The following is a 127,344-nucleotide window of genomic DNA, read 5'->3' as shown; positions in this document are numbered from 1 at the left end:
GCCCGACGTCAGTGAGGATTACTGAGCCCAGATCCCACGTCAGTGAGTATTACTGAGCCTGGGTCCCTCGTCAGTGAGGATTACTGAGCCCGGGTCCCTCCTCAGTGAGGATTACTGAGCCCGACCCCCACGTCAGAGAGGATTACTGAGCCCGGTCCCCACGTCAGAGAGGATTACTGAGCCCGGGCCCCATGTCAGTGAGGATTACTGAGCCTTGGTCCCTCGTCAGTGAGGATTACTGAGCCCGGGCCCCACGTCAGTGAGGATTACTGAGCCCGGGCCCCATGTCAGAGAGGATTACTGAGCCCGGGCCCCATGTCAGAGAGGATTACTGAGCCCGGGCCCCACGTCAGTGAGGATTACTGAGCCCGGCCCCCACGTCAGTGAGGATTACTGAGCCCGGGTCCCTCCTCAGTGAGGATTACTGAGCCCAGGTCCCACGTCAGAGAGGATTACTGAGCCCAGGTCTGCTGAGGCCAGCTGGCCTGTTTCTCAGACTCCACCTCCCTGGTGTCCCCGGGCCAGCAGCCTCTCTTCTGTCCGGCAAGGGTTGGCTCCACCCCCCACCACAGAGGGAGCGGGCGGCATGCTTACCAGCCTGAAGGCCGACATCCTGGACAGCAGCTTGCGGCCTGTAGACAGAAGGCAGGGTCAGTGCTCGGTCCCAACTGCCTGTAGCGCCCAGTGCTCTTTGGCCACACGATGCCTGGTCGGGGGCCTGGGGCCTGGTTGGGGCCTGGCCAGGGGCCTGGAGCCTGGTCGGGGTCCTGGGGCCTAGACAGGGGCCTGGTTGGGGGGTCTTGGGGCCGGGGCCTGGTTGGGTGCCTGGTTGGGGGGGTCAGGGGCCTGGTTGGGGGGGTGGGGAGCCTGGTTGGGGGTGGGGGTCGGGGGCCTGGTTGGGGCTGGGGGCTGGGAGCCTGAGGCTCGGTCGGAGGCCTGGTTGGGGTGTCGGGGGCCTGGTTGGGGTGTCGGGGGCCTGGTTGGGAGGGTGGGGGTCTGAGTGGCCTCGCCTGTGGCCTTGGTGATGGCCACCCGCGCAAACTACCACAAACCTCAGGAGGGGCCCCGCCCAGAATGACAGCTAAGCTGCCCTTAGCTGTGTGGCCCGCAGAAGCTGCGTGAGATAGTAAATACTTGTACTTTAAGCTGCAACACTTTGGAGTGACTTGTGATGCAGCAATAAAAAGCTAATCCAGGTCTCACGCCTTCATGCACCCTCACTCTTCTGGACGTTTCTCCCTGCAGAGAGGTAAACTACAATGAGTTTTCTTGCCTCATTGACACCTTCCAGGTACTGCCCTCCTCATGTTTTTGCCCCATAGCTGAGCTGCTTGAAAAAGTTGCCCAAGACCTAAGGCAGCATAGGTAGAAGCTACACTAACCCCCTCCCAGGATCAAACTGGAATTACAACTAAATTATATAAAAATCAACCTCAATAACCAACTGAAGACTAGCTGAAGAGAAGCCTTATAACCAAGACTTCACAGAAGTCACATCGGTGCCCAGGGCAGAGACATGCCCCTGGGCACCTATGTGGAGGTCTCAGTGATCCACAGTTTGTGGTGCCTTTTCTGGTTCTGGGCGCACAGGTAGGAAGGGCAGAGACATGACCGGGGCTGGCCAGGCTCCCACAGGCAGTGGCTGAGGTTTTGGAGGAATAGCTCAGCTGAGGGGAGTCCCCCTGAGAAGGTGGGGCCTAGACCCACAGTGGCCCCCAGCCCTTTGTGTGTGAGCCAGGAAGAAGCAGCCACAGGACCTCCAGCTGGGAAAAGAAGCAGGTTTCTGTCTACCAGATGGAGATCGATAGAGACACAGGCATTCCCTTAAAGGGTCAATGCACAAAATTCCATTCACAGCCACTCACCCTGGGCTTTGGCAACGGCAGGGCAGAGTGGAAGAGAATTCCAGAAGAAGGATCTGGGGTTGTGGCTCTGGGGGGACAGCTGAAGTGTCAGCCACTAAGATCCATGTGACGAGTCATCCCCTCCACCAGAGACACCATCCTTCTCGGACAGAGCACTCCATCTAGGGCATCAGCTGGGGGAGGCAATAGCCCCACCCTCTGGAGTTTCTCTCACCTCACCCTGCAGACCTTACACCCTGCTGAGAAGCTCAGCCAGGGCCTCTTTCAATGATAGCCTAACAGGCAGCCAGCAGGTGGAGGAAGGTAGAGCCAGATCTCTGGGTGCTTTGGGTCTTTTGCCGAACAACCCTGGGCCCGGTTCTGGTAAAAGCCAGCCTTGGTGCATAGCTGGGTCCTTCTTGTGTGCGCCCAGAACCAGAAGAGGCACCACACACTGTAGATCACCAAAACCTCCACACAGGTGCCCAGGGTCAGCCATGGCAGCATCTGGCATTGGCCTGCATCAGAGTCCCTCCCATGAGCCCCAAACCAACACACCCCATGGCCAGCTTCCGACACTAACAGAGCTGGATCCAACAAACTTCCCGAGCAGCACATCCACAGGGAGATCTCAGCAGGCACAGCCCTGCGGAGACAGGTTCTGCACCACGTGGTCAGCACTTGCACGGCACCTTGCCTGCCATGCTGGGGGTTAAACCTCACAATCAGCCACCCGAGGGTCAGTCCCATGCACTAATGGGCAATAGCAATCAAGACTCAATTTTAACGGGAGGGCTCACATGACCCACAAAAAGGACATTCTGAGAGCACCCAGCTCAGGAGATTAAGGAGACTATGCCACTGGGTCCCAGAGGACACCTCCTACACAAGGCCTCTCTACCATGACTGGGAGTCATAGCAGATCTCCCTAATACACAGGACAAACACAAAGAGACAGCCAAAATGGGGAGACAAAGAAACAGGCCCCAAATTAAAGATCAATAGAAGTCTCTAGGAAAAGAGCTAAATGAAATGAAAGCAAGCAATTTATCAGATATAAAGTTCAAATTAATGGTTATAAGGATGCTAAAAAGCTTAAAATGGACATAGATATTATAAAAAAAGGACCTGTCAGAAATTAATAATACAATATCTGAAATGAAGAATACACTAGAAGGAATAAACAGTAGGTTGGATGAAGCAGAAGATCAAATTGGTAATTTGAAATACAAGGTAGGGGGAAAACCCTCAATGAGAGTAGTAAAAAGAGAAAAAAATTATATGAATAGTTCAAGGAACCTTTGGGACAACATGAAACATAACAATATCCACATCATAGGGGTACCAGAAGGAGAAAAGGGAGAGCAAGAAATTAAGAACCTATTTGAAGAAATAATGACTGAAAACGTTCCTAACTTGGTGAAGAAAAAAGACACACAAGTCCAGGAAGTGTGGATAGTCCCAAACAAGATCAACCCAAAGAAGCCCACACTAAGACACATCATAATGAAAATGGCAAAGATTAAAGACTAAGAGAGAATCTTAAAAGCTGCAAGAAAAGGGCAGTTAGTTTCCTACAAGGGAGTGCCCATAAGACTGTCAGCTGATTTTTCCACAGAAACATTTCATGCCAGAAGGGATTGACACGAAACATTCAAAGTGATAAAAAGCAAGGACCTAAACTACTTTACTCAGTAAGGCTATCATTTAAAAAAGGAGAAATAAAGAGCTTCCCAGACCAAAAAAAAGTTAAAGGAGTTTGTTACCACCAAACCAGTATTGTAAGAAATGTTAAAGAGCCTGCTAGAAGAAGATGAATAAATGGCAATAAATATATTCCATTGTTAATCACTTTAAATGTACATGGCTTAAATGTTCCAATAAAAAATCATATGGTAGCTGAATGGTTAAGAAAACAAGACCCATATATATGCTGTCTACAAGAGACCCACTTCAGAACTAAAGATACACATAGACTAAAAGTAAAGAGATGTGAAAAAGACATTTCATGCAAATGGAAAAGGGAAAAAAGCTGGGGTAGTAATAGTTATATCAGACAAAGCATACTTAAAATCAAAGACTATAGTAAGAGACAAAGAAGGATACTACATAATGATAAAGGGAGCAATCAAACGAGAATTTTAACACCCAATTGACATTAATTGATAGATCTTCCAGATAAAACCACAAGGAGATGGCAGCCTTAAATGACACATTAGATCAGATGCTTCCATTGATATCTTCAGAGCATTTCACTCTAAAGCAGCAGAATATACATTCTTCTCAGGTGCACATGGAACATTTTCTAGGATAGACCACATATTGGGACACAAAACAAGTCTCAATTAATTTAAGAAGGTTGAAATCATATCAAGCATCTTCTCTGTCCCTAATGCTGTGAAACTAGAAATCACAAAGAAAAGAAAAAACACACAAAGACTAAATATCATTTTACTGAACCATGAGATCAGAGAATAAATCTAAAGATATTTTGAAATAAATGAAAATGAGAACATAACAACCCCAAATCTATGGGACACAAGGAAAGCAATTCTGATAGGGAAATTTACAGCATTACAAGCCTACCTCAAGAAACAAGAAAAATCTAAATAAATAAATAAATAAAATATGACTTTACAACAGAATCCAAAATGACCAGAAAGGAGGAAATAATAAAGATAGAACATAAATAAACAAAATAGAGCCTAAAAAAATACTAAAGATCAACAGTTGGTTCTTTATAAAGATAAGCAAGATTGACAAGCATTTAGCCAGACTTATCAAGGGAAAAAAATAGAAAAAAAACAAATAAACTATGGGACTACATCAAACTAAAAAGGAAACCATCAACAAAATGATGGGATAACATATTTACCAAAGATACATCTAATAGAGGTTAATATCCAAAACTTATAAAGACTTATACAGCTCAACACCAAGAAAAAAAAACAAAAAAACAACCCAACTTAAAAAATGGGCAAAGGACCTGAATAGATACTTCTCCAAAGAAGACAAACTGATGGTTGGTAGACATATGAAAGATGCTCAACATCACTAACCATTAAAGAGATGCAAATTAAAACCACACCTGTCAGAATGGCTACCATCAATAAATCAATAAACAAGTGTTGATGAGGATGTGGAGAAAGGGGAACCTTCACGTGCTGTTGGTGGGAATGTAGTCACTGTGGAAAGCAACATCCTTAAAAAATTTAAAATGAAACTATCTTATGACCCAATGATTCCATTTCTGGGAATTTATTTAAAAAAACAAACCCAAAACTCTAATTTAAAATAATGTGTGCACCCCTATGTTCATTGCACTGATATTTACAGCAGCTAATATTTGGAAGCAGCCCGTGTCTATCAGTAGATGAGTGAATAAAACAGCTAAGGTACATTTACACAATGGATTACTAGGCGACCATTAAAAAGGTGGGAATTTTACCCTTTGTGACAGCATGGATGGATCAGGAGAACATTATGCAAAGTGAAATAAGCCAAGTACCATATGATTTCACTCATATGTGGAATCTAATGAACAGTATGAATTAGCAAGCAAAATAGAGACAGACTCAGATAGAGTGCAGGCTGACAGCTGTGGGAATGTACGGAGTGGCTGTTTTGGGGGGGATTGAACAAAAAAAAGAATAAAAGAGAAAGAACTCATGGACACAGACAACAGTGTGGTGACTGCTGGAAATGGGTAGGGGGAGCTGGATGAGGGTACAGGCGGATAAATGGTGATGGACACACACAGTGTACAGATGATATGTTGTGAAATTGTGTATCTGAAACCCATGTAAATTTGTTAACCAGTGTCACCCCAATAGACTCAATAAAAAGGAGAGGGGGGAAAAAACATTGCCCCATCAAGCTGCCTCCTCTATCTCACCCCTCTTGTATTCCCAGCCTGGGGTCACATGCCTGTACCCACAAACATGACACTGACCCTCCCGGGCCAATGTTGTCCACGTCCAATAGCTTCACTTGCTCTTGCTCGCCATGCACTCTTTCCTCACCACATCCCCTTGGCTTCTACATGACTTCATTTCCCTGCCTTCCTTTTGCCTCTGGGGACCCTTCAATCCTGTCCTAAGGCCTTTTCCTCCCCTTGATCTCTTGGTGAAGGAGGGATATGCTAATTTTTTTTTTCTTTTCTGTCTGGCATGCTTTCCTCTGTTTCCTTTTGGGAATATTCTCCTTCCCTTCTCTACACTGTTTTCCTAATGGTGACCATGATTATGGTACCCCAGAGAGGGCATAAGATGCAAACAAGGACCAATCATAGGTTTTCCCTGTCATGTTCTGAATTGGGGGTTGGTTTTCCTCAGTCTGAAAGTTATAAAATGTCATGCCAGGGGCTATGGTCCCATCTTTCTGAAAATAGCTGGTTTGAGAGAATAAAGTTGGCCGGAAGCGAGAGAAGGAGACAAAAGACAGAAACCCTGTGTCTGCTTTTTGGACTTTGATTATTTGAACTATGCTATTTGGATTCTGTCATCAAACTGAGAACTTCTCACTAATCTGGTGGTTCACATTCTATTCTCTTTCATCCTGCCAGTCCCATTTTGCATCCCCACCTTTTGCCAGGCCCATTGCCAGAGTCAAAGCACCAGCTCCAGCAGATGTGCCATAGGCTATCAAACTCAACAGGACACAGCAACTCATCTCCTCCATCCCCAAACATGCTCTTTCCCTGCATTCTTTTTGTTGTTGTTGTTAATCCTCACCCAAGGATATCTTTCCATTGATTTTAGAGATAGTGGAAGAAAGAGGGAAAGACAGAAACATCAATGTGAGAGAAACACATCAATCGGTTGCCTCCTACATGAGCTCCGACAAGGGCCAAGGCTTGAGGATCCTGCAACCAAGGTGGGTGCCCTTGCCTGGAATCGAGCCCAGGACCCTTTGGTCCACAGGCCAATACTCTATCCACTGAGTCAAACCTGCTAGGGCTTCCCTGCAATCTTAATGTCAACAAATGAAACTATCAATTGTTGAAGAAAACACTTGGGTCTTCCTATTATCCTCATATTAAATGATTGCTAGGAACTGAATATTTTCTCTTAAAAACTTGAAGCTTCCTTGCCCAGCATGCCTCAGTGCTTGAGCATTAACCTATGAACCTGGAAGTCATAATTCTATTCCTGGTCAGGGCATATGCCTGGGTTTTGGGCTCGATCCCCAGTTGGGGGTCATGCAGAAGGCATCCAATCAGTGATTCTCTCTCATCATTGATCTTTCTATCTCTCTCCCTCTCTTTTTCTCTAAAATCAATTTTTAAAATATGTTTTAAAAAACAAACTTGAAGGTCCCAACTATACATTATCTATAAGGAACCCACTTTAGATATAAAAACACAGATTAAAAGTAGAGACAGAGAAAGATATACCATCTAAACTATTTAAAACTAACCAAAAGAAAGCTGGAGTAGCTCCACAAATTTTCAGAGCAAGGAAAATTATCATATATAATAAAAGAGAAACATGTAAATTGACTGTACCTCCGTGACCACCAACCAATCAGGAGTGAGTATGCAAATTAACCCAACAAATATGGTGGGTTAATTTGAATACACAGGTGCTGGGCCGAGAGCAGAGCAGGAGAGCTGGTGGCTTGGGGGGGGGGGGTGGAGTGTGGCTCCCTTAGTTGCCGAAGAAGCCATGCCTCCCCCTCCCCACCAAGCTGCCTGGTGGAGCAGAGTGGGAGAGCTGGTGGAGAGTGGAGTGGCTTGAGGGAACTTGGCTCCTCAAGCTGCCAGACAGAGAGAAGAGAGGGAGAGCTGGTGGCTTGGAGGAGTTGGCAGAGTAAGAGGCCATGGGATGGAGACAGAGCAAGAAGGGAAAACCAAGAGCTTGAGGAGCACCAGGAATTCTGGGAATAGTACTTCTGGTGGCATCCCCAGGACTGGAAGCAGAAGCCCAGAGCACAGGGAGCACCAGGAATGCTGGGAATCATAGTTCTGGTGGCATATGGATCTCCTAGACCAGTGGTTCTCAACCTTCCTAATGCTGCAACCCTTTAATACAGTTCCTCATGTTGTGGTGACCCCCCAACCATAAAATTATTTTCTTTGCTACTTCATAACTGTAATTTTGCTACTGTTAATGAATTGTAATGTAAATATCTGTGTTTTCCAATGGTCTTAGGGACCCTGCTAGTAGTTCTCTACGTGTGGAGCCTAAGACCATTGGAAAACACAGATATTTACATTACAATTCATTGACAGTAGCAAAATTACAGTTATGAAGTAACAACAAAAATAATTTTATGGGTCGTCATCATTGCAGCCAGGATGGTGTCCCACCCAGCTCCCAGTTTTAAATCTATTTCTGCATCTTCTTTCTTTATTTCTATTATTTCTCAATCCCTGGCCATCTCCACTTAGAACTGGTTTGTTCATCTCTCTTTCGGCACTGGACATGGAAAAGGGAGATCCCCGCCATGTTTGGCCCCCACTGCATCAGGCCCCCGCATTCTGGTGACCACTGTGGGGTAAAAGAGGCAACAAGAGAAGGATCAACGCAACCAATTCAGGTGCCAGAGCATTACGTCTGTCACCACAATGGCCCCAGAGAAGCTCCTGTGTCCCTTCACTCAAAAGAACTGAGAGTTGCCTGATGACAGCAAAGGGGAAGAAGAAGAAAACTGAAAGCTACACAAGGGCCCGAGGTGCCAATATGGAGTCATCTGAAGAAGTTAATGACTGAAGTGCAGCAGGTTGTGGAAAAGCAAGAAGTGGAAGCCACTTCTCCAACCTTGCTCCTGCTCATGCTAGCATCTGTAAGCTGCCAGTCTTCTGCAAAGTCTTGGGCAGTCAAGTCCAAGGACTCTGAGTAAATATACACCAGCAGCAAAAGAGCTGTAGCTACTTTCTTTCAGTAGCTACAAATGTTAACATGTCCATAGTTTTGATTTTGTTGTTTTTGCATTGGAATTGTTTTGTTATTATTTAATAGCCAGAGTTTTGCTTTTGACATTCAAGTTTTGAAAATGATAACATGTATGTAGTTTAGTTCTGCATTGGCATCATTTGCAATTGTTTTAATATTAGAGCTTTATTCTTAATGTTTAAAAAAAAAGAATTTTATGGTTGGGGGTCACTACAACATGAGGAACTGTATTAAAGGTTGTGGCATTAGAAAGGTTGAGAACCACTGTCCTAGACACTAAAGCAAAGTGAGCCCAGAGCAAGTTACTGTTGTGGGTGAGGGATGGAGGGTTAGCAAAGGTGAGAAACAGAAGTAAAATCAAAGTGTGTAGGAAAAAGCAAAGGGAAGATATTCTAAAACTTCCAGGAAACCTCCACCAAAAAAGAAAAAGAAAAAAATGCCTCTATTATTCTGTGAGACACAAACCAAATTAGGTTGGGGTCTCAGACAATTCGCTCAAAAGATTGCAAAGACAGACAGAAACTCGGGATTGAAGAGGACTCCCCTGAGGGCTCCCAGATTGGAGAGAGTGCAGGTCAGGCTGAGGAACACCCTTCCCCACCCCACCCCATGCACGAATCTTTGTGCACCAGGCCCCTGGTATATATATAAAATCCTAATATGGAAAGTGTTCCTTCGGGAGTTCGATGACTCACTATAATATGCACTGACCACCAAGGCGTGGCATGGAACGAAGGGAGGCCTTGGCCAGCAGCTGCTAGGGACCCTACTTGTGCATGAATTTTGTGCACCAGGCCTCTAGTGAGAAATAAACAGCAGAATTACATAATAGCCAATTCTCAAAGAACACATAACAATACTTCATATGCATGTGCCTAACAACAGAGCTTTAAAATATAAAAGCAAAACTCGTAGAATGACAAGAGGAAAAAGAGTATCTACTATTCTAGTTGGAGACTTCAATGCAAATCCTTCAGATTCAGCAGGAAAAACCAGTAAGGATACAACTGAGCTTAACAGTGCCATCAATCAATTGAAACTAATTGCTATTTGTAAAATACTTTATTCAAAAACAACAGAACATACATCTCCACAAATTCACAGTGAGTTTTCACTAATATAAACCACATTCTGGGCCATAAATACACCTGAACAAGTTTAAAGAAATATAAATCATACAATGAGTGCACTCAGATCACAATCGTATTAAACTAACAGAAAAATATTTGGATATTAATAAACATATTTCTAGCCTGGCAGGTGTGACTCACTTGGTTGAGTGTTGTCCCATGCACCTAGAGATCACTGGTTCAATTCCCAGTCAGGGAACATGCCTGGATTTGGGGCTTGATCCCCAAAAGGGGACATGCAGAAGGCAGCCAATCAATGATTCTCTCTCATCATTGATGTTTCTATCTTTCTCTTCCTCTCCCTTCTACCCCCTCTAAAAATCAATAAAAACATTTTTTTTAAAAAAACATATCCTATATAATAAAGATGTAATATGCAAATTGGCATCATTCCAACACACAAGATGGCTGCCCCCATGTGGACACAAGATGGCCACCACAAGATGGCCGGCAAGAGAGGGCAATTGAGAGCAATAAGGTCAACAGAGGAGGGCAGTTGGGGGGACCCAGGCCTGCAGGGGAGGTCATTGGGGGGGACCAGCTCTGCAGGGGAGGACAGTGGGGGGAACCAGGCCTGCAGGGGAGGACAGTTAAGGACAAACAGGCCAGCAGGGGAAGTAAGTTATTGGCAATCAGGCCAGCAGGGGAGCAGTTAGGTGTTGGTCAGGCTGGCAGCAGAATGGGTAGGGGCAATCAGGCAAGCAGGCAGGTGAGCGGTTGGAAGCAAACAGTCCTGGACTGTGAGAAAGATGTCTGACTGCCCATTTAGGTAGTTGGACATCCCTCAAGGGACCCCAGATTGGAGAAGGTGCATGCTGGGCTGAGGGATTAATAAAAGGGTAATATGCAAATTGATCAGGATGCTCTTACAGTAACAACCAAACAGCAGGCTGCATGGGGCAACCAGGCAGGCGGGTGTGTGTGTGTGTGTGTGTGTGTGTGTGTATGTGTGTGTGTTAGTGATGAACAATCAAATGATCAAACTGCAGGCTGCGTGGGGTGACCAGGCTGGCAGAGGGGAGCAGTGAGGGGCAACTAGGCCAGCAGGGGGGCAGTTGGGGGTGACCAGACTGGCAAGAGGGGCAGTTGGGGGTGACCAGGCCAGAGGGAGGGAGGGGAGGCAGTTAGGGGCGATCAGGCACGCAGGTAAGCAGTTAGGAGCCAGCAGTCCTGGGATCGGGTCCAAACTGGCAGTCAGACATCCCTGAGGTGTCCTGGATTGGAGAGGGTGCAAGCTGGGACACGCCCCATGTGCATGAATTTCATGCACCAGGCCTCTAGTTTCTAAATAACATGAGTCAAATAAATATCAAGAAACATTTAAAAATATTTTCCACTAAATAGAACCAAATATAGAAACTATCAAAAATTGTGGAATGCAGTGAAAGCAGTGTTCAGAGGGAAATTTATAATATTGAATACATATATTAAAAAATTAAAAAATCTAAAATCAATAAGCTTTAACCTTAGGAAACTGTAGGAAGAAGAACAATATAATCTAAAAGCAAGAATAAGAAAATAGGTAATAAAAATTAGAGCAGAAATCATATGAAATTAAAAACAAAAATCAATAGAATCAATGAGGAAACAAAAATCTGGTTCTTTTAAAACATTGTCAAAACTGATAATGTCAGGCTAACCAAGAAAAAAGATAAGACTGCGAATCTCTATTGTAAGAAATGAAAAAGGGACTATGGACTATAACAGAGCTGCCACTGGAAGGGCGAGCAGCCCCGGAGGCGCCTGCGGAAGTCAGGGGTGCTGGACACGCTGGCCGGGGTATCGGTACCTTATGTGAACAACCAGAGAAGCCTAATGGTGCTTTGGATTTTTTAAAGCATCACTTGGGAGCTGCTACCCCAGAAAAGCCAGAAATAGAGCTGCTTCGTCTGGAATTTGCAGAAATGAAAGAGAAATATGAAGCTATTGAAGAAGAAAATAAAAAACTGAAAGCAAAGTTTGCTCAGTATGAACCACCTCAGGAGGAGAAGCATGCTGAATAGGGCTATTCCCAGTTGAAAAGACACTGAAAAATGTTTTGTAAGACTTGAAATAGTTTGTATAGTATATAATCTTTTCTGAACAGATGCTATAGAACATATATATATATATATATATATATATATATATGTGTGTGTGTGTGTGTGTGTGTGTGTGTGTGTGTGTGTGTGTGTATGTGTTAAATTCACCTATCACACTTTAACTGTTATAAACACATATTCTTATAATCACCAATAAAAACTCAATATAACCTTCTTTGGGTCTTAAAAGCAGGAGTATCCAAAGTGAATCCTGAAAAAAAATCTAAACACAGTTTATCTAATTTATTACCTTAAAGGATATTCTGTTTACTAGTCTGACTAGGAATGCTGGTACTGGTTGTATTTTAGCTGAGGAAGGTTAGCATGGAGCTGTTCCTTGGTTAGTTAGGGATATGAGCACAGGTACAGTCATTCTTTAAAACGAAGATGACATTATTTATATTCTCTGTAGGCAGCTGGAGAGATCTGTGTGCCATGAGATGCTTTGCATGGGTTCTAATGAATCTTTTGCTCACTTATATAACACGGAATAAATAACTCTTCTTTGCCACCACTTTGCCTTAGATAACTGTGTGTGCCAGTTTGAACTCTGACACCACGTTTTTCTTCTATGCATTCATGCCCTATTTGATAATGCTGCCTTGCTTGCTACTTGCACATTGGCTTTCCTTGTTGATTTTCAATTTGCTGTAATAGTAGTTACCCTGTTGTAACTTATATAACATTAAGCAGGATCACACTGTTCCCCTGCCTTACTTAGTTGCTCAGTTGAGCACAGAACAGAGGGAATATAAAATTCTGGGTTCATTCACAAGCTGGGATGAGAAGGAGAATAGACCATATATAGAGGAAAATTATAGTTTGCTGGTATAATTATATAGTACTTTTCTCTCATAATATTTTTCTAGCCTTGAATCCATTTCATCTTCATTATCCCTGTGAAGTAGGTAGGGCAAATACTGGGTGCTGAATTTTTAGGCCAAAGACTGATATTAATACAAATTACTTACTGACTGCTGAACCTTGGGCACATCAGTTAACTGCTCTGAAATTCACTTTCCACATCTGTTAGTTGAGAATAATATCTGTGCTGCCTACCTCACAGGGTTGTTGTGAGGGTCAAATGGAATGTAGGAAAGATTTGTAAATGGTAAATCACTAGATTCTTGAAAAAAAGAAAGAAAGAAAGAAAGAAAGAAAGAAAGAAAGAAAGAAAGGAAGGAAGGAAGGAAGGAAGGAAGGAAGGAAGGAAGGAAGGAAGAAAGAAAGAAAGAAAGAAAGAAAGAAAGAAAGAAAGAAAGAAAGGAAAAAGGGATAACCCTTGGACAACTGATCTGACCTCCTAGCTGTAGACACAAAGACACAGATAGATGAAAAGTAGAGACAGAGCCAAAACTGGTGTGGCTCAGTGGATAGAGCGTTGGCCTATGGACTGAAGGGTCCCAGGTTCAATTCCAGTTAAGGGCATGTACCTTAGTTGCGGGTACATCCCCAGTATGGGGTGTGCAAGAGGCAGCTAATCGATGTTTCTCTCTCATTGATGTTTCTAATTCTCTATTCCTCTCTCTCTTCCTCTCTGTAAAAAAAAATCAATTATATATATATATATATATATATATATATATATATATATATATATATATATATATATTTTTTTTTTTTTAAAGTAGAGACAGAGAAAGATATACCATCTAATATTAACCAAAGGAAAGCTGAGTAGTTCTACAAATTTTCAGAGCAAGGAAAATTATGAGAAATAAAGAGGGGAATTATTGAATACTTAGCCACTGAAAGGATAATAAAGGAATATTATGAACATCTCTATACCTCCAAATAGGAGATTAAATGAACCAATTCTCTGAAAGATACAATCTATCAAAACTCACACAAAGAGAGGTTTTTAATCAAGATGGTGGGCTACCTAAATGAGTTACTCAAATCCTCCCACAACAACATCTAAATCACAACCTAACTACAGAACAACCATCATCCAGAACCACCTGAATCTAGCTGGACACGAGTCCTACAAACGAGACTATGAAGAACAACCACAGTGAGAATGGTAGGAGGGATAAGACAGGGAACATGTTGGGCCCACACCAGTGTGGTGATTAAAAATCAGGAGGAATATCTCAGCTGCAGAGATTCCTCCTGAGAAGTAAGGGGTCCCAAGCCCACACCGCGCCCTCCAGTGCATGGTTCCAGTGCCAGGGAGAGAAGGCCCAGCCTGCTGGCTGTAAATCTGCTCAAGTCCCAGGCATGGACTTACTCAAACTCACTGGCTCCAGTGCTGCAGCAGCAGCTCGAAAGGCACAAGGACATGGGGGAGAAACGGAATTGTCTAGCAACAGGGCAGGAGTTGTAGGGGCAGCTTTCTCCTAGACCGAAGTGCTGGCAGGGGCCGTTTTCCTCTGCTGAGCCCTCGCCTCGCAGAGTCTCCATTATCCTAGCTCACACTGTTACCCCTGCCCTGTAATTCATTAAAACCCAATCACACCCAACTTCTAGGCCCACACATGCTGTTTCCAGTAAGTAGCTTTTCCATTCGAATGGCCTGTTTTGGCTCATGCTTTGAACTTTCCTAAAATCTCTCAAACAAGCAGCATCTGGCTTCAGGGTACCCTGTACCTCTTGCTATGTGGTCCCAGACCTGGCAGCAACAGCAACTGGCCTTGGTTCATAGCTTCGCCTCTCCTGGGCACCTCCAAGCCCAGCACAAGTAACGCCACCTGTAGATTACTTTGCAAGTCATGCTGGGAAGAACACATGCAGTGGCTGACCTTGGCTTTCACCTCCAAGGAGACCCCAGAGCCAGTGCAGCCAATGGACAGCTTCAGACCACACCACCTCCACAAGCCACACATTCAAGAGACAAACTCAACAGGTGCCAGAGACCTGCTGAAGGAAGTCCTGTTAGTGCACAAATTTCATGCACTGGCCTCCTGTATAGTCAATAATCATTTATAATTAAGAGGGATTATGCTAATTGACCCTCACACCATTGCAAAAGATGGCAGCGCCCACAGCCAATAAGGAGGGAATATGCTAATTGCTGCCACATCCTCAGAGATGGTGGCACCCACAGCTTCAAGTTGGTGGTGCCCAGTCCCCTCAGCCCCGCCAGGGCAGCAGGCATGTGGCAAGGCCAGGCGTTTCCCTAGGCAGGCCCAGCTCTGCCGCACGCCTGCCTCTGGAGTCCCCCAGTCCCATCAGCCTCCCACCTGCCGTCCGAGGCTCAGGTAACCAGGGCTGGCTGAGACTTGCGCTGCCGGCAGTGGCAGCAGCAGACGTGTGATGGGGCATCACCTTCCCCTGATTGCCGGGTCACTTCCTGCCCCTGAGAGCTTCTGGACTGCACCCCCACCCCATCCCTGCTCTGCGCCCCCACCCCAGCCCTGGCTCTGCACCTTCCCCACAGCCTCCTTCCCGGGCTGCCCCCACCTGGCTGCGTGGCCCTTTGCTCTCCTCCTCTGACTTCCTGATGCCGAGAGGCCTGTGCCCGGGCGGGGCCACCTGCAGCGAAGGAACCGCTGCCGCTGGGTGACCAGCTGAGGACGAGAGGGCTAAAATGGCGCTGGGCTAGAACCTCATGTCATTCCCATGTTTCTTCTGCTACAAACCGGCCCAGGCCTTCATTCCACGTACATTTGCCAGGTGCCCGTTCCCTGAGCCTGGGGGCGGGAGAGGCAGGCGGGACCCCTGAGGAGGCCCAGCCCCTCCCTGGAGGTGCTCCCTGTCCGTGTCACTGAGCAGAGCTCCAGCACGTACCCTCAGTGCTTTCCCATCGACAGGCACCCCACCGCCCGCTCCTGGCGTGAGACGGCGTGAGGATGTGCAAGCCATGAGAAGTGGGGTACGAGGAGGCATCGGGCAGCGGACGTGTTTGTCCTCCCGCACAGACCTGGCGCTGAGGACGCAGCAGGGCCACGGCAGGCGGGGGGAGGCAGTGTCCTCCTGAAAGAGGCCTGGGCCAGCCAGCAGGTGCTCGGGCCACGGAGGGACTCTCCCCAGGGAAGCGCGCACAGCTGAGCGGTCCATGGTGTGTGTGTGTGTGGGGGGGGGGGGGGGTGTTAAGGGGTGCTCCAGGCCGAGAGAGCCCACACAGGGCTTTGGGTTTCTTCACACTAAAACCCTCAACTTTGTTCAGGGGTTGATGGGTTAGAACAAAATTCAAATTCAAGCCCAGAGCTAGAGAGCACAGCCTGGGGGGCGTGGGGGGGTGCTTGTAGGGACAAACACCCGCTTTAGCTTGGGGATGGGCCCACCCCACCCGGAGCCCGTGCCGTGTCTCGGTTTCCCCTCTGTGCACGGGGACTGTGTGGCACTCGGGGGAGGCAGCACGGAGCCCACGTGGTGGCCCCTCAGTCACCCCTCTCCCCAGAGGAGGCTTGGAGACCAGGCCGCAGGGTCCTGCCTCCCGCCGGCCCAGGCCACCCCCAGGGGACTGACCTGGTCCTTCACACTGTCCAGGTGGCACCCCGGGGCTCAGAGGCACCCTCTACGCTCGCTGTGGGCCCTCGGCTTCCATGGTCGCTGTCTCCGCCCGTGACACCATTGTATGGATTGGTGTGTGTGTGAGGGGGGCGGGGGGGGCACTGAGATGCGTGCTCCTGCCAGGCACCGGAGGCTGCTGGGCGGAGCAGCCGCGACACCCACCATCCCCTCGGCCAGGAGAGCTGGCCCTCAGCCCACGGGCTCTGGCTGCCCTTTATGGTGCCAGTCAGCTCCCTGCTCCACAGGCCTTCCCACCTGCCTCCAGTGAGCCCGTACTGCCCCACACCTGGCCCCCACTGCCCTGTCCGGCCACCTCTTCCTTCCAGCCGCCCAGCCCGCAGGCCGAGGCGCAGCCCAGGGCATCCCACAGGCCCAGGGCCAGGGCTCCCACAGGCCCAGGCTCAGGGCTCCCACAGGCAGAGGCCCAGGCCCAGGGCTCCCACAGGCCCAGGCCCAGGGCCAGGGCTCCCACAGGCCCAGGCCCAGGGCTCCCGCAGGCAGAGGCCCAGGCCCAGGGCTCCCACAGGCCCAGGCCCAGGGCCAGGGCTCCCACAGGCAGAGGCCCCGGCGCTCCCTTACCTGGTCAGGACTCCGCTCCCTGCACCGGGCTTCTGAGAGTGGGCAGGGACAGCGGGAAGAGCAGGGCCAGGAGGAAGTGGCCCGGCACTCTGGCCCACGTCACTGATGGCTGGACCTTGTCCCCTGTGCCCGGCACGTCCACGCCCAGCCCTGCAGCCCAGCAGGCACTCTGCTCTTTACCCCCGGCCTCAGCCGTCTCAGGCCCGGCTCCTGCTCTGAGGCCTGGCTCCTGCTTATGCAGGGTGCTCAGATCTTCCCGGCTCATGGGGACCAGGAAGCTCTCAGCAGGACGGTGTCCTGACTCACACAGGAGAGCTGGGAGCCAGGGAGCCTATCACAGACCAAATGCAGCGGCAACTACCCCGCCCAGAGTCCCTGGGAGCAGGGCTGGGGGTTTCTGCTGAGGCCAACACAGCCCTCTGATGAGAAGGGCACGGAGTGGTGCGTCTCTGGAGGCCAGGCTGGAGGGCCCGGAGGCCCTGGAAGTGAGGCTGGGGGTGGGGGTTAAAGACGCCGGCTCCCTGCAGTGGTCCTGAGCTGGCCAGTTAGGTTCCTTCCCTTCACGGGGTGTGGGGCACGGGGCTGCAGGCAGAGGTGGGGACAAGCTATCATCTTCAGAGTTGAGGCCTTGGTGGGCGGCAGCCCGGATGCCAGGCCTCTGGCCACAGAAGCCACGTGCTGGCAGGAGAGCCGAGAGCCCCGGGCCGGGTCAGCACCGGCGGGTGCTCTCCGATCTGCCATTGCCCTTGTGCAAAAGAAAAATATTAACGTTTTTAATTTAAATTATATTTTTGTTGACTTTTAGAGAGAGAGGAAGGGAGAGGGATAGAGAGAAACAATGATGAGAATCATTGATCAGCTGCCTCCTGCACGCCTCCTACTGGGGATCCAACCCATGCAGGCATGTGCCTTGACGGGGTATCAAACTGATTTCTTGGTTCATGGGTTGATGCTCAACCACTGACCCACACAGGCCAGGCTGAGGGGAAAAAAAAGTAATGGTGGGACAGAATATTTGAATAGAGGAGAACAATGTAATACATGTCTTTATCCAGAGCCTGTCTTAAGCAAATCTAATAGAAATACGTTTAAATACCTACAGACTTATCTCCTGCTTCTTGACACGTGCAACATTATCTCATAACCTTTCTTACCTGGCACTGACCTTAACCACCAGGCCTGGCGGACTGCGCCGTCCTCCGCCTGAAGGCACTCCGTCGTTTGTGAGATATCCTCCCTGGATGGCTGTCATCCGCAACATGGCAGTGACAGTGTGTGTGCACAGCGTGGCTGGCATTGCCCATCATGGCAGTGACAATGTGTGCGCACAGCATGGCTGGCATGGCCCATCACTGAAACGAGGGCCTGAGCATTGCATGGCTGGCCTTTCTCAAGTGGCACTTCAAGCCAGTGAAGGTGTGCAGGCAACTGCAAGAGCCTGGCCTGACTGCCATGCGACTGGAGGGGCTCAGAGGGGGCAGCTCTCCTGGGGCCTCAGGTTGTCCACTACTGAGGGGCCCCACACCCTGAAAATAAAAAAGATGGGCTTAGGGCAGTCAGGACAGGCTCTTCCTTGTCACACCTGTTGACCAATCATGGTTCTCTCACAAGATGCAAATATTATGCTAACGTTTAAAATACTAGAGGCCTGGTGCACAGATTTGTGCACATTGAAAGGAAATTATTTTAATATTGCTATTCACCCTTTTTCTATAATAGAAGTGTCAACCAAATTCATGATCAACAATGACAATTAGAAACACAGGTATGCAATTGGCACCAGCAAGAGCTTTGTATGTATCACTCATGCAGACTTTTATAGATATAGAATAAACTAGATTAATTAGAACTGCCTTCTGATATAGCTAAACTTTTTCCAGCCCACTGAAGCACCCCAACTTCTCTTTCATGTAATTGTCAGCAACACAGCTGTAAATATCAACACAAAGCAGATTATTATTGTAGATCACGCAGGGAGAACAAAGGGTGAAATATTAACTGCAGTGGTGTTCGACTATATTCTGTGCAGTGAGAAAACCTGAGTCATTTTCAAGGTCCACCATTTCTTAGTTCTTTTCAGTGAAGTGTCTAAGCTTTCTAAGTATCTGCTTTCTGGCTAATGAAAAGAAAATAGGATTCCACCGAGTCTCCTATCTACCTACCCCAGGACTTCTGTGAGGATCAAATGAGATGAGGCACAGAAAACGCTTCACAGGCATTTGGTTACAGTGTGAAATGTTTCTACCTGGCTATAAAGCAAGTCATGTTCCTGGGCTGAAGAAACTGCAAGGAGGCTAGTCGCTAGGGAGAGGAAGCTGGGCATTGCTATGTGACATCATTACCAGGACAGTCAGACAATTAGCATATTAAATATATATATATTTCTCAGTTGAGCCAAAATACCTCTATGTTTCATTCCATTTCTGTCCAAGGATGGAACCCAGTGTTGTGTTGGCATAGTAACTAAAACAGAGCACAGTGAGCATTTCATTTCAGCTTTACCAATGCATCATCGAACTTCCCTGCTTCCTGGTGGCCCTTATCTTCCCCTCTAGCCTACAGCAGACAAGTTATCCATTAACGCTATAAAATTGCAGAGTGGCCAGCATCGAGCTCTGTCACTGAGCTACTCTTCAGAGAATTTTAAAATTTGCTTTCAAAGAGAGCTAGCATTTCATGAGAACCTTCAATGTGCTGGGCTCTTTGTATGTGCCATCTCACTCATCCTTCATCAAAACCCTACAAATTAGGGTGTTATCCTCACTTCATAGTAGGAAAGTTAAAACCAAAGAACTTAAGGAACTTGCTTAGGCCACACAGCTAAAAGTGGTGAGGCAATATTTGAACCAAGGTCCATTGGATTCCAAGGCCAGTACTGATTGCGCTTCAATACACTGCACCAACCTTCATACCAACCAGCCTCCCTGCTTCCTCTGCCCAAGGATGAACAAGACATCCTATTTTTTAAAAATATTTTTTTATTGATTTTCCACACAGAGGAAAGGAGAGGGATAGAGAGCTAGAAACATCAATGAAAGAGAAACATTGACCAGCTGCCTCCTGCACATCCCCCACTGGGGATGTGCCCACAACCAAGGTACATGCCCTTGACCGGAATCGAACCTGGGACCTTTCAGTCCACAGACTGACGCTCTATCCACTGAACCAAACCGGTTTCGGTGATACATCCTATTTTTAAAGATTTGCAAGGAAGGTGCTTTTCCATCTTGCTTGCTCCAGCCCAGGGTATGAAGGGCCTTTCCCTTTCATTGCCATGGTCTCCAGTGTGAGGGCAGAGGGATATCCCCAGGAACAGCTGTGCACAGTACACACTTCAGAGAATCACAGGGCATGATCCATCTGGTGGCTTAAAGCTTCTCAACCTTGGCACTGTTGACATTTTGAACTAGATTATTGTTTGCTGGGGGGCTGGAGGAGCTGCCTGTGCAGTGTAGGATGGCCTCCACCCACTAGATGCACTCCTCCAGTAATGCGATCAAAATGTCTCTGAAGACTGCCAAATGTCTCCGGGACAAGATTACCCCAGCTGAGAACCCAGCTAGGGCTCACAGGTCCGGTGCAGTCGAGGCTGAGGGCAAGAGGAACCAGCAAGGGCCAGAAGGGGCTGTTGTCCTGGAAGAGATGCCCACACAGTTGGTCTTCTCAGATGGCAGGAAGACATGGCTCAAGGTGTGGAGGGTGCAGGAAAGGGACTATTGGACTAGTGCTCCCTAGAGGATCTTGATTCTGACATGCCACGTGACGGTGTCATCAGGCCACCAGAGTACTCCCTTCTCCCTGCACCGGCAGCTGTGGGTTAGACATTGTTAGACTGGGCAGAGCTCGGATCCCAAGTCCTGATGGGTCACAGAGGCCATCTCAGTCCACCCCTCATTTATGATTGTGCTCTATCATCATAACCCTCTGAGGACCCCCTTCCCCAGAGGTTTGTCCATGGCAGCAGGAGGGGTTTACTTTCTCCCCTCTGGAGAGCTGTGGGCAATCAAGTGAATAAATCTCAGTTTTGGACCCTGGCATTTAAACCTAGGCAACTAATTATAGACAGGGACCTGTGCCCCAGGACCAGGGTCAATGATATCCTGGTGACTAATTCTATTGCCCTGGGACGCTGAATTAGTGGGAGGGTAAAGCAAAACTTGATTATGTGCCAAACTCAATAAACTAAGTAAATGATGTTGATGGGTCTGGTTGTCATGGTGATAACAATACTTTTTGTAGCTCTTGGGGGAGGTTGAGGGTGAGGAGCTCATTAATTAAAGTTTCATTTCTGGGAAGCGTTAGGATGGATTTCTTAACTCCTGGCTGTAATGCTCTTTGTCACCACCATAAGTTTCCTTTTCTTCCTGGACCCATAGCTGGGACCTTCATTCCAGCCTCAATCACATTTAAGGGTAGCCATGGCATGAGAGCAAGTAATAAGTTCCACTTGCAAGCTAGGCTCATTAAAATCTCCTGTGCCATCCTGCACTGTCTTTCTTCTCCCCCAGCTGGTGGCATGCAGAGCATCCAGCAGTGGATTCTAAGGCCCTAGGAAATGATGGAACCACAATATGGAAAGAGCCTGGGTTCCTGAATGACAGCAAGGAACAGAGTGCTGCCAGTGGAAATCATGATCTCTCACAGAGTCCCAAGGAACAAGACGTAGGGGAATTGTGGCGTGGTAAGGTTCGAAGGCTGCCCCTGGGTGCCCAATGTCTCATCTCCATCTATCCCACCCTGGGAAAGGTCCAGCCTCATCTGCATCCAGTCCAAAACAAAGGCCAGTGCCCAAGATCCTGTGCCATTGGTTTGGCATCAGCAGTCTTAGACCCTGTCCAGGTAGCACAGTGCTGTTCTTTGCTGTATGCTATACCCAGGCTCCTGCTTGGACCCTGCGTTTGGAGTCTGCAGAGCTGGCATGCTTGCTAAGGCTACATGGTTGCTAAGGCCACATGGTTGCTAAGGAAAGAGAATGTGCCAATGGCGAGTGCAAATAACTGGGAGAGAGAGGAAAGGGGCTTTGTCTTTATTGGGCTTAGGTTAGTGAAAGACCAGGATTACAGGCTTTATTAGGGGGAAAACCTGCCGGGCTGCCTCACAAGGGGAGAACAGCAACTGTGCAGAGGCGAGCAACGGAAAGGAACTGAGGGGAGGAATTGGAAGGAATTGGTGCTGAGGGTACTCAGCGCACGCTGATTGGTGGCTTAATGTATGGTCCATATAAGGTACATAGTTAGTCATTCAGGTACTTAGGGACAAGGGCTTAGGGTTTGTGGTATTTAGCAGGTGCTGATTAGCTAGTCGGTGTATATGTCCATTCAGGGACCTGTTAGGTACTCAGGTATTTCATACTCCGCCCACCAGTTGGGGGAAGAGAGGATCAATCAGTTATACTATCTCAGGCTTGGGACAGACCAGGCACTTTTTCAAACTAATGTATCAACTTCCTGTGGATGCAAGGGACCACAGCTAACCTGACAAACTGAGGGGAGGCCTGCATGGTGGTCTTGCTAACTCAGACCTAAAGTAACCACAAAGGTAGGTAATCATCGAATAGGCTGGTATTTTCACTGACAAGGTCAACCTTTACCTTAACTGAGCCTACGTGTCTTTTTGCATCTATAATAACACTAGGGGCCCGGTGACTAAAATGTGTGCACTCTGTGGGGAGGGGGTGGTGTCCCTCAACCCAGATTGTGAGAGAGTGCATGCTAAGCTGAGGGACCCCACTAGTGCACAATTGGGGCCGGGGAGGGACATGGGAGGTTGGCCAGCCAGGGAGGGACCACAGGAGGGCTCCAAGGCATGTCTGGCCCATCTCACTCAGTCCTGATCGGCCAGACCTCAGCAGCAAGGTAACCTACCTGTTGGAGCGTCTTTACCCTGGTGGTCAGTGCACGACATATCGAGCAGTTGAGTAACTTACCGTGTTTCCCCGAAAATAAGACATCCTCCAAAAATAAGACCTAGCGCATGGAAAGATAAGACATCCCCTGAAAATAAGACCTAGTGCAACTTTGGGAGAAAAAATTAATATAAGACACTGTCTTATTTTGGGGGAAACAGGGTAGCATATCATTAGCATATTACACTTTGATTGGTTGAATGGCTGACTAGATGACTGGACACCTGGCATATTAGGCTTTTACTATATAGGATACCCTTAAAATGTCTGGGTAACTTGTAACTTCCCTTTTTATGGACCCCTTCGGGCACAACCTAATGTACTGGGTGCCAGGACAGATACCACAAATTCCTTCATTATTATCATGTTAACTAGAGGCCCAGTGCATGAATTAATGCACAGGTGAGGTCCCTTGGCCTGACTGGCTATTGGGGCCAATTCGGGCCAGCAGCTGGCTGGGGTGGGACCACAGGAGGTTGGCCAGCTAGTGGAAGAGATTGAGGGAGGTTGGCTGAGGTGCATGTCATAGCGACCAGTTGACCAGTCGTTTGGTTGGCTGGGCATTATGGTCACTTAGGCTTTTATAGAGAGAGATTGTTCCTGTACCCACCTAAGTATGTGTCCATCATTTTGCTTTTTACCCAATCCCAGGGGTCTCCTCACTTTTATTTCCCCCATTTCTCTAGTCTATCATCAGTGGATTTCATATAACCCCTCTATGTCCCTCCTCTGATTTCAACGTATAAACATAGTTGTAACCCTCCATTCTCCAGAGCACTATCCCAATCCATTGTGATTTTACTTCCTGTCAATTGTTGACAGTCTGGCTCACATAAACTCACAAAGATTCTTTACAGGTTTGAATGTTTTTATGTTAACATTTCTAAGCCTTGGGAGCTTCTGATGGGCCCCTAACCTACCCATTTCCTAGATCTTCTGGGGTCCTGTGTCCTATCCAGTTAGATCCTTTTCCCAGGCTAGTCTGACAGGCCTCTATGGTGGCCATGTTGGCTCTTAGTGCACATGTACCTCCTCCTTTATGATTCCACCCCTTCCCCAGAGATCTGCTAGGACAGACAGGTGTTCCGTGGGGAGTGTGGTGAAGCTGTACCTCACTTCCTGGAGAATCAAGCAAGCCCCTGCTCCCTAGTTTGTTATGCTTAATAATGAGAGAGATAGAAACATCAATGATGAGAGAGAAGCATTTACAGGCTGCCTCCTGCACATCCCACACTGGGGATCAAGCCCGCAATCCTGGCATGTGACCTGAGTGGGAATCGAACCGTCGATGCTCACCACTGAGCCACGCTGGCCGGGCAACTTTTTATCTGCATAGTCCCTAAAGTAGATATACAAGCCCTAGCCCCTTTTACTAAATCTGCTCTTAATAGAACTATCTTTCCAGCTTGTACCCCTGTTAAACCTAGACCCAAGAATACAAGCTGTCTTCAAATAGGATGTGGGAGCCAAAGGGGGCCCAGGGCCTGGGGGTCCGTTGTGAAAGCCCCTCCATGAGGCGCCCTCAGTCATTGCTTGGTGGGTGTTGACTGCACCTCTGCTCTACAGCAAACCACTCTGGGCTGGGGTGCAAGGAGGGCTCACAGCCCACACCTCAGTGCTGCCACACACAGGACAAACAGGAAGGATGGGCCAGGGAACACTCGGCTTGCTTGTTTGTTTTTAATTAATCTCCCCTCATAGGCTGGACTTAGTGACTCACTTCATAGATTAAAGTACAGAAAAAGAAAAATAGCAACTTGACATTAGAAAAACCTAGAAGACACTACTCTAAACATGTGTATGTCCTGAATTGTGTTAATTTTGTTATCTTAAAACTTTGCTGTTCAGAATCCAAGATGGCTGCCCAGGTAAACACCTAGCTGCAGCCGCACACAACAATGAAATATAGTGGCAACCATCCTTTGGTAAAAACTGCTGTTTGAATTTTAACCCTGCTAAGTCTGGCTCTTGCATCTGATTAAAACACTGGGTACTTACCTCAGCTTCCAGGTGAAGACCTGGAGGCTAAGGCAATTTTCCCTTGCCTGGTACCAGGCCCATAGGAAATTGATTCCCACTGACTCAGTAGCTTCAGGGATAGAAACTGTAGATAACCTTTAGAGACTAACCGCTTAGCTCGCCTCTGTGTTATCGCTATCGCAAGATAGGGCCACATTCCAATGTCCAGCAGGATGTGACTGGGAACCAACCCTGCAGGCTGTCCCCAGTCTTTAGAATTTAGTCTTTAGGATTTAGGAACAACAGGAAAATTCCTGTGGTTTAAACCTTTAAAAGGAATTGCCTACCCCTGAAATGGTGCAGTCATTTGGAGACCACCTGCGTGTGGTGCTCTTGTGGCTGTCCTGGCCAGTCAATAAATCCTTGCCTGCTTTTTTAATTAATTAATCAGCCTCCGGTGGTTTTATTTTGAACACAGGGTTCGAACCCACAACAATAATTTCAATAAAATACAACTAAAATATAAAATGGACATTACCCAGAACTACAGGAAAGTCGACTGACTGGAAATTCTACAACGAGAAGCAAGGAGAAAACCAGAAGGAAGCACGGAGGAGCTGTAAAAGCCTAAGGTACGGAGACATGCGGCACGCGAGGAGAGGACGGAGCCGGAGAGGAGGGCGGCTGAGTGCCTGGCTGGCGTTCCCTAGCGGGAAGGAGATAAAAGCTCCGACTGTGTTGGGCCCCAGTTCCGACTGCTCTGAACCCCAGTTCTAGGCCAGACCCCGGGGACACAGGCTCAAACAGAGTGAGCTGGGCTGTAAGGCGGAACCCTGGGGGAGCGGCGAAAGGAGGTCCCTGAGGTGCGCACATTGCGCGCAGAGAAGGGACGGTTGGCTGTGCCACGGAATTGCCCTGGCGGGAAGGAGACAGGGGCTCCAGACTGCTCTGAGCGCCACCTCCAACTCCACTTCCAACTGAACTGAACCCCAGTTCCGGGCTCATTGGGGGAGAGCCTATTGTTTGGTAGCAGGCGAAAATCAAGGGCACCTTTCTCTCTGAGGCGCTTGCAGCGAGTACTGAAGGACCCTGAGACGCAGGAGCTGCATAGGGGGGGCTGACGGAAGCCAAGGCTGTAGGCTCCATCCTGAAACCCCGCCCCATCTGTAGCTGCGAAATGCAACAATGAAATAGATCACAAACGAAAGAAATGGAGGACAAAAAGCGACTGGATATAGAGTTCAAATCTATGCTTATAAGGTTTTTCAAGAATTTCCTAGAAAAGATCAATAAGACCTATGAGGATATGAAAAGAGATCAACTAGAATTAATAAGGAATCAACAGAAATGATAAGGGATCAACAAGAAATGATAAGGGATCAACAAGAAATAAAGAATACATTGTCTGAAATAAAAAATATTATACAGAATCCTAAAAACAGAATGGAAGATCGCAAGAATCAAGTAAAAAATTTGGAACATAAAGAGCCAGAAGACACTCCTCCACAGAAGCTAGAAGGCAAGAGAATCTAGAAAATTGAAGATAATGTAAGAAACCTCTGGGACAACTTCAAGCGAACCAACATCAGAATTATGGGGGTCCCAGAAGATGAGAGAGAGCAAGATACCGAAAACATACTGAAAGACATAGTGACAGAAAACTTCCCCCACCTGGTGAAAGAATTAGACTTACAAGTCCAGGAAGTGCACAGAACTCCAAACAAAAGGAATCCAAATAGGACCACACCAAGACAAATCATAATTAAAATTCCAAGAGCAAAAGACAAAGAGAGAATATTAAAAGCAGCAAGAGCAAAGCAGGTAGTTACCTATAAAGGAGCACCTATACGATTGTCAGCTGATTTGTCAACAGAAACCATGCAGGCCAGACGGGAATGGCAAGAAATATTCAAGGTGATGAATAGTAAGAACCTACAGCCAAAGATAATCTATCCAGCAAAGCTATCACTCAGAATCAAAGGTCAGATAAAGAGCTTCACTAATAAAAAAAAAAGAAGCTAAAGGAGTTCATCAACACCAAACGGGGGTTCTTTCAGAAGACAAAGTAAATAAAGATAAAAATTATGAACAACAAATACGTAACTGTCAACAAGTGAATCTAAAAACCAAGGAAATTAAAAAAAAAATCTGATGAACAATATTAACTGTTGAATATAATAGAATCAGAGGTATGGAAGGGGAGTGAACTGAAGATTCTTGGGGAAAAGGGGAGAGGGGGATGTGGGAAGAGACTGAACATAAACTGTGCACCTATGGATGAGGACAATGGGGAGTGGGGAAAGGGCAGAGGGTGGGGTGGGAACCTGGTGGAGGAGAGCAATGGTGGGGGAGAGGGGAGGAACATTTGTAATAATATGAACAATAAAGATTTATTAAAAAAAAACCTTTGCTGTTCATAACAGTTTTATTGTCAATAACCAAAAGATGAAAACTATTCAAGTGTCCTTCAACAGGAGAACAGATAAACATACAATTGAATATTATTTATCTATTAAAAATGACATCTTGACATATAGGCAAACCTTGAAAATATGCCAAGTGAAACAAGCCAGTTAAAAGAGGACAGATATTTTATTATTCCACTTACATGGAATGTCTAGAATAGGCAAATTCGTGGAGAAGGAAAGTAGAATAGAAGTTACCAGGGGCTGTGGTGAAGGAGACATGAGGAGTTATTGCTTAATGATTACTGAATTTCTATTTGGGGTGATCAAAACTTTGGGAAATAGTAGTGACTGCCGCATGCCATTGTGAATTTGATTAAAACCTCTGAATTGTACACTGGCCAGTGGTTAAGTTGGCAAGTTTTGTGCTATATATATTTTACCACAGTAAAAACAGCTTAAAAAATAAAGATTGTGCAGATCACTTGGTCTAACCATGGTTCCAAAGCTGACTCCCTTTATTCCACACCAGCAGCCTCTGTCTGCACACTTCCATGGATGTGGAGCTCACCACAGAACAAGAACCACCAAAACAAAGCATCGCTTTGCAAATGGAAGGATTCGGACACATAAACTGTGCATTGACGGGGATCTGCTCGGGCAGCACACACCTGGGTTCCAGACAAGGAGAGCCAGAGCTCAGGAAGAATCCTGCCAGGCTCCCAGCCTGAGGCAGGCACTCACCGCGACTCAGTCCAGGCCGCTCAAACCTGGCGACTGGAGAAGAGCATTTCCGGTTTCAAATTGTGGGCTATGGCCTGTCGGTGGCCTGTCAGTTGATTTCGTGTGCATGACAGTGAAAGTCGAGAAGAAGTTAGCATGTGGAGCGAGAGTAAGTACTATATGTAATTAAAAACTTAAAACCGCATTTCCACCTCTTTCCCACACAGACAGCCAATGCTTGTTTCCTTACACAATTTTCAATTTTTAAGTATATAATAAAATAACATAGGCAACAAGAAACATTTTATCCTTCCCTTTTCACAAAAGAAGGCATACTATAACATTATTCTGCACTTTTCCAGTTCAAGAATCTTTTATATCAGCACATTAGAAAAAAAAAGTTTTTTTTTTTGTTTTTTTTGTTATAGCTACATAACATTGCATTATACAGATGTATCATAATTTTGTGATCATTCCTATTTGGACACTTAGGTTATTTCCAATGTTTTGGAACTAGTGCTGCAATTAATAATTTTATAGATACATCATTTGTGCATGGTGAAGGATATTGGTAGAATACATTTTCTGAAGTGAAATTGTGGGCCAAAAGGCATATACATTTGTAATTTTTTTTAGTTTTCATAAAGGTCTATTGGTGGGTAGTGCATTCAGCAGTTAAATACATTAGGTGATGCATAGTGGCTGCAGAATGGCGCATTGGTAACTGGGTACATCACCAATTCCACCAGAAACCAGAGAACAAGCAACTGCCTAGATGTTTGAAGTGCAGCTCTTATTCCGATCGCTTTGTTCTGACCGCTTTCTGGGGTGGGTGGGGGTGGGGGGCGGCTGGTCACGCTGGAAGTATATGAAGGCCAAATCTTCTCATATTCATCCCCGGGGTTTCTTTCAGCTGGACTAAGCCTCCACACGATGCTCTTCCCACCTACCGGGCAGGCAGGGGACGTGGCGCCAGGCTCAGGTCTGAGTGAGCCCACTCCAATCAGACCAGAGTTGTTCACTTCTGCAGAATGGCAGCAGTGGGATCCAACGGGTACTTCACTGCAATGCCAAAGCTAGCGCCATTGGTGCATGATGTCCAAACAGGGTTTACTGAAGTGCTGAGACCTCACACACTTTCTAATAAACTGATACTCCAAATTCTGTACCCTCCTTGACACCAGGGTGTAGCCGGGAGTCCCCAGTCCTGTAGCCCACTGCACAGTTAGTCCTGTCAGCTCTGCCTTGGCACTGGCAAGGGTCATCTGGAACCCACAGCCAGCCCTTGCAACCAAAGGCTGACGCACCGTGATCGCAGGTCCAGCACCAGAAAGTCAAGGCACAAGGAGGGTTTAGGCACTCCCTCTGGGAAGCCCTGGCTTCACCACTTTTCTTTCCGTGCTTGGTGAAGAGGTGGTATTAAATGCCAGTTTCAAACCTGGACAAATCTAGTCTTCAATTGTGGTCTCTGTTCCCATTACCATTGTCCCGCTCCCCTGTGAAAGGAGGACATATTCACCCATTTCTGTTTAGTCTCCCAGGTCCAGTGACTTTACCTGTGTCTGTGTTAGACCAGTGTTTCCCAAAGTGTGGTACACATACCCCCAGGGGTATGGGAAGAGTTTGGTGGGGGTGCGCGTTGCACCGGAGTTTGGTGGGGATATGCACTGCACCGTGCTTAGCTGCGCCTAATTCTACGTTCTCATGAGTACGAGGGGTACTCAGCATTACAAAAATTATAGAAGGGGCACACATATGTCAAAAGTTTGGGAAACACTGTTAGATGAACAGATGCTGAGAATTCCATATCACTGTATAACTTGTTTTTACATCCAGTTTGATCAGTCCAAAACCAAATTAGCTTTTGGAAAGATTTCTAGCAACTTTGCCCAGGTCAACATACCAGTATGACGGAGGACTGCTCACAGCACGTGCAGCTCTGCGCGCTGGCGGCCGCGGCGCAGCTGTGGGAGGGGATGGGCGGTGCTCAGGGCTTCTCCCTGGAGGCTGGCTGGGGGCCAGGGGCTGGGCTGCAGGGCAAAGAGAAGGAGACACCATTCCGCAACCTGTCTTCCTCCCTCCGGGACCCCCATTCGTAACTTTTATAAACATTTCCAAATTGCTTTCTGTAGACGGCTGTACCAATATACTCCCACCAGTGCCTTCTGAGAAGGTCTCTTTCTCCGTGTCCCTCACCATTCCCAGGTTTTTGCAATCTGAGAAGTGAAAAATAGTATTGATACGATTTTAATTTGCTTTTATCTTATTTTTAGGGTGAATATCTTTTAATGTATCTTAGATCTGCTAATAGTTTCTTTTCTGTGAATTGTCATATCCTTTGCCCATTTTCCCATTATTACTCTTCTTACTGATTTCCGGCTCTATGCTAATTAGGGAGAGATCAGCCCTTGGTCTATGATAGGAGCGGAAAACATTTTTTAAATTTCCCGTTCATTTATCTTTTGGTTTTACTAAGCTGTGTTGTCTCTACCATGCATGCTTTTTTAAGTGATTTTAAATATATTTTTATTGATTTCAGAAGGAAGGGAGAGGAAGAGATAGAAACAAATGATGAGACTATCATTGATTGGCCACCTCCTGCAAGCCCCCTATTGGGGATCGAGCCCGCCACCTGGGCATGTGCCCTTAAACGGAATTGAACTTGGGACCCTTCAGTCCGCAGGCGGATGCTCTATTCACTCATCCAATCCGGCTAGGGTAAGTGTTTATTTTAATGTAGTCGAATTTGTCATTCTTCTATGGCTTTTCAATCTTTGCTATTCAGTCCTTTTCCCTCCATATTATCAGAGAACTCTTGGGTTGTTTTTGTGTGTGTTTTTTCTTCACTCTTTGGATGTTCACATAAATAAAGTCACCATTGTAGCAGGCTATGCCTTTTCCACTTAATGTATTCTGGACATCCTTCCATGGGAGAGCTAAAGATCCGCTTCAGTTGTATTAATAGCTACAGAGTGTGCCATGGTACGTGATTCACTATCCACTATGGATGGGCTTCAAGTGAGTCCCAGTTTTCAGTATTAAAAACACATTTTGCAACCGTCTTATGGGTTGTGAGGCTGGGACCTGTGAGGAGGTGGCGGCCGCGCCCCCTAGTGGCTCAAGCACAGGAAGGACGTCCAGGCCTCGAAATTTCCTGATTCAACTCCCTCCTTTGACAGACACATGGGAGACTCCCAGAAGGCTTGTGGAGACTCCCCAAGCACACTAAGCGCAGACCCAGGGCTCTCAGCTCCGGTCTGCGTCTGCACTAGTGCCCAGCTGTTTCTTATGTTGTGTGATCTCACACTTTCTTATGTTGTGTGATCTCACACACCCCAGCAAGTTCAGCAGGTTAAGTGTCTCAAAGGCTGGCCAAATAAATCTTGCATTTACTTGGGGAAATCCGTCACTGGGTCAAGGGAAAGAGAGCACTGGAAGAACAAGCTCGTCTCTTCTTCCTCCTTTCTGGCTTTTGTGACCCCCTGTGGGTGCCTCTTCCCCTCGGCCCCACCAGCACGGGCCGCTGTGCTGGAGGGGGAGGCGCCAGGGGATTGGCAACATGGTAGTCCTCAGAAGCCAGGCCCCCAGAGGAAGGAAGGCATGTCTGTGCTGCTTGGCATTTCTCAGTCCGGGCCCTGGGGCACAGCCCACTGGCGCTGTTTCCGCACTGGCAAGCACATTGCTTTCACGACGCTGTGTGTTTCAGAGGTGTGTCCTGCTTCCTAACAGTGGTTGGCTCCTTTAGTACAAAAACTTCTCTGCAGCCTTTCGGGGCCAGCTCGCTGCTGTGTGTGCATGGGCTTCTCTCTCTCTCTCTCTCTCTCTCTCTCTCTCTCTCTCTCTCTCTCTCTCTCTCTCTCCCTCTCTCTCTCGTGTCACGGAGGCGGAGCTGAGATGTGCCCCACACTGCAGGACAATGCTCAGTCGGTGAAAGAGCCGCAGAGAGAGGAAGATGCCAGCATGAGTGTCCTGAGACAGGATCAGGGAGTAAGCCCAGGACAAACTGCCGCCACCCCCTCCCCTGGTGCGGTCCGCTGTGCGGTTCGCCGGCTGGACACAGGCGAGCTCTGCAGTGCCTGGCGCGCTGCGGTCGGTCAGTCCCGAGAGTTCACGGGTTTTCGAGGACGGGTTGTCCCTAAACTTTGTAGTGCCAAATTCTATTTCTGCCTTCTGGTTGGGAGGGGGCTTGTTCTAATATGGTCTGTTCTGAAGTGTAATGGTATTCTCCTTCCCCAGTTCTCCTTCTAATTTTCATTTTAACGATAGTATAAGGAACGGGTCCCTGTCTGGTCAATTTTCCTCCATCTTGGGTGCATCTGGTTTCAGCCAGCTCCCGCTGTGGACTCCTGGTGACCACCACAGGAACTGCCTGTTGTAAACAGTCCCGTTGGTCCTGTGTGGAGTGGGGCTCTGGGGAGAGGACCTAGCGGCTTACCAGCAGGTGTTGTCCAACCCTACTTCCTCATCCCACTTGTCAGGAACTTGCCCCAACTTCTTTCTATCCTGCTTTGTCTCCACTCTCGAAACCACCAGGCCAGTTAGAATCTTTCCTTTTAAAGTTCACTGATTATTCTCTTGTAATCGCAGTGTTTACTCCAATGTCTTGCATGGCCATTGTTCTTGGGCCTCTGGTGAAATCCAAGGTCCTTATGAGCAGGCCTTTTCCTGGATTACCTTTCATTAAACCTCTCCCTGGAGTTCTGTCCTATTCACCTTGCTTTATTTATACAGCACAATCTCACTCTCTTCAGAAGAGAGCTCCGATCCGAGGCCCTTTGCCATCAAATGGAGAGAAGTAAGTATTTCTACTTTGCATGTTTGGTTCCAGGTCCTGTTCATTCCTTGTTCTTCTGATTCTCACCACAGCCTGAGAAGATGTCATCCCCACAGCTAACGGCGCAGGCTTGGATTTCAAAGTTGTTTCCACTACACAGGGCAAAATATACCCATGAATTCTCTTTTAAGAAAACCAGAGGCCCGATGCACGAAATTCTTGCATCCCTCTCACCCTCTCACAATCAGGGACCCTTTGAGGGATGTTCGAACCCTCACTCCTAACCGCCTGCCTGCTCACTCCTTACCACTCGGCTCCCCACTCCTCAGCTGGCGGGAGAGGCTCCCGCACCACCGCTGCACTCACAGCCACGAGCGGCTTCTGGCTCAGCGACGCTTCCACTACGGGAACGCACTGATCACCAGGGGGCAGCTCCCCCCGTGGCGGTCAGTGCGCATCATAGTGACTGGTCATTCTGGTTGTTCTGTCATTCTGCCATAATGGATGCTGGGCTTTTATATATAATATAGACTAGAGGCCTGGCACATGAAATTTGTGCACGGGGGTGTGTGACCCTCAACCCTACCTACACCCTCCCAACTGCTCGCCTGCCTGCCTTCCTGATTGCCCCTAACCACTTCTGCCTGCCTGCCTGATCATCCCCTGACCACTCCCCTGCCAGCCTGATTGATGCCTAACTGCTCCCCTGCCAGCCTGATTGCCCCTAACTGCCCTCCTCTGCAGGTCTGGTCACCCCTAACGGCTCTCCCTTGCATGCCTAGTTCCCCCCCCCCCCAAAAAAAAAAAAACTGCCCTCCCCTACAGGCCTGGTTTCCCCCAACTGCTCTCCCCTGCAGGCCTGGTTTCTCTACAACTGCCCTCTTCTGCTGGCCTGGTCACCCCTAACTGCCCTTCCCTGCAGGCCTGATTGCCCCCAACTGCCCTCCCTTGTAGGCCTGGTCCCTCCCAACTGCCCTCCCCTGCTGGCCATCTTGTGTCCACATGGGAGCATCCATCTTTGACCACATGGGAGCAGCCATCTTCTGTGTTGGAGTGATGGCCAATTTGCATATTACTATTTTATTATATAGGATAGAGGCCTGGTGCATGGGTGGGGGTTGACTGGTTTGCCCTGAAGGGTGTTCTGGATCAGGGTGGGGGTTCTTTTGGGGTGTGGGGTGGCCTGAGGCCTGTGGTGGTTTGCAGGCCAGCCATGCCCCTGGCAATCCAATCAGAGGCCCTGGTATCTGGAATTTATTTACCTTCTACAATTGAAACTTTGTAGCCTTGAGCAGAGGCCAGGGCAGGCAAGGAAGCTTAGCTTCCGCTCTCACTGGGAAAACCCAAGCCTCCTGCTCACTCATGGCTGCAGCCATCTTGGTTGGGTTAATTTGCATACTTGCTCCTGATTGGCTGGTGGGCATCGCTAGTGGGCATAGCAGAGTTATGGTCAATTTGCATGTTTCTCTTTTATTAGTGTAGATTAGTATTTCCAGAAAGAAACCACACCTCTTTCTTCCTTCCCTTCCTGTGCCCTTTTCTGGGGCCTAGACCTTTGTTCTGCCAGCATGCAAACTGGCTAACAACAGGTTCAGGGATGATTACAAGTGGGATGTGGCCTGACTCAAAGCATTCTGGGAATTTGCAGCAGAGCTGGCATCGAAGAATCCCCATCTCTCAACTCTGAAGTAGGAGGTGGACCTCCCAGGGCACCAAATGAGGCCTTACAGAGGCTAGGCATGCTTAGAAATCCCGTCCAAAATGCAAGTCAACTTTGCCAACTAACAAAGGCCTTATTTCTGAAAGCCTGCACCTCTTGGGGAATCTTTGTTTATGCCTCCACTGTCCCTCCTCCAATCAAAAGGCAAGAAAACTCTCCTCTTTGTCTAAGACAAAAATAAACAAGTAAGGAGATGGATTCTATACAGGACATTGCAATAGGGAGAGTACTCCAGTGTGGACGAAAGGGGGCCACGTGCCAACCTGACAAGCTCAGGGGAGGCCTACCTGGTGGCTTTGCAAACTCAGAGACCTAAAGTAACCCCAAAGGATGGTCTGAAATGAAAACGTTTTAAACTAAAAAGCAGTTTATGGTGGGTAGTCATGTCCTAGGCCGGTATCTTCCCTGACAAGGTGGGTCTTTACCTTAGCTGAGCCTGTCTATTGTCCTTTTGTATCTACCATCCTATCTAATAAAGAGGGAATATACTAATTGACCATCACACCCTCACAAAGATGGCAGCGTCCACAGCCAATAAGGAGGGAATATACTGACTGCCATGCCTTCAAAGATGGTGGCGCCCAGTATCCTCAGCCCCACCAGGGCAGCAGGTGCGTGGCACAGCTGGGCATGCCCCCAGGCAGGTCCAGCCACTCACATGCCTGGTCCGGAGCCCCCCAGTCCTCTCAGCCCCCCCTTCCCCGGCACCCTCAGGGCTGGCCCAAGGTGCAGGCAAGCCTCAGAGGGCAGCTACCCAGCTGCCCAGGGCCAGTCTGAGGCACAGGTAACCAGGCCGGCCAAGGTTTGCACTGTTGGCAGCAGAGGTGTGATGGGGCATCGCCCACCCCTGAGGGCTCCCAGACTGTGAGAGGGGGCAGGCCAGGCTGAGGGACCCCTTCCAGTGCATGAATTTTCATGCACCGGGCCTCTAGGAACACATAGTTGGAATATTGTGATTTTCCTTTTTCTGGACCCATCAGATCACAAACTCCCTCATCGCTAGTGAGTTAATTGCTGACTATTAATTATCCTGCACCCACCTGTGTAAAGGAAGTATGTGTATCTTTTTATTTTTTACCCAATCCCAGAGGTTTCCCTGCTTTGCCCCCCCCCCCCCCCAATCTATCACCAATGGATTTCATGTAATCCACTTACTCTTTGGATTATAATGTATAAATTGTTGAATCCTAAATCAACGAGATAGATACAAGACGTCTTAATGAGCCAATTAATTAGGAGCCATTTATTGCATGGCCCAGAGGGAGGTGTTTCTTCCATATCTCTGAGCGAAGACACAGAGGAAGTTTCCCGTGTTTATACCTCTCGGCTCTGTGTCTGCAGGTTTTACAAAGAGCTCTGTGTGAGTTATTGTGACAGTTTGTAATCTTGGATACATAAAGAACAAACATTTGGCTTAAGAATATGGGAGTTATTATCAGTATTAGTCCATTATGTTAGATGGCTATCTTGTAAGGTCACGTAGTTGTTTTTATCTTTTCCTATTATTTAAACTAAAAGTTATTTTATGAAATAAGAGACTGGCTAAAAATAACAGTTTACAGAACAAGGGACTATAACAATAGCAGAGAATTTCCAACAGGAGTTTTTATACAAGATGGAGGTTACTATGCTTCAAAACAAGGTGCAAAGCTGCCATTCTCGGAGCATTTTCTCAATCCGTTGTCACCTGTTTGGCCTAAATAAGCACACAGAAATTTTTCACACGTTTGAATATTTCCCAGTTAGCACAGACATGAAGACCAGAGCATCCATCCAGGCAGGTGGCTTTCCTTAGGCTGCCACAGGAGGAAAGTGGGTGGTTTGCAGTTGGGATTGTTTTACAATCAGAACTTTCAGCCAGGTGAGCAGAAATGTCTATTTTCAGGGGAGTAAGAAGTTCTAATCTCAACTTCATTCATTACACAAGGCGGCAGGTATGTGTGTGTGTGTGTGTGTGTGGCGGGGGGGCGGGGAGGGGTTGAAAAAAGCAGCAGGTTCAGAAAAAAGGAAGCCTTCGCAGGAGTAACGGGCCATCTGCCATCCTGCGGGCGGCGAGTGCGCGGGCGGCTCAGGGGAGCGCGGGCGGGCCGGGCCGCCGTTCCCCGGAGCTCGGCAGGAAGGTTCGGGGGCCCCTTCAGCGGGGATCTTTCTGGAAGCAGAGGCCTGTACTTCCTGGGGTCCAGCGGCTTCTTCAGACGGGCTTGAAGCCGCTAATAGGCAGAAAGATGCCTGGAAAGGAGACCTTGGGCGGTCAGGCAGCGCCGCCCGGACTACAAGCCCCAGGGAGCCCCGCGCCGCGGCCTCGGCGCCGGGAGGGGCGGATCCTGCACCGCGGGGCGTGGGAGCGGGAGGACGGGAGGGTCCTGCCGGGGCCTTATCCTCGGGAGGGCAGCTCAGGAGTTCCTCACCCAGGCGGCAGCGCGGCCATAACGGAGCCACCCCACGGGCCACCGCGCAGGCCGCCTCCGAGGGGCCGGGCCGAGCTCCCGCGACCCTTCCGGCTGGGCGGGCGTCCCGCTCGCCGCGCCTTCCCATTGGCCGGCGGAGGGACGGCGCCTGCGCGCAGCCTCCCGCTGAGGGTCGGAAGCGGACGCCATTGTGGCCCGAGGTGCTTCTGGGAAGTGGAGCGGCGGCGCGCACGCTGCTCCGCCGGCCGGCGGCTCTCTTGCCGGGCGCGTAGGCCGGTCCCGCTCCCGCACCTTCCAGCGCAGGCGGCGGAACCCCCGCGCCGGGCCGCGCCGTCGGGGTGGGGTCACCCCGCCGGGAAGGAGGAGCGGGCGGCGGGGCGCGGATGCTCCCGCCGGGCCGCCTGCCATGGACCCGGCTTATTACCGCGGCGACCAGTCAGGTGGGGCCGGGCCGGCCGGGCCGGGCGGGCGGGCGGGCGCGGGGAGGAGGGGGGCGGTCTTCCGGGTCCGCGAAGGTTTGGGGAAGTGGGAGCCCCTTCCGTGTGCAGGGCCGGGCTCGCTGTGCGCGGGGCCGGGTCCCCGGGGCCGGGGCCCAGTTGCGGGCTGTGGGTGGGCCGGGCGCGGGCTCAGCCGGGCTTTCCCTCGCGGCCCTGGAGCCCGGGCCGGAGAGCGAGCGCTGTTTGCGCGCCTACGCCCTCCCCTCGGAGCGAGTGTCCGCACCTCCGCAGCCTGCCGCCGCCTCTCTCCGCCCGAGGCCTCCTCTCGCCTCTCCCGCTCACTCCGGGGGCGGGACCGGGGGGTGGGAGGACCGGGGGCACAGCCCGGGGGGGTAGGACCGGGGGGGGGGGGCACGGCCCGGGGGAGAAACGCGACGGTGGCCCCCGCCCCGTGGCTGTGCCCTGTCCTAGCGCTTCAGCAGTAGTCCGAGCCTTAACCTCCTCCCTGTCTGAGTTCAGGGAATAGTTAAGACTACAAACGCTTTTCTTAACATGCACTGCTGCTTTTCTGGAAACGTTTTCAAAATAGTGTTTCAGTTCATTTGAAGTTTTACATTGTTTCTTAGATAAGCAATTGTATGCAATACCTGTATAAAAATTAAGTGCTGAAAACATGCAGAATAGCAGTTCCCTAACTTCACATTCTTTTTCGGTGTTGTCTCCCAGTCCCAACCCATGCGCTCTTGTTGCTTCATTTGTGGGCATTTGTATGGCCTGTTGTGGGAGGACAGAGTTGCATCTTACTGCCCTCTTCTCCCCCTGCCCTCACTGTTTAGCGTAATTGTTAAATTTCCAAGTTACTGGTTTATTATGACTACTTGTTCTTTATTCTTTAGCCGAGTAGCTCTGTGTAAGAGTGATCCCACTCTTCTGCAACTTTTTTGTTTTCCTGTAGGTGGCTTTGTTTTTATTTTTACTAAATATCCAACCAAGCCTTCCCATATCCTGCAACAGCCCTACATTCCTCTCAGTACACTTTTCATTTACATCTAAAGCAGAGGTGAAAGGGAGCAGCAGCACATTGGCACCCTTTGTGGCGGTGTAGCACATGTTTCTCTTGAAGGAGGTCACACTGCGGTGCTTCTGACCTGCATTCCGTGCGCTCCTCATTCACAAGCACGTGCTGTGCATCAGGTCCCGGCAGGGCAGCCTGGGCTCCAGGACTCCCCGGGAACATGCCCTGCAGTTTGGGCGCTTACATTGAACAGATTCCATTAGGAGGGTAAGTGCTGTGGTCACACAGACTCAGTTGTGACGGAGTTGAAGCAGTCAGAGAGCACACTATTGTTTAGAGGTTGTTGGCTTGGTCCTTAGTTATGTTTCTCAAGCTTCACACTCCTTTCAGGGTGTATTTTTTCTGCCACGTGTGTCCCAGTCCCTGTTATGATTGTTGGTATTTCTATGGGTGTTACACTGTTGTCTTGTTTACAACATTAGTTATGCTTCATCAGAGGTAACCTTTACTCACGTTGTTATTGATTCATTGTGTTCCTGATACCTGGAGATGACCTCCATCTTACACCTGAAGTGGGTTTTTGTTTTATTTTTAAGCAGATGATGGTGGCGCTACCCCAGTGCAGGATGAACGGGACTCAGGGTCTGACGTTGAGGAGGATGTAAATGAGCAGCACTCTGGATCAGACACGGGAAGTGTAGACCGTCACTCAGAGGTATTGGCTAAACGGCGTCTTCGGGGAGCTTTCCCGCGCACTATGTGACATCTGTCTTCTGTAGGCGTGTAGACCCTGGCACAAGGCTTAGCCCCTGGGGAACAGAATTGTAAGTGTATAGAGAACTGCTTTAACAGTCACAGGCAATTACGTTCTGATTGGGTTCCATTTCAGATGTTAGGCAATTCTTGGCAGTTTTTGATTGAGAAAATAGGCCAGGCTTTTGATATTTGACTATGCTTCCCCATTCCCAAAATGATGTCTTACTGGAGCAGTGACCATTTGCAAACTGAAGATACTCCTTTTGGAACCAAAAGTTACGAGGGCTATCACCTGGCAAAAATTATATCAGAATTTGGCTTTGCGCTGTTCCGATGTAGGAAATAACAAAGCTGTTGTAGCTTAGTAATACAGAATTGTACTGCATTTTGTGTATAGCATTTCAACATATTTTGCCCATTACATATTTTTTTCTATTGAGTTAGTGCTAATTTAATTTCTTTCAACAGTATTCTGTAGTATTAAGAGTAAAAGTTTTTTGTTAAATTCATTCCTATTATTTTCTTATTGATTGATTTAAACAGAGAGAGACATCTCATTGTTGTTACACTTGCTTATGCATTCATTGGTTGATTCTTGTAGGTGCCCTGACTGGGGATTGAACCCATAACCTTGGCATATGGGGATGATGTTCTAAGCAACTGAGCTACCCGGCCAGGGCCATAAATATTTTTTAAACTGTTTAATTTGCTTCCCTGGTTATATCATCTATATTGCACAATGTTAAAATAAAACTGGGATACTTTTCAATAAATCAACTATGAGTTTTTGGTAAATACAAACTGAAACAAACACATAGAAATGATAAATATGGCCAAATTTTCTTTTAAGAACTGATATGCCATATATTTTGCTTGGTTATGCACGTGCAGAAAATTGTCCAGTTTTTTTTGAAGTGGTAGGTATAATTGTTAGAGGTTGTTCTTTGACATATCAGTAGTATATCCATATTCTATCTTAATGGAGAGGGAATATGCTAGTTGACCCTCACACCATCCCAAAGATGGTGGTGCCCACAGCCAATAAGGAGGGAATATGCTAATTGACTATCACACCCTCAAAAAGACAGTGATGCCCAGTCCCCTCAGCCCCCCAGTCACCCAGGGCCGGTTGGCAGAGGTGAGATGGGGTGTCGCCTTACCCTGATCGTCAGGTCACCTCCTGTCCCTGAGGACTCCCAGACTGAGAGGGAGCAGGCCAGGCTGAGGGACCCCCCTCCAGTGCATGAGTTTTCATGCACCAGGCCTCTAGTATTCAATATTTATTCAGCACCTGTTGCTTGTGTCCGGCTCTTTTCACATATCAGTGACAAAATGAGGTCCCACTTTTTAAAATTATATAGTTTTTTGGAAGATGATAACACTATAGAGAAAGGTAGAACAGAGTGAAGGATGCCAGGAGGAAGGGCAGGTTTTGGTGTTAAATAGGGGGTTCAGTAGGCCTTTTTAAGAAAGTGACATTTGATTGTTTTTTAATACATTTTATTGATTTTTTTACAGAGAGGAGGGGAGAGAGATAGTTAGGAACATCGATGAGAGAGAATCATCGATCAGCTGCCTCTTGCATACCCCTACTGGGAAAGTGCCCGCAACCAAGGTACATGCCCTTGACCGGAATTGAACCCGGGACCTTTCAATCGCAGGCCGACGCTCTATCCACTGAGCCAAACTGGTCTCGGCAAGAAAGTGACATTGGAACCGAGACCTGAAAGAGGGTGAGGGAATAGCCACTTGGCCATGTGGGGAAAGGACATTCCTAAGGTGGGACTGTGCTTGATGTCTTCAAGGAATACCCCGGAGCTAGTGTGGCTAGAGTGGAGCCAGGAGCAGGTGTGATCAGAAAGCTAAATGGACTGGGAGAAAGGCTTATCTTTTAGTTATTTTGATAACACGTAATTTTTTTTGTATATTCTAAACACTTAGACTAAATTCTAATTAATATGTTATTTGATAAATAGAAATTACTTGATAATGTGAATATTTTTAAAATATATTTTATTGGTTTTTTAACAGAGAGGAAGAGAGAGGAATAGAGAGTTAGAAACATCAATGAGAGAGAATCATCAATCAGCTGCCTCTTGTACACCCCACACTGGGGATGTGCCCGCAACCAAGGTACGTGCCCCTGACCTGAATTGAACCCGGGACCTTTCAGTCCGCAGGCCAACGCTCTATCCACTGAGCCAAACCGGTTTCGGCGATAATGTGAATATTGTAGTTTATTTAGCATGTAATAGAAGTTTCTTTGGCAAACAGTGGCCTTATGATTCAATTATAACCATCAAGGCTTACCTTTTAGAACCTTAAGCTACCTGCTTGTAGTGAGATGGATTCTAAATAATAAATGTGCATGTTGTCAAAATTTGGAAATTTTAAATGTTTAAAGAGAAAATTAAAATGACCATATTCCTATTATAGAAATGACTGTTAACTTTTTTATATTATTTCTCCTGCATCTTTATTCTCCCTCATGAATATAATAGGTGTATTTGTTTTAATTTACTTAAGTTTTTATTATGTATTTACATATTCTGTCTTCTTTTCTGATTATACCTTAAGTATTTCCCCATGTCATTAAAGATTCTCACATAATTTTTAATAATATGGATGTACCATTACTTATTCAATAACTTTCTAATTTTTAAAAAATTTAGTCATTATAAGTGGAGCTGCTATGAATATTTTTTTAAATATATTTTATTGATTTTTTACAGAGAGAAAGGGAGATAGATAGAGAGCTAGAAACGTCGATGAGAGAGAAACATCGACCAGCTGCCTCCTGCACACCTCGCACCGGGGATGTGCCCGTAACCAACGTACATGCCCTTGACCGGAATCGAACCTGGGACCTTTCAGTCCGCAGACCGACGCTCTACCACTGAGCCAAACCGGCTTCGGCTGCTATGAATATTTTTGAACATAAATATTTGTCCTTAAAAAAAAAAATTTTTTTTTTTTTGTTACTTATAAATCTGCCAGGAGAATTAACCAGAATAAAAAGACTAAGATATTTCAAAGCTTTTCATAGATATTTCCTTCCAGAAGCATTCTCCTAATTTGTTATAATACTAGTTAGTAGTTTGAGAGCTAATTGTACTCTTCAGTGTTGAGTTCAGGATTAATGTTCTTTTGCCTGTTTAAAATGGCTTCTAAAGAGAAATTTTGGATTGTTTTTAGCAGCTAATGGGATGTTAAAAGAGTACAGTTATATTCAAGTGATCAGTGCAGATTACAGGGCCCAAACCTGAAAGAGATGTATCATTTCTATTGATGTCTCAGGTGTGACACAGATCTTGTGGCTTAAACAGCCAGTGTTTGCCTGTGGCTGGTGTGGCTCAGTTGGTCCCATGCACCAAAAGGTTGCAGGTATGATTTCCCGTCAGCACATGCCCACGTTGCTGGTTTGGTTCCTGGTTAGGGTGTGTACAGGAGGCAACCTAATGCTGTTTCTCTCTCACATGGATGTTTCTCTCTTCCCTTTTCTTTCTCTTATCTGAGGGTATTTTTCCCAGTGATTTTTATGGAAGGGAGGGACGGGGAGGAGAGAGAGAGAGACATCAGTTGGTTGCCTCCACATGTGCTGGCACCCTGGGTTTGGGTCAAACTTCCAACCTAGGTATGTGCCCCCTGACTGAGAATCAAACCCACAACCTTTCAGTCTACGGGCCAGTGCTCTAACCACTGAGCAACAGCTAGGGCAGATCCTTTATTTTTTAATTGGGCTCTGTGTTGTTTTTTTATTATTGAGTTGTAAGAGTTGTTTTGTTGTTGATGTTTTAAGTTTGGATACAAGTCCCTTAGTAGATGACTGATTGGCAAATATTTGCATAGCATGATTTGTCTTCTCACGGTGTCCTTTAAAGCACTAGTTTTAAATTTGAAGTCCACTTTATCACATTTTTCTTTTATTGCTTATGTTTTTACTGACATCTCTAACACTCCTTTTCCAAATCCAGGCATGAAGATTTACTCCTCTGTTTTAAGAATTTTATAGATTTAGCTCTTACATTTAGATATTTGATCTATTTTGAAATTGATTTTTATATATACTTTGAGATAAGGATCCAATTTTCTTCTGTACATGGCTATCCAGTTTCCGATAGGAAGGTCTTGGCACCGTAGTATTCACCTTTAGGCTGAAAGTTTGTATCCTTTACCAACTTCTCCCTGTTTCCCCCACCTCCACCCCTTGGCGACCACTTTCCTACTATCAGTGTCTCTGCTTTTGATTTCTTTTTCAGACCCCACATATAAGCATATCATATAGTATTTGTTTTTCTCTTTCTGGCTTATTTGACTTAGCATAATACCCTCATGGTCCATCCTTGTTGTTAAAATAGGTAAGGCTTTCTTTTTTGGCTGAATATTCCATTGTATATATTATGTATATACCACATTTATCCATTCATCGGTTGAATTGTACAAGTTGTTTCCATTTCTGGACTATAATGAATAATGCTGTAGTAAACCTGGGAATACAGATAGCTCTTCAATATCCTGTTTTCATTTCCTTAGGGCAGTGTCAGCAAACTCATTAGTCCACAGAGCCAAATATCAACAGCACAATGATTGAAATTTCTTTTGAGAGTCAAATTTTTTAAACTTAAACTTCTAATGCCACTTCTTCAGAATAGACTCACCCAGTCCGTGGTATTTTGTGGAAGAACCACACTCAAGGGGCCAAAGAGCCACATGTGGCTTGAGAGCCGCAGTTTGCTGACCACTGCCTTAGGGTATATATTCAGGAGTTGGATTGCTGGATCTTTTATTTATTTATTTATTTATTTATTTATTTAAATTTAATAGATTTTTACTTATTTCAGAGAGGAAGAGAGAAATAGAAACATCAACGATGAAAGATAATTATCGGCTGCCTCCTCCATGCATTGCGGGGGATCAAGTCTGTAAACCAGGCTTATGCCCTGACAGGGAATAGAACCATGACCTCTGTCTGGTTCATAGGTCAACACTTAATTTTTTGAGAATCTTATACATTATTTTCCATAGTGACTGTCCCAATTTGCATTCTTTTCCTCTTGTTGTCTCGCATTTTTTATGACATGCATTCTAACAGGTTTTAGGTGACCTCTCATGTGGTTTTGATTTGCATTTCCCTAATGAGTGCTGGTGTTGAGCACATTTTCATGTGCCTGGTGGCCATCTGTCCGTCTTTGAAAAAATATCTATTTAGCTCCTCTGCCCTTTTTTAAATCAGATTGCTAATTTTTTTTCTGTTGAGTTGTGTGGTTTTCATATCTATCTTGGTTATGGACCCCTTATCAGATATATTATTTGCAAATATTTTCTTCCATTCATTATGTTGTCTTTTCATTTTGTTGATGATTTCCTTTACTATGCAGAAACTTGGTAGTTTAATGTCTTCCCACTTGTTTATTGCTTGTATTGCCTTAGCTTTGGGTGTTAAATACCAAAAAATTGCCACTACTCAAGGAACTTACCTGCTGTCTTTTTCTAGGAGTTTTATAGTTTTAGGTCTTAAATTCAAGTTTTCAGTTCATTTTTAGTTGATCTTTGTGCATGTGGCTCTCCACTTTTCCCAACACTATATATTCAGAAGACTGTCGTTTCCCCATTGTATATTCTTGCCTCCTTTGTCATAAAATAATTGGCATATATGCATGGGTTTATTTTGGGGCTCTCTATTCTGTCCCATTGATCTTTGTGCCTGATTTTATGTCAATACATGCCGTTTTGATTATTATAACTTTGTAGTATAGTTTGAAATCAGGAAGTATGATCCCTTCATTTTTGATCTGAAGATTGTTTTGACTGTGTGTGTGTGTGTGTGTGTGTGTGTGTGTTTCCATGAAAATTTTAGGATTTTTATTCCTGTGAAAAAATGCCATTGGAATTTTGTTAGGGATTGCATTTAATCTATAGGTTGCTTGGTAACAATGGACATTTTAACAATGTTAATTCTTCCATCCATGAGCATGAATATCTTTCCATTTATTTATGTGTTCAGTTTCTTTCAGTGTACAGTTCTTTCACTTTTGAGTAAATTTATTTCTAAGAATATTTTTTTGGTGCAGTTGTAAATGAGATTGTTTTCTTCATTTCTCTGATAATTGTTAGTAAATAGAAACAGTTGGGTTTTGTGTATTGATTTTGTATCCCTAAACAGTACTGAATTGTTTATTAGTTCTAATAGTGGTTTTTGGTAGAGTCTTTAGGCTTTTCTGTATGTCCTATGTGGCAAATGGTGACAGTTTTACTTTTTCCTTTTAATTTTGGAAGGCTTTTGTTTTTCTTGCCTAATGGCTCTCTGTATAGGACTTTCAGTACTATATATTGAATAAAAGTGGGAAGAGTGAGCATCCTTGTTGTACCTGCCTAATCTTAGAATAAAAGCTTTCAGCCTGACTGGTTGAGCATCAACCTATGAACTAGGAGGCCATGCTTCTATTCCTGGTCAGAGCCCACGCCCAGGTGGCTGGCTTGATCCCTGATAGGGGGCATGAAGGAGGCAGCCCACCAATGACTCTCATCATTGGTGTTTCTATCTCTCTCTCCCTTCTCTGAAATCAATTATGTTGAGGTACCATTCCCTCTACACCCAGTTTGTGGAGCGTTTTATCATGCATAGGTGTTTGATTTTGTCAAGTGCCTTTTCTGCATCTGTTGAGATACTATTTTTTATCTTTCATTTTATTAGTGTAGTGTGCCGCATTGATTGAATCACCCTTGAATCCCTGGGATAAATCCCATTATATCATGACATATGATTCTTTGTCAAATTAGGTTTGTTGAGGAGTTTTGCATCTATTTAATCAGGAATATTGGCCTGTAGTTTCCTTTTCTTGTCATGTCCTTGTATGGCTTTGGTATCTAGGTAATGCTGTCCTCATAAAATGAGTTTGGATGTTTAACCCTTTGCACTCCTAACCATTCTGGACATTGGCTACCAGCTACTCGACGCTACTTTGCGGCGGAGTGCGTTGAAATAACTCAATTCCCCGTAATCACTAATAAACTGCAATGTCCCCTGAGAGGGGACAGCGGAGTGCAAAGGGTTTTAACTTTCTTGTTTTTTGGAAGGATTGGTATCAACTCTTTAAATGTTTGGTAGAATTCACCAGCCATCTATTTATTCCTGGACTTTTCTTTTTGGGAGGTTTTTGATAACTGATTAAATTTCTTTACTAGTAATTAGTCTGTTCCACTTCCTATTTCTTCATGATTCAGTCTTAGTAGGTTGTATGTCTCTAAGAATGTACTCATTTCTTCTGTGTTGTCCAGTTTGTTGGGATATAATTGTTCTTACTCTCTTAAGGTTCTTTATTTGTGTGGTATCAATTATAATTGTTTATAATTCTGACTTTCTAGTGGTTTGTAAGCTTTACTGATTTTTTTCTATTGTCCTTTTTGTCTCTTTCATTTATTTCTGCTTTGATCTTTGTTATTTCAATCTTCCTTTGTTGTTGTTTCTAGTTCATTGGAGAGTAAAGTTGGGTTGTTTGAGATCTTTTTTCTTGGTTTAGGCATTTATCGCTGTAACCTTTCCTGTTAAAACTGCTTTTGCTATGTCCATACATTTTGGTATATTGTTTTTTCATTTTCATATGCCTCAAGATATATTTTCATTTCTTTTTGACCCATTGGTAGTTTAGTAGCATGATCTATCTGTTGTTGAAAATGAGATATTGAAGTCCCCTACTATTGTTGCATTGCTGTCTTATTTCTCCTTTGAGGGATTTTAATATTTGCTTTATATATATTTAGGTGCTCCAATGTTAGGTACATAAATATTTATAAGTGTTAATTAACACCTTGTTGGGCTATATATCATTTATCATTATATAATGAGCTTTGTTTCTTATTACAGTTCTTAACTTAAAGCCTGTTTGGCTGATAGAGCCATCCCTGCTTTCTTTTGTTTTCCATTTGTATGGAACACCTTTTTCTATCTCTTCACTTTCAGTGTGGTTTCCTTAAAGCTGAAGGGAGTCTCTTAAAGAGATGGGTCTTGTTACTTTATCCATTCAGCCACTGTATGTCTTTTGATTGGAGAATTTAGTTCATTTACACTTATAACTATTCATAGGTATAGACTTCTATTGCTATTTTGCTCATTGTTTTCTAACTATTTTATAATTCCTTTGTTCCTTCTCTTGTTCTCTTCTATGTGGTTTGAAGATTTCCTATAGTGGTATGCTTTAATTCCTTTCATTTTGCTTTTTGTCTATGTAGGTTTTTGCTTTGTGGATTTCCATAAGGTTTACATAACATATTTATAAGTCTATTTTAAGCTGATAACAACCTAATTTCTAACACAGCACACCTTTACATTTTTATTTATCTCCCATCTCCCCTTTTATGTTTTTGATGTCACACTTTCCATCTTTTCCCCTTGTGTGTCCATTAATAAATTATTGTAGTGTTTTTTTATGCTTTTGTGCATTTTAATTTTTTAATATGTTCACTATGCTTTTTTAGTTCTTTCTTTAATAGTTATTATAGGGTTTGCCACATATATCTTATCAGCTTTAGATTTCTAGTATTTTAGTTCCAGGGGTATATAGAAATACTATATAGCTTTATTCTCTTTTTGTAATATTATTGTTATACATATTACCTGTGTTAATGTTACAAACCCAACAATACCTTATTATAATTATTACTTTATCATCTGAAATAATTTCCTTAGCTTAAAAAAAGCTCTGCTACCATCTACCTCCTTTGTAGTGTTATTGGCAAATATATTATACATATATTATATGTCGGTATATTGCAGGCCCAACTCTCACTAGTATATACATATTACTTGGTGCAGCTACTATTTAAATCCATTAAAATAAGAAAGGAGAAAAAGTGTGTTTATACTGTCCTTTATAATTACACTAGAGGCCCGATGCACAAAAATTCATGCCGGACAGGGCCTGCCCTCCCCCAGCTGCCAGCACTGGCTTCCCTTCACCCAGCTTCGTCAGGAAGTCATCCAGAAGGAAGCCTGGTCTACTCACCATATTACCCTTTTATTATTATAGATCATGACAGTTGCTCATTGTTTTTTCATCTGAGGTCACTTGCTTTCGGCTTGTAAAACTTTATTTCTTTTATGGTGGGTCTGCTAGACAAATTCTCTCATTTTATGATTATCTGAGAAAGTTTTCATTTCTTTTATGTGTTTTTAATTTATGAGCTTTAGATTTAAAATTATTGTTTTTGAAAGGTGGTTTTGCTGGATATAGGATTCTTGGTTGACAGGTTGTTTTTTTCTTTGAGTACTTTGAATATTTTATCCCACTGCTTCTGGCCTCCATTTTCCTGCAGCATAACTTTATCAACAAGTTAATTCAGTCAAATTCTGGCTCCTTTAACAGAATAGTTTCTGAGGTCTGTATTTGATACTTGTTCTGACACCAGAATGGTTTTTTCCCAGGGTCTTAATTTCTGCTTCCCTCCTGCAAGTAAGACTATACACGAATCCTTGGGGAAACACTTTCCACAAAGGCAGCAGTGAGTTATCTTGGTTCTCCTTCCAAGTACCTTCCACCACATCTTCCAGATTCTTGAAAATGCCTTGGCCTGACATTCCCTGGGCGTGGTGACAGGAAGTCCGTTTATTTGGGGAGGGGTTGGAGCTCTCTGTTTTACTGCCTGCTTTTCCTTACAGGCAACATCTTTGAGTTAGGGCTCTTGAACTGGTGTTGGGGACAACGGAAAACTGAGTGAAACCCAGATCTACACTGAGCTCTCAGTTGGAGGTAGCGATTAGGTAGTGCTCTTGGCTTACCTCTTCTGGCATGGAGCCACTGTCTCATAGGCTGATGCAAGGGCATTCAGGTGTTCTCAGTTTACTGCACAAGGGAGAGCCTCTTCCCACTATTGAGGGCTGCATAGAAGATGGGAGCCCGCCTCGGTTGCTTCTCCCGGAACTTCATTTCCTAATAGGTTGTTTGCAGCAGGGTAAGAAGTGCTGATGTCCTGCACCTGGGAAGGAAGTCCTCCACCTGAGAGCTGGAGGAGGGGGCACCCTGTGTCTTGGCTGCAGCACTCTGGAATGGAGGCTCCTCCACTGACCTGTGAAGTTGTAAGGGAGGCGTGGTCTTGGTTCAAATACCAGACTCTTGATTCTCTTAGCCAACGTTTGAGGAACTTGGAGAGATGCTTCTTCATTTGTTCTTTGCTTACAGGATCATTTCCCAAGGCTTTCAATGGTGGTTGTTAAATACTTTCAACCAATTTCACTGGGGAGCAGGCCGTTGGAACTTTTCGGCTGTCAATCTGTTGTTGGTGAAAAATGAGTTCGTTGGCAGTGCCATGAGCACAGAAGGCCAGAGGCACACACATGGAGGAGTTAGAACGTGATGGCAGGATGTCATTGTGAGTTCAGGGGCATGGCTGGTTGTACACCCTCGGGCATCGAGCGGCTGGGCAGGCTACAGCCCCGCCCCGACAGCCCGCTGTCTGTCTTCCTGGTCAGGGGAAGGACAGCACCGTTCCGATGGTCCAGCCCCCATTCCTGACTCCCAGGCCTGCCCTGGGCTCCTTCCCAGCAAATGCTGTGGGGTTTCAGGCCCTCTCTCCAGTCTGACTCCTTCCCCTGTCCCCAGGCTGGGGCCTGCCCTCTGGCTCCTCACCCTGACTCCCACGCGGGGTCCAGAGCCTCGGTTACAGCAGCCAGTTCCCCTGAGCACCCGCCAGCAGAGGCGCTTCCTCCAGGCGCTCTGGTACGGACCGGGCCTTCCTGGGAGATGACCGATCCCTTCTGAGGACTCAGGATCCTCTCTGGCCGTTGCCTGTAGTGTGTGAACAGGGCTGCTCACCGGTCAGCTCGCTGGACTGCTGCAGCTTCCCAGTTTATTAAGATTATTTTGTCCCCTTTGCTCTGTGGTGTGAGTAACCAGCTATCTTCCTTCCACCTCTGTATGCTGACATCTCCCCATCCAGAAAATGTGAGCCTTTATAATCTTTCTTTTCTAATTAAATCTTTATTGTTGAAAGTATGACATATGTCCTCTTTCTCCCCACATTGACCTTTCTAACCCATCCCTGCCCCCCACCCCAGGCCTTCACCACTGTTGTTTGTGTTCATGGGTTACACACATACGCATACAAGTTATTTAGTTGATCACTTCCCACCAACCCACCCTCCCCCGCCTTCCCTCTGTGATTCTGCAGTCTGTCCTATGCTTCTATGCCTCTGGATCTGTTTTGTTCATCAGTTTATTTTGTTCATTAGATTCCACATATGAGTGAAATCATGTGATACTTGTCTTTCTTTGGCTGACTGACTTCACTTAGCATGATACTCTCCAGGTCCCTCTGTGCTGTCTCAAAGGGTAAGAGATCCTTCTTTCTTACTGCTGCATAGTATTCCGTGGTGTGAATGTACCACAGCTTTTTATCCACTCATCTACTGATGAGCACTTGGGCTGTTTTCTAGCTCTTAGCTATTGTAAATTAAGCATTGGAGTACATACATTCTTTCTGATTGGTGTTTTTAGTTCTTAGGGTTTCTAGAAGTGGGATCACTGGATCAGATGGTAGTTCCATATTTCGTTTTTTGAGGAACTGAGTTGTTGAGTTCTTCACAAGGATCTCTACCTGACTTTCTTTTCTTTTTTTTAAATATATTTTATTGATTTTTTACAGAGAGGAAGAGAGGGATAGAGAGCTAGAAACATCGATGAGAGAGAATCACTGATCAGCTGCCTCCTGCAAATCCCCCACTGGGGAGCAGGAGGCACATGCCCTTGACCGGAATCGAACCTGGCACCCTTCAGTCCACAGGCCGACACTCTGTCCATTGAGCCAAACCGGTTTCGGCTCTACCTGACTTTCATTAACTACTTTGAAATTTACAAATTGATACTCGTTTTAAGACAGTTTATTATTTACTTTGTAATTTTAAAATGTCACTTATCTGTGTGTGTGTGTGTGTGTGTGTGTGTGTGTGAGTTGTAGCCCTGGTCCTTAAGGAGAGTGACTACTACAGTATGTATTCTGCGATAAATGACCAGATTGTTCATATGGATAGCCAGCAGCTATTTGTAACAACAGTGTGAATGGTTTAAGAGGGGAGGTGTGAAGTATTATAGTCATTTCAGAGTGCTCAGTTTCTCTGACAAGTGACAATTAGAGGGATTTTCTTAATGATTCCTACCACTGAGTTATTGTATTCATATCTAACTTAAAAAAAAGTACTTTGGATACTTTTTATTGATTTCAGAGAGGAAGAGAGAGAAGCATTAATGATGAGAGAGGATCATTAATTGGCTGCCTCCTACACATTCCCCACTGGGGATTGAGCCTACAACCCAGGAATGTGCCTTGACCAGGAATCAGACCGTGACCTCCTGGTTCATATGTCAATGCTCAACCACTGAGCCACGCCAGCTGGGCTGGATTTTTTTAGGTTTGCAATTTAAACTACTTTCAATCTGAAACCAGTCTAAAATGTTTAAATATTGTTTTTTGTTGTTGTTTTTAATCCTCACCTAAGGGGGGAGGGGGGAGAGAGAGAGAGATTGAGATTGTTTTCCACACACACCCTGGCATTAGACCCGCACCCAGGTACGTGCCCTGACCAGAAATCAAACCAGAACCTTCCAGTGCCCAGGGTGATATTCAGCCAGCTGAGCCACCCGGCCAGGGAATATTGTTTTGATAATTTGTAATCTTGTATGATTTCTTACATAATCTTACCCCAAACCTCATGATGTCATTGTCTAAGTTCATTCTCAAACTCGTCTATCAAATAGCACTTCCTTACTACAGTATTTTTTTTATTTTTTATTTTTTTTTTTACAGAGAGGAAGGGAGAGAGATAGAGAGCTAGAAACGTCGATGAGAGAGAAACATCGACCAGCTGCCTCTTGCACACCCCCTACCGGGGATGTGCCCACAACCAAGGTACATGCCCTTGACCGGAATCGAACCCGGAACCTTTTAGTCCGCAGGCTGATGCTCTACCACTGAGCCAAACTGGTTTCGGCCTTACTACAGTAATTTCTTAACCCATTTTCCCCACCATACCACAAGTAATGGATAGATTGCTTTAATGAAACGCCTTAAAACTGATGGGAATTCATAAGTTTTGTAATCAGCATCATACGTAATGTCCTTGCAATGGTTGCTTGTTTTGGAATGCACCCGTCATGTGTGAGGAAATCCGGGGTAGAGTATAGCAGGTAAGTTTGGGGATGATTGCCTAGTTTGTGGCTTCTCTCTATTTGGGGAGTGGCTCTCATTGCTGTGCCCATGCTCTGGCTGTAACCCATTGAATCACCGAGTCTCACAGCATCTAGTATTGCTGTAGCCAACTAGATGATCTCTCCAGACACTGAGATTTAGCAGGGTTAGCTAGCTCATTTATATGTGAAAGATCCCGGAGTTCCCTTTTCCAAGCTCCCTAAGCTTCCTGCCCTTCCTAGTCTTAGTCATCTATCCCACTTTGATTCTGGAAAGATTGTTCTTTTTGCTGGAGATGGTTCTGTTGTTTGCAACTAAAATAGAGTCACAACACAAACACGGTGTTAGATATGTCAGGGGCATGTCATGGAAAGCGCTCCAGGAGCCGGTTATAATTTTACGTTGCCTCTTGCTTGAGTCGCCTCTGCTGGTATCTTTCCACGTCAGTAATCTCGTCAACTTCTTACTCAGTCATCTCAAGCTAATGCAAAACCTGTTGTGAAACACCTTTTAGAGGTCACTCTCAGCTCATTTCCTATTGGCTTTCAAAATAATTGTGCACACCTCCATAATAGTGGTATGATCTATTTGGCTGGCTCATTAGACAGCAGTCTGAGTGGCTGTTAAAGTATAGGTATTGTGCCATTTATCTTGTCGCTGGATTCTCTTGTCACTTTATTTTATAGCATGATTGTGGGCATATACATTTTAAAGACTCTTTGTTCCTTGGAAATTGACCTGTGGTGAGTTCATGTAATTCAGTCGTATATTCTAAAGAGAAATATTTAGTAAATAGACTTAGTAAATTTTTAACCCAGAAATCCTTTCACTTTTATTTTTTTTTTTTTTTTTTTTATTTTTTTTTTTTTTAAATATATTTTATTGATTTTGTACAGAGAGGAAGGGAGAGAGATAGAAGGCTAGAAACATCGATGAGAGAGAGTCATCAATCAGCTGCCTCTTGCACACCCCCTACTGGGGATATGCCCGCAACCAAGGTACATGCCCTTGACCGGAATCGAACCCAGGTCCCTTCAGTCCCCAAGCCGACGCTCTATCTATTGAGCCAAACCGGTCTCGGCAAAATCCTTTCACTTTTAAAACCAGATGTTATCACTGTTATTGAAAGATGCTAGAAGGGGAAAATATTCCCCAGATCCTAAAACACTTCGTTATTAGTGTCTTCATATGTTTAATTTTGTGTATTTTTCTATGCATTTTAGAACACAGCTATAAAATACATATACTAAATTCATATATGTTTTCAAGTTACTTCCATATAACATTGTGTCAGTATAATTAGATTAGTCATGTTTTCCCTAAAACTTAAACTTTTCTACCTGGGTTACTAGATATATGATTAAGGCTACTCCAATCCTGCTTTCTTATCATATTAAGTACTGTTGTGAAGAGTAAATGAACTAATAGGAGAGACTAACATGGTATGTAGCTTAGGTACTTAGTAAATGTTCCTTATATCTCTCCTTGGTTGTTTATGTTAACTTGGGGGAACATGCCCTTTTTTTGACCCTTTAAAGTTTTATACTTATTTTTCTTTTCTTTTTTTTCTTTTTTTAAAAAATATATTTTATTGATTTTTTACGGAGAGGAAGGGAGATAGAGAGCTAGAAACGTCGATGAGAGAGTAACATCGACCAGCTGCCTCCTGCACACCCACCACCGGGGATGTGCCTGCAACCAAGACACATGCCCTTGACCGGAATCGAACCCGGGACCCTTCAGTCCGCAGACCGATGCTTTACCACTGAGCCAAACCGGTTTCGGCTATACTTATTTTTCTTAAAATAATTTTAACCTTGCCCTAACCGGATTGGCTCAGTGGATAGAGCGTTGGCCTGCAGACTCAAGGATCCCAGGTTCGATTCCGGTCAAGGGCATGTACCTTGGTTGCGGGCACATCCCCAGTAGTGGGTGTGCAGGAGGCAGCTGATGGATGTTTCTCTCTCATTGATGTTTCTAACTCTCTATCCCTCTCCCTTCCTCTCTGTAAAAAATCAATAAAATATATATTTTTTTAAATGATAATTTTAACCTTGTAAAATCCCCTTTTAAAAGAAGTTGGGTGCATGTTTGCTTTTATTTCTTTGAAAACTATGTTTAGGAGCTAGAAATACGTGAGAAAGTTAGACTTTCTTTCTTAGCTCTTTAAATTATAAGTCTATGGAGTAATCAGGGGATATGCTTTTATAAATGTGTTGGAGAAAGCTGGTTATCTCTTTCCCATTTTGAGTCCAAGCCATGTTAGCCATTCTATAGATAGATGGCATCCTTTAAGGTAGGATGTTATTGTGTAGGTATAACTCGAGAATTCTACATTTAAGTGTGCATATTCCTGCAATTTTAAAAATTGTTGAAAATTTTTTGCACTTTCCTCATTTTTTCTCCCTTTACTTTTCAGAATGAACCTAGTGATCGAGAAGATGGCCTCAACAAAAGACATCATGTGACAGACTCTGAGAATGAAGACCCCTCAAACCTCAATGCTAGTGATTCGGAAAGCGAGGAGCTTCAGAGGCAGAAGGACAGCGACTCGGAATCTGAGGAGCATGCAGAGCCTCCTGCAAGCGATTCTGAAAATGAGCGTGCCACTCGCCATGGGAGCGACTCTGAGAGCGAGGAGACCAAGAAAGCACCTGCGAGTGACTCTGAAACCGAGGAGCTTCTTAATGGGCGTGCAAGCGACTCAGAAAACGACGATGGTAGGAAGCCTCCTGCCAGCGATTCGGAGGTGGAGGAGCTCCCCAAGAGTCCGGCCAGTGACTCTGAGACAGAGGGCGCTCTGAAGCCCGCCATCAGCGACTCGGAGAGCGAGGAGCCGCCCACGCACCCGGCCAGCGACTCGGAGAGCGAGGGGCCTCAGAGGACTCAGGCCAGCGACTCCGAAAACGAGGAGCTCCCCAAGCCCCGTGTCAGTGACTCAGAAAGTGAGGGTCCCCCAAGGCATCAAGCCAGTGACTCCGAAAATGAGGGGCATCCCAAACGCCAAATTAGTGACTCTGAGAGTGAGGACCCGCCACGGACCCAGGCCAGTGACTCTGAAAACGAAGAGCCTCCCAAACCCCGCGTCAGTGACTCTGAGAGCGAGGAGCCGCCGAAGGGGCCTGCCAGTGATTCCGACACGGAGGCGGCCTCCCGGCACAAGCAGAAGCCAGAGTCAGATGAGGACAGCGATGGGGAGCATGAGGGGGAGGGTACAGAAGTGCAGAATAGCGCCTTCCGTTTAGATGGCCACGGAGACAGAAAAAGGCTTCACAGTTCTGGCAGCGAGGAGGAAGGGCCCAAAAGGCCAAGAATTGACAGTGATGAAGATGAGGAAAAAGGGGGGGAAGAGGAGAAAGCAGCAAAGCGAAAAGCTGCTGTACTCTCTGACAGTGAAGAAGAGAAAGCATGTAAGGAATTATTTGGGGCTGTTTAGCCATAGTTTTACTTACCATCTAAGCGGTAACTAAAGCATTCCATCTTTTTCTGGAATGTTAGATCTGTACTTCTGAGTTCTAATAGCATTTCTTGAGTTCTGACTGCCTCAAAATAATACGCTAGACTGCTTTCATTTCAATGGGAATATGGAAGATGTAGTATTTTTTACGGAAGGTAAAATTTCCAAGAACTATGTTTATATGGAAAGCCAAGTGTTGACCAGAGTTAGCTGTGAGACCAGCCAGCTAGTGCCCTGGAAGCCACCCAGACAGGGACAGGCTCTCGCATGTGCGTGCCTCTGCTTAGAGATGCCATGCCTGCAGAGTGCTGTAGTCTGCTACTTGACTACCTTTTTATGAAACTTACCTTTTTGGAGAACATATTCCCTTGTAACCTGGCAGTTGTTCCAGGAGGAGGAAAGAGCGCCGCACGTGCTAGTTTCTAAGGGAGAGGAGAGAGTGCAGGACTGGTCAGGGCGAGGGGCTCCACAAAAGGATGTCCAGCCTTTTATTCTGCTAACACTAAGCCGCGTAGAAGGCGTTCTGGTTCTGCACATCAGCCTTGTCTTACTTTCTCTTCCCTAAAAGCAAAGGAAGCTATTTCATTTTTCATCTTTTGGCCACTTTTTCCTGAACAATAAACAAATTGTAGGGTGACTGAAACTTTTAGGTTAAGTACTTGTTCTTAGTCATACAATGACTGTGACAGAATAAGATCAGGGATGATTTCTTTTCCTACAGCAGCAAAGAAGAGCCGTGTTGTCTCTGATGCAGAGGACTCTGACAGTGATGTCATATCGGGCAAAAGAGAGAAGACGACAGCATCTGACAGTGAAGAAGAAGCTGGGAAAGAAGTATCTGATAAGAAAAGTGAAGAGAAGGATCTGTTTGGGAGTGATAGTGAGTCGGGGAATGAAGAAGAGTAAGTGATATGATAACATGAGTTTTCGAGTACTCATATAAGGTGATAGAACACAGTTTGTCTTCTAACTTTTTACACTTGCATTAAAATTTTGTGTTGAGTTATAGTATAATATATCTTGTCTAATTGCATGACATTGGGAGTGTAGGCTTCTAATTCCTGAAGTGTTGATACATACTACAACATAGGTGGATCTCGAAAATATGGTCTTACACGAAAGTAGTAAAGAGGACATGTCCCAGTTCACTGCTATGAAGTTCAAGAATGGGTAAAACTAACCTGATAGAAATCTGAATAGTGATGGGCTCCAGGATGTTGACGTGGGGAATTGGATAGAAAGGACCCCCGGCGACCTTTCTGAGAGGATGGGACTGTTCTCCTCTTAATCAGGGCAGTGATTACTTACAGGTGTACTTTTACCAAAACTCATTAAAGTGGATGTGAGAATGGCACACCTTACTGTATGACATACTCTATGACAAACATTTTAGGTTTTTATGCAGGTGAGAAAGCAAATGAACAGTTTTTAATATATTCTTCTCTTCTAGAAATCTAATAGCAGACATATTTGGAGAATCTGGTGATGAAGAGGAAGAAGAATTTACAGTAAGCATGAGATAGAAATACTTCCTTGTGACTTTTTTTTGCTTTTATGGTAGTGGTTCTCTACTAGATGATTCCAATAAATAGAAATAAACAACTATGATATATTCAATTAAAAAATTTTATTTCAAAATTATTATTATTATTTTTTTTAATAAAACTAGCCCAACCAGTGTTGCTCAGTGGTTGAGTGTTGACATATGAACTAGGAGGTTTCTGGTCAGGACCTGGGTTGGGGGCTTGATCGCCAGTAGGGGCGTGCAGGACACAACTGATCAATGATTATCTCTCATTGATATTTCTATCTCTCCCTCTCTCTCTGAAATCAATAAAAATATATATACACTGAGTGGCCAGATTATTATGATTTCTGAACGCATAATCTGGCCACTTAGTGTGTATAAATATACTAGAGACCCGGTACATGAAATTCGTGCACAGGGGACGGGGGGTGTCCCTCAGCCCAGCCTACACCTTCTCCAGTCAGACTCCTTGAGGGATATCCAACTGCCCGTTTTGGCCTGGTGGAATCAGGCCTAAACGGGTGGTCAGACATCCCTCTCACAATCCAGGACTGCTGGCTCCCAACCTGCCTCTGCCTGATTGCCCTAACCGCTTCTGCCTGCCAGCCTGATCACCTCCAAACCACTCCCTTGCCAACTTAATGCCCTGCCTAACTGTTCTCTGGCTGGCCCCATTGCCCCTGACTGCTTTCCCCTGCCAGTCTTGTCACCCCTAACTGCCCTCCCCTGCAGGCCTGGCCCCTCCCAACTGCCCTTCCCTGAAGGCCTGGTCTCCCCCCAACTGTCCTCCCCTACAGGCCTGGGTCCGTCCGTCCACTCCCCAACTGTCCTCCCCCTGCAGGCCTGGGCCTTCTCTCCCCCCCCCCCCCCCCCACTGCCCTCCCCCGAAGACCTGATCTCTCCCAACTTCCCTCCTCTGCCAATTCGGTCACCCCTAACTGCCCTCCCTGCTGGCCTGATCACCCACAACTGCCCTCCGTTGCAGACCTAGTTCTCCCCAACTGCCCTCTCCTATAGGCCTGGATTCTCTCCCCTTTCCCCCGAACTGTCCTCCCCTGTAGGCCTGGTCTCTACCAATTGCCCTCCTCGGCCATCCGGTTACTCCTAACTGCTCTCCCTGCTTGCTTGATTGCCCACAACTGCTTTCCCTTGCTTTCCTGGGTCCCCCCTAACTGCCCTCCCTTGCTGGCCTGGTCACCCCCAACTGCCCTCCTTTGCTGGCCTGCACCCCTAACTGCCCACAGCTGCTCTCCCCTGAAGGCCATCTTGTGGCGGCCATCTTGCGTCCACAGGGGGCGCAGCCATCTCTGACCACATGGGGGTGGCCATCTTGTGTCTTGGAGTCAGTTTGCATATTACTCTTTTATTAGATAGGATAAGAGGCCTGGTGTGTGAATTTATGCATGGGTGGGGTCTGGCCAGCCTGGCCAGGAGGTGGGGACATGGGCGGTTGGCTGGCCTGCCTGCTGGTCGAACTCCTGGTCAAGGGGAAATTTGTATATCCTGTATTTATTCTATATGATATACGCTGAGTGGCCAGATTATTATGCGTTCAGAGATCATAATAATCTGGCCACTCAGTGTATATGTTTTAAAGCTCTAGAACAGAGTGATTCAGAAAGTGAAATAAAAAGGTCTGCAAAGCATAAAAGAAAAATAACAGGCAAAATTGGATGAAGGGGAGGAACACAGTAAGATAACAGAAGGCACATTGTAATGCTAAAGAGAAAGATTCACAGTAATTATGGAACTTCTGTCTAGCCAAATGTGTTCCTCATCAGAGGAATAAGGTAGCATAGAATTACTAAGGCAAAACCAGGAAGAGACAGAAGCCTAAAGAGAGTAAACTCGGCATGTAGAGCTGCTCTTTCTGGGATGTTCAGGGGAGAGGCTGATCATATTTTGGTCTCCTCAAGTCTCGAGGGACAAAATTTGGGGGTGAGGGCCTACTGATGCAGCGTAGTAACACTAGTGGCTAGGGTGGGAGGGAGCTGTTTTGCTATATACCCTTTGATACCTCCTTAATTTTCATTCTTTGTGAATGTATTGCAGTTAAAGTACAAGAAGTGAGAGCAGTCACACAGGGAAATCTGTATTGTGGTTGTGATAACTGGCTAATTTACCCTGCTTTTAGGGTTTTAACCAAGAAGATTTGGAAGAAGAAAAAAGTGAGACACTGGTAAAAGAAGCTGAAGATTCAGATTCTGATGATAACATAAAGAGAGGAAAACAGTAAGTCTTTCACTTGAAAAGACTTTTTTAAGGAGAGTATAAAAATGAAGGTCAAGGCTAGTAAACTTTGTTATTTTCTTGCGTTGGCTCTGACTAGGTAGAGGAAGGAATCTGTTCCGTTTCCTCCCTGTTCCTCTGTCTACAGTGCTGTCCATAAACTGCTTGCTCTTGTTAGTTTTCATTTGCCCTGTGCCAGCTGTCGTAGTTTGTGGAGTTTTGTGGTGCCAGACTCTTCATTTATATCTCACCAAGTAAGCGCTTCCAAAAATGTGCTTTTAGAAGGAAGGTTGATTTTGGGGTCCTGTGGAGATAACGCTAAAGTCCTAATTGCAAACTATCACCTGATTGTATCTCACACGCTCTGTCCATCTGTCCGGAACAAGCGGGTGTCTTGAAAGGTGCCCAACGTGGAATGACTCATTAGCTGTTGCTTACAGCTGTAAAGAGGAGCCTCAGAAGTTCTCCCTTTACTCCTGTGACATGCTGGAGGGGCTTGGGAATGCCTTCGGAAATCATCACATCAGTTGCAGATCATTTACATGACCGAGCAAGTTCACTTCCTCTTTGAGGGCAAGGATTTGGGTGAAAGCAAGTCTGTAGATGTCCTCCTTTATCTCAGGGACCCTACGCTTTGAGCTATACCACTGAAAAGCAGCGGTTTGTTTTCTTTTTTTCTACTTACGCTTAGAAGACAACACCCAAAGGAGTGAACACCACTGTGTCTCCCCAAAGGGCAGTGCAGCGATAGCGGAACATGGAATTGCAGGCACTAACCCCTGAACGAGAACTTGGCATTTGAAATGTTCGTTCTCCAGCTGATACATGCAAGTGTTCACATAGTGTGTGAAAAGTTTAGTGGGTAACAATTGGGGCAGTATAGAGGTTGAACATAAAACCCAGGAAAACATGCTCTGTAAAGGCAAGTTATCAGTACTTTAAGAGAATTCTCCATTGAATTACAGTTAAGTAAGTTGATTCTTAACTGTGATCAAAAGAAATGTGTATTTAACAGGCAGTTTGAATATCACTTGATTTTTGTGTTACTGCTTAGTATGGACTTTCTGTCGGATTTTGAGATGATGTTGCAGCGGAAAAAGAGCATGAGCGGTAAGCGCAGACGTAATCGTGACGGCGGTACTTTTATTAGTGATGCAGACGATGTGGTGAGCGCCATGATCGTCAAGATGAATGAAGCTGCTGAGGTGAGTTGGCTCCCTTCCAGCTTAATCTTTCTCCCACTCAGTTGGTTCTATGGCTTTTGGTTTATTTTTAGTTAGTTTAGCCTTTGCTTACACTACATTTAAGATACTTTGTTTTTTGAAATAAAGCACTTACTATTCTAAATTTTAACCACAGAAAATTTTTTAATTTTTTAGTAACATGTTTAGAAAAGTGAAAAGAGTAAAATAGTAAAATGCGCCTTTTCAGCCTAATGGCTTTGCTAATTTTATGGGGGAATGATTTTCTCTCCAGTTTGGCTGGTTTACCACAAAACTTACTTTTTCTTCACATATAAAAAGTCATAAACTCAGGTTTATTATGTTATAAACCCATGTCATTCTTTTGCCTTTGATTAAGAGATTGCATTGAATTCATTGTGCTTTAAAATCCTGCCCTGCAGTTTTTTTAATTGACCAAGTACTATGTTTAAAAAACAGTTCTGATCTTTTGGAAACACTTCCTGAAGTATTTATGCATTCAGTGATATGTGTCTAGGATTTGTTTCAAAATAATTCAAGGTTCAGAGGAAGTAGCTAGAGAAATAGCTAAAATAAGATTGACCATGTGTGTTTAATTGTTCAACTGTATATAACAGGAGTATATTATTTTGTTTTCTGTTGTGGAATTTGAAGTTTTTCATAATTTAAAAAATGCCCAAGTAAAGACTGAAATTCTCCTTTTATAACATCCCATTATTATAATATACAAGCCTCTCAGCTGGAAAGTTATTTCTGATAATAAACCAAATTTTCCCAGGTATAATTTTGTGCCTTACATGAACTCTTGAAAACTTTTCAGTTATGCCAGTATTTTGAATTAAAATTGTGTTCTCAATTTGTGATTGTTAAAGCTATTTTAATGGCTTTATGGGTTTGATTGACATGGACAGATATAAAATTTGGGGCTATACACAAAAGTCAATTTAAAAAATTGACTTTCTATCCACTGAGCCAAACATTCTATCCACTGAGCCAAACCAGCCAGGGCGATGCATGAACAATTTATTGATTTTTTTACAGAGAGGAAGGGAGAGGGATAGAGAGCTAGAAACATTGATGAGAGAGAAACATCCATCAGCTGCCTCCTGTACACCCCCTACTGGGGATGTGCCTGCAACCAAGGTACATGCCCTTGATTGGAATCGAACCTGGGATCCTTCAGTCCATAGGCCGATGCGCTATCCCAGGGGTCCTCAAACTTTTTAAAGTGGGGGCCAGATCACGGTCCCTCAGAGAGCTGGAGGGCCGGACTATATGAACTACTAATTCCTACTGTAACACCTCGGCTGCGCTCACTGCCCAAAAAACCTGGCGGGCCGGATCAGACTCCTCTGCGGGCCGCATGTGGCCCTCGGGCCGTAGTTTGAAGACCCCTGCATCCACTGAGCCAAACCAGTTAGGGCAAAAGTCAATTTTTAACTTAATTTTTCTTTCTTTATTTTAGACTCTGAATTACTAGTATAGTGGTTGAAATTCATTATTAACAATGGCTTTGTTTCTTTATTATTTTTTTAATCTTTTTCTTTCTGGATAGGAAGACAGACAGTTGAACAATCAAAAAAAGCCAGCACTGAAAAAATTAACATTATTACCTACTGTGGTTATGCACCTTAAAAAGTAAGTATTGACCTATTGAAAAGTTTTTTCCTTTTAATGGAATGATAGTCAAACTATGTATTGGTGTTTCTGAGATATTAAAGAATGATTGCCTTCTGTCAATTCATAGAACAATAATAAATAGAATTTTCTAAGGTACGCTGCCTTCTCACAAATTTCTTTTAAACCTTGATTCCTGATGCAATCAGAACAAATAGCAAACTGATATCAATGAAAGAAAAACTTGGAAACCACTAATACTGTTCTGTATAGACAGTTTTCAGTCTGGTAAATTGAATCTGTTTTCCCAGTGTGAGTGAGAACAGAGCAAATTGCAGGAGAGGAAAGCACATGTCAGACAAGGCTGATGTGGCCTATTCTGTCCTGAACTACGTCATTGGTACTTCTGGAATAAGGGTCCTTTCTTGATGAGTCATTATTACCAAGGCCTTTCATTGTTTTGCTCAGGTGCCTGAATAATTTTTTTAATATATTTTTTATTGATATCAGAGAGGAGAAGCAAGAGAGAGGGAGAGAGAGAGAGAAAGAGAGAGAGAGAGAGACAGACATCAGTGATGAGAGAGAATCATTGATCGGCTGCCTCCTGCACACTCCCCAATGGGGATTGAGCCCATAACCTGGGCATGTGCCCTTGACTGGAATTGGATCCAGGAACCTTCAGTCCACAGGCCAACATTCTATCCACTGAGCCAAACCAGCCAGGGCGATGCGTGAACAATTTTTATTTCACCTTGAACCTAGGCATAGCCTACTTTTTGATGGTTGAGGAGAAATGTACACCAGTGCACCAATAGCATGGTCTAGGACTTTCTACTAGAAAACTGCTACCTCTGATATTGTCATGTTGTCTATTAACATAATTGATTCTAGTACATAAAATGAAATTTAAATGTTAGTAATTCATTGGCAATTTTTTCCTGCTAAACGAATGCTTTTCTCCCTGGTATCTTGCATAATTCTGAGTTTTCTTTCACCCAAAACAGTTTCAGAATCACTGTCCTGGCAGAGTAAGCATTAATTTTATAGTTGTAATAATTGGAGCTCATTATTCTCACGGTCTGTACCATTTATATTAACATTAACCTGACTTGTATAATTTGGGTTTGTTTTGTTTTAAACAAACCATCTTAGCCTGTCAAGTGTGCTTGTGAAAATAGGATCTAAATGTCCTGTTGCTCTGAAACCTGTGGAGAAGGGTGTAAGCAAGAGTGCAGGCTACCTCTGGGAGGGGGCTTTGAAAGCATCACTAAGTACATGAAAGTCCAAAGGAAGCTATAGTAGAACCAGCATGTACAGACTTGACTTCTTAATTTAATTCTTATTGCAGGCAGGACCTTAAAGAAACATTCATTGACAGTGGTGTGATGTCTGCCATCAAAGAGTGGCTCTCCCCTCTCCCCGACAGGAGCTTGCCAGCACTAAAGATCCGAGAGGAGCTGCTGAAGATTCTGCAAGAGGTTCGAGGCAATGATCTGATTGTTTGCGCATCATTAATTATTTAACGCGTCTTGTGTTATTGCAGCTTCTGTATTTATATTACCTGATATTTATGTATTCTCTCTGCCATAGCCTGCCAGAAGAAGGGTTTTATTTAGTATGTGTTTTTAGGAACATAGCAAAATAAAATGAGCATAAATGATAAATTTCGTGTGGCTCTGGCATTGAAGGAAAGGGATCCTGGAGTAGCTGTGGTTTCTGTCTAGAGTAGTACAGTAGCGGGCATGTTTGGGGGAGGGACGAAGTAAAAAACACCAACTTCAGTGTCAGGTAAGCCTGCATTAGAATCCAGCTGGCCGCTTTGACATCGCTGTGACACCTTGGGCTAGCGACTTGACTTCTAAGGGAATTCTCAAGAGCCCTCCCATGTGCTAGGTGTTCTTACTCCTCACAGCAAACCTGCACCGTGGGTGTGCTGTCTCCATTTGACAGATGAGGAAGTTAAATGACTTGTCCGAGGTCACATTGCTCGCAGATGGCTGTGCTTGGGTTCAGACTTAGGTCTCTTTGATTCTGGGCCAGTGCTGCATCTTGTAGTAAACTGTTAACCTCTGAGTATGCGTAGTTTACATTTTTTCACGTTGTTAAGTTTTACTTGAACGAAGCACTAATACTGAACTCTCAACTCGAGAAGTGAACACAGAATACCTTTGTGTTCGCTATCTGTAGGTCCTGGAAATGGAGGCTTTGTTACTTACCCTGTTGTGGATGAGCCAGGTCTCAGAGGCTCCTCTGGAGTAGACCGGCAGGACTCCATTCTGCGTGACTAATGTTGTGGGCATGTGCTTCTGTCCTCAGCTGCCCAGTGTGAGCCAAGAGACCCTGAAGCACAGTGGGATCGGACGGGCAGTGATGTATCTCTACAAACATCCCAAGGAGTCGCGGTCCAACAAGGATATGGCAGGGAAACTCATCAGTATGTACATTTTGTGTTTGTTGTGTATATGGACACATAAAAGGTAACCACACTTGTACCAATATATATTTAAAATGAATCAACAGAGTAGAAAAAATGTTTGGTTCCTTCTTATAGGTACCAGCTTTTTCCCTTTACACTTAAAAGGCTTCTCAGTATATTTAAGTATATAATTCAATATTAAGTTCAGCAAGTAAAATGATGCATTTTCTAATCAGGGACCAAGAGCAGGTCGTGAGAGAGGCTCTGGAATGCTGGTCCTGTCATTAGCCCTCCCTGGTTTCAGATCCTGGATGCACCACCTGCCTTACTGCATATCTTAGGCTCCTGCTTCAGCTCTCGGCCCTGGTTTTCTCCTCTGTAAAATGGTGAATTGTGAGCTTCCTTTGGGTTTTTTGTAGAGATTAAATGAGAGAGAATATATCTAAAGCCATAGGTATACATACACACATATGTACTCCTCAGGAAATGTTAGCCACTGCTGCTATTATTGTTACTTTTATAATGGTCTTCCAAGCCTCTTTCTAATCAGTTGCTGTAATGTTTATAAAATCCTTCAGTTTTAAGAATGAAAAGCGAGCATTTTCATCATTCTCCTTGTCTTGCTGTGCTCCATGTTGGGAAGGAATTTTTAAACTTACAAAGTAGACTGAAAAAGCAACTACTTCTGAAGATAGTAATTATTTTTCTATTGAATTTTTTAAGAGTATTAGAAGTTTTTAAGGGAAATTTAAGTTATCTTGTTTTAATAATTTGTAATTTACTACCTATTAAATAATAAACTTTTGATGCTTTTGTGCAGTCTTTCTTGACCTTCTTTTTGCCCTAGACTGAGAAAAGCAGAATATTCACATTACTCATTTTCACAGTGATTCTGAATCCAGGGGAGGGGCTGGAGGATCAGTTTTCAAAGATATTTAGACCACCTCCTCTGAGACTCCTGCTTTCTTATTAGTTTGACAACACTTGATAGCATATTAAATGCATCAATAGTCTATGCCATGTTCTGAAATAAAAGCACCTTTGTACTTTTACGAACTAAACAGTTAGTTTAGTACTTTTTTTCATGTTCATCCTAGCAGCTTTCTTAGATTTAATGAAGCTACACTATTAAAATATAATTTTTAAAGATTTAGACTATTTGACAAGTAACAAGAGAACTTTATTTTGGAATGAGAAAGTAGGAGAATTTCAAGATTTTTCTCTTTTAAAAAATATTTTTATTGATTGATATCAGAAAGGAAGGCAGAGAGAGACAGAAATATCAATGATAGGAATCACTAGTTGACTGCCTCCTTCACATCCCCCACTGAGGATTGAGCCCTCAACCCAGGCATGTGCTCTGACCAGGAATTGAACTGTGACTTCCTGGTTCATAGGTCAATGCTTAATCACAGAGCCATGCCTGCCAGGCCAGATTTTCTCTTTTTAGACTATCTTTATGAAATGACAACACAACTTGTTGACTGTTAAAGTGGGTCAGGAATTACTCTCAGACATCTGGTGATTATAGATTTAAATGACCTTTTTGTACTGAATTTCCTGAATCAACTGGAGCTACTTGTAATGTTGGTATTAGGCTGCATTTATCCTATGAATGGTCTTGAGATAATGGTATTTTAAGGAAAGAATATTCTAAATACCTAGAATGTAGCATAACACTAGGATGTGGCTATTTCAAGACATGGTAGGAGGAATGCAACTCTGGGGGCTAAATAATTGCGTTTTCCTGGTGACAGATGAATGGTCTCGGCCTATATTTGGTCTTACCTCAAATTACAAAGGAATGACGAGAGAAGAGAGGGAGCAGAGAGACCTAGAGCAAATGCCTCAGCGACGAAGAATGAACAGGTATGAGGGGACAGGCATGAGGAAGTGGAGTAAATGTTACTGTTACTGATTTACAACTCAGCTTTGTTATAAATCAGATTGTTAGGAAACCTGCTAAGATGATAGGATTTTGTCTTTCCTCTCGGCTTGGTGTGTCTGCGTTGCTCACAATACCATTAATTTCTGTGGGACAGTGTGAAGTGAAGGCCACACAACCCCCCCCCCCCCCCCCCAGACTCTGTCTTGGTCTGGTGGAGTGTGGCCTCGGCCACCGTTCTGGAGGTTGCTTTTCTTGTCCTGGCCACTTGCAGAGAAAACTTTGTCTTCCTCAGTCCCATTTCCAAATTCTTAGGAGAAAAAGAGAATTTTGGTTCAGTTTGTATCAATAAACTGGATATAGTTGTATTCATGGTAGTTACCATTCACCCATAATGAAACATGGCATGCAAGATTAAGAATTATTTTTCCATTCCACTTTGCTCTTTTTTTTTTCTTGCAAAGTTATAAGATTCTAACATTCCTAATGTCTCATTGATTACTTTGTTCCCAGCACTGGTGGTCAGACACCCCGAAGAGACCTGGAAAAGGTGCTGACAGGAGAGGAGAAGTAAGAATTTTGCATTAGTTTTCTTTCTTGGACTGTGTATAGAGAGAATGTTCTGTTTGCTGCTTTGTTTTAAGAAAAATAGTAAATGAAACGATGTATGTTCATATTGACAAGGGATGATTTTTCAGTTTAATGTTCATTGAATAGCCACAATGCATTGTATTGGGTGCTCTGGGGGATATGAGGAAGATTGAGAAGATTTTCGCCCTGGCCAGTGTAGCTCAGTTGGTTCATTGTTGTCCTATATCCAAGGGGTAGCAGATTCGATTTCCAGTCAGGACACATACCCAGTTTGTGGGTTCAATCCCCGCTCAGGATGGGTGCAGGAGGCAGCAGATCAATGTTTCTTACCTCTACCTCCCTGCCTCTCTCCCGAATCAAATTTTTTTTTAAAGGCAATAATCTTAAAAAATAATATAGGTTTTATTGCTGCTTACTATGTGCCAGACTTTTGCGTTAAGCTCTGGAAATACAGAATTGAATTCAAAATAGTCCATGCTCTCAAAAAGTGTTTAGAGGGATTATAGCCAAAGGGAGGGCTTAAGGCTGTGGGGTAAACATGTGCAAGGCCTATTTTAGGAATGACCATTGGACTGGAGCGGTTGGCAGTAGGTGGTGCCTCGGATGCTGGAAGATAGGTTGGAAATGTAGATTTGGACCAAATTTTGAACAGCTTTAAATCTAGATGAAGACTTTTCACTTCTCTTCCATAGAAAGTTTTTGAGCAAGGACATTAAGCCATCAGATTTGATTTGGATGCTGATGGTGTGTGCAGGATGGTTGGAGGGGGTAATGAGGGCAGTGAATAGCTAAACTGAGAAGGTGGTGAGGAAGCAGAAGGTGGGGAAGCCTTTGCAGGGGCAAAATTGCTTAGGAGTAGGTGGCTTAGTGGGAGAGGAGTTGGCTAGATTTGAAGACCCCAACTTTAACCTAAGTAGCTGAGAGGTTGTATTCACTAAAAGAGGAGGAAGCAGGCCCTGGGAGGGAAGCTGAGGGGTCCATGCAGAATATGAGTGATGATGAGGCCAGCTGAGACTAGGGCGGGGGTGTAACCTTGGGAGGGCAGAGAAGGTTTGAAGCCTGTCTGAACGGGATGGGCCCAGCCGTGGTGGGTACGTAAGCAGCATGCTCTTCTTACTCAGGGCCCTCAGACCTGGAGATCCTGGATTCTGTGCCCGCGCGAGGGTGCCAATGCCCTCAAACAAGGACTATGTTGTCAGGCCCAAGTGGAATGTGGAAATGGAGTCGTCCCGGGTAAGCCAGCAGGACCACAGCAAGTGGCTCTATGCCAATGACTACTTACTTTAGTTCATGTAGCAGCATTATTAAGTCAAGTTTTTTACTATTTATCCCTTTATTTCTACCAATTCTTGGAGCCTTAGTGTTCTGATACGATCATTTTTTTTTTAACTCAGAGAATCAGAACTCACCTGCTTCTGCAATGTCCCCTTCCTTCCTTTCCACTGTTTTAAGTAACTCTGTTGTAAAATATGTAGAGTCTAGACACTTCCTCTGTCGTCACTGTAAATACTGCTCAGTGATCATCGTTGCTTTTTAGTAATCTTTTTTTATTCTCCATTCCAACCATTCTTTCTAGCCTGGTATTCTTAAAAAGGGCCTAAACCGATTGGAAAAGCATAAGAGGCGGTTTGCCGAGCAGAAACGACTCAGCAGAGTGCATCGTGCTGTCAAGTTCAGCATTGAAGGCAACAGGATGCCCCTGTAGGCCTGGCCCTGCCAGAGCGTGTCCAGGAGGTATCCCCAAGGAGACATGCTCTGTGCATGCACTTGAATGTCAGTAGCTGAAGTGAGGATGCGTGTGTGTGTGTGTGTGTGTGTGTGTGTGTGTGTGTTTAACCAGACAAGGCCAGGCCCACTTTTAGTTTCTGAAATAATGACCCTCACAGGCACTTGGTGACATTTAGGTCTTCCTGAATATCTGGAAATTGGCATTGGCATGGAAGTGGACTCCTCCTTTACTGGTGCCCTAGAGGTCCACAGATAATCACTTCCCTGAGAAGCATTTTGGTCTTCTTGACTGGCCCGTTTTTATTAAAAGGGCTTTTGTTAGGCCTAGGACCCTAGTGGTCTGTGTCACAGGCATATAACCCAGTTAGCAGCTTCTTGGTGGGAGGGATGTGGCTTCTTTTATTACTGTCAGTGGCTCAGCAACATGCCTTTGAGGACTCATCACATAAAGCCTGACACAATATTTAAGAGATAAATCTGATGACTATATATTCGATATGTGGTTGGAAATGAAAGAAACTTCAGAACGTTCGTAAAGCCGGTCTCACTGACCTGCCGCACTCTGTGAGTGACAGAGCAGCTGTATTGCAGAATATTCTGGACAGTTGGAGGACGCTGGGTGCCTCCTGTGACTTCTCCATGACCCCACTTTGGCAGCTACTTCCATGACTTACACTCACCTTCCTGCCACTTGACTTTGTTGTTGAAGCTAATGGCAAAACAAAGCCTACTTTCTAGTTGTTAGAATAAATAGTGGGTAGACGAGCACTAGCTCAGGGCCACGGACTTCTTCATCTGGAATTCCTTTCCTTTTTTCCTTTTCTCCATATCCATGCTCCTCGCTACCCCTTCACTCCTACCTTATCCTTTCTTCTCTTCCCTCTTTTCCTCCCTGTCTTTCCTATTCTCTCTTCCCCAGCACATGCCTTTGTGAGAGGGAGGATTGCGATGTGGCAAAGGAAATTTCTTAAGCAATCTCTGTGACCCTCTACTTCGGAAGCCTGCCTTTCGTCCTGGGGGGATGCGCCTGTCTGCCGCTGTTGGTGGTTCTGGTCCTGCCTTCCCTGTGGCTGAGGTGGTGGGATGAGGTGACCCAGCCTCTGCTAGAGCAGACAGGTGGCCAGCGTGAGGAGAGGGAACTTCTCTCGTGCAGTTCCTCTCCTTCATCCTCAACAATCCAAGATCATAACGTGCTGGCATTTATCTAGGCTTATGGAGCTCTTGAAAAAATGCTTGTTTGGGGCTGGTGGTCTCATTTTACTTTTCAGTATATTGTCCTTAAGCCATGTGGCTGTCTCCCTGCTCAGGAAGGATCCCTGCATGTTCACTCATGCAGGGCCGCACAGTGCACCACCACTGAGCATTCCTACAAAACATTGTCCTCGAAGACAATTGGAGTGAGTCAATGGCTTCAAATGGAAATGTTTGTTTATGCCAGGGTGGGCAAAAGTAGGTTTACAATTGTTCAAATGAAAAATAGTACACTAATGGATAAATGCTAGTACAGAAGTAAAGTCTTATTTTGTGTACTCACAACTGTAAACCTATTTTCACCCACTCCTTTATGTCATTTTTATTTTTGAAATTATATATAAACATCAAACACTATAGAATAGCCTGGTTCCCAAAGTATTGCCCTTCCTCTAAGTCACCACTGATTTGGTGTGTTAAATGTATTTCCCGTAATGCTTCAAGCTTAGTTGTTGTTTTTTTGTGTTTGTTTTTTTTTTAATTATTTATTTTATTTTAATCTTTATTGTTCAGATTATTACAATTGTCCCTCTTTTTCCTTCCCCATAGCTCCCCTCCACTCGGTTCCCATTCCACCACAGGCCCTAGCCACCCCACTGTCTGCATCCTTAAGTACTGCATACATGCATGTAAGATCTTTGTCCAATCTTTTCCCGCATCCCCACACACTCCCTGCCCCCCGAGAATTGTCAGTCTGCTCCATTTCCATGCCCCTGATTCTATTCCGTTCACCAGTTTTTTCTCTTCATCAGATTTTTTATTCATTTGATTTTTAGATTCACTTGTTGATAGATATGTATTTGTTGTCACTTTGTTGTTCATATTTTCTATCTTTACCTTTTTCTCTTTCTTCCTCTTCTTAAAGAATACCCTTCAGCATTTCATATAATACTGGTTTGGTTGTGATGAACTCCTTTAGCTTTTTCTTGTCTGTGAAGCTCTTTATCTACCTTCAATTCTAAATGATAGCTTTGCTGGGCAGAGTAACCTTGGTTGTAGGTCCTTGTTATTCATCACTTTGACTATTTCTTGCCTCTCCCACCTCGCCTGCATACTTTCTCTTGAGAAAGCTGACAGTTGAGTGGGTGCTCCCTTGTAGGTAATTAACTGTTTTTCTCTTGCTGCTTTTAAAATTCTCTCTTTGTCTTTTGCCCTTGGCATTTTAATTATGATGTGTCGTGGTGTGGTCCTCTTTGGATTCTTTTTGTCTTTTTCTTCTTCCGGTTGGGTGTTTTTTTGCTTCCTTGTATTTCAAATTTTTGACTTAATTCTTGGGATCCTCTAGTCTGCTATTGAATCTCTGTATATTATTCTTTATTTCAGTCAGTGTATGCTTAATTTCTGACTGGTCCTTCCCCCCCCCTCCCCCCCCCCTTTTTTTTTTTTTTTTTTTTTGCATTCTCACTAAGATCCTTGAAGGTCTCACTAAGTTCCTTGGAGGTTTCTAGAAGATTCTTGAGTAACCTTATAATTGTGGTTTTAAACTCTATATCCAGCATTTTGCTTTCTTCCATTTATTTCATTAGTGACATGTTTCTTTGTCTCTGCATTTTGGCTGCTTCCCTGTGTTGATAGGGTGGCTTTGTGTGGTAGGTTCCTTTAGGGCAGGGGTCTTCAAACTACGGCCCGCGGGCCACATGCGGCCCGCAGAGGGGTCTGATCCGGCCCGCCAGGTTTTTTGGGCAGTGAGCGCAGCCGAGGTGTTACAGTAGGAATTAGTAGTTCATATAGTCCGGCCCTCCAGCTCTCTGAGGGAGCGTGATCTGGCCCCCACTTTAAAAAGTTTGAGGACCCCTGCTTTAGGGCCCAGTGGCTTAGCCTCCCCAGTCACCTTAGTGCACCTCTTTGTGGGATATGTGCACAGTTTTTTAGGTAAGCCTTGATTGCTGTTGGTATCACTGGGAGGAATTGACCTCCAGACCAATGGGCTGTGGGGACCAGCTGTGTCTACAATGGAAGAGCTGCTGTGCAGGAGATGCACTTATGTAGCAGGTCTTGCTTCAGTGGGGCTTTGGTGCTCTCTGAGTCTGCCCCCTGACTGTGTCCCTTATATATGTGAAGGGTTGTAATCTGGTATGGTGTCACACTGACCGTTGGATACACTGGCTGTAGGGCCTCCAGAGAGGTGCAAAGTCAGCCACTGCCTGGGGCTGCCCAGCAGGAGCTACGGAGAGATCTGCAGATTTCTCCTCTTTGTATCTGGTTTGGAAGTGCCCAGACGAGGCTCAGCTGTGAAGCAAGGCAGGCTGCTGCTGGTGCTGGCGTTGGGCCTTCTTTTGATAGCTTTGGGGTTCCCTGGCCCAGCTGCAGCATTTTTGAAGGTTGTAGGCTAAGAAAGGACAGGCCATTCATATGCAAAAGCTGGTGCACACAGCTTGGTGGTGGTGGTGGTGGGGGGGGGGGGGGGGGAGTCTCAGAGAATCTCCAGGGTGGAGCAAACAGCAATGGCTGCCAGTCAGCCCGGCACCTGGGAGGTCCCAGCACAGGAACAATGACGGCTGTGAGCACCTCCGTCTGGAAGGAAGCCACACTCCCATTGCTGCCCAATGCCAGAAAGTCCAGTTTCTCCCCTTATGTGTCTGAGTCCCCCAGAATCTCGCCCAGCCCCGGAGCTCAGAGCAGCGGGAGCTAGTATATCCCTCTGATTGAAAAAGCACACCTGGGTGCCAGCCCATTCAGCGCCTCCACACCTCCCACCAGTCTCATGCGTTTTCTTCTTCACCCCTCTAGTTCTAGAACTTCCTCTCAGCCAGCTTTCCCGCGGTTCTGGATGATAGTTGTTCATCTTTTGTAATTTTGATGTGGTTGTGGGAGACAGACAGTACAGGTGTTTACCTATGCTGCCATCTTGGTTCTCCATAGTTTTTTCTTGTTATAATTGTAGAAAATGTGTAGAGGTAGAGAAGAGAAAAAGCACTCACTATTCAAAAGCACTTGGTTGTATTTTTTGCATTTTTTCGATTGCTATTTCAATTATATTATGCTTGTATATAATTTTGATCACTTCTCCTTAAATCACCTTATAGATTTATCATTTATAATGGCTGCATAGTAGTATATCATCTGAATATGTAATTTGCTTAGTCACTACTATAGTTTCTGATTTTTCCTCCTAAATAATGCAGTAGCCTACACTACATGGCATGTTTATGTGTTAATTTATTCCATGTAGTGCTTTTAAATAACATTAAAATGACAAAAGCAATATATGCTTTTATGTAAACTTTTAAATAGAGAAAGCACAGATAAAATTATTGTCACTCATAAATCCACTGCACCTTAACATTAACATTTTGAGTTACTTCTTTTTGGTCTTTTCTAAATGCATACATGATCATGATAGCTGGTTTTGGGTTTTTGAACTCTTAAGCAAAATCTTGATCATATTATATTCCTTGTTGGGTTTTGTCTTTGACTTAGCATGGTAAAAATTATTTTTAGTAAACATTCCTTAGTGACAGTGTGTCAGAATATAGTTGTACCATAATTATTTTAAGCAAACCCATCTTCCTAATCTTCTAGGCTACTCTTGGTTTTTCACCAGTAAAACTGCGGTAAAACTGTTCACCAGTGCATTGCAGGTGTACTATGCTAAGGATGGTATGGAGCTGATGAGTCAGAGATTAGTTTGTTGAATTTATGTGTTAGGTACAGTGTTCTGTGTGATTTCAGGCTTGGGGTCACTAGGCACCTGGCAGCTACAAGCCTTCCGGCTGTAATTGGGAGTAGATCAGCATGACGTGGTGTGTGCGTTTCAGTTGCTGGGATGGGGGCTCAGACTTGTGGGGGGATCTGGGAGTGAGCAAGGAGAAATCTAGGCTGGTGTGTAGAGCTGCTGGCAGTTGGGTAGTTGGCAGAGATCTGAGCAAATAAGACTTCGAGTGTGGACTCACTGCACGTATATAAGTCGGGTTACATTGTCTGAGAGGGAGCAGATATTGGGGACTCTTCAGGGAATCTGAAGACAAAACCCTAAGGTCAAATGGCTGATGTTCAAAACTCCCCTCTCTTCATCCCTCCATCTCTATTCCCCCAAGGGGGCATTCATTAGAGAGAGGGTGCCCAGCTCTTTCTCGTCTGATAATGGATTGTATGCTAACTCGGTATTAGTGCCATGTGTTCAAATTGATAGGAAGTACTATTTAGAATTGGGATATTCCTAAAAAATCTAGGGTTGGTGATCAGTATGATTCTTATTCAAGGAGGTAGGATAGCGACTGGGGAGGCTCCCGACACAGGGGTTTGTCACACCTGCACTGACCCTGGGGGCCTCCCAGCTCTGCCTTCCCTTAGCAGCTTTGCCTTGAGCTTCACGGGTAACTTACTAGCCAGCATGGGTGGGAAGGGGGGTTAGGAAAACCCATCTCTTTTTAACGATTCCGTATTCTTAAGAGGTTGGAATTAGTAGAGTCCCTAGAGTCAGCCAGAAGAGTTCACCCTGATCTTCGACCTGAAGGGCAGACCTTTTTAGCACTTCTAAAAGGTGTCAGTTTCTTGGAGACCATATCTTTTTAAAACATACAGTATTTTCAATATAAAAGTAATAACCAAACCTTTAGACGTAAGGGACAAACAGGAAGAGATGTAAGAAATAAGAAGCCCCCTGGCTTGACTTAATTTTCTTTTCTTTTTGTGTCAGATACACTTGTTAAATGTAAACCTAAGGGATTGCTACTATGAGTAATAATAGTCATGGTGACATTTGAGCATTGGCTCTGTGCCCGCCCCTCCTTCTGGCTGACTGTATTTTCTCACTTACGTCTCCCAGCAGTCCTGAGAGGAGTGCTGACCCGGGGCGTGACCTGCCAGGGTCACAGAACCTGCTGAGCAGAGCAGGGTCCCCCAGGCGTGAAGCCAGGGCTCCACACTGACTTGTTGACCTCTGACCGCAGCCATCATACTCACAGCTTTTTCGCAGATGACTCCTTTTCCTTGAAGGTCAAGTTCTTGATGCCAGCACCGTTTGAAGGTGCATCTGTCATGTGAACAACTCCATCTTAGTCTTTGAAAGGGAAAAGCATATTGGCAAGACGTAATCTGATGGAATTGGGGGATTATAGTTTTTATTTTTCCTCCTTTCGCTCATCTAGAAAATGTCCATGGACTGAGACAAAGTTTACCAATAAGGCACAGACAAAGTTATTCTGCACGGAGTGTGTCCTATGTTCCTAACATTCGGTGGACCCTTGCCCTGCTGCTCCGGGAGGCACCACAGCATGTCTGGTTATTCCTGAGCTAGGCGCTCCCTGACTGCTAACTTCAGATAAACGAAGCTGAAAGCTAAACTAGGCCATGGATTTCAGTGATGGCTCTTTAATTTTTATCCCACTTGTAGTTTCAGGGGACCTCCAAGAAGGGTATCAGTCGACTGGATAAACAGATGAGGAAGTTCACGGACATCAGGAAAAAAAGCCGATCCGCACACGCCGTGAAAATCAGCATCGAGGGCAACAAGATGCCTTTGTGACCTCCTGGGTCCCCATCCTGCGCTAGGAGATGCGCAATGGACTCTTCGGAGAAAGATGGTATTTTAAATTTTTTAGTGTATCTGTAAATGGTTCAGCTTGTATCAAATATTGTCCTAGCACTTGCCTTTCTCTCCGTGTATTTAAGACCATTGGTGTGGGCTTTGTACAGAGGAATGACTAGTCTCCTTCTGTAGACTTTCACAATAAATGCCAGTCTGGTTTGGGAGGCTGTCTTCGTTGTCTGAGAGGAGTCGTCGTGGGGGTGAGAATTGGTTCTTGGTGAGAGGGCGTCTTAGCTGTGACAGTGGTGTGTGGTCGTCAGCATTCAGCCCTGCCTACTGTCATATAACAGGCCTGGGCTCCTGACCAGGAGCTTCGGAGGCCTTGGGTGTCCCGGGTGATGGCAGTTTGTGATTCTGATGAGGTGGCTGGTGGTGACCGTGTGTGGCTGAAGGAAGACTCAGAGCTCTGTTGTGGAGGATGGGACTTCGGGCAGTCCCTCGGGCAGGCCTGAAGACTGAGGAGCCGTTTAGTCGCAGCGATTGGTTTTGTCAGTTGTGCCTAAATGGGGAGCTTTCTGATTGGTGAGCATACTGATGTGCTGAGATGGCGACGTGCCTGATTCCACCACGAAAGGGTGGGAAGCTGTTTCCTCCAGACCTCGCCCTCTGGGCCGTCATTGGGCTGCCCTCCTAACTTGAATCCTTATAATAAAACTATAAAGATAGTGAGTGCTTTTCTGATTTCTGTGAGCCGTTTTAGTGAATTCTTGAACCCGAGGCGGGCTGGGCTCCAGCTGCTGGGATGGACAGTCTGGGGTCTGGCCCTTCCCCTGGGAAGTCTGGTACTAAGTCCAGGTTATTGATGTCAGAATTGCAATATCTTAGTTGCAGTTAAAACAACCTACCAACAAAATTTCGTTTCTTACTATCTTTCCTGTCAGGGAAACTCATTCTTTGGGTTTTAAAAAAATATATTTTTTTATTGACTTCAGAGAGGGAGAGATAGAAACAGCAATGATCAGCCACTTTCTACATGCCCACTGGGGATCAGCCCGCAACCTGGGCATGTGTCCTAACCGGGAATCAAACCTCGCCTCCCGGTTCATAGGTCAGTGCTCAACCAGACTTGCCCGTAATTATAGCCACACCTTAGAAATATTACAGGATCAGTTCCAGATCACGCCAATAAAGCAAACATTGCAATAAAGCAAGTCACGGGACTTTTTTGTTTTCCAGTGTATGTACAAAGTTGTTACACTACACTGTAGTTTGTTAAATGTGCATACCTAAATTTAAAAACACATTATTGCTAAAAATTGCTAACTATCACATGAGCTTTCCGCAATCATAATCTATTCGCTGGTGGAGTCTGGCCCCATGTTGATGGCTGCTGGCTGATCAGGGTGGCAGTTGCTGAAGGTTGGGGGCAGCTGTGATGATTTTTTAAAATAAGACAACAATGAAGTTTGCTGCATTAGTTGACTTCCTTTCACAAATGATTTCTGAAAGATAACTCACCATAGATCACCATAACAGGTAGTAATGAAAAGTTGGAAATACTGCAAGAATTGCCAAAATGAGTCAGACACAAAATGAGCAAATACAGGAAAAATGGCACTGATAGACTTGCACACACAGGGTTGCCACAAACTTTCATTGTGGGGTGGGGTGGAAAACATCTAAAGTATAGCAAGCCGGGCTAGTGTGGCTCAGTGGTCTAGGGGTGGTGATCAGTATGATTCTTATTCAAGGAGGTAGGATAGCGACTGGGGAGGCTCCCAGGCTCTGCCTTCCCTTAGCAGCTTTGCCTGAGCTTCATGGGTAACTTACTAGTCAGCATGGGTGGGAAGGGGGGTTAGGAAAACCCATCTTTTTTTTTTTTTTTTTTTTTTTTTTTTTTTTTAATATATATTTTATTGATTTTTCACAGAGAGGAAGGTAGAGGGATAGAGAGCTAGAAACGTCGATGAGAGAGAAACATCGACCAGCTGCCTCCTGCACACCTCCGACTGGGGATGTGCCCGCAACCAATGTACATGACCTTGACCGGAATCGAACCTGGGACCTTTCAGTTCGCAGACCGATGCTCTATCCACTGAGCCAAACCGGTTTCAGCTGAAAACCCATCTCTTTTTAACGATTCAGCATTCTTAAGAGGTTGAAATTAGTAGAGACCCTAGAGTCAGCCAGAATAGTTCACTCTGATCTTCGACATGAAGGGCAGACCTTTTTAGCACTTCTAAAAGGTGTCAGACCATATCTTTTTAAAACATACAGTATTTTCAATATAAAAGTAATAACCAAACCTTTAGAGAGGCATTATATAATAACACAGGGGTCTATTTTAAGACATAACAACACTTAATATGTTTGTGCCTAACAGAGCGTCAAAATAGGTGAGACAAAATCTGATAGAAATGTAAGGAGAAATAGATAAACCCATTGTTACAGCTGGAGATTTCAACATTCTTCAGTGTTTGACAGTTGCAGTGTGCAGAAAATCATTATGGGCATAATTAAAGTGAATGACACCATCAATCAAGTAAGCCAAATTGATATCCATAGAGTATTTCATTCAATGATAGCATAATGTACATTTCTCACAACCTCACATGGAAGATTTTTTAAGATAAACCACCGCTTGGCCATAAGACAGCTCTTCAGTTTATTAGCACCACGCTCTAACCAACTGAGCTAACTGGCCGGTGACAGCTCTTCAGTTTAAAAGAATAGAAATCAAACAATATCTGCTGTCGGACCATGATTAAATTAAGCTGAAATTAATAACAGAGATAGCTGGGAAACCCCCAAATATAACTGAGTGGTCAAATAACAAGTCTCGGGAAATTTGAAAATATTTTCCAACTATTCAATAAATAAAAATGAAAACACAACTTATCAAAAATATTTTTAAATATATTTTTATTGATTTCAGAGAGGACGAGATAGAAACATCAACAATGAGATCACTGATTGGCTACCTCCTGCACACCCCACACTGGGGATTGAGCATGCAACCCTGGCGTGTGCCCTGACCAGGAATCTGAACCATAACCTCCTGATTCACAGGTTGACGTTCAAACACTGAGCTGAGCCGGCTAGGCAACTTATCAAAATTTGTGAGATGTGGCAAAAGCGGTGTTGGAAATCTAGAGCATTGAATGCATAATTTATAAAATTTGTAGAGAAAATAAAAAAGATCTTAAATCAATAATCTAAGTTTCCACCTTAGGAAACTATAAAAATAAGAATGCATTAAATACAAAGTAAGCAGAAGAAAGAAAAATAAAATTACAGCAGAAATTAATGAAACTGAAAACAGGAAATGGATAAAGGAAATTAATAAACAAAAGCTAGTTATTGGAAAGATCGAGTTAACTAAGAAAAAAAAGACACAAATTGTTACAGAATTTACCAGGACACTGGAAAATGCACACACAAGAGTACTCGGAGATTCAGGAAAAACCCATTTATTTCCAGTTGTTTCACATGTACTAGTACCGAGACTCGGGATCAGTTCTCCAAATCCTGAGCAAGCCAATATGGAGGAAGCTTCTCTTAATACCCTTTGGTTTCTTTGTCCCCCAAATAAGGATCAGACTTCTGGACCTTTCATGGGCTTTGCAAAAAGCCCTGTGTGTGGGGATGGGCCGTGAGACGCCCTGATAACCCCCTCCAGGAGTTTATATGGTTCATGGTTTATGGCCTCTGTAAGATGGGAATATTTAGGTAAACAGGTCTTACAACACCAGATAATTAAGGAAGGGGCAGTGACTAGACCAGTGTTTTTCAACCTTTTTTGGGCAAAGGCACACTTGTTTCATAAAAAAAATCACGAGGCACACCACCATTAGAAAATGTTAAAAAATTTAACTCTGTGCCTATATTGACTATATATAAAGTAATTCTCTTGAATAGGAATCAAACACAAAGAAAGTATTTTATAATTACTTTATTATGAAATATTAAGTAAACAAAATAGTGAAAAATTATAAAATTCTTGTCTTGTCTGCACCTACGGCACACCAGGCAACATCTGTTGAAAAACGCTGGACTAGACTATAGGCCAACAGGAATGTGCATTAGGGATACAGAGGCACTAGCTCTCCCCAATGTCTTATTTTCCTCATCAAAATAACTACTATAAAAAAATGAAAGTGGCCGAAGCCGGTTTGGCTCAGTGGTAGAGCATCGGCCGGTGGACTGAAAGGTCCCAGGTTCGATTCCAGCCAAGGGCATGTACATTGGTTGCGGGCACATCCCCGGTGGGGGATGTGCAAGAGGCAGCTGGTCGATGTTTCTCTCTCATTGACGTTTCTAGCTCTCTATCTCTCTCTCTCCTTTCCTCTTTGTAAAAAATCAATAAAATATATTTAAAAAAAAAAATGAAAGTGAGGTCACCATTATTGATCTCAAGAACATTAAAAAGGAATACCATGAACAATTAACAACTCTATGCCCACATATTTGATAATCTAAATGAAATGGCCCAATTCTTTGAAAGACACAAGCCATCAAACCTCACACAATGAGAAATATATAATCTGAATAGGCCAATACTGAAGAACTTGAGTCAATAATTAATAACCTTCCAAAACAGAAAGCTCAGAGCCAGATGGGTTCACTTGTAAGTCCTACCAAACATTTTGTAAAACCTACACCAAAAATAAAAGCAGAGAGAACACTTTCTAACTCATTTTATGAGATCAGAAACACCCAATACTAGACAAAGAAATTACAAGAATAAAATACTACAGATTACTGTTTCTCATAAAAGAGATGCAAAAATTCTTGAGTAGATATTAACAAGTTAAACCTAATAAAAATAATTATACAGCATGACCAAGTATGCAAGTCTGGTTCAACATTTGAAAATAAATAATGTAGTTTATCTGATCAACAGTCTAAAGAAGAAAAATCACAAGGTCGTATCAAATACAGGAGCAATTTACAAAAGTCAGCGAGCTGAAATGGGGGGGAACTTTCTCAACTTGACAACATTTATTAAAAAAGCTAAAGATTAGATTATTTTTAATATTGAGAAACTAGATGCTTTCCTACTAAGTTCAGAACAAGGTAAGATGTCCCTTCTTATTAATCCCACTCAACATTACCCTGGAAATCCTAGATAATGCAGTAAGATAAGAAAGGGAAAAAATGGGAGGAAGTAAAACTTTCTTTGTCCACAGATTACAAGATTGCCTTATGTAGGAAATCCCAAAGAAATCACAACAAAACCCTCCTGGAATGAATAAGGGATTATAGCAGAGTTGCTGGATATAAGCTTAATATACAAATGTCAATTACTTTCTTATATGCCAGCACTGAATGGAATTTGAAATTTAAACACAATACCATTTACATTAATGACCTCTAAAATGAAAATACTGGATTATACATTAACATATAGGTATGTATAAAATTTATGTGAGAAAAAATATATAAATTTAATGTATGAAATCAAAGACCTAAATAAACCCTAGCAAGTTTGACTTAGTGGATAGAGCGTTGGCCTGCAGACTGGAGGGTCAGGTTCATTTCTGGTCAAGGGCACATGCCTGGGTTGTGGGCTCAATCCCCAGTAGTGGGCGTGCAGGAGGCAGCTGATCAATGATTCTCATCATTGATGTTTCTATCTCTCTCCCGCTCCTTTCCTCTCTGAAATCAATAAAAGTGTCGACCTATGAACCAGAAGATCACAGTTTGATTCCCAGTCAGGAGGGCATATGCCTGGGTTGGGGGCTCAGTCCCCCCATTGCGGCAGCCAATTGAGATTCTCTCTAGTCATTGATGTTTCTATCTCTCTTCCCTCCCCCTTCCTCTCTCTGAAATCAATAAAACATTTTAAAAAAAAAATAAAAAGACAACCACAGACTGAAAGAAAATCTTTGCAAAATGCACATCTGATAAAGGACTGCTATCCAGTCCTCAATGCCGTTGATGGGCCTACAACTAAGTGCAATAACACCTAACAATAGCGAGTCTAGCGTAGGCTCAAGGATATACACAAGAGTTAAGTTCCTACAGCATCTTATCAATGCTATAACAAAACTGCTCAATGAAACTGTGTGTATCCCAGTAGTACAAAAGCTGAACAATAAGAAAAAAACACTCCGAACTTTAAAGTGGGTCTCAGATCTGACAGACACCTCATGAAGAAGGTGTACACATGGCAGAGAAGCATATGAAAGATGCTCAACATCATAGGCCCCAAATTAAATGGCATACCACTACACACCTGTCAGGGCAGCAAAAATCTAAAACAGGGACACCAAATACTGGTGAAAAATGGAGCAGGCACTCTCCCTCACTGGTGGGCATGCAAACTGGGTCACCCACCTTAGAGGAGTCTGGCAGTGTCTTACCATACAATGCGGCGGTGTTCCTCGGTTTTTACCCAGCGTTCATTTATGTTGCCATGAGTTGAAAACTTATGCTCACTCGAAAACATGCACACATGTTTAGTAGCTTCATTCATAATTGCCAAACTTGGAAGCAACCAAGATGTCCTGCCAAAGGTGAGTGGATAAACTATTTTTTCTTCACTACTCATTTTTTTTCTCTCTTCCCTTGTTTTATTCTCCTAATTTTTTAGATGTTTCACTTCCTAAATTAGACTCATTTGCTCTCTCCTCTATTATCCTTTTCCAAAATTTTTTTTTCTTGTCTTCTAATTTCTTTTCTCCCTCCTCTATTCTAAACTGTGGTCCTTCTCCTATTCCTGCAATCCCTTAACCTTATTTTCTTCTTAAAAATTTCTTTATTGATTAAGGTATTACATATGTGTCCTTACCACTCCATTCCCCCCCCCCTACCCCCCACCTCTCCACTCATGCCGTCACCCCTCTGGTGTCTGTGTCCATTGGTTAGGCTTAAATGCATGCATATACGTCCTTGGGTTGATTTTTCCCCTTTATCCCCACCCTCCTCTACCTTCCCTCTGAGTTTTGATGGTCTGCTTGATGCTTCTCTGCCTCTGGATCTGTTTTTATTCATCAGTTTATATTGTTCATTATATTCCATAAATGAGTGAGATCATGTGATATTTATCTTTCTCTGACTGGCTTATTTCATTTAGCATAATGCTCTCCAGTTCCATCCATGCTGTTGCAAATAGTAAGAATTCCTTCTTTTTCATTGCAGGGTATTATAGTATTCCATTGTGTAGATGTACCACAGTTTTCTAATTCACTCATCTGCTGATGGGCACTTAAGCTGTTTCCAAATCTTAGCTATTGTAAATTGTGCTGCTATGAAAATAGGGGTGCATATATCCTTTCTGGTTAGTGTTTCTAGTTTCTTGGGATATATTCCTAGAAGTGGGGTCACTGGGTCAAATGGGAGTTCCATTTTTAGTTTTTTGAGGAAACTCCATACTGTTCTCCACAGTGGCTGCACCAGTGTGCATTCCCACCAGCATTGCATGAAGGTTCCTTTTTCTCTGCATCCTCACCAGTACTTGTCTTTGTTGATTTGTAGACAATAGCCATTCTGACAAGTGTGAGATGACAAGGTGTTGGTGGTATAGTGGTGAGCATTGCTGCCTTCCAAGTGTGAGATGGTACCACATTGTCATTTTGATTTGCATTGCTCAGATAATTAGTGATTTTGAGCATGTTTTCATATGTCTCTTGGCCTTCCTTCTGTATGCTTTTGAAAAGTATCTACTTAGGTCCTTTGCCCATTTTTTGATTGGGTTGTTTATCTTTCTTTTGTTAAGTTGTATGTGTTCCCTGTAAATGTTAGAGATTAAACCCTTATCAGTGATAACATTGGTAATTATGTTTTCCCATGCAGTGGGCTTATTGTTTTGTTGATGGTTTCTTTTGCTGTGCAAAGCTTTTTATTTTGATGTAGTCTCATTCGTTTATTTTCTCTTTAGCTTCCATGGCCCTAGGGGCAGTATCAGTGAAGAAGTTCTTTGGCATATGTCTGAGATTTTGCTGCCTGTGGATTCCTCTAGTATTTTTATGATTTCCTGTCTTATGTTTAAGTCCTGTATCCATTTTGAGTTTATTCCAGTCTATGGTGTAAGTTGGTGATCTATTGATAGTTTTTTGCATGTTTCTGTCCAATTTTCTCAACACCATTTATTGAAGAGACTGTCTTGACCCCATTGTATGTTCATGCCTCCTTTGTTGAATATTAATTGAGCATAGTGGTTTGGGTCAATTTCTGAGTTCTCTATTCTATTCCATTGATCTATATGTTTGTTCTTTTGCTATTTTGAGAATAGTGACTTCATAATACTGCTTGATATCTTGTATTGAGATCTCACCTACTTCATTCCTCTTTCTCAGGATTGCTGCAGCTATTTGGTATCTTTTTTTATTCCAGATGAATTTTTGAAAAGTTCATTCTAGATCTGTGAAATATACCGTTGGTATTTTAATGAGGATTGCATTGAATCTAAAGATTGCTTATGGACATTTTAATGATGTTGATTCTACCCATCCATGAAAACGATATGTTCTTCCATCTGTTTATATTTTCCTCTATCTATTTTTTCAGTGTCCTGTAGTTTTCCACATAGGTGTCTTTTACCTCCTTAGTTAAGTTTATTCCTAGGTATCTTAATTTTTTTTTTTTTTTTTTTTTTTTGGTGCAATGGTAAATGGGATTGCTTTTTCAGTCTTTCTTTCTGTAAGTTCATTATTGGTGTATAGAAATGCCATAGATTGGTGTATAGAAATGCCATAGAAATGCCATAGTTTTTACCTATTGAGTGTGATGTTGGCTGTGGGTTTGTCATATATGAATTTTATTATGTTAAGGTGTGATCCTTCTATTTCCACCTTGCTGAGAGTTTTTATCAAGTAGCTCTAGTAGTTTTTTGTTTATCCCTTCAAAGAAACAGCTCTTGGTTTCATTGATTTTTTTTTTTGTATTTTTTTAAATTTTTGTATTTATTTATTTATTTTGTCTCTATGCGATTTATTTCTGCTCTGATCTTTTTTTTTAAGGCATTACTTTTGTATCCTGCTACATTGCCAAATTCATTTACTAGGTCTTAGTAGGTTTCTTTGTTTTTTTTAAATATATTTTATTGATTTTTTACAGAGAGGAAGAGAGAGGGATAGAGAGTTAGAAACATCAATGAAAGAGAACCATTGATCAGCTGCCTCTTGCACACCTCCCACTGGGGATGTGCCGGCAACCAAGGTACATGCCCTTGACCGGAATCAAACTTGGGACCCTTCAGTTCGCAGGCTGACACTCTATCCACTGAGCCAAACCGGTTTCAGCTCTAGTAGTTTTTTTTTGTTTTTGTTTTTATGGAGTCTTTGGGGTTTTCTATGTACAATATCATGTCATCTGTGAATAATGAGAGTTTTACTTCTTTTACAATTTGGATGCCTTTTATTTCTTCTTCTTGTCTGATCATAATGGCTAGTACTTTCAATACTATGTCGAACAGAAGTGGTGAGAGTGGGCATTGTTCCTGTTCTTAGGGCAAATGTTATTAGTTTTTACCTATTGAGTGTGATGTTGGCTGTGGGTTTGTCATATATGAATTTTATTATGTTGAGGTGTGATCCTTCTATTTCCACCTTGCTGAGAGTTTTTATCAAGAAAGGGTGCTGGATTTTGTCAAATAATTTTCTGCATTGATTGATATGCTTATGTGATTTTTATCTCTCAGTTTGTTTATGTGATGTATCACATTTATTGATATTGTACCATGGTGTATGATCTTTCTGATGTACTGCTGGGTCCAATTTGCTAGAATTTTGTTGAGGATTTTGGCTTCTATGTTCATGAGGGATATTGGCCTATAATTCTCTTTCATTGTGTTATCTTTATCTGGTTTTGATATTAGGGTGATTGCTGGCCTCATAGAATAAGCTTGGAAGTGTTCCTTTTCTTGAATTTTTGGAATAGTCTGAGGAGGATAAGTTTTAGTTCTTCCTTGAATGTTTGATAAAACTCCCCTGTGAAGCTGTCTGGCCCCAGGCTTTTGTTTGCTGGAAGCTTTTTGAGGACTGCTTCACTTTCTTCCATAGTTATTGGCCTATTGAGATTTTTAGAATCTTCCTGATTGAGTTTTGGAAGGTTGTATTTTTCTAGGAATATGTCCATTTCCTCCAGGTTGTCTAGTTTGTTGGAGTTGAGTTGTTCATGGTATTTTTTTAAACAATCTGTTGTATTTCGGTGGAGTCTTACTTCACCTCTTTTGTTTCTGATTTTGTTTATTTGGGTCCTCTCTCTCTGCTTCTTGGTGAGCCTGTCTAGAATTTCATCAATCTTGTTTATCCCTTCAAAGAAACAGCTCTTGGTTTCATTGATTTTTTTTGTATTTTTTTTAAATTTTTGTATTATTTATTTATTTATTTATTTTGTCTCTATGTGATTTATTTCTGCTCTGATCTTTTTTTAAAAAAAATATATTTTATTGATTTTGTACAGAGAGGAAGAGAGAGAGAAGATAGAGAGTTAGAAACATCGATGACAGAGAGTCATTGATCAGCTGCCTCTTGCACACCCCCCACTTGGGACATGCCCACAACCAAGGTACATGCCCTTGACCGGAATCGAACCCGGGACCCTTCAGTCCCCAAGCCGACGCTCTATCCATTGAGCCAAACCGGTTTCGGCTCTGCTTTGGTCTTTATTATCTCTTTCTGCTCACTGTGGGCTTTTCTTGTTGCTCTCTTTCTAATTTTTTGAGTTGTAGAGTTAGGTGACTTACTATCATTTTTTCTTACTTTTTGAGGTCAGCCTGTAGAGTAGGGGTGTCAAACTCAATCAGAGAAGGGGCCAAAATCTAAAATCCAGCCGAAATCGCGGGCCGAATGGTTTACTGAACAGTCATAAACTGACAATGTCATAAACTGACAGCGGAGTGCAGTGATGACAGCGCAGTGCGGGCCACATTGCAAGGCCTGGCGGGCTGGATTTGGCCCGCGGGCCGTGTGTTTGACACATGTGCTGTAGAGCTATAAACTTCTCTCTCAGGACTGCTTTCATTTTGTCCCATAGATTTTGGATTGTTATGTTTTTATTGTCATTAGTTTCCAGGATGATTTTAATTTCTTCTTTGATCTCTTTGGTAACCTGATCATTGTTTAATAGCATGCTATTCAGCTTCCAAGTGTTTAACTTTTTTGGGTTGTTTTTATTGTAGATGATATCTAATTTTATGCCATTATGGTCTGAGGAGATGCCTGATATGATTTCAATCTTCTTGAATTTGGAGAGACTACCTGTGATCTAATCTGTGATCTATCTTTGAAAATGTCCCGTGTGCACTTGAGTAGGACGTCTATTCCGTGGCTGTGGGGTGAAATGTTCTGAAGATGTCAATTAATTCCATCTGGTCTAGTGAGTCATTTAGGATTGCTGTGTATTTGCTGATTATATATGGAGGATACACCACAGAACCAAAGAAATACAAATACCAAATACCCAGCAAAGAGGGTGGGGGGAGAATTTGTAGAATCTGAGTTTATATACAAGAAATAAGATTAAGAATTGGATGAATATGGAGAGGACCTCAATTCAGTATAGAGGAAGTAGAAAGGGGATTAGTGGATAAGAAGAAAGGGAATGAGAAGAAAATAATGATAATAAATTTACAAAACAATCGATTTAAAAAATGGTATAAAATAGAGTGACGGAAAAATAATGTGAAAAGAAATAGAAAATAAAGCAACAAACAACAACAACAAAAAAAGGAAAACAAAGAAAAAGGAAGGAAAAAAGAGATAACAAAATAATAATAAAAAAATAAAAATGAAAAAGTGAAGTGGTGTTCCTTTGGCTGGCTTAAGCTCCCAGTCTTCTGTGTTGTCTGCGGTTTCTCAGTTTCCTGTTGCTGGGACTGAAGGCCTCTCTTAGGCCAGTCTCTGTAGACTCTCAGGGACTATTCAGATTTTTTTTAATCCTCTGTACCATTCAGGGTGGAATCTGGTTGTGGCTGTATTGGTTGCCTGGAGACTGGAGGGCAGAGCTATCTCTCTCTTTTTTAAAAAATATATTTTATTGATTTTTTACAGAAAGAAAGAGAGAGGGATAGAGTTAGAAACATCCATGAGAGAGAAACATGGATCAGCTGCCTCCTGCACATGCCCTACTGGGGATGTGCCCGCAACCAAGGTACATGCCCTTGACTGGAATCAAACCTGGGACCTTTCAGTCCGCAGGCTGGTGCTCTATCCACTGAGCCAAACCGGTTTTGGCAGAGCTATCTCTTGAGGACAAAATGGCTGCCCAGGTCCCAGGTTCAGGTATGACTCAGCACCAGACTCCCTTCCACTTCTAGATCCTCTCCTCTCCCAGCTTCTCCCCAGACTCCACAAGTCTGCACCTTCTCCCACACCTCAGCCACAGGGAAGTGTCTGTATCCGAAAGGTCCTGTGAACTAGGTTCAGTGAAGGAAGACTCAGGCCCAGAGCGGGTAAGCACTGCGTCTCTGCAAGCTCCTCTCCTGCTGACACTGTGGTCTGGTCAGCCCTTTAGGCTGCCCCCTCTGGGCTCAGGCTTTCCTGACTGTGGACCCAGATCTAGAATCCCCTGTCTCCAGCAGTCCTGTAGACCTTTCCACAGTCAGATGCTGTGCCTGTCCCTGGGGACGTGGCTTGGTGCTGTGTGTATTCCCTCTGACCCTCTGGGCTCAGAGGTATGGCAGACTCTCCTGCTCAGATCCTTGATTTTCTTTCTCCAGGGATCCTCTGCCCTTCTCAGCTGCAAATTGTCTTACCAGCTGAGTCTCCTTTGCCAATTTGGGATGGATGTTATTCCTTTCAGCTGCTCATTCTGTCTGCTCCAGGACAGGCTTGGGATATCTCTGTCTATTCCGCTGCCATTTTGTCATCTCCTAACCTTATTTTCTTTATTTAAGATCCACATCTGCAGATTCTGCCACCCCCCTTTTCTGGGTGTGTTTTGTTTGGGCTTTTTTTTTTTTTTTTTTTTTATCTATTTGTTTGTTTTATTGTGTTTTTTCCCTATATTTCTTTCTTTTGTCCCTCTTTATAATTCTTGCTCTCTTTTCTCTTCCCTAGTACTCTCTTTTTTGGTGGTCACTTCTATTGAGGTTATAAGTATCTTGAGTACATTCGTGTTCTGTTCCTTTTGTGGTGAATCTTCTGTTGTATCTTGTGCTATTCAGTAAGCACCTTCACAGCAATGGGCATTATGTGGAAGGGAGTGAGCACATAATCAGACACTCCATCCACAAATGGATGGAAGGAGACTCCATCCACAAATAGACAAGAATTTTCAAGACCCAACTACATCAGGAGAACTCAAATATCTGAATTAGGGGTTCTCCCCAGAACACCCAGCCCAGAAGAACTACACCACTGGATCCCACAGACATCTAGTACACAAGACCAACCCAAAAATTCTGAGTGGTGTAACAGTTTGACCTGATACATAGGAAACATTACAAAGAAACTCAACATGAGTAAGAATCAAGAGAAAAGGAAGAATTACATAGCTGCAATAAAGAACACCCTGGAAGCTTTCAACAGTAGACTAGAAGAAGCTGAGGATTGAATCAGTGAGTTAGAAGACAGGTAGAAAAAAAATATCCAACCAGAGCAGCAATTGGGGAAAAAAAATTAAAAAGCCAGATAGTCTAAGGGAGCTTTGGGACAACATGAAATGAAACAATATCCACAAAATAGGGGTTCTAGAAGGAGAGGAAGTTGAGCAAGGAATAGAAAACCTGTTTGAAGAAATAATGACAGAAAACTTCCCTGATTTTAGGAAGAAAAAAGACATACAAGTTCAAGAAGCACAGTGTCCCAATCAAGATGAACCCAAAAAGACCCACACCAAGACACATCAAAAATATATTAGCAAGCATCAACCACAAAAAAAGAATCTTAAAGGCTTCCACAGAGAAACAAAGTTAATACAAAGTAGCTCCCATTAGACTATCAACATATTTATCAACAAACACATCAGGCCAGCAGGAAATGAAGTATACAAAGTGATGAAAAGTAAGGGACTGAATCTAAGAATACTCTATCCAGCAAGGCTATCATTCAAAATTGAAGGTGACATCAGGAGCTTTGCAGACAAAAACAAGCAAACAAACTATTACCACCAAACTAGCAATGCAAGAAATTCTAAAGGGACTCTATAAAAAGAAGAAATAGAAAGGGAAGAAGGAACACAGGCATAAAGAATAAAAATGGCAACAAACAAGTACCTATCAAAAATAACTTTAAGTGTAAATCACTTAAATGCTCTGATCAAACACATGGGGTAGCTGAATGCGTTGAAAACATGAAACATATATATGTTGCCTACAAGAGACCCACCTTAAAGCAAAGGATTCACACAGACTGAGAGTGAAGGGATGGGGCGGGAGGAAGCTAGGATAGCAATAATTATATCTGACAAAATGGACCTTAAAGTGAAGGCCATAGCAAGAGATAAGGAAGGCCATGTCATAATACTAAAGGGTTGATACAACAAAAGGATATAACTCTGGTAAACATATGCACCCAATACAGGAGCATCTAAATATATATATATTTTAAATCCGGAGGATATCAAGGGAGAGATCAACAACAATACAGTCATAGTAAGGAACTCTTATACTCCATTGACATCACTGGATAAATCTTCTAGATAAAAAAATCAACAAGGAAACAGCAATACTAAATAACACTGTAGAGCAGATGGAATTAATTAGCATCCTCAGAACACTTCACCCCAACGCAACTGAATATACATTTTTTTCATGTGCAAAATTTCAAAGATACACCACAGGTTTTGACACAAGCTAAGTCTACAAATTTAAGAAGATGGAAAGCCCTGACCAGTTTGGCTCAGTGGATAGAACGTCGGCCTGCGGACTCAAGGATCCCAGGTTCAATTCCAGACAAGAGTAGCTGATTGATGTTTTTCTCTCATTGATGTTTCTGACTCTCTCCTCTCCTTTCTTCTCTGTAAAAAATCAAATATATTTTTTTAAAAAAAGAAGATGGGCCCTAACCGGTTTGGCTCAGTGAATAGAGTGTTGGCCTGTGGACTGAAGAGTCCCAGGTTTGATTCCAGTCAAGGGCATGTACTTTGGGCTGAAACTGGTTTGGCTCAATGGATAGAGCGTCGGCTTGGGGACTGAAGGGACCCGGGTTCAATTCCGGTCAAGGGCATGTACCTTGGTTGCAGGCATATCCCCAGTGGGGGGTGTGCAAGAGGCAGCTGATCGATGACTCTCTCTCATCGATGTTTCTAGCTCTCTATCTCTCTCCCTTCCTCTCTGTACAAAAACAATAAAATATATTAAAAAAAAGGGGGGGGGGGGGCATGTACCTTGGTTGCAGGCACATCCCCAGTGGGGGTGGGGGGGGCAGGAGGCAGCTGATGGATGTTTCTCATTGATGCTTCTAACTCTCCTTCTCCCTTCCTCTCTGTAAAAAAATCAATAAAATAAAAAAAAAATTTAAAGAAAGAAAAAAGAAGATGGAAATCATATGAAGCATCTTCTTGGACCATAATGGCATGAAATTAGAAATCAGCTATAATAAAATTGCTCAAAAACAATCAAATACAAGGAGGCTAAATAGCATGTTGTTAAGCAATGAATGGGTTAACAAAGAGATCAAAGAAGAAATAAAAAGCATTCTAAAAATAAATGAATATGAACAACAATCCAAAATCTATGGGACACAGTGAAAGCAGTCTGGAGAGGGAAATTCATAGAATTACAGGCCTACCTCAAAAATAAACAAACAAACAAAAACAAAAAAGTAACAAGAAAAACTGGCAAATTATCTAACATCACAAATAATTAGAGAACAAGAAAAGCCCACAGCACATGGAAGGAAAGAAAGAATAAAGATCAGAGCAGGATAAATGAAATAGAGACTAAAAAATAATATAAAAGATCAATAAAACCAAAAGGTGGCTCCTCAAAAGGATAAAAAGGATTGATGAATCTCTAGTTATACTCACCAGAAAATAAAGAAGACCCAAATAAACAAAATTGGAAATGAAAAAGGTTAAGTAATAACTAACCCCACAGAAAAGGATTATGAAAAAATACTATGAACTACTTTATCACAACAAACAGAACAATCTGGATAAAATGGACATATTCCTAGAAAAATACATCCTTCCAAAACTCAATCAGGAAGAATCAGATAACCTGAATAGGCCAATAACTACTGAGGAAATTGAAGCAGTAATCAAAAAACTCCCAGCAAACAAATGCCCTGATCTAGACAGATTTATAGGGTAGTTTTACCAAATATTCAAAGAAGAACTAACATCTATACTCCTCAAACTATTCCAAAAATATTCAGGAGGAAGGAACACTTCCAAACTCTTTCTATGAGGTGTGCATTACCCTAATTCCAAAACCAGATAAAGACAAGACAAAGAAAGAGAACTTCAGGCCAATATCCCTGATGAACATTGAGGCTAAAATCCTCAACAAAATTTTAGCAAATCAGATCCAGCAATATATTAAAAAGATCATACATCATGACCAAGTGTGATTTATTCTGGGGACGCAAGACTGGTACAATATTTTCAAATCAATAAATGTGATACAGCATATAAACAGATTGCAAAACAAAATTCACATGATCATATCAATTGATGCCAAAAAAAGTATTTGACAAAATTCAGCACCCTTTTTTTTTTTCTTAATTAAAAACTCTCAGCAAAATTGGAATAGAGTAATCATACCTCAACATAATAAAGGCATATATGACAAACTTACAGCCAACATCATACTCAATGGGCAAAAACTAAAACTATTTCCCCTAAGAACAGGAACAAGACAGGGATGCCCTCTTTCACCATTCTTATTCAATGCAGTACAGGAAGTCCTGGCCATAGGGATCAGACAAGAAGAAAAAATAAAATGCATCCAAATTGGAAAGGAAGAAGTAAAACTCTCATTATTCACAGATGACATGTTATTGTACATAGAAAACCCTAAAGACTTCATAAAAAATGACTAGAATTAATAAATGAATTTGGAAACATAGCAGGATACAAAATTAACACTCAAAAATTCATAGCATTTTTATACATCAATAGTGAACTCTCAGAAAGTGAAACTAAAAAGGAAAAAAATCCCATTTATCATTTCTACAAAAATTAAGATACTTAGGAATAAACTTAACTAAGGAGGTAAAAGTCTTATACTCTGAAAACTACAAGACATAGAAAAAAGAGATAGAGGAAGACATAAACAAGTGGAAGAATATACCATGTTCATGGATTGGTAGACTCAACATCATTAAAATGTGCCAGGGCGTGGTGGCCTTCCTGATCAGGCGCTGGGCCCCGCAGCTCCGCCGACATCGAGCCAGAACTAGGGCCAGACGGCGCTCTGAGTAAGCCCGGGCCTGCTCGTGGCTGACCTCAGGAAAGGATGGCATTGCTTGTGGAAGGAAGGCTGGCCTGGATGGAGGTCAGGAGACTAAGGGCTCCATCTAGTTCTGTGTGTGCCATGAAAATGGGGCCGAGGAAGGGCGCGGTGCAATGGTTCTTAATTCTGTGCTGTTCAAATGATTGCAAACTCGGATCTTTTATGGGAAGTTTAAATGGTTTTTATAATAAATGATTTTTTACTGGTAAAAAATAAATAAATAATAAAATAAAATAAAATAAAATACCAATTGTTGAATGGAGCAGAGACCACCCAAGAGGCAGAGACCCCTACCCGGGAAACAACTCCAAATAGCCAATTGCGGAGTCAAATAACAAATTTTATTACAGATTCGAATCTGGGCTGCTGCCGCCAGGATGGAGCAGGCAGGCAAAAAAACAGCAGCAAGCAGTTACAAATCCAGCTTTTTATACACATTTCAAAAAAAAGGGGGGTGGAGGTCGTTTCTATGGTTGCATGCATCGGCCAGATGGCCTAATCTCCCTTCTTGGTTCGTTCTGTTCTTTTAGCCTTGACTAACCCAGCCTGCTGATTTGGCCTTCAGGTCCAGGAGGGGTTAGTAGCAACTTTCTACCCTCCAGGCAAGGTCAGTTATTTTCCATTCCTCACCAATGGCACATTTCAAAGACCTAGAACACTCCAAAAATTTATATGGATCCAAAAAAGACCCTGAATATCCACAGCAATCTTGAGAAAGAAGAACAAAGTTAGAGGAATCACAATACCAGATATCAAGTTATACTACAAAGTCACTGTAATCTACACAGCCTGGTACTGGCACAATAACTGGCATATAGGTCAATGGAACAGAACAGAGAACCCAGAAATAAGTCCAAGCCATTATGCTCAATTAATATTTAACAAAGAAGGTAAGAACATACAATGGAGTCAAGACAGTCTCTTTAATAAATGGTGCTGGTAAAATTGGAAAGGTACATGCAAAAGAAAAAGAAACTAGACCACCAACTAGAGCACCATACACAAAAATAAACTCCAAGTGGACAGAAGATTTACATGTAAGGTGTGAAACCACAAAAGTCCTAGTAGAAACAAAATCTCAGACATTTCCTGTAGCAATATGTTTAACAATACATTTCCTGGGGCAGTGGAAACTAAGGGGGAAATAAACAAATGGGATTACATTGAAATAAAAAGCTTCTCCACAGCAAAAGAAACCAACAAAACAACAAGAGAGCCCACTACATGGAAGAACATATTTGCCATATTTAATATTCAGCATATTTAATTGGATTGCCCATTTTTAATTGGATTGTTTATCTTTTGTTAAGTTGTGTGAGTTCCGTATATATGTTGGGAATGTTGAGAATCTCTAACATATATAGGGAACTCATACAACTTAAAAAATGGGTAAAGGACCTAAATAGACACTTCTCCAAAATGGACATACAGATGGCCACGAGACATAAAAAAGAAAATGCTTCAAGTCACTAATCATTCGAGAGATGCAAAACAAAATGACAATGAGGTACCATCACACCTGTCAGAATGGCTGTGATCAACAAATCAACAGAGACAAGTGCTGGCGAGGATGTGGAGGAAAGGGAATCCTAGTGCACTGCTGGTGGGAATGCAGACTGGTGCAGCCACTGTGGAGAACAGTATGGAGTTTCCTCAAAAAACTAAAAATGGAACTCCCATTTGATCCAGTGATCCCACTTCTAGGTATATATCAAAAAACAAAACAAAAAAACAGAAACACCAAACTGAAAGAATATATGCACCCCTTTATTCATAGCAGCACAATTCACCATAGCTAAGATTTGGAAACAGTGTAAGTGCCCATCAGCAGATGAGTGGATAAAAAAACTATGGTGCATATACACAATGGAATACTCTGTAGCAATAAAAAAGAAAGAACTCTTACCATTGCAACAGATGGATGAACCTAGAGAATATTGTGAGGAGCTAAATAAGCCAGTCAGTGTATCACATGATCTCATTCATATGTGGAATTTAATGAACCAAATAAACTAATGATCAAAAATAGACCTGGAATTATAGAAGCATTAACAGACTGTTGAACCTCAAAGGGAAGGCAGGGGTGGGTGGGTGGGAAGAGATCAACCAATGAACTCCTATGCATATATGCATAACCTGTGGACACAGACAGTGGGGTGTTAGGGCCTGGGGCTGGGGGTGGGGGGAAGTGGGCGGGAGGGAGCAGGCTAGAAGAGGTTAATGGGGAAAAGGAGAATCTATGTACTACCCTCATCAATAAAGATTTTTAAAAATAAATAAAATAGCCGAAAGCTGTTTGGCTCAGTGGATAGAGCGTCGGCCTGCAGACTGAAAGGTCCCAGGTTCGATTCTGGTCAAGGGCATGTACCTTGGTTGCGGGCACATCCCCAGTAGGGGGTGTGCAGGAGGCAGCTGATGGATGTTTCTCTCTCGTCAATGTTTCTAACTCTCTATCCCTCCCTCTTCCTCTCTGTAAAAAATCAATAAAATATATTTTTAAAAATAAATAAATAAATAAATAAAAATCTATAGAAAAAATGAATGGAAAAATATCCTTGAGTGAGGATTAACAAAGCAAAACAAAAAAGATAGAAGAAAAATGGGCAAAATGGGTAAAAAAGATGGAGAGTTTGCAAAGAAATGAATATGTAATGAAAAGTCATATGGACACTGTAGAACTTAAAATTTTGACATCTGAATTGGATCATGTAAGGTTTCGCAGGGATTGGAGCGAGAAGACAGAATTAGTGAATCTGAAAGAAAATCAATAGAGAATAAGTCAGCATAGAGAGAAAGGAGGGGTGAGCGGGGAGGGTGGCACTGTGACCCTCCATACCATTGGACTGTTCAGCCACCTGCACGGGCAGCTTTGATTTTTTACAGCCTGTGCTGCACGGTCCTCCATATGGAGGGGTCCTGGGACCTGCTGCCGCACTCTGACCTGGTGCTCTGGTGCAGGGTGGAACCTGGGGTTCAGCCCTCGCTGCACCACCATCGTGCTGTGGGCTGGGTCTCCCTGCCTCCCAGACGACAGGCCCCCGAACAGCCCATAGTCTCCAGAGCCAAGTGAGGCTGTGAGTGACAGATGCTCCCTTCCCCCAACTGGTGGGCGGAGGATGACATAACCTGCACCTGCAGCCGGACATTCCTGAGCACCTAGCCAGGCACCTTCTATGGACTGTACACTGAACCACCGATGAGCACCTGCCAGATACCCTAAGTCCCGATTCTAAGTGCCTAATCATGTGCCTTATCTGAAACCACCGATCAGCGTGTGCCGAGTGTCCTAAGCCCCGTCCCTTCCCATTCCTCCCCTCAAAAGGCGTGTTCCCCTCTGCACATTTGGCTACTCTCTCCTTGTGAGACAGCCTGGCAGGTCCTTCTCTAATGAAGCCTGTAGTCCTGGTTTTTGGCCTGTCTCGTTTTTCATTTGGTGCCAAAACCCAGGAGAGGTGCACAGAAATGTGGACGATCCTTGAGCCTAGCCCCCGAGCTTCTGACTCCTGCTCTGGCTCTGCTCCGTGGCATGGTTCTGAGATGATTAGTCCGCTCAGACACCGCTCGGACCCTGCCGTACCAGGACACGTGGGGATCTCGTCGCTTCCTCACCTGTAGGCTTCAGGGACTCCCCCCCCCCCCCCCCCTCCGTCCCCTGGACCTGGAAGGGCCTCAGAGTTTTCCCGTCTACTCAGCTATGTCTGCTCTGCTCCCCGGGAAAGGTCTGGGGTGTGACCTTGGAACCTCCTCTCGTCTCTGCAGTTGGCTGAGGGAAAGGAGGGCGCTCCTTTCCTCCCCAGCTCCCGGGGGCCCTTCCCGCCGGTCATGGGGACCTCTCAGTCCAAACCCTCTACACGCCCTTCGGGGGTCTCCTCGCCAATCACTTGGTCTTTCTGGATAGATCAAACCAAAGACGCTCATTTTTCTCTGTAACACTACCTGGCCACAATATAAACTCGACAGTGTCTCTCTGTGGTCTTAAAAGGGCACTTTTAATTCCAATATTCTCCGAGATCTAGATAATTTTGGCCACTGGATAGGGAGGTCTCAGAGATCCCTACAAACAGTCTCCCCTCGCCCCCTCCACTCTCTCCCCTCGCTTTACTCCTCATGTTCCACCCTGGCAAAGCCTTTGCCCTCTCAAACCGGCCCCTTTCTGTCTTCTGACTCTTTCTACCCAGCAAATAATTCCTCTCCATCTCACCCACCCCCTGCCGCCCCTTACAACTTGCTGCACAATCCGCACCCCACGCTCTCCCTCTTGAGAATTCTATCCGCCGCCTTCCCCTGTGCTCTCTGCCAATCTCTGCCCCGTGACCGCCAGCAACCGAATCACAGGTGGCTGGCCACTCCCTCCTCACTGTCTGATCTTCCTGAGAGCCCAAATCCTGCGAACGTGAGCTCCAAAACAGCCTTTCCCATCTAGCACATCCTCAGGCCCAAAGACGGCCTGCCTCCGTGGCCTCTTCTATTCCCGGCCCACTCTGCCCCGGAGGAAGGCAGCAGGAGCTGAGGGCGTAGTCTGAGTCCACATCCCGGTCTCTCTGTCCAGCCTCACAGATGGAGAGGCATCTCGGGTTTCTTTTTCCTCTGACCTGACCACCTTTACTCCCCCACACGCCGTAACTTCAGGTCCCCACCACCTCAAAAAGACCTCGTTAACCTGACCTCTAAGGTCTTTAATAACAAACAAGGAGACAAATCCAAAATCAAAGGCCAGGCCAAGGCTGAGGCCCAGTAGGGGGCCTTCCAGCTTCTAACCACGGCTCTCACAAACCCCAAACCAAGTGCCGGTCCTCCAACCATAGGTAAGTCAGGGGCTAAGCCCCCTCCGGCCCTCCTTCAAATGCAGCCAGGAAGAACACTGAGCCAAGTCCTGCCCAAACCTGAGACCCCCCCTGGGCCCTGCCCAAGGTGCGGAGGGAAGGCCACGGAAATCAGACTGTCGTCTGGCCCTCCGGTCTGGCCTCAGCGAGTCCAGCAAGGCCGTTCTCTGGATCCGGTTTGGAGCTCCCAGACCTCCTGGGACTGGCCACTGAAGAAGCTGCCCAGGCCCTGACAGGGCCCCACAGACTCACATCACCAGGCAGAGCCTCGGGGAATGACTGTGGTGGCAGGTAAGCCCATCTCCTTTTAATGGACACGGGGGCCACTCACTCTGCCCTCTCTGAATTCGCTGGGACCCTTGTTCCCTCCTCAGCCTCTATTACGGGGGTTGGGGTTAGTCTCACAGCCATTAGCCACCTCACGTCTACACTGCATCTCACTAAGTTCCCCTCCACGCTTTTCTCCTTCTACCTCGGTGCCCGCCAGGGCTGCCATGCATCCCCGCATAAAGTCCAGCTGTCCAAACCACAGTCACCCGCCTCAATGTCACTCTCACCCCACAGGCCGCACCATTCCGGGACTGTGAACGCCTCATCTCCTCTATGATCATTATCTCTAGGAAGAACATGGAAGTTTAAAAATTCAAGTGGCTAGAGGCCTGGGAACAGGCTTTGGGCCCCCTCTCTCCTCCCTCTGCCTTTTCTCCAGCCTCATCTTCTCTGCTCCTTTCCTTCCCTTCTCTTTTCCCTTGGATAGCAGCCCATTCTGGCATTCCCTCCCTCTTTCACTGCAATACAATCTCAAACACTCGTTTGTCATCATGATGATTGGGAGCACCATGGCAACGACCCTCTCAGCTTGGAGTGCAGAACTGGGAAAAGGAACCTCATACCCTTTCGTCACCTCTTCTCCCCACACCTTTCAGCTTGTCTCCAAGCTGGGGATTTCCTTCCTCTGGGGGAGAACACCTACATCTGTCTCCCCATCAGCTGGACAGGAGCCTGTACTCTCATCTGTCTCTCACCCAGAGTAGATGCAGCCCCAATGATCAGTCTTTGCCTGTCCCCTAACCCACCGTATCTGACACAAAAGGGCGGTCCAGATCATCCCTCTCCTCGTCACCCTTGGCATCACAGCAGGGGTTGGAACTGCCACAGGGAGCTTACCCACTGCTCTATCTACTCTGAAACCCTGTCTCAGGACCTACAAGAAACGTGGATGCCGAGCAAAGGGTAAATCTGGGAAAACAAGAACCTCACTCCCAGGGTAACCTCTCCTCCCCTGTCACATCACTAATAAGGCAACTGACCCCTACTCTCTTCCCTCCTAAAAATAGCATCTAGGTCTCAGTTGTATTTCAGCTCCAGGCCCAGAAAAGCAGCAAAACCAGACAAGTGACGCTGTGGCCGCCTCAGGACCAGCTTTTACCTCCCCAGTCACTCAGCAGGATGCTCTCGAGACTTCACCAACCAGTCTCTTGGGGAAATCGTGCTGCTGCACCCTCGTCCAGCACGGAAACGCGCTCTGTTTTTTGCTCACATGCCCCATAGCTTTTCCCACTATTAGGCCCACTGGTATCTATTCCTTTAATTTTGCTCTTTGGCCCATCTCATGCATTGTTTCACTAGTTTTTTTGCAGAACAAAATGCAAGTGTTCACAACCAGAAGGTGGGCGAGATCTATCTGGCCTTGGATTCAGAACCTAAAGACACCTAGGTCACCAGAATCCTTGAGACCCCCGGTAGACACCCCGACAACGTCCCCTCAGCAGGAGGTAGCTACGGAAGACAGACCTTCACCCCCTGTCCTTGCCCGGACTCTCAATTTTTAAAAATGTTACCAAAAGCCTGGAATGACAGGTGCTCCCTTCCCCCAACTGGTGGACGGAGGATGACGTAACCTGTACCTACAGCCGGACATTCCTGAGCACCTAAGCAGGCACCTTACATGGACTGTACACTGAACCACCAATCAGCACCTGCCAGATACCATAAGCCCCCGATTCCTAAGTCCCTAAGTGCCTAATCATGTGCCTTATCTGAAACCACCGATCAGCGTGTGCCGAGTGTCCTAAGCCCCGTCCCTTCCCATTCCTCCCCTCAAAAGGCATGTTCACCGAGCACATGTGCTCCCTTCCTTTGGGAGGCAGCCCGCAGGTCCTTCTCCTCTAATAATGCCTGTGTCCTGGTTCTCGGCCTCTGTCTCGTCTTCCAGTGAGTCCCCAGTTCCAGCACACAGCGGGTCCTTCTCGGAGGCTCACCTGGGAATAGGACCGGAACTCTGTCTGTGCGGACCCCACAGGGGCACCTGTCAGCCATTAGGATCCCATGTTCCCAGGGTTGGCCCCAGGCAGTGCCAGCCTCTGCCCCTCCCGTCCAGTGACTCCCTGACCGCACTCACTAGGGTCCTCCCCTGGAGGCGACCCGCAATCTCCCCACACACGCCCAGGGCATTTGCAGAGGAGTCAGCCTCTCAGGGGCCCCGCTCTCCTGTCTGGGTAAGTGGCGGCCCAGCCACTGGGCGGATTGAGTCCAGCCAAGCTCATGGTGGGCCCTTCGCCCAGGTCAGGGGAGCGGAGCACCGGGGAGATTCCCGCGTGCCTCCCCCGCCCCCAGATAAATCTGAAATAAAGTAATGCTAAACCGCAAAACAAGTGCCGGGAAGCCCAGCCAGCGTGGCTCAGTGGCTGAGCATCAACCTAGGAACCAGGGTCATGACTCAATTCCCGGGCAGGGCACGTGCTGGGCTGCAGGCTCGATTCCCCGTGTGGAACATGCAGGAGGCAGCTGACCAGTGACTCTCACCATCGATGTTGCTCTCTCTCCCACTCCATTCCTCTCTGAAATCAATAAAAATATACTTAAAAATTAAAAAAAAAAAAGTGCAGTAAAGTCTGTCAAAATTCTGACTTTTGTTGATAACTTCCAATGCTTTTTTTTTTTTTTTTTTCTTGGCAGGTCCCTTTAAAACTCATTTCCCCACTGTTTTAGGGCCTTAGTGCTTACTTGTTCAGCCAGCTCCTTACTAGGCAAGAACCCCCTCGGTGTGGAGCTCTGGGCAGAGAGGGCGGGCTGCCACCTGCTGCCCTCCACTCCCAGTTGTGGCGAAGACCCCGGCCCGTAGGCGGGCAGGGTGGGCTCAGAGAGCTGGCCCCTCCAGCTGCCGCCAGGCCGGCCTCGCCAGCACCTGCCCCGGGGCCTGCCAAAGGACAGGCTGACGTTGGCTAATGACGGAGCCATCCCAAATATTGACACTGCCCCACGGACATGACTCCCCCCCTCCCGCTCACCGACAGAGCCTCTCCCCCACAAGGACTCCCTCGGGGGACTCTCAGGCCCCTCTGGCCTCTCCCTCCTCATCAAAAGGGAGCGTCTGCGTTTCCCTCCGGCTGCTGTTGAGAAGCCTGAGCCGGTCCACAGCAGCGAAGGGGTTCAGTTCTGCACTCCCAGCCCTGGCCGCCAGCTGTCTCCTCCCGGGCCCTCATGGCCTCCCCTGGGACTGACCCACTAGTCCTGACCCTTTGCCCGCCAGGCGTTCTCCCTGTGTGTTCACATCTCCACTTGCGGTGGGTGTGTCTATGTTCAAATTCCCCTTTATAAGAACCCCAGTCATAGCAGAGGCTCCCCTGCTCCTGTATAAACTTGGGGGGAGGGAATTCAGTTCACGCCATAACGCTTCCTGATGGTTCATTTTATGCAGCAACTGGGCAGCTGGGCCAGGGCCACACTGGGCCAGACACTGCTCAATGTTTTCTGCGAGGGCATTTTTGCATGAAATTGACACTTGGATGGGTAGACTGAGCAAGAGAACAGAGCCTGACCTCCCCTGAGCAGGAAGGAATTCTGTGGGGAAGCACGGGCCTGGTTGGAAAGGACCTTGCTGAAGGTGGCCACCCCTGCCTTGACGTTTTCCAAACAAGTCCGAGCCTCCGGTATTTTACTGGAATCTGTGCTTAGTCTTCAGACCAGATCTTGTAGAAGCATGTGCTTTCTCAAGGATACTCACCCTGCTGATTGGGTCTAATTTTAGTTCAAGCTGTCATGACTATAAAAGCCTAAGGAGGCAGGCGAACAGGACTGTTTGGTTCCTTTAGCCAGGCAGTCCCTTAGCCCTCTCTGTCACAGAAACGTGTGTCAGAGTGATCATTCATCTGTCACTCAGGGTCTGCTGGTCAGTCCCGGCAGAATCCCACCGACAGATGGCCTTTGACTCAAACCGTAATCCTTCCCCGAATCTACAGCCTATAAATCTATCCGATCAGATCTGGGACTGGCCAAGCCCCCCAACTGCATGAGCAAATTCCTTAACATAAATCGTGTGTGTGTGTGTGTGTGTTAGTTATAGATAGATAAATGATATAGATATAGATTTTAACTTGTTTTTTGATTAGTGTATTTAAAGATATAATTTCCCTTGATGCATTGCTCTATGTCCCACAATTTAACACTCAGTTCTTGCTGTTTCTTAATTTCTCTTATGATTTTTATTATGTTAATTTGAGAACATATAAAAACTATTTTTTGTTATTAATTTGTTATTTTCCTGCCTTTTGGAGAGAGGACATAGTTTAAATCACATAGTTTTAATATATATATTGATTTCAGAGAGGAAGAAAGAGGGAGAGAAAGGTAGAAATATAAATGATGAGAGAGAATCATCTATCAGCTGCCTCCTGCATGCCCCCACTAGGGATTAAGCTTGCAACCTGAGCCTGTGCCCTAACTGGGAATTGAACCCTGACCTCCTATTTGATAGGTTGACACCCAACCACTGAGTCCCCTGAGCTCTTCCACATTCTGAGTCCCTGAGAGTTGCTGAGCCTTCCTTGGCCCCGCCTGCTTGCATAAATTATTTCATTGCTCAAACCTTCTACATACCTTTTTACTGGTTTCTGAGGGAGCTTTTTAAAATCTCCAACTACAATTGTTTATTTCTCCCTGCCCTTCTATCACTTGCTGGTTCACATATTTTGAATCTATGGTTTTAGAGGCACAAGTTATCACTAGAGGCCCGATGCATGAAATTCATGCAAGGATAGACCTTCCTTCCCCCTGATGCTGGCTCTGTGGCCCCACCTCCACCTGGTGCTGCCTGTGTCTGCCGCCACACCCCAGCTCCCCGGTTCCGGAGAGCCTCCAATTGATCACCCGCAGAGTGGGGCCTGGGCTTCCCTCTGTGGGGCAATCGTGGGGCAATGCCCCCCCCTCAAACCCCCCCCCGACCAATCACGCGCTCAGCTGGCCTGGCACAAGTGCGTGTATATTTGTGGTCGTCCGATGGTGGTTCCGCTGTTCGGGAGATGTGCATATTGTGCTTTTATTATTATACATGATTATTTTATCAGTCTTTAACCTCCACCTTTGTCCTTTGTGATATTTTTCCTTGGTTTCTATTTTACCAGTTATTAAAATCATGGTCTTCACTGTCTCTCCACTTGTATGGAATTTCTAGCATTCTTTACTTCCAATCTTGCAGTGCTTTTTTTAAGCTGTCTGTAGATAATATATTGTCAGATTTATTTTTATTTTGTGAGTTCTCTCTCTTAATCGGTATGTTTCATGAATTACACTTATGCTTCTTTCCATCTGCTTCCATCGTTCCCGTTGACTCTTCTTGCTTCATTTTAGTTCTGTGCTTAGTCCACACGGAGTGTCGGTGTGAGGCGTGGGTCCAGGAAGGGTGTGGTGGTGGGGGCTCCGCTGTGTGGGAAGCTCTCCCTCCAGCCAGCTGCCTTGGCGCCTGTGGCACAGAAGTGCCATGTGGGGGCGCTACTTTTGGATCCTGTTTTGTGTCTCTCCCTCCACTAACACTACAACGGCCTTGATTGCCGATCTAGATTATAAGCCATGACACCGGAGAGGGAGCCTTCTAATGTATTCTCATGTTCTAAAGCATTTGGGTATTCAGGGTCCTTTCCATACATATTAAGCTTATCTGTGCCTACCCAGATACCTGCCGGGTTAGGAACGTGGACACTTTCTCTGTGTTGAGTCTCCCAACATGGCTCCTCACGCATGTAGGTCTTCCATCATTTCCTTTATCGGCATTTTCTCTCTCATCACACATTTCTGGTACAAGGTCTCCATAATTTATAGCGAAGTATTCATTTTCTTTAGACTTTGTTAGCCCAAAAACAAAAGGCCAGAGTGAGACTAACAACAGTTATTTGAGATTTTAAAATAGCTATTTGGTAAGCACATACGCAGGCAGGAGCCCAAGCAGCGTCTGACGGGAGCCCGAGGCCAGGGCTCGGGAGGAGGGACGGCTCCTGCCCAGGCGCGGCTTCCTCTGGTGCAGACGCGCTGACACAGGGCCGGTCAGACAGCGTGCTCGGTGTCCGGCCTGGTGCTCAGGACACTGCTCTCTGGGAATCCCTGCACACAGTGCTTCCCGAGGCCAGGCCGCTGGGCCCGCCCGCAGGTCCCTGTGCCTGCTTCCACACCCAGAGGCTGGAAGTCAGATGTGTAAGGCTGCTCCCGGGATGGCAGCTCCCGGGATGGCAGCTCCCGGGATGGCAGCTCCCGGGATGGCAGCTCCCAGGATGGCAGCTCCCCCAGGATGGCAGCTCCCGGGATGGCAGCTCCCCCAGGATGGCAGCTCCCGGGATGGCAGCCTCCGGGATGGCAGCTCCCGGGATGGCAGCTCCCGGGATGGCAGCTCCCGGGATGGCAGCTCCCCCAGGATGGCAGCTCCCCCAGGATGGCAGCTCCCCCAGGATGGCAGCTCCCCCAGCTCCCGGGATGGCAGCTCCCCCAGGATGGCAGCTCCCGGGATGGCAGCTCCCGGGATGGCAGCTCTGCTCCATTTTAAAGTGGCTCCATTTGTACTGATTTTTCCCAGGTGATTGGCACCGATGTTTGCTTTTCCTTCTCCTGTCCACATGGACGTTGTTGGCCGATAGAAAGGCAATGACCTTCGTGCTGGCTGCTTGTCTTTCTCCCCTGTTTGTCTGGGACAGGTCACGTTTTGTGGTGTTGGTTTAAGAGCTGCATTTTTGTTCTTGTTTTGTTTGCCCTTAGGACCACTTCCAGAGAAGTTACCTGCTGTGTGCTTCATCATTTCCACTAGTTTCCCTGGCCATCCTAGGAGCTGTCTGGCCTGTGCTAGTGAAGCATCTGACAGGAGACCCACCTGGCACTCTGATGGGCACAGACCTCCAGCACAGTCATCCTCAGTCCATCCCGGCCCACGGCCAGCGTGGGCACACGCCCCTGGTGCTAACCAGCCGAGGGTTCCCACCTCAGGCCTGGCTTCCTCCCGTCTCCAAGTCCTCCTACCCTCCCTCGCCCCACCCCTCCGCAGGCGAACGCTGCAGCCCGCCCAGGCCTCCTCCGTGCTCACACGGGGGGCTGACTCGGGGGTCCTGGCTCCCGCTGGCCGAGCAGCGGTGGTGCTGACGCCCTGGCACCATCAACAGTCGCTTTCCGAGGCTCTGTCTCCGTGCTCCTGGGCCCTGAGTCTGAGGCCCAAGCAGGAGAGGCCGTGGTCTCAGCCCCTGGCACGCACGCTGACAACTCCTGGGAGTTTTAAAAGGTCTGTGTCTGGGCACGGACCCTGAACTGGCCCAGCCAGGATGTGAGGGTGGGCGGGCCAGCTCCCCCAGGATGGCAGCTCCCCAGGATGCGAAAGCTCTGTCGGGGCAAGTGCTCAGCCAGGCAGAGGGTTGCTCCCACCCAGCCCGCACTGCCCCTGCAGGAGGAGTGACTGAGCCTCGCACGATGGACCAAGCTCAGGGCTGTGGCTCCCGCCCTCATGGGCAGCTGCCTCACCTCTCGGAGCCACAGGTCTCTGCCATCAGCTGGTCAGGACAGCCTCAGCCTGTGGCGCTTCCCCCCGCACTGGAGACATTCTGGCCCAGCTAGCACCTCCAGCCCCCCTCCCCGGGGCTCCCCTGCATCTGTCCTGGGACCTGTGACAGGAGCCCGGGTGCGGGAAACAGACCTGGGTGTGAATCCTGGTCCAGCCGCAAACCTCCCGAGCCGTGGGCCGCGCTCTGGGTCAGAGCTCGGACCTGCACAGGCCCCCACGGCCCGGAGGCTCTCCAGTGTTGAAGTCATTCTTTAAAAATTCTTTTTCATAGAGTCCCCAGATGTGAGCGGCTTCAGACCCCACAGAACTCGGATGTGCTCTTCCCCACCCCACGGGTTGCTGTGGGGCTTAGATCCCGCTCCGGACGCCTCAGTACCCCCACTCCCCGGCCCGCAGAGATGGAGACACAGCGCGGTGCGTTGCAGGCCCCTTTAATGCCACAGCGGCCCGCACGGCCGGGCCGGGGGCCGGGGCGGCTAGGGCCGCGGGCTGCCTGGGGGGGCCGGGGCGCCCATGTGGCCGTGGATCCAGTCGAGGTAGCGGCTGACGCGGGTGTAGACGCCGTAGTTGTGGAGGCGCCCGCAGCCCTCGCCCCAGCTCACCAGGCCCACGAGGAACCAGGTGCCCCGGAAGGCGGCCACCATGGGCCCCCCGCTGTCGCCCTCGCAGGCGTCCCGCGGGTCCCCGAGGATGCCCGCGCACAGCATGTTCTCCGACACCGCGTTGTGCATGACCTGGGCGCACCGGCCCTGCGGGACCACGGGGATCCGGATGAAGCTGAGGATGGAGGTGCGGTTGCGCCCGGTCTCGCTGCGGAAGCCCCAGCCGGTCACCACGGTCTCCCTGCCCTCCTGGGCCAGCTCGCGCTCCGCCAGGCCGCCGTCCGGCAGGCACACGGGCACGATGGTCGGCGAGAGCGCGGCGGCCTGCGCCAGGCGCAGCAGCGCGATGTCGTTGTCCGAGGTGCTCCTGCTGTAGTTGGGGTGCACCAGCACCTCCGTGATGTCCAGGTCCACCTCGCCCTTCTCCCGGCGCCGCAGGTCGTACTCCCCTGCGGGCAGAGGGCGGTCAGGGCGGCCGTCCCCGCACCCGGCCCGGGCCCCTCGAGGACAGCAGCCTGTCGTGGTGAAGGGGCAGAGCGCGGGTCTGAAATTCAGACTCCCAGACAGAGCGCTGGAGAGCAGGGGCTGCGCCTGGAGAGAGAGCCTGCAGCCAGCGGGACAGGGCGGCAGTGCCAGCGGGCGCCCGGGACCTGCCATGGGGGCGGGGCAGGAGCAGCAAGGCCCAGAGAGGAGGCCCGAGGGGATCGGATCTGCAGGGAAGCAAGGTCCGGGCCACAGCGGACGCCGGTCCTGTCAGGCCGCTTCCCGCAGAGCCGGCCGCAGGCCTGCGGGGATTGCCGGAGCGAGCTGGCCCCGGCAGCACGCCCGTCCGTCTCTTTTGCAGAGAATGGGGTGAGCACCCCACCCCCCTCGGAAGCAGGACAGAGGGGCCGAGGCTTGGGGCCCGCAGGCGGCAGGGAAGCAGCTGGCTGGGTGGGGATGCCCGGTGAGGATGTGGCCCTGAGGCCAGCAGGGCCGGGTCTGTGCAGAGCACGGCGTGTCTGGGCCCCTCGCACACACTGAGTGAGCGCCTGGCCCGCGGGAGGGGCAGAGAGCCGGCCTGCTGCCCGCCCCCTGCCCGCCCCCCCCCCCCCCCCCGCAGCCGCGGGCCCCGCCGCACCGAGCCTGACGGTGAGCTTCCGGCGGGGCTCCATGCAGTGGGCGGCCGTCAGCACCCAGGCGGGGTGCACCAGCACCGCCCCGCAGGCCAGCTTCTTCTTCGAGTCCAGCAGGACCACCTGGCAGGGAGGGAGCAGCTGGTCTCACACCCAGCCTCCGGCGCCAGGCCGCCGCCCGCCCCGTTCTGCAGTCAGAGCGGGCCTGTCCCTCCCCCCAGCGCCTGCGGCACTGGCCTCCCCGGCACAGGTGGCACCTCCCTTTTCTGTGCCCGGGCCGCGGCCCCTCACCTGCCAGGGGCTCTCCCCCTGCAGGGTCAGCTTCCCGTTGACCAGCCGCGGCTGGCCCTCCTGGTCCTGGTCCGCACAGCACTTCAGGGCGGCCGGGCCCTTCCTGTCCGCGGGGCCCCGCGGCCTCCCGCAGGGGAAGCTCACTGCGGGGCGGGGGGGGGGGGGGGGTGAGGGCCTGCCGCACCCCCAATGCCGCCTCGGCCCCTCGCTCGGCAGGCGGCGGACAGGGGCCTCCCTGTGGCCTGGGAGGTCACTCAGCTCGGTCCCGCCCCGCCCCCGCCTGTGGGGAGGACCCTGAGGTGCAGGAAGGGGTGCTGCCACCCTCCTCGCTCCGCGAGGGAGGAGGGGGCATTCTCAGGGAACCCCCAGAGAGGAGGCCGCCTGGCAGAGCAGAGGGCGCAGCGGTGGGACCCGCCGGGACGAGAGCAGCAGGGGCTGGGGAGGCAGCACCGCTGAGGGAGCACTCCCCTTGGTGACGCCCTGGGCGACGGGGACGCCCTCAGTGCCCGGGACGCCCTCGGGGACGGGGACGCCCTCAGGGACGGCCATCGGTGACGGGGACGCCCTCGGGGACGGCCATCGGTGACGGGGACGCCCTCGGGGACGGGGACGCCCTCGGTGACGGCCATCGGTGACGGGGACGCCCTCGGGGACGCCCTCGGGGACGCCATCGGTGACGGGGACGCCCTCGGGGACGGCCCTCGGTGACGGGGACGCCCTCGGTGACGGGGACGCCCTCGGTGACGGGGACGCCCTCGGTGACGGGGACGCCCTCGGTGACGGGGACGCCCTCGGTGACGGGGACGCCCTCGGGGACGCCCTCGGGGACGGGGACGCCCTCGGGGACGGCCATCGGTGACGGGGACGCCCTCGGGGACGGCCCTCGGTGACGGGGACGCCCTCGGGGACGGGGACGCCCTCGGGGACGGCCATCGGGGACGGGGACGCCCTCGGGGACGGGGACGCCCTCGGTGACGGGGACGCCCTCGGGGACGCCCTCGGGGACGGGGACGCCCTCGGTGACGGGGACGGCCCTCGGTGACGGGGACGCCCTCGGGGACGGGGACGCCCTCGGGGACGGCCATCGGTGACGGGGACGCCCTCGGGGACGGGGACGCCCTCGGGGACGGGGACGCCCTCGGTGACGGGGACGCCCTCGGGGACGCCCTCGGGGACGGGGACGCCCTCGGTGACGGGGACGGCCCTCGGTGACGGGGACGCCCTCGGGGACGGGGACGCCCTCGGTGACGGGGACGCCCTCGGTGACGGGGACGCCCTCGGGGACGCCCTCGGGGACGGGGACGCCCTCGGGGACGGCCATCGGGGACGGGGACGCCCTCGGGGACGGCCATCGGTGACCGGGACGCCCTCGGGGACGGCCATCGGTGACCGGGAGGCCCTCAGGGACGGGGACGCCCTCGGGGACGGCCATCGGTGACGGGGACGCCCTCAGCGATGGGGACGCCCTCGGTGACGGGGACGGCCCTCGGTGACGGGGACGCCCTCGGTGACGGGGACGGCCCTCGGTGACGGGGACGCCCTCGGTGACGGGGACGCCCTCGGTGACGGGGACGCCCTCGGTGACGGGGACGCCCTCGGTGACGGGGACGCCCTCAGGGACGGGGACGCCCTCGGGGACGCCCTCGGGGACGGGGACGCCCTCGGTGACGGGGACGCCCTCGGGGACGGGGACGCCCTCGGGGACGGGGACGCCCTCGGTGACGGGGACGCCCTCGGTGACGGGGACGCCCTCGGTGACGGGGACGCCCTCGGTGACGGGGACGCCCTCGGTGACGGGGACGCCCTCGGGGACGGGGACGCCCTCGGTGACGGGGACGCCCTCGGGGACGGGGACGCCCTCGGTGACGGCCATCAGCGCCAGGGAAGCCGGGGTAGGTGACCCGAGGTGCCCCCAGGACGGACGGGGCAGGGAGGGGGGCAGCTGTGTGGGGAGAGCCCGGGCCTCCTTTGAGGGGCTGCAGCCACACACACACATACACACACACCCCGCCCCGCACACACACACACACACACACACACCTGCCCTGCACACACACACACCCGCCCTGCACACACACACACACACTCACCTGCCCTGCACACACACACACACGCACCCGCCCTGCACACACACACACACACACACCCTGCCCCACACACACACACACACACACACACACCCTGCCCCGCACACACACACACACACACACACACACACCTGCCCTGCACACACACACACCCGCCCTGCACACACACACACACACTCACCTGCCCTGCACACACACACACACGCACCCGCCCTGCACACACACACACACACACACACCCGCCCCCACACACACACACACACCGCCCCGCTCACACACACACACACACACACACACCTGCCCTGCACACACACACACGCACCCGCCCTGCACACACACACACACACACACCCTCCCCCCACACACACACCGCCCCGCTCACACACACACACACACACACATGCACCCGCCCTGCACACACACACACACACACCCGCCCCCCCACACACACACACACCGCCCCGCTCACACACACACACACACACACACACACCTGCCCTGCACACACACACACACCCGCCCCCCCACACACACACACCCGCCCTGCACACACACACACACACACACACACCCGCCCTGCACACACACACACACCCGCCCTGCACACACACACACACCTGCCCTGCACACACACACACGCACCCGCCCCCCCCACACACACACACACACCCGCCCCCCACACACACACCGCCCCGCTCACACACACACACACACACACATGCACCCGCCCTGCACACACACACACACACACACACCCGCCCCCCCCCCACACACACCGCCCCGCTCACACACACACACACACACACACACACCCGCCCTGCACACACCTCCCTGCAGAGGAGCGCCAGCACAGACCGTGGCACAGGGCGGGCCAGAGGGGTGGCCCAGGTGCCTGCTCTGAGGGCCGGCAGGGCGCCACCAGCAGGCACTGGGGGGAGGGACCCTCAGGGACAGGAGGGAAGGGGGGCAGGGGTTGTGGGGGCCTGGGCCCTCGAGTCCCGGACAGCCTGCAAGCAGGTGCCCAGGGCAGCCGGGCCGCCACCTGAGAATCTGTCACCGGCGCGTCCCAGCCTCTGACTCCTGGTCGGACTGGGCCACTCCGCCCTCGAGGGTGCTTTCCCGCTGGTCAGAGCGGAGAGCAGAGACGGACAGCGATGTGACAGCGCATCGCTGGCCGCCTCCTGCACGGCCGACCAGGGCCCCGGCCGGGGAGGGGCCTGCCGCCGAGGCACCTGCCTTGGCCAGAATCGAACCCGGGACCTGTTGGTCCGCCGGCCGATGCTCTCGCCACTGAGCCACACTGGCTAGGGTAGAACTATTGACTGTTTTCAGTGAAGGATTGGAATATAAAGCTGAGGAACGTTCCCTGAAAGAACACAAAGCCCAAGAAACGGACAACAGAAGAGACAGTAAAAGAGGTGTTTGAGGAAGAGAGCGAGAGGAGGAGGTGCGGAGAGGACAGGCCCGAGAGCTGCGCCTGCGGCGGCCGGACGCCTGCTGACGGCCCGGCCAGCGCAGCCGGGCACGCGTCCAGCACAACAGACGGACCGGAGGAGGGCCGGAGGGCAGACGTGGGCGCCGGCTCCCTCCCCCGGCGGCTCAGGGTCCGGCTGGCGGCCTCGGGCCTGGCCGCCGGTGCTGTCCGCACGCTGGGCGGCCGCTGGGCGGGCACAGCCCGGCTCCCAGGGGCTCACCTGTGGGCTCGCACTGCTGGTGGTCGTCCGCCAGCTGGTAGCCGGGCGCGCAGCTGCAGCGGCGCCCGCCCGCCTCCTCCCGGCAGTAGTGGGCGCAGCCCCCGTTGTCCAGCGAGCAGTTGGAGAAGCGCACCTCTGGCAGACAGGGCACGTTGGAGCAAGGCAGCAGCCTGCCCACCGAGACCTCTCCCGCCCCCATGGCGCTCCCCCTCCTCCCCTCCCGCACCCCATGGCGCTCCCCCTCCTCCCCTCCCGCACCCCATGGCGCTCCCCCTCCTCCCCTCCCGCCCCTATGGCGCTCCCCCTCCTCCCCTCCCGCACCCCATGGCGCTCCCCCTCCTCCCCTCCCGCACCCCATGGCGCTCCCCCTCCTCCCCTCCCGCCCCCCCATGGTGCTCCCCCTCCTCCCCTCCCGCCCCCATGGCGCTCCCCCTCCTCCCGCCTCGCCCCCCCATGGTGCTCCCCCTCCTCCCTGCCCCCACGCCCTGCTCCCCGGCCTTGTGCCCGCCCCGCCTGGACGCCTCACCGTTCCCGCAGAAGCGGCCCTCCCAGCCCTGGTTACAGACACAGCGGAAGTCGCCGATGCCGTCGATGCAGGAGCCGTGGCTGCAGCAGGGGCTGTCGCAAGGGTGCTCCTCCGGGGGCAGGGCCGCGCACTGGTCCCCGTCTGCGACACGGGTTTGGAGTGGGCACTGGTGCCCCCGACCCTGCGCCAGCCGCCCGGAGCCCGGAGCACTCACCGGTGTACTTGGACATGAAGTCCACCTGTGGGGGGAGGCCCGCGTCAGGCGCCGCTGTGGGGCCCGGGCTCGGCGGCCCCGGGGGCAGAGGGTCAGCCTGCTGGTCCCAGCCCGGGACGCTGCCCCGGAGACGGGCCGCCCTCCTCCCTGCCGCCCGGCTCGGCACGGAGGCCTGGACGCGCTGCCCGCTCCCAGCCCGCCTCCCGGCTTCCCGCAGCCGAGCGCCCCGAGCGGGCCGCGCCCGCCTCCTCCCGGCGGGCAGGTGGTGCTCCAGGTGGCAGTCGCCGCTTCTCTAGCCAGACACTGCTGGCAGCGGGGCCGCCCCTCCTGCAGCACGGCCCCCAGACGAGGTGAGGAGGCCGGGAGGGAGCAGACCAGTGCCCTCAGCCTGGCACCCTGGCCAGGAAGTGCTCCCCGGCGGAGGGGCACTGCCTTGGGGGGAGGGTCCTGGGACTGTCAGGAAGCGGAGTCCGCCCCCGCCCCAGGCCAGCAGCCCGGCGGGGCCGGAGGACAAAGCTGGCCCAGACTAGACTGTGGGCAGATGTCAGGGCAGGTCCCACATCAGGCCACAGGCTGTGGGAGAGAGGACAGGTGGTGGCCTGCTGGTCCCCGGGAGGAGGCAGGAGGAGAGGGCGGGCTGCAGGCCGAGCGCGACACCAGCCCGCGCTGCCCGACGCCACCGGCCAGAGTGCCAGCGGGCTGCATTCCGGCCACAGGCAGCCCCGCCGCGCCAGGCCCGCCAGCCGCACCCAGTGTGCAGCCTGCCCAGCCGGCCTCACCGTGCGGTCCATGTCCTGGAAGTACTCGCGGGCCTCCTCCAGGTCGCAGAGCTCCTCCCTGCACTCGCGCTCCAGGTCGCTGGCCCGCAGCTCCTCCAGGAAGGCGTTGGCGCGCTTACGTATCCGCAGCACCTGGTGGGCCCGCTCTCCGCTGGAGAACACTGCGTCTGGGGGGGGGGGCTCACTGGAGAGCACTGCGTCCGGGGGGGGGCTCACTGGAGAGCACTGCGTCCGGGGGGGAGGGGAGGGCGCTCACTGGAGAGCACTGCGTCCGGGGGGGAGGGCGCTCACTGGAGAGCACTGCGTCCGGGGGGGAGGGGGCTCACTGGAGAGCACTGCGTCCGGGGGGGAGGGGAGGGCGCTCACTGGAGAGCACTGCGTCCGGGGGGGAGGGGGCTCACTGGAGAGCACTGCGTCCGGGGGGAGGGCGCTCACTGGAGAGCACTGCGTCCGGGGGGAGGGGAGGGCGCTCACTGGAGAGCACTGCGTCCGGGGGGAGGGCGCTCACTGGAGAGCACTGCGTCCGGGGGGAGGGCGCTCACTGGAGAGCACTGCGTCCGGGGGGGAGGGGAGGGCGCTCACTGGAGAGCACTGCGTCCGGGGGGGAGGGGAGGGGCGCTCACTGGAGAGCACTGCGTCCGGGGGGGAGGGCGCTCACTGGAGAGCACTGCGTCCGGGGGGGAGGGGAGGGCGCTCACTGGAGAGCACTGCGTCTGGGGGGGAGGGGAGGGCCCTCACTGGAGAGCACTGCGTCCGGGGGGGAGGGCACTCACTGGAGAGCACTGCGTCCGGGGGGAGGGGAGGGCGCTCACTGGAGAGCACTGCGTCCGGGGGGGAGGGCGCTCACTGGAGAGCACTGCGTCCGGGGGGGAGGGGAGGGCGCTCACTGGAGAGCACTGCGTCCGGGGGGGAGGGGAGGGCGCTCACTGGAGAGCACTGCGTCTGGGGGGAGGGGAGGGCGCTCACTGGAGAGCACTGCGTCCGGGGGGGAGGGCGCTCACTGGAGAGCACTGCGTCTGGGGGGGAGGGGAGGGCGCTCACTGGAGAGCACTGCGTCCGGGGGGGAGGGGCGCTCACTGGAGAGCACTGCGTCCGGGGGGGAGGGGAGGGCCCTCACTGGAGAGCACTGCGTCCGGGGGGGAGGGCCCTCACTGGAGAGCACTGCGTCCGGGGGGGAGGGCGCTCACTGGAGAGCACTGCGTCCGGGGGGGAGGGGAGGGCGCTCACTGGAGAGCACTGCGTCCGGGGGGGAGGGGAGGGCGCTCACTGGAGAGCACTGCGTCCGGGGGGGAGGGCGCTCACTGGAGAGCACTGCGTCCGGGGGGAGGGGAGGGCGCTCACTGGAGAGCACTGCGTCCGGGGGGGAGGGCGCTCACTGGAGAGCACTGCGTCCGGGGGGGAGGGGGCTCACTGGAGAGCACTGCGTCCGGGGGGGAGGGGAGGGCGCTCACTGGAGAGCACTGCGTCCGGGGGGAGGGGAGGGCGCTCACTGGAGAGCACTGCGTCCGGGGGGGAGGGGAGGGCGCTCACTGGAGAGCACTGCGTCCGGGGGGGAGGGGAGGGCGCTCACTGGAGAGCACTGCGTCCGGGGGGGAGGGGAGGGCGCTCACTGGAGAGCACTGCGTCCGGGGGGGAGGGGAGGGCACTCACTGGAGAGCACTGCGTCCGGGGGGGAGGGCGCTCACTGGAGAGCACTGCGTCCGGGGGGGGAGAGCGCTCACTGGAGAGCACTGCGTCCGGGGGGGAGGGCACTCACTGGAGAGCACTGCATCTGGGGGGGAGGGCACTCACTGGAGAGCACTGCGTCCGGGGGGGAGGGCACTCACTGGAGAGCACTGCGTCTGGGGGGGAGGGGAGGGCGCTCACTGGAGAGCACTGCGTCCGGGGGGGAGGGCGCTCACTGGAGAGCACTGCGTCCGGGGGGGAGGGGCGCTCACTGGAGAGCACTGCGTCCGGGGGGGAGGGGAGGGCGCTCACTGGAGAGCACTGCGTCCGGGGGGGAGGGGAGGGCGCTCACTGGAGAGCACTGCGTCCGGGGGGGAGGGGAGGGCGCTCACTGGAGAGCACTGCGTCCGGGGGGGAGGGGAGGGCGCTCACTGGAGAGCACTGCGTCCGGGGGGGAGGGCGCTCACTGGAGAGCACTGCGTCCGGAGGGGAGGGCGCTCACTGGAGAGCACTGCGTCCGGGGGGGAGGGGAGGGCGCTCACTGGAGAGCACTGCGTCCGGGGGGGGGCTCACTGGAGAGCACTGCGTCCGGGGGGAGGGGAGGGCGCTCACTGGAGAGCACTGCGTCCGGGGGGGGGGGCGCTCACTGGAGAGCACTGCGTCCGGGGGGAGGGGAGGGCGCTCACTGGAGAGCACTGCGTCCGGGGGGAGGGGAGGGCGCTCACTGGAGAGCACTGCGTCCGGGGGGGAGGGGAGGGGCGCTCACTGGAGAGCACTGCGTCCGGGGGGGAGGGCGCTCACTGGAGAGCACTGCGTCCGGGGGGGAGGGGAGGGCGCTCACTGGAGAGCACTGCGTCCGGGGGGGAGGGGAGGGGCGCTCACTGGAGAGCACTGCGTCCGGGGGGGAGGGCGCTCACTGGAGAGCACTGCGTCCGGGGGGGAGGGGCGCTCACTGGAGAGCACTGCGTCCGGGGGGGAGGGGAGGGCGCTCACTGGAGAGCACTGCGTCCGGGGGGGGGGCTCACTGGAGAGCACTGCGTCCGGGGGGGAGGGCGCTCACTGGAGAGCACTGCGTCCGGGGGGAGGGCGCTCACTGGAGAGCACTGCGTCCGGGGGGGAGGGGAGGGCGCTCACTGGAGAGCACTGCGTCCGGGGGGGAGGGGAGGGGCGCTCACTGGAGAGCACTGCGTCCGGGGGGGAGGGCGCTCACTGGAGAGCACTGCGTCTGGGGGGGGGCTCACTGGAGAGCACTGCGTCCGGGGGGAGGGGCGCTCACTGGAGAGCACTGCGTCCGGGGGGGAGAGCGCTCACTGGAGAGCACTGCGTCCGGGGGGGAGGGCACTCACTGGAGAGCACTGCATCTGGGGGGGAGGGCACTCACTGGAGAGCACTGCGTCCGGGGGGGAGGGCACTCACTGGAGAGCACTGCGTCTGGGGGGGAGGGGAGGGCGCTCACTGGAGAGCACTGCGTCCGGGGGGGAGGGGAGGGCGCTCACTGGAGAGCACTGCGTCCGGGGGGAGGGGAGGGCGCTCACTGGAGAGCACTGCGTCCGGGGGGAGGGGAGGGCGCTCACTGGAGAGCACTGCGTCCGGGGGGGAGGGGAGGGGCGCTCACTGGAGAGCACTGCGTCCGGGGGGGAGGGGAGGGGCGCTCACTGGAGAGCACTGCGTCCGGGGGGAGGGGAGGGCGCTCACTGGAGAGCACTGCGTCCGGGGGGGAGGGGAGGGCGCTCACTGGAGAGCACTGCGTCCGGGGGGAGGGGAGGGCGCTCACTGGAGAGCACTGCGTCCGGGGGGAGGGGAGGGCGCTCACTGGAGAGCACTGCGTCCGGGGGGAGGGGAGGGCGCTCACTGGAGAGCACTGCGTCCGGGGGGGAGGGGAGGGGCGCTCACTGGAGAGCACTGCGTCCGGGGGGAGGGGAGGGCGCTCACTGGAGAGCACTGCGTCCGGGGGGGAGGGGAGGGCGCTCACTGGAGAGCACTGCGTCCGGGGGGAGGGGAGGGCGGCTCACTGGAGAGCACTGCGTCCGGGGGGAGGGGAGGGCGCTCACTGGAGAGCACTGCGTCCGGGGGGGAGGGGAGGGGCGCTCACTGGAGAGCACTGCGTCCGGGGGGAGGGGAGGGGCGCTCACTGGAGAGCACTGCGTCCGGGGGGGAGGGCGCTCACTGGAGAGCACTGCGTCCGGGGGGAGGGCGCTCACTGGAGAGCACTGCGTCCGGGGGGAGGGGCGCTCACTGGAGAGCACTGCGTCCGGGGGGAGGGAGGGCGCTCACTGGAGAGCACTGCGTCCGGGGGGGAGGGCGCTCACTGGAGAGCACTGCGTCCGGAGGGGAGGGGAGGGGCGCTCACTGGAGAGCACTGCGTCCGGGGGGAGGGCGCTCACTGGAGAGCACTGCGTCCGGGGGGAGGGCCCTCACTGGAGAGCACTGCGTCCGGGGGGGAGGGGAGGGCGCTCACTGGAGAGCACTGCGTCCGGGGGGAGGGGAGGGGCGCTCACTGGAGAGCACTGCGTCCGGGGGGAGGGCGCTCACTGGAGAGCACTGCGTCCGGGGGGGGGCTCACTGGAGAGCCACTGCGTCCGGGGGGGAGGGCGCTCACTGGAGAGCACTGCGTCCGGGGGGAGGGCGCTCACTGGAGAGCACTGCGTCCGGGGGGGAGGGCGCTCACTGGAGAGCACTGCGTCCGGGGGGGAGGGGAGGGCGCTCACTGGAGAGCACTGCGTCCGGGGGGGAGGGCGCTCACTGGAGAGCACTGCGTCCGGAGGGGAGGGCGCTCACTGGAGAGCACTGCGTCCGGGGGGGAGGGGAGGGCGCTCACTGGAGAGCACTGCGTCCGGGGGGGAGGGGAGGGGCGCTCACTGGAGAGCACTGCGTCCGGGGGGAGGGCGCTCACTGGAGAGCACTGCGTCCGGGGGAGGGCGCTCACTGGAGAGCACTGCGTCCGGGGGGGGGCTCACTGGAGAGCACTGCGTCCGGGGGGGGAGGGCGCTCACTGGAGAGCACTGCGTCCGGGGGGAGGGGCGCTCACTGGAGAGCACTGCGTCCGGGGGGGGGAGGGGAGGGCGCTCACTGGGAGAGCACTGCGTCCGGGGGGAGGGGAGGGCGCTCACTGGAGAGCACTGCGTCTGGGGGGGAGGGGAGGGCGCTCACTGGAGAGCACTGCGTCCGGGGGAGGGCGCTCACTGGAGAGCACTGCGTCCGGGGGGGAGGGGAGGGCGCTCACTGGAGAGCACTGCGTCCGGGGGGGAGGGGAGGGCGCTCACTGGAGAGCACTGCGTCCGGGGGGGAGGGCGCTCACTGGAGAGCACTGCGTCCGGAGGGGAGGGGAGGGGCGCTCACTGGAGAGCACTGCGTCCGGGGGGAGGGGAGGGCGCTCACTGGAGAGCACTGCGTCCGGGGGGGAGGGGAGGGCGCTCACTGGAGAGCACTGCGTCCGGGGGAGGGGAGGGCGCTCACTGGAGAGCACTGCGTCCGGGGGGAGGGGAGGGCGCTCACTGGAGAGCACTGCGTCCGGGGGGAGGGGAGGGGCGCTCACTGGAGAGCACTGCGTCCGGGGGGAGGGGAGGGGCGCTCACTGGAGAGCACTGCGTCCGGGGGGAGGGCGCTCACTGGAGAGCACTGCGTCCGGGGGGGAGGGCGCTCACTGGAGAGCACTGCGTCCGGGGGGGAGGGGCGCTCACTGGAGAGCACTGCGTCCGGGGGGGAGGGGAGGGCGCTCACTGGAGAGCACTGCGTCCGGGGGGGAGGGCGCTCACTGGAGAGCACTGCGTCCGGAGGGGAGGGGAGGGGCGCTCACTGGAGAGCACTGCGTCCGGGGGGGAGGGAGGGCGCTCACTGGAGAGCACTGCGTCTGGGGGGGAGGGCACTCACTGGAGAGCACTGCGTCCGGGGGGAGGGGAGGGCGCTCACTGGAGAGCACTGGGTCCGGGGGGGAGGGGAGGGGCGCTCACTGGAGAGCACTGCGTCCGGGGGGGAGGGCGCTCACTGGAGAGCACTGCGTCCGGGGGGAGGGCGCTCACTGGAGAGCACTGCGTCCGGGGGGGGGGCTCACTGGAGAGCACTGCGTCCGGGGGGAGGGCGCTCACTGGAGAGCACTGCGTCCGGGGGGAGGGCGCTCACTGGAGAGCACTGCGTCCGGGGGGGAGGGCGCTCACTGGAGAGCACTGCGTCCGGGGGGGAGGGGCGCTCACTGGAGAGCACTGCGTCCGGGGGGGAGGGCGCTCACTGGAGAGCACTGCGTCCGGGGGGGAGGGGAGGGCGCTCACTGGAGAGCACTGCGTCCGGGGGGAGGGGAGGGCGCTCACTGGAGAGCACTGCGTCCGGGGGGAGGGCACTCACTGGAGAGCACTGCGTCCGGGGGGAGGGGCGCTCACTGGAGAGCACTGCGTCCGGGGGGGAGGGCGCTCACTGGAGAGCACTGCGTCCGGGGGGAGGGGAGGGCGCTCACTGAGAGCACTGCGTCCGGGGGGGAGGGGAGGGGCCTCACTGGAGAGCACTGCGTCCGGGGGGGGGGCTCACTGGAGAGCACTGCGTCTGGGGGGAGGGGAGGGCGCTCACTGGAGAGCACTGCGTCCGGGGGGAGGGCGCTCACTGGAGAGCACTGCGTCCGGGGGGAGGGCGCTCACTGGAGAGCACTGCGTCCGGGGGGGAGGGGAGGGCGCTCACTGGAGAGCACTGCGTCCGGAGGGGAGGGGAGGGGCGCTCACTGGAGAGCACTGCGTCCGGGGGGGAGGGGAGGGCGCTCACTGGAGAGCACTGCGTCTGGGGGGGAGGGCACTCACTGGAGAGCACTGCGTCCGGGGGGGAGGGGAGGGCGCTCACTGGAGAGCACTGGGTCCGGGGGGGAGGGGAGGGGCGCTCACTGGAGAGCACTGCGTCCGGGGGGGAGGCGCTCACTGGAGAGCACTGCGTCCGGGGGAGGGCGCTCACTGGAGAGCACTGCGTCCGGGGGGGAGGGGAGGGCGCTCACTGGAGAGCACTGCGTCCGGAGGGGAGGGGGAGGGGCGCTCACTGGAGAGCACTGCGTCCGGGGGGAGGGGAGGGCGCTCACTGGAGAGCACTGCGTCTGGGGGGGAGGGCACTCACTGGAGAGCACTGCGTCCGGGGGGAAGGGAGGGCGCTCACTGGAGAGCACTGGGTCCGGGGGGGAGGGGAGGGGCGCTCACTGGAGAGCACTGCGTCCGGGGGGGAGGGCGCTCACTGGAGAGCACTGCGTCCGGGGGGAGGGCGCTCACTGGAGAGCACTGCGTCCGGGGGGGGGGCTCACTGGAGAGCACTGCGTCCGCGGGGGAGGGCGCTCACTGGAGAGCACTGCGTCCGGGGGGAGGGCGCTCACTGGAGAGCACTGCGTCCGGGGGGAGGGCGCTCACTGGAGAGCACTGCGTCCGGGGGGGAGGGGAGGGCGCTCACTGGAGAGCACTGCGTCCGGGGGGAGGGCGCTCACTGGAGAGCACTGCGTCCGGAGGGGAGGGGAGGGGCGCTCACTGGAGAGCACTGCGTCCGGGGGGGAGGGGAGGGCGCTCACTGGAGAGCACTGCGTCTGGGGGGAGGGCACTCACTGGAGAGCACTGCGTCCGGGGGGGAGGGGAGGGCGCTCACTGGAGAGCACTGGGTCCGGGGGGGAGGGGAGGGGCGCTCACTGGAGAGCACTGCGTCCGGGGGGAGGGCGCTCACTGGAGAGCACTGCGTCCGGGGGGAGGGCGCTCACTGGAGAGCACTGCGTCCGGGGGGGAGGGGAGGGCGCTCACTGGAGAGCACTGCGTCCGGGGGGAGGGCGCTCACTGGAGAGCACTGCGTCCGGGGGGGGGGGCTCACTGGAGAGCACTGCGTCCGGGGGGAGGGCGCTCACTGGAGAGCACTGCGTCCGGGGGGAGGGCGCTCACTGGAGAGAGCTCTGCGTCCGGGGGGAGGGGCGCTCACTGGGAGAGCACTGCGTCCGGGGGGGAGGGCGCTCACTGGAGAGCACTGCGTCCGGGGGGGAGGGGAGGGCGCTCACTGGAGAGCACTGCGTCCGGGGGGGAGGGGAGGGCGCTCACTGGAGAGCACTGCGTCCGGGGGGGAGGGGAGGGCGCTCACTGGAGAGCACTGCGTCCGGGGGGGAGGGCGCTCACTGGAGAGCACTGCGTCCGGGGGGAGGGCGCTCACTGGAGAGCACTGCGTCCGGGGGGAGGGCGCTCACTGGAGAGCACTGCGTCCGGGGGGGAGGGCGCTCACTGGAGAGCACTGCGTCCGGGGGGAGGGGCGCTCACTGGAGAGCACTGCGTCCGGGGGGGAGGGCGCTCACTGGAGAGCACTGCGTCCGGGGGGAGGGGCGCTCACTGGAGAGCACTGCGTCCGGGGGGAGGGGAGGGCGCTCACTGGAGAGCACTGCGTCCGGGGGGGAGGGCACTCACTGGAGAGCACTGCGTCCGGGGGGGAGGGCGCTCACTGGAGAGCACTGCGTCCGGGGGGGAGGGCGCTCACTGGAGAGCACTGCGTCCGGGGGGGAGGGGGAGGGCGCTCACTGGAGAGCACTGCGTCCGGGGGGAGGGGAGGGCGCTCACTGGAGAGCACTGCGTCCGGGGGGGGCTCACTGGAGAGCACTGCGTCTGGGGGGGAGGGGAGGGCGCTCACTGGAGAGCACTGCGTCCGGGGGGGAGGGCGCTCACTGGAGAGCACTGCGTCCGGGGGGAGGGCCGCTCACTGGAGAGCACTGCGTCCGGGGGGAGGGGAGGGCGCTCACTGGAGAGCACTGCGTCCGGGGGGAGGGCACTCACTGGAGAGCACTGGCGTCCGGGGGGGAGGGCGCTCACTGGAGAGCACTGCGTCCGGGGGGAGGGCGCTCACTGGAGAGCACTGCGTCCGGGGGGGAGGGCACTCACTGGAGAGCACTGCGTCCGGGGGGGAGGGCGCTCACTGGAGAGCACTGCGTCCGGGGGGGAGGGGCGCTCACTGGAGAGCACTGCGTCCGGGGGGAGGGGAGGGGCGCTCACTGGAGAGCACTGCGTCCGGGGGGGAGGGGAGGGCGCTCACTGGAGAGCACTGCGTCCGGGGGGGAGGGGAGGGCGCTCACTGGAGAGCACTGCGTCCGGGGGGGAGGGGAGGGCGCTCACTGGAGAGCACTGCGTCCGGGGGGAGGGCGCTCACTGGAGAGCACTGCGTCCGGGGGGGGGCTCACTGGAGAGCACTGCGTCCGGGGGGGAGGGCGCTCACTGGAGAGCACTGCGTCCGGGGGGGAGGCGGGTCACTGGAGAGCACTGCGTCCGGGGGGGAGGGGCGCTCACTGGAGAGCACTGCGTCCGGGGGGGAGGGCGCTCACTGGAGAGCACTGCGTCCGGGGGGAGGGGAGGGCGCTCACTGGAGAGCACTGCGTCCGGGGGGGAGGGGAGGGCGCTCACTGGAGAGCACTGCGTCCGGGGGGAGGGGAGGGCGCTCACTGGAGAGCACTGCGTCCGGGGGGGAGGCACTCACTGGAGAGCACTGCGTCCGGGGGGAGGGCGCTCACTGGAGAGCACTGCGTCCGGGGGGAGGGGCGCTCACTGGAGAGCACTGCGTCCGGGGGGAGGGGAGGGCGCTCACTGGAGAGCACTGCGTCCGGGGGGGAGGGGAGGGCGCTCACTGGAGAGCACTGCGTCCGGGGGGGGGCTCACTGGAGAGCACTGCGTCTGGGGGGGAGGGGAGGGCGCTCACTGGAGAGCACTGCGTCCGGGGGGGAGGGCGCTCACTGGAGAGCACTGCGTCCGGGGGGAGGGCGCTCACTGGAGAGCACTGCGTCCGGGGGGAGGGGAGGGCGCTCACTGGAGAGCACTGCGTCCGGGGGGGAGGGCACTCACTGGAGAGCACTGCGTCCGGGGGGGAGGGCGCTCACTGGAGAGCACTGCGTCCGGGGGGGAGGGCGCTCACTGGAGAGCACTGCGTCCGGGGGGAGGGGAGGGCGCTCACTGGAGAGCACTGCGTCCGGGGGGGGAGGGCGCTCACTGGAGAGCACTGCGTCCGGGGGGAGGGGCGCTCACTGGAGAGCACTGCGTCCGGGGGGGAGGGCGCTCACTGGAGAGCACTGCGTCCGGGGGGGAGGGGAGGGCGCTCACTGGAGAGCACTGCGTCCGGGGGGGAGGGGGAGGGCGCTCACTGGAGAGCACTGCGTCCGGGGGGGAGGGGAGGGCGCTCACTGGAGAGCACTGCGTCCGGGGGGGAGGGCGCTCACTGGAGAGCACTGCGTCCGGGGGGGAGGGCACTCACTGGAGAGCACTGCGTCCGGGGGGGAGGGCGCTCACTGGAGAGCACTGCGTCCGGGGGGAGGGGCGCTCACTGGAGAGCACTGCGTCCGGGGGGAGGGCGCTCACTGGAGAGCACTGCGTCCGGGGGGAGGGGCGCTCACTGGAGAGCACTGCGTCCGGGGGGAGGGGAGGGCGCTCACTGGAGAGCACTGCGTCCGGGGGGGAGGGCACTCACTGGAGAGCACTGCGTCCGGGGGGGAGGGCGCTCACTGGAGAGCACTGCGTCCGGGGGGGAGGGGCGCTCACTGGAGAGCACTGCGTCCGGGGGGGAGGGGAGGGCGCTCACTGGAGAGCACTGCGTCCGGGGGGGAGGGGAGGGCGCTCACTGGAGAGCACTGCGTCCGGGGGGGGGCTCACTGGAGAGCACTGCGTCTGGGGGGGAGGGGAGGGCGCTCACTGGAGAGCACTGCGTCCGGGGGGAGGGCGCTCACTGGAGAGCACTGCGTCCGGGGGGAGGGCGCTCACTGGAGAGCACTGCGTCCGGGGGGAGGGGAGGGCGCTCACTGGAGAGCACTGCGTCCGGGGGGAGGGCACTCACTGGAGAGCACTGCGTCCGGGGGGGAGGGCGCTCACTGGAGAGCACTGCGTCCGGGGGGGAGGGCGCTCACTGGAGAGCACTGCGTCCGGGGGGGAGGGCACTCACTGGAGAGCACTGCGTCCGGGGGGGAGGGCGCTCACTGGAGAGCACTGCGTCCGGGGGGGAGGGGCGCTCACTGGAGAGCACTGCGTCGGGGGGAGGGCGCTCACTGGAGAGCACTGCGTCCGGGGGGGAGGGGAGGGCGCTCACTGGAGAGCACTGCGTCCGGGGGGGAGGGGAGGGCGCTCACTGGAGAGCACTGCGTCCGGGGGGAGGGGAGGGCGCTCACTGGAGAGCACTGCGTCCGGGGGGAGGGCGCTCACTGGAGAGCACTGCGTCCGGGGGGGGGCTCACTGGAGAGCACTGCGTCCGGGGGGAGGGCGCTCACTGGGAGCACTGCGTCCGGGGGGGAGGGCGCTCACTGGAGAGCACTGCGTCCGGGGGGGAGGGGCGCTCACTGGAGAGCACTGCGTCCGGGGGGGAGGGCGCTCACTGGAGAGCACTGCGTCCGGGGGGAGGGGAGGGCGCTCACTGGAGAGCACTGCGTCCGGGGGGGAGGGGAGGGCGCTCACTGGAGAGCACTGCGTCCGGGGGGAGGGGAGGGCGCTCACTGGAGAGCACTGCGTCCGGGGGGGAGGGCACTCACTGGAGAGCACTGCGTCCGGGGGGAGGGCGCTCACTGGAGAGCACTGCGTCCGGGGGGGAGGGGCGCTCACTGGAGAGCACTGCGTCCGGGGGGAGGGGAGGGCGCTCACTGGAGAGCACTGCGTCCGGGGGGGAGGGGAGGGCGCTCACTGGAGAGCACTGCGTCCGGGGGGGGCTCACTGGAGAGCACTGCGTCTGGGGGGGAGGGGAGGGCGCTCACTGGAGAGCACTGCGTCCGGGGGGGAGGGCGCTCACTGGAGAGCACTGCGTCCGGGGGGAGGGCGCTCACTGGAGAGCACTGCGTCCGGGGGGGAGGGGAGGGCGCTCACTGGAGAGCACTGCGTCCGGGGGGGAGGGCACTCACTGGAGAGCACTGCGTCCGGGGGGGAGGGCGCTCACTGGAGAGCACTGCGTCCGGGGGGGAGGGCGCTCACTGGAGAGCACTGCGTCCGGGGGGGGAGGGCACTCACTGGAGAGCACTGCGTCCGGGGGGAGGGCGCTCACTGGAGAGCACTGCGTCCGGGGGGAGGGGAGGGCGCTCACTGGAGAGCACTGCGTCCGGGGGGGGGGCTCACTGGAGAGCACTGCGTCTGGGGGGGAGGGGAGGGCGCTCACTGGAGAGCACTGCGTCCGGGGGGGAGGGCGCTCACTGGAGAGCACTGCGTCCGGGGGGGGAGGGGCGCTCACTGGAGAGCACTGCGTCCGGGGGGGAGGGGAGGGCGCTCACTGGAGAGCACTGCGTCCGGGGGGGAGGGGAGGGCGCTCACTGGAGAGCACTGCGTCCGGGGGGGAGGGGAGGGCGCTCACTGGAGAGCACTGCGTCCGGGGGGGGGGAGGGCACTGGAGAGCACTGCGTCCGGGGGGAGGGCGCTCACTGGAGAGCACTGCGTCCGGGGGGGAGGGGAGGGCGCTCACTGGAGAGCACTGCGTCCGGGGGGGAGGGGAGGGCGCTCACTGGAGAGCACTGCGTCCGGGGGGGGAGGGGCGCTCACTGGAGAGCACTGCGTCCGGGGGGGAGGGCGCTCACTGGAGAGCACTGCGTCCGGGGGGGAGGGGAGGGCGCTCACTGGAGAGCACTGCGTCCGGGGGGGGAGGGCGCTCACTGGAGAGCACTGCGTCCGGGGGGAGGGCACTCACTGGAGAGCACTGCGTCCGGGGGAGGGGAGGGCGCTCACTGGAGAGCACTGCGTCCGGGGGGGAGGGGCGCTCACTGGAGAGCACTGCGTCCGGGGGGGAGGGCGCTCACTGGAGAGCACTGCGTCCGGGGGAGGGAGGGCGCTCACTGGAGAGCACTGCGTCCGGGGGGGAGGGCGCTCACTGGAGAGCACTGCGTCCGGGGGGAGGGCACTCACTGGAGAGCACTGCGTCCGGGGGAGGGGAGGGCGCTCACTGGAGAGCACTGCGTCCGGGGGGGAGGGCGCTCACTGGAGAGCACTGCGTCCGGGGGGGAGGGCGCTCACTGGAGAGCACTGCGTCCGGGGGGAGGGGAGGGCGCTCACTGGAGAGCACTGCGTCCGGGGGGGAGGGGAGGGCACTCACTGGAGAGCACTGCGTCCGGGGGGGAGGGCGCTCACTGGAGAGCACTGCGTCTGGGGGGGAGGGGAGGGCGCTCACTGGAGAGCACTGCGTCCGGGGGGGAGGGGAGGGCACTCACTGGAGAGCACTGCGTCCGGGGGGGAGGGCGCTCACTGGAGAGCACTGCGTCTGGGGGGGAGGGGAGGGCGCTCACTGGAGAGCACTGCGTCCGGGGGGAGGGCGCTCACTGGAGAGCACTGCGTCCGGGGGGAGGGGAGGGCGCTCACTGGAGAGCACTGCGTCCGGGGGGGAGGGGAGGGCGCTCACTGGAGAGCACTGCGTCCGGGGGGAGGGCGCTCACTGGAGAGCACTGCGTCCGGGGGGGAGGGGAGGGCGCTCACTGGAGAGCACTGCGTCCGGGGGGAGGGCACTCACTGGAGAGCACTGCGTCCGGGGGAGGGGAGGGCGCTCACTGGAGAGCACTGCGTCCGGGGGGAGGGGAGGGGCGCTCACTGGAGAGCACTGCGTCCGGGGGGAGGGCGCTCACTGGAGAGCACTGCGTCCGGGGGGGAGGGGAGGGCGCTCACTGGAGAGCACTGCGTCCGGGGGGGAGGGGAGGGCGCTCACTGGAGAGCACTGCGTCCGGGGGGGAGGGGAGGGCGCTCACTGGAGAGCACTGCGTCGGGGGGGAGGGGAGGGCGCTCACTGGAGAGCACTGCGTCCGGGGGGGGAGGGCACTCACTGGAGAGCACTGCGTCCGGGGGGAAGGGGCGCTCACTGGAGAGCACTGCGTCCGGGGGGGAGGGCGCTCACTGGAGAGCACTGCGGTCCGGGGGGAGGGGCGCTCACTGGAGAGCACTGCGTCTGGGCTCACTTGGTGGAGGGGCCTGGGATGGGGCCAAGCGGGTGAGCCTGGGAGGACCCGTCCTCTCCGTCTTCCCCACTTGAATGAGGCTGCAGGCGGGGCCCGCAGACCTGACCACCAGGCCTCCCGGTGACCTCCGCCTGGGGGTGACCCTCAGTGCTCAGGCGAAGGGGCGGGCGTTGCTGGGGAAGGTCCAGAATGAGCTCCGCCGCCGCCGGCCCTGTCCTCGGCGGTCACTGAGCAGCCGCCGGAGCCACCTCCCCCGGCACTGCCCACCGCCGCCCGGTGACAGGCCGCCCCCAGTGAGGACCGCCGCCTGCTGGGCTCCCGCTCTGTCGTGGGACAGGGCAGCTGGGGGGGGGGCTTGAGAGAAAATGCACGGGCTGGAAGGTGTGCCTGAGCGGAGGGGCTGGACGGGGAGGGCCGGGGGAGAGGGAAGGGGAAGGGCACCCTAGGCAGAGCAGCAGCTCAAGGGGCGGCATAAAGCCCTGGCCAGTGCTGCTCAGTGGTTAGTGTGTCAGCCTGTTCACCAAAGGGTCTTGGATTTGATCCCTGGTCACATGTGGGAAGGTACCAATTGACCTGTCTCTCTCACTTCTCCCTCTCCCTCTCCCTCCCTCTCTCTCCCTATTCCCTCCTTCCCTCTAAACTAGGGGTGTCGAACTCAATCAGAGAAGGGGCCAAAATCCAAAATCCAGCCTAAATCGCGGGCCGAATGGTTTACTGAACAGTCATAAACTGACAATGTCATAAACTGACAGCGGAGTGCAGTGATGACAGCGCGGTGCGGGCCACATTGCAAGGCCTGGCGGGCTGGATTTGGCCCGCGGGCCTTGTGTTTGACACATGTGCTCTAAACAATTAGTGGGGAAAATATCCTTGGGTGGGGATGAACAAAAC

At 49.7% G+C, this 127,344-nt stretch overlaps 2 protein-coding genes across 12 annotated transcripts in view; one reads left to right on the top strand and one right to left on the bottom strand.

Annotated features, from left to right (window-relative positions):
- The first annotated feature begins 31,922 nt into the window (after window positions 1-31,922).
- Window positions 31,923-75,861, top strand: IWS1 (interacts with SUPT6H, CTD assembly factor 1). Of its 11 annotated transcripts, none has more exons than XM_084892003.1 (15): window positions 31,923-32,070; window positions 38,928-39,046; window positions 54,683-55,673; window positions 56,445-56,622; window positions 57,171-57,228; window positions 59,383-59,480; window positions 60,532-60,682; window positions 62,235-62,317; window positions 63,645-63,774; window positions 64,613-64,730; window positions 66,470-66,581; window positions 67,111-67,167; window positions 68,310-68,421; window positions 68,765-68,922; window positions 75,503-75,861. In XM_084892003.1, exons 1-14 carry the CDS (start codon window positions 31,938-31,940, stop codon window positions 68,891-68,893), a joined length of 2,469 nt encoding a protein of 822 aa, XP_084748129.1. In that variant the 5' UTR covers window positions 31,923-31,937; the 3' UTR covers window positions 68,894-68,922; window positions 75,503-75,861. The 11 variants fall into 11 exon arrangements, with proteins under 11 accessions (XP_084748129.1, XP_084748127.1, XP_084748128.1 ...); XM_084892001.1 differs by having other exon boundaries at window positions 56,442-56,622; XM_084892006.1 differs by lacking the exon at window positions 31,923-32,070 and adding an exon at window positions 37,044-37,319 and having other exon boundaries at window positions 38,931-39,046; window positions 56,442-56,622.
- Window positions 75,862-106,029: 30,168 nt separating this feature from the next.
- The window catches only part of PROC (protein C, inactivator of coagulation factors Va and VIIIa), a gene marked incomplete at its 5' end in the record, with an annotated part of 21,877 nt that continues 562 nt past the window's right edge, over window positions 106,030-127,344 (bottom strand). The window contains 7 exons of the mRNA XM_084892831.1: window positions 106,030-106,665; window positions 107,337-107,454; window positions 107,623-107,765; window positions 111,404-111,538; window positions 111,930-112,070; window positions 112,144-112,168; window positions 112,923-113,147. Coding sequence (XP_084748957.1) covers window positions 106,091-106,665; window positions 107,337-107,454; window positions 107,623-107,765; window positions 111,404-111,538; window positions 111,930-112,070; window positions 112,144-112,168; window positions 112,923-113,147 — 1,362 coding nt within the window. The 3' untranslated portion in view covers window positions 106,030-106,090. The remainder of the gene's footprint in view (window positions 106,666-107,336; window positions 107,455-107,622; window positions 107,766-111,403; window positions 111,539-111,929; window positions 112,071-112,143; window positions 112,169-112,922; window positions 113,148-127,344) is intronic.

Source organism: Pipistrellus hanaki (assembly GCF_964339955.1).
Source record: "Pipistrellus hanaki genome assembly, chromosome: 8".
Classification (NCBI taxonomy): Eukaryota; Metazoa; Chordata; class Mammalia; order Chiroptera; family Vespertilionidae; genus Pipistrellus; species Pipistrellus hanaki.
Note: the sequence above shows the minus strand (reverse complement) of the source record. Positions and strands in the feature narration are given on the sequence as shown.

Coding starts and splice junctions, on each gene's coding strand:
- IWS1 (XM_084891998.1), top strand. CDS start 31,938: ATGAGTGTCCTGAGACAGGATCAGGGAGTAAGCCCAGGACAAACTGCC. Junction 67,168..68,309: donor GTGCTGACAGGAGAGGAGAA/GTAAGAATTTTG, acceptor CTTCTTACTCAG/GGCCCTCAGACCTGGAGATC. Junction 68,422..75,502: donor TGGAAATGGAGTCGTCCCGG/GTAAGCCAGCAG, acceptor TCCCACTTGTAG/TTTCAGGGGACCTCCAAGAA.